Raw genomic sequence first — 141,627 nt, forward strand, 5'->3', positions numbered from 1 at the left:
CTCAAGCACACCAAAGCACACTCTTGGCCCTGGCTGGTGTGGCTTAATGGACTGAGTGCCCACCTGCGAACCAAAGGGTCGCTGGTTCGATTCCCAGTCAGGATACATGCCCGGGGTTGTAGGCCAGGTCCCCAGTAGGGGGCATGCAAGAGGCAACCACACATCGATGTTTCTCTCCCTCTCCTTCCCTCTGTCTAAAAATAAATAAATAAAACCTTTAAAAAGAAAGAAAGTACGCTTTTGTGCAGCAGTTCCCCTTATCGGTGGTTTTGCTTCCTGTGGTTCCAGTTACCTGTAGTTACCGGTCTGGAAATTTTAAGCAGAAAATTACAGAAATAAACAATTCATAAGTTTTAAATTGCACACTGCTCCGGGCCTCTCGATGAAACCTTGTGCTGTCTGCTTCATGCCTCCGGGCACGCGAATCATCCCTTTGTCCAGCAAGTTCATGCTGTGAGTCACCTAGCAGCTGTCTCCGTTACCAGGTCGGCTACCAGAGGAAGACCGGCTGCACGTGCATCACTTGGATCACAGTAGATTGTTGTACTTGTTCTATTTCATTACTAGTGTTGTTGATCTCTTACTGTGCCCAACATACAAATGAAACTTCATCATCGGTATGTATATGCCTAATCGAAGAAAAAAATAGTATAAATTGGGTTCACTACCACCCATGGTTTCGGGCTTTCTCTAGGGGTCTTGGAAGGGATCCCTGGTGGATAAAGGGGGTCAGCTGTGTATCTTGGGGCCCCAGACGAAAGGGCGAGGTTGTCCTTCATGACAGCAGCGGCTGGTTCTGCATTCTAAATGGAGCTCATCTAGGAGCTTGTGGCCTTGGGCAATTGCTCTCTGGTTCTGGGCTGTTTTAGCCCCAGCCGGGTGAGGAAGGGCTGGGGCCCTAGAAGTTGCAAGGCTCTTGCCCACTCTACAAGTAAGTGAAGAGGATCCAAACTTTTGGCACTTCTGGGCCACACCGGAGGAAGGCTTGTCTTGGTCCACACATTAAATACACAAACGCTAATGAAAACCGATGAGCACACACAAAAAAGTTTGCAAGTAAACTTACAATTTTGTTTTGGGCCGCATCCGCGGACACCCCTGAGAGTCCTCCCCGCCTGTGAATGGAGGGATGGGTGTGAGGCACATATCGTCCAGAGGGTGGCACCAACGTAACATCCGAAGACCCTGGTGGCCAGATTTCAGAGACTCCCGCACCACATCCTGCCCTTACTTCGGAAGTGAGGCCTTTCCTCCCATCGCCCGTGGGTCCGAGCCTCCTGCAACGTCTATTCTGCAACTACATCCGCTCTGCGGGTCAGGTCTCCACTCTCCACCGCTCCCTCCGTTTAACAGCATCCACCACGTAGCTGAGCTAGGGTTGCACACAGTGCCACACGATCGAGGGCTCACTTTGTGCTGGGCATGGTGCTCAGGACTGTCTTTGCATTGTTTTAGCCCCTAGGACAACCTGGCACCAGGCATAGCCTCTTATATCGCCGAGTCACAGATGGGACTCAGAGGCTAAATGACCAAGTAAGGCCTAAGGAATGAGAGCTGGGATTTGGACCTAAGTGGGTGGGCCTCAGTGCCTGTGGTTTTTACCCATTTAGTGAGAGAGAAACAGGTACATGGCAACAGGCCTGCGAAAGACAGTGTGACTGCCCGGGACAGAGGGAAGCCCAGGGCACCAGCAGCTGCCCTTTAGGGCAGGGATGTCCTAAAACTCACCCACGCTCAGACACACACACACACACACACACACACACACACACACACAGCGGGGGGGGGCTGGGGAGTGAGGCAGGCCCACTCAGGACAAGTCAGGATGGTGGGGATGATGTGCGGCCAAGTGGAGGGGCTCTGCCTGTCTCTGGGGGTAGCTCCTGCCAGTTCTTTCCGATGGTTGCTCTGCAGGAATGAGCACACCATATTACTGGGAATCCAGATTTCCATGTGAAATTGCCACCAATTGCAAAAATTAACAAACTCAGTGAGAGCCCAGGAAAGCGTGTCTCGGAGGCTTGGAATGACAAGAGACTGGGAATGTCAACATGCCCAACCCTGTTGTTTTATGTGTGGGGACACTGAGGCCCTGGGAGGGTCCAGAGCCCAGACAGGTAGCACAGTTTTGGAGGTAGTCTCCTTGCTCTGTACCCTAGCCAGGAGGCTGGAGAGAGCCCCTGGGGGCTGCCTGTACCAGCCTGGTTAGCAGGGGCTAAGGCACTGGAGCTCTGGGCCTGAGAGAATTGCCTTGGGATGAGGCTCAGCTGGGTGTAGCTTCGTTCTCCGACACCCCCCATCCCGAGTCCCCCAGGCCCGAAGGCACATACCCTCCCCTTAAGCCTTCAGGGGCCTGCAGCCGATTCCTTGGGCAGCAGAAGTTATTAAAGACTCTTCCCAGGAGGGTTTCTCTCCCCCAGAGTGATTCTGGCGCAGAAAATTACAAACCCACCTGCGGGGGTGGGGAGCTACAGTTTTAATTTGTAAAAAAAAAAACACAAACCATCCTGAGCTACTGGAGTCTGGGGGAAGGAGGAAGCTCATGCGGGGGGCTTCCCTGGGACAGGCAGCACTGCTACTGGGGGGCTGCGTCTGCGAGGGGCTCTGCAGGGTGAGCAAGCGGCTTTTGCCCAGACGAATGGGGCCAATGGGTAGGGGGCTGGGGGGCACCACTCTTCTACTGGGCTCCCCCCTCCCTGCCCACCGGCACATCCAGCTGGGCCTTGGTGCCCAGCCCGCTCCCTGCCCCTCCTCCCTCCAGGACTGCTCCCCCCGCAGTCCGTGTCCCTCCCTCCACCCCGCACCCACCCCGCTTTCTGCTCTGCTCCCCGACCAACTCCCTCTTTCTCTTCTCCCAGCGGTTCATCTCACCTTTGCTCTCCTTTGACCAAATGTCATTGTTCTGGCTAATTCTGAAAGTCAGACCTGGCGGTGCCCGCCCCGCCCCGCCCAAGCAATTCCCAGGAAAACACGACCCCCACACGCCTCTCACCGCCCCCGCCAACCACCAGCCACACACGGGTCCTTCCAGACTGGTGTCTGTGCCAAAAATATTCTTTGAACTCAGGCTATCGGTGCATATACTGTTTTGTAAGCAGCCTTCTCAGCTTAGCAGTGCACGGCAGACGTCTCCCTGCACCAATAAATATAGATCGACGACATGCTTTTTAATTGCTGCATAGGAGTCCATCGTGCGGCTGGAGCCCGAGTCATGTCAGGGCTCCATATTGATGGACTTTTAGGTGGCTTCTCTTCTCCCCCTTCCTCCGAGTCCCTTCCCGCTTCCTCCCCCTCCTCTGACGTTCCTCTTTCCCTCCACGCCTCCTCTTGCATCTCCCATTTTCTCTTCACCCCTTTCAACCTCCCCTCCTCTCCAGCCTTCATCCCGGGTTCCACGTTCAGTTTTCCCTCTTCTGCTCTAACTCGCTCCCTCCGAGCCCCCGGCCCCCTGTGGAGAGGTGGGGGCTGTCGGTGTTCAACACCCCCCTCCCCGTGTCAGACATGTGCCATTTCATTCGTGCGCCTGTCCCCCCAAGTGAGGCAGGCAGGAGCCACAGTGGCAGCGAGAGGCCTAATTGAATGTAACTAATTATTCACTCCCTTAAATGGGCCTGGGAGGGACAGAATTACTCACTCTGAACTGGGGAGACAGGGAGCTGGCCGGCTGGCAAACAAATCCCGGGCCTGTGGAGCTAGCCGTCCTTGGAATACTAATTAGGCAGGAGTGACTACGGCTGGATAAAATCAGGAACAGAGTTGCCAATCGGTCCCCCTCTGATCCTGGAAACTGGGGCCGGGAGGGAAAAGGAATCCTTGTGTGAATCTAATTGGAGGCCTGATTCCACCCCAGGCCCCAGGGAAGTGTGCAGGGGGAGGTGGTGGGGGGCTGGGGAAATGAAATGCTGGGCCTGTGGCAGAAGGAAGTGGGGGCTAATGTTCAATATGGAGGGAAGCAGCTGGGCACAGCCACCCAGAGGGGAAGTGCCAGGGTAGGGGTGGGTGGTAAGAAACCTCCACCCCACCTAGAGCCCAGGGGCCCAGCTGGCTTCCAGGAGGGTCGCCTCCGCTCCAGAGCACTACCAGGAGCAGACCCCCGAGCTAGAAACCCATGCCCCCTGCTGTGTTTCGGGTCTGAGATGAGGAAAACCGGGCTCAGGGAGGGGAAGTGATTCATCCAAGACCAGACACCCAGGCTGCGGCTCAGGCCCATCCAGGGCCACCGAGTTGGAATTCCTTTCCCCTGGATGCCTCGGGCCCCGGCCCTGACCAGCTGAATGAGTCGTCTGTCGGCGGGGGTGTGATGGCAGCGGCCCAGGCATCAGCATTTTTTTAGAGCTTCCCCAGTGATTCCAACATAAGCAGGACTGGAAAATACTGGTTTAGACCTCAGTTCCCTATCTGAGTCTCCATTCCTACTTCGCGTCGTTTGTGACACCTTTTCTCCACCCGCTCCTGTCCTCCCGTCTGTCCCATCCCTAATGACCTCCACCCTCTAGCCTTGCCTGTGACCCGAATCAGGCTGTGGAGAGTTGCAGGAGGGTGAGTAAAGCAGTGTGTGTGTGTGTGCACGTACATGTGTGTGTGTGTGCGTGTGTGTGGGCTCAGCAATGGACTGTGCCTTCCATTTACGTGCCAGGCGTTCCTCACACATCAGCTCACGTGACCCTCACAACAACCCTTTGAAGGAATATTAGTTATTCCTGCAGCCGAACGAGGTCAGGAGCAGAAAGGTTAAGAGCCCAGGGAAACGCAGGACAGTCAGTGTGCGGTTTCTGGCTCCTCTGCTCCTGTCTTCGACGCTGCTTCCATTCCACTATTGCATCTGTGATCTCCTCTCCAACGGGTGTTAGTGTGGGCGTGTTACTATTCTGCATGTGTCTGTGCATGCTTGTTAGATGTGTGTGTGCGGGTGTGCACTCTCCCTCGTAAAGGAGCCGGCCCTGGCCAAGCCTCTCTCTCCTGCCCAGCACAGTCCCCGCTGTTGACCCGTGCAGGGAGGGAGGAGAGGACACCTACCCCTACTTCCTGTCCCTCCCCCCCCCCTCACCAGCTCTAGTGCCCACCTCCTGGTGGGGGGAAGACAGGTCATCCTGCCAGCCATGTGACAAATAGCCTTCTTGGTGACAAGGGTGGAGAAAGAGCCCTAGGAGTTCAAGGGTTGGGAAGTTCCCCCTTCCCCGTGCTTTCCTGCTGCCCCTCTCCTGTCCCCAGGGGAGGCAGCAGGGAGAGGAAATGGTGGTCACAGTCACCTCCCTCCAAGAGCAGGGATTTCATGGGAGCTTCATAGAAGGCCAACAAATTTATGAGCCCAACCCAGAATTTCCAATCACCTCACCGGCCAATCCATCTTTCTGGCGCTAGGGATGAAATGAAATTATGGTGAAATAAACCTGTACAGATGACGGAGGTACTTATCAGGTGGGGCTGTGGGGGTGTGAGTGGCAGAGGAAGCTGGGAATCAGGGGGAGGGGCCATTGCCACTGGCTTCCCTATCTTCGAGGTCTCTATCTGGGGGGCTGTGTTCTATCTATGTCTCTGCCCCTCCCTTGAAGCCCCTTATCTAGAGAGCTGGATGTAGGACACTCTGGCCTGTGGTTGGGTCCTGAGTCACCCGTGCTTTCAGACTCGGAGTCAGAGAGAGGGGACGGGGCAAAGGAAGGAGGGCAGCCGGACGGGTTGGGGGGGAGTACGGGTGGGGTTGGCCTAGGGTTGGAGGGCAGCAGAGTCAGGGTCAGGATCCTCCCCATCTTTAGTTAATCTCCAGTGATCATGGCCAGGAACCAATCAGAAGGGCCCTCGGAGGGGCAGGGTCCCTGGAGGCACCCTACTGGGCTGGGTATAGATTCCTTAATTCCTGGGACAGAGGAGACAATCAGCAAAGGGACCAGTGTGGTGGGGCTACTTGGAGAGCTTGGGAGAGAACACCATGTAGCAACAGGTTGGGAAATAGTTCGGTCTTTTAACATCCTCTAGAGCAGGAACGATGTGTTTCAGCTGAACCACGGACCTGGAGTAGGGCAAGGGGTGGGGGCAGCAGGTCCTAAAAGCTCTAGTGTCCTTCTTCATCCCTTTTGGCCCGTGGTGTCTGGGTCCCCTCCCCAAAGACCCTGCCTGACTAATGGCCTTTCAGCTGGTGAGTCAGGGCATGGGCCCAGTGCTGAAGGGCCCCCAGGAGCTCACAGAGCGCAGAGTGGCACAGCCTCCCTGCCTCCCCCTCACCACCTCAGCCAGCTCTCAGGGGACCCCGTCCGCCTGAGCTCTGAGCTGGAAGTAGACGCAGCCAGCCGGTTGCGATGCAATTATTCAGCCTCCTGAGCAAGGGCAGCCCCAGCCACAGGGAAACGGAGCTGGAGCTCCACAGGGGTCACTGGGCAGGGTGAGCCTCTCCAGCTTGCTCTGGTCTTGTCCTGGGCTCCCCCTTGGCCTCTTCTCCCCAGGAAGGGGCACGGTGACTTTGGGGGAATGGTAAGAGCCACCCAGCCACACCATCAGGTGAAGGCGGGGCACTGGCGTGTGAGGGCAGACCCAGGCTCACCCAGCGGGGTTGGGTGGGCGCCAGATGCAGATTCACTCCGGAAATGAGATTTGCCTTGTTATCTGTGTTCGCTCAGGCCAAGGTCTTGGGCATTAACCAACCCATCCAGGGAGTTAAGCAGTGCGGAGGGCCTGGAAGCAAGGGGCGGGGGCGGGGGACCTGCAACAGTCTGGGATGGATAAGCACCTGCACATGTGTGTGTCCCTGGGTGGTTTGTATTTGTGCCTTTTTGTCCCCAAAAGCATGCATGTTTTCCTGGTTAGTGTGCATATCCTTTAGAAGAATGTGTACGTGCTTGGCTTCCTGCTCCGATGTTGCTGCCTCTCTTCAGAGTGAGTGCGCGCACACTCACACACTCCTGATGGCTTTGTGTGACAGGCCTCAGTCCCACCCCAGGCCCCTCCAATGCCTGCAGGCCCAGGCACTGGGGCGGAGCCGGCTGGGCAGGACAGGGGCAGTCCGGGCCAAGCTGGGCCCTGGAGGTGGCGTCGGCCTGGCAGGGAACAAAGGGGCAATCAGCTGAGAGGCCACAAGTGTACTGGCTGATTGAGGAAGAGAAATTAGCAAGGAGCCTTCTGGGGCCCTGCAGGGGGTTGGGGGGCCGTGGGGTGCCCCTGGCATCCTGATTAGGAAGCAGGTGCAGCTGGGCTCACCTGAGCTGCAGGGGGGCCGGCAGGGGAGGGGTGGAGGGTGAAGCCCAGGGATGGTTGGGGGGACAAGCTGCAGCAGCATCGGGGGCTGAGGACCTGCAGCAGTGACCTTGAAGGAAGGAGCTAGGGGTCCCAGGGAAGAAGGGGACAGCCTGTACTGGGCAGAGAGCATCATCTCCCGAGCAGCAGAGCTCACAGTGGGCCTGGGGACACACTAAGCACCTGCCACACCACCCTCACGGCACAGAGACCATGCTACCAGAGCCCATCTTTTAACCCATGTGCCACGATGCCACGGCCCAGGGACTGGGAAATGCGCCTGCTGCATTGCCAGGGACAGAAAGAGAGGGGTTTCTGAATCAACCCAGCCAGCAAAGCAGACTGACCTGGGAAGTGGTGAAGTGCGCATCAGCAGAGGCATGCAAGGAATGCTCACCCACAAAGGGCTTTCTTGCAGGATGGAAGGCTGGGTTCTGCTTTCTCCATCACTGTAATACGGACTCGAGTCAGAGCCCCTGGGTTGGAATCCTAGCTATACCGTTTACCAACCGTGTGATGGTGGGCGACATGCTAGCCCTCTCTGTACTTCAGTTTTCTCATCTGTAAAATGGGTGTGAGAGTTGAATGGGTGATACATGTGAAGTGCTCCGAGCAGTGCCAGGCACATAGTAAGCACTCAGTGAATTCTAACATTGTGTAGGTCAGATGGGGCAGAGAGAAAATGGATGTAGGTGTGTGGGGGTCTGAGAGACCATGAAGAAGAGGAACTCAGGAGGAATAGAAAGCAAAGGGAAATGCAGGGCTGGCTCTGGGGCTTGAAGGGTTGAGCAGGGGCTCAGTCTCCTCTGCTTCAGTGCAGACCTCTGTCTGTCACCGGGATGGGGACTGCTCCCCTCCCCCGCTGTTCCTGCCTAATATCTCTTCCTCCAGCCCATTTTACTGCCCTTCAGTTTGACCAGGTTACCCACTCTGTCCATGGCCTTCAATGACTCGCCTTTGCCCATGAAATTGGTTCTCCAAGTGCGCCAGGAGAACCCAGGAGAGGGTCGAGGATCACCCCAGGTGGTATGTGGTCTGGCATCCCTTGGGGACTTCCCAGTTCTTTCAATGCCATGGAAGACATCTCACTTTGGTGGCAGTTTGTCTTTCACAGCTATGGCTGAAGGGAGATCAGGCTCGGCCTCAGCCGTCAGCACAGCACCGCGTGTGGTTAGATCGCAGTAACACAGACGTGTTTTGACACTAGATTTCTCCAACCTCTTCCTTCTTCTCAAACATTGTCTCCTCTTGGCTCAATGCCACGCTTTCTTGTTTGCATCCTTGTAACTGGTCGCTTCTCTCCAGGCTCTTGTGTGGGTTTTGCTCTGCATTTGGCCCTCTGCACAGCAGGAGGGCCACCAGGTTCTGCTGCGGGCCCCTCCTCACCTGGGACTCCATCCAGTCCCATGGCCTTAAACACCACCAGTGATTGCCCAACACATCCCTCTGGACTCTGAGAAATTTCCAGCTGCCTTCTTGGATGTCCAACCGTGCTCTCTACCTAAAAGTCCAAAAGGGAGCTTGAGTTACCCCAGACCTCGACCTCCCCTCTTGTCTGCCATTTCAGCAGATGCTTAGACATCTAGGAATTACCCCGATTCCTCTCCTTTCCTTGACCAACCCATCCAATGTCTCAGCCACGCCTGTCAACGTTACCTGCAGAATGTATTCTGAAACAGCCACTTCTCTCCACTGCTTCCTGTGCTGGCTGGAGCCAGGCACCGTGCCTCACTTGCCTGTTGCAGCGACCTCAGCACTGGCCTCGCTGCTTCCACCTTGCACCCTCACAATCCACCACGCAGCAGCGGGAGAGGCTTTTAAAAACATTAATCAGATATGCCACTGCACTGCTTACAAGTCTCAGAGGGCGTTACCTTGTGTTTACGGCACATCCAAGTCCTCTGCTCTGGCTTATGAGGTCCTCGGTGACTGGGGTCTTTTTTTGTCTGTTTCTGTACATCACCGCATAGGACTATCCCTCTTGACTATTCTGTTCCAGTCACACGCGGCTCATTTCCACCTCGGTCTCTCTGTTCAGCATCCTTTCCCCCTCGATCTTTGCATGTCTGGTGCTGTTCACTTGGAGGTCACCTCCTGAGAGAGGCCTCACCTGATCATTCAATAGTAAAATCACCCTCAGACATGACCGCACCTGCCTTTTCTATTAGCTCTCACAGTGTTTACTGACTTAATAAATTACATTTATTTCTACAATCACCTATGATTTATGACAGGTGTTTTTCCATTTTAGATAGTGATAAAAATTTACTTTTAAGAATAATGCAAAAAAGATCTGATTAGAGACTTGTATATAGAATATATAAAGAACTCCTATAACTCAACAATAAAAAGACAACACAACTAAAGAATGGGTAAAGGATTTGAATATACATTTCTCCAAAAAAGATATACAAACAGCACATGAAAAGAGGCTCAACATTGTTAGTCATTAGGGAAATGCAAATGAAAACCACAATGAGATACCACTTCATACCCATTTGTGATGGAATGGCTAAAATGAAAAAGGCAGCCAATAACAAGTGTTAGCAAGGATGTGGAGAAATTAAAATGCTCATACATTACTGGTGGGATTGTAAAACAGTGCAGCCACTTCAGAAATAGTTTGGTAGTTCCTCCAAAAATTAAACACGGGGTAACCAGAAGACCCAGCGATCCCACCCCTAGGTATATACTCAAGAGAGGAACATACATCTACACAAAAACTTGAGTTTTGATGAGTTGCCATGAGTGTCGATGGCAACATTATTCAAAATAGCCAAAAAGTGGAAACTTACAGGTCCATTAACTGATAAATGGATGAATAAAGTGGGGTATAGCTATCCAATGGAATATTACTCAGCAATGAAAAGGAACAGAATACCGATACACCCTGCAACATGGCCGAACCTTAAAACCAGTAGGTGAACTGAAAAAAATACAGCCACAAAAGGCCATGTATTGTGTGATTCCACTCATAGGAAATGTCCAGAATTGAGAAATCCAGAGAAACAGAAAACAGTGATTGCCAGGGGCTGGGTGGGACACAGGGAAATGAGAAGTGACTGGTAAAGGGCACAGGATTTCTTTAGGGGTAAAAAAATGCTAAAATTAGATATTGGTGCTGGTTGCACAACTCTGTGAAGATGTTAAGAACCACTGACTTGTACACTTTAAAAGGGTGGGTTTTACACTATATGAATTATATCTCGATAAAGCTATTATTTAAAAATAAAGTAAAAAAGCGACAACTTAAAGAAAAAAGCTAAAGTGGTGCAGAGAAACATGAACCTCTGGCAAAATCATGGAAGAAGAATCTGAATGATTGAAGTTGGCTTATAGGCTTATAGGGATAAAGTCTAGACATCCTAGTTTAACATTCAAGGCTTAACTCTGGCTTTGTGCCTGCTCTTTTCCGTAATTCGGCCACACTGGGCTGCACCGTATCTCCGAAACACTTAGGAATCTTCCAAGCTCCCTTGTCTTGGCAAAATCTTGACCCTGGAATGGGATGCCCTCTCTCCTCTTCTCTACCCAGTTTAATTCAGTCCGGCCACTATTGGTGGGACGGATAGATGGTGAGGCACATGTCAGGCACTGCGCCTGGTGCTGGCGATGCCATGCAGAGGAGCGAGACAGACCTGGCCTGGGCCCTGGGCTGGCTCCCAGACAGGCTGAGGGAGGTGCATGAGTACCTGGCAACTACCAAGCTGGAAGAAGATTCTGGAATGCAGGGAGAGCTGGGACTGCAAGAATGCAGCAGAAAAACGTAACACAGCTGGGGACAGCCAGAGGGGACACAAGGGGACATTTCAGCTGAGGAGTTCACCAGGCAAAGACTAAGGGGAAGAGTGCGGCAGGCAGCGGGAACGGTGTGGGAGAAAGCCTCCAGCCAGTGCCCCAACGGTGAAGGAATCGTCTGAAGGTGGATGTGGCTGGAACGCAGCTTGGAGATGGGGAGCGCGGAGAGGTGATCTGGGAAAGGAACACCTCGCTCCGTGACATGGCCCTTGCAGGCCAGGCCAAAGGACTCTGGATTTCTCCAGAGCTCTATTAGGCCCCACACTACACACAATGTTATGGTTATTTTTCCTTCAAATTGCTGATCAGCCCTGTCATTATACATCCATCTGTGTACAGTCTCTCCACTACTAGAAAGGACACAGACCCTGTGCTGTTCACTGCTGTGTCCCCAATAACCCAAGCCGCGCCCAGCTCACTAGACGCTCAATAAATACTTATCGAATGCGTGAATTTACGTGCCTGTCTCCTCGGCTTAACTGAGTCATTTAAAGCCAGGACTCATTAATCATTGTGTTGTCAGGGCCTAGCAGAGAGCTTGGCATACACATGCTGTTTATTAAATATTTAAAGAATAAGTGAGTGGGTGAATGAATGTCTCCCCCAATGAGCTATGCATTTCTGAAGGGCAGGGACTGCCCGCTGTAGGTCCCCAGCACCCAGCACTTTGCCCACCGGGAGTAGATAGTCAGTAAAGGTTTTCTGAACTAAACAAGAGTCTTCTCCGGACGGGGGCTCCCAGTAGGTCTGCAGTGGAAGCTAAAACAAGCACCTCTTCCATGATACTGGCTCCCAGGCAGGCAGAAAGGCGAGATGCCCTGCTGGCAAAGGGTCTCAGGGCCTGGAGTACCCTCAGGATTAGCCTGCTGCGCTGGCCAGCAAGACAGGAGCACCAAGAAAGGCTTTCTGGGTGTCAGAGATGCTGTTTGCTCATCAGTCCCTGAGCCCCGTCCCCCTCTGGTGACTGGCAGGCAGCTCCACCAATAAGGTATAGGCGCAGCTGGGGGTAGTGGTGGGGTAGGACAGATGGCGGGAGACAGGGAAACCCCCATGTTCTCCTCCATCTGTTACATTTAATTGACTTCCCGCAGAAAGAAAAAAAATAAACCAGTTGCATGGATGAAATTGCTAATTAAAAGGCCCTCTGATTAGATAGACAAATATTTACCAATTATGCCTGACCCTGTCTGTCCCTCTTATGTCTGCAAACTCCCCTATCAGCACTGCGGCTGCATGACACCCAGCTGGTGGCTCTTCCACCAATCGCTGTCCCAGGGCTCAGACTGGCTACGAGCAGAAAGGGTAGGAGACAGGCGAATACTGGCAAATAGTCATTCAACAAACAGTCACAATGCTGTTCATGCTGTTCAGGGCCGGGCCCCAGGGAGCCAGCGCAGGACTCCCATGGACAGTTCTTCAGGTTGTGCTCTGAAGGAAGGCACGTCCCTGGAAGAGTGGCGCTCCACTTGCTAACCTGGGCGCCCCCAGAGTCCGAGGAAACAGATTTTTCTTTGCACAACAGGCCATTAGCTTGCCAAGCCGTACTTAAGGGACTGTGTGCACCCAATGCACTCTCGACAGCTCTACAGAAATGAATGCAATTCAGCTCCTCATCCAAAGGCTCTTCGCATGATGGAGGGGAAATGGGTCTGCAAGGAGGAAACAGTCGCTTAGCAAACATTTATTGAGCACCTAATGTTTGCCACGCTCTGTGCTGGGGGGAGGGAGAGCAATGAGTCATACACATTTCCCGCTCTCCGGGAGTGTGGACTGCTGGGGAGAGATGAACATCCACACCTGGGTCCGCTCTGCCCGTTTTCCTCTCATTCCTTTACCCCAGATGGTCTTCAGGAACGCCTGGGACTAAGGGCCCTGGACACACAGTGCTTGCATTCGCATCCACTCTACCCTGTCCTGGCAGCGTGACCTCGGGCAAGTTATGTCCCCTCTCTATAGACTGGAGGTAATAATGGTAACAGCGTGTCAGGGTTATTACAACGATTACACGCGTCAATGCATGTAGCTCGTGTCTGACTCACAGTGAGTGCTCAGGAAAGGTTAGCTATTGTTATTTTTTTAGTACCTATTATATGCCCAGCCCCGTCCTTTGGGAATACAGGCTGCGCCAGTTTCCTCTCCGTTTAGTGCTCACAGTATGGAAAACACAGAGACCCGTGAACACGCGTGGGCTTACGTGCACTCAGGCTGTGCCGAAAGAATGTTGCAGTAGTGGGCATGGGTCTGGAATAAATGAGTCTTAGCTCAGAAATCAGATAAGTTGGGGTCGTCTTCAGCCTACGCTGGAGAAATGAAACAGTTGCCTGGTAAGGTAGCGAGCTCTCTGTCATTAGAGGTATGCCAAAGTGTGAGGTTGCTATGGATGAAATCCCAGCAGTGGGAGGAAGGCAGGGCAAGTCCCTCAGGCAGGCATTGGTTTGGGGTGTGACACCCCTTACCCTGGGACAATGGGACCAGTGTCCCAGAATCAGCTGGGCAGACCTGTGTAAACCTGGCCTGGGTCAATGTCCCAGAAGCCCATTCCTCTAGCAAAGGGACAGCCAGGCTTCCTGCCACATCCATCCATTCCCTGGGGCAAGGCACTGAATGGAAGGACCATGGGCAGAGGCAGAAAAGTGGCAGGCTCCAGCCTCGCTGGAAGGCTCGGGTTGCAAGGGGAGGTAGTTGGGATGGCTCAGTCCTGGAAGGGTGACTCGGGCACCTGCTCTTCTTGTGTAACCACTGACCACTAACTCTCCCTCTCAGTCTCCCCACCTGTAAAATGGGAAGAAAACGGACCAGATACTAGCAGTGCCCAGCCCTGGTTTCCTGGTTCCAATTCCCAAGTTACAGACAACACGTACTCACAAACATGTATTTGCTCGTTCACCACATGCCAAGCACTGGCCTAAGCTGGTACACGTAGCGTCTCATTTAACTCTAACAGCCACCCAGAGGCGGGCACTATTATTGTCATGTCCACTTCACAGATGAGGAAACTGAGACCCTCAGAAGGAAGGAAGTTGTTCAAGTTCACCCAGCATGGAAATGACAGCACCAGGTCTCAAATCCAGACCCTGAAACCGAGGATGCCAGTTACTCTGCCCGCTGCAGGTCAGCCCCGCCAGGCTCTCTAGGATGGCCTGCGGCCTGTGTGCATCCCTCAGATTGCTCCCCCCAGCCCCCCCGCTCCCCGTCCCCCTCCTGGGCTCATACCATGAAAGCCCCACGCAGAGACTTCTCCTCTGGAGGGATATATATTATCTAAATTTGATAAGACAACTTAATTTCACTCCGTGTCTGTTACTGGCGATAAAACCAGGAGACTTTTATGACCCAGCATCCTCGGCAAGACTGTCAGGAACTTATTATACAAGGTCTAACTGGATTTCTCTCTGCAGATGGCTGGAAGCCATGGGCTGGAACGCAATTCGGCAACACATTTGGGGGAGTAAATGCAAAATGCTTGTTCCGGAGGCTTAGATAAGGCAGCAGGCTTCCCCAAGAATCTGACCTGCTTTTCCTGGGCCCTGAAGGGCGATTTGGAAGGATTTGTTCTGTTAGGGGAGAAGGCGAGGTTGGAATTGCGCTCCCGCATCCCTTGATCCCCTTCGCCTCGGGGAAGGCCTGTGGAGGTGCCTGAGACTCAGGGTTCAGGGAAGCAGCTCCTGGAGACTCAGCAATTCAGGGCAGAGGTGGTGGGGGGACGAAGGGGGTTGATGGGTGACGAAGAGCGAGACCAAAGATATGAGGATTGTGTGCATGAAAAGAGGGGTGAGGGATGTACAAAAGGATAGGGGGCTGGGTTAGTCTTCACCAGATCCCCCTGCCAAGACTCATTCCTCACTGCTCTGGGGTACCTGGTTCCTTGTTAAACATACCTCCAGGGCCAGTGCAGACCCGAACGCACAGGTCTAAACGGACCCAGTGTCCACATACTTGGACTCTTGGATACCTTGGGATTCGCTGTTAGCACATTCAGAGCTTACCTTGAATTCTGGTATCTCCCAGGTTTGGGCTCACAGACAGACATGGGGTTCAGCTCTGTCATGATAATACCAAGGGCTTCCACCAAATTTGGCACAGCCCCAGGTTCAGACATCTCCCCAAACTAGACTCCATCCCCTAGCTTTGCAAGCCTCAGCTTTGAGCTACCACCCAATGTCTGAGGGGTCACCCTCTGATTCAGGCATCTCACCAAACAAGCTCATGCCAGCCTTGGAGGTCCCTGGGGGCTTGGCTCTCCCAGAGCCCAGCCCAGTGTATGGATGCTGCTTTACTGGCAACGGCCTGGGGGTTTCAGTCTGGCCCTTCCTACCAGGCCAGGGAGGTGGCTGGGTTGTCTTCATTTGTCACTGGCCCCTCCGATGCCTCCTTTATCTCCCTTTCGGTGGACTCAGGACTCCATTAAGTGAAGTCTTGTCTCACCTTTTCATCACTCTGCCTCTTCTCCGCCCCCCCCCCGCCCCACACTCTTCCTGCCTGGGTCCTTTACCTCCCACATGACTGTGGTCTCATCGAACCTTCACCACAGGCTTTCAAGCTGGATTTTTGTGACACCCATGCTGCAATAGGGAAATGGAGGCACAGAGAGGTGAAGTCACTCGGCCAAAGGCACACAGCCCAGAAGGCTGGGAGCTTTGTCTCTGCCAGGAGCTTGCCCCAGGACCTGGAGTAGAGTTTGGGAGTGTCCACAGGCTTTGGGTCTGGGCAGGGGCTAGCTGCCTCGGTGGGAGACTAGTGGCTGCGGTGGGGGAGTGGGGGTGGGGTGGGCTGTTGTACAGCACCTCTGCTTCTATTGTTTCCACCCTGGTAGAAGCAGTGTTTCCAGCTGACAGGAGAATGGGGGGCTGGTGGCCTGGGAGCAGAGGATACTGTGGTGAGATCACGGGCACCTGATACCAGGGCCAGTCCCTGTTGGGGGGAGGGGCAGGAGCTGGCCTTTGCCAGGAGACAGTGATGGATGGGCTGGGTCCCAGCTGCAGGATGTCAAAGGGCAAACTGAGACCCACTTCCTGTGTGTGGGTCAGAAATCTCTGCCACCCTGGACAAGCCCGGAGGGCGGACTACCCCACCTTGAGTGAAGGCTGGGAAATCCGTCAGGCCTCTGGAACACTGACTACCTCAAGCAGACCCTGGGGACGCAGCGGGCAGGTCTGGGGCTAAATGGCAGCCTGGCTGCAGCTGGGAGCCCATGACTATTGGAACCGGGCCCTGTTACTTCCCAGCTGCTTGACCCCAGGGAAATCACTTCACCTCTCTGAGCCTCAGTTACATGTGAACGGTACCACGATGTGGACCTTTGGGACTGTGAGAGTAGGCAGGTACACAGGACACGCTCGTTCAGGAAATGAAGCTTTATACTACAAAGGGGTTACCATGAACGCACTCCAAAAAGTGCCTCCAAGGGGGTTAGAGATCCCTTAACTGAGAGTAATTTTATTTCATTTTTTTTTAAAGAAACGAGTCAGATAATCCTCAAAGGATTTTTCCCTCTTGGCTCTAAAAAAAAAAATCTAATATCTTCATTTCCATTTCCCCTTTAAGGCTAATTTGTGGAAAATTAAAAAGGGGAACTCACGGAGTCTGGCATTTTAATTGGATCTCCCTAGGATTCCCTGATTAGCATCCTCCATCAAATCTTTAGCGCTCTGTGCTCCGTTTAGCCACGTTCCTGCCCTGGGCAGAGCCTGGGATCATGAGGGCCACCACCGAGGACCCAGGGGACTTCCCATGCAGAGAAGGGGCTTCAGGCTGGTACCTCAGCTGCGCCGGAGGCTTTGGGGTTGGGTGGGTCATCTGTGTGAGGCACCCTGCTGGCGCACCCAGTCCATGTCTGGTGATGGGGTTCACCCGAATGATGTCACTGGGCCCCTACAGACGACCAATCATACATGGTGCTTCCTTCTGCAGACCAGCTCCAAGATGGGAGGACTTTCACAGAGTGGGAAGAAGGCCCCAAGGGCAGAGCTTTCTCCTGCATCCATCAACCACCCAGACAGCTTCTGGTTAAAAAGACAGTTCACTGCTTTTGGGGCAATAATAATGACAGTGACATTTTCCTGAGTGCTTACTTGCTGTAAGATGTGTTACTTGCAGAATCTTTTTTCGTCCTCTTGACAGCCCAGGGAGGAAGGGTCTGTTATTATTTTCCCATTTTATGGATGAAGAAACCGAGGCCAGGCAAGATGAGGTTGCCACACAGCTCATTTAAATGGCAGAGCCAGAAATAGAATTCAGGAGGTCTGGACCTCATGTCCCCTCAACTCGATCCCAGTTTCCCAGTTTTGGATTAAAGTATGTTCCTTCTGGCCCTGGCTTCTCTCTCTGGGGTTCAGATCCTGGCCCCCTGGCAGCTGGCCTCCTGTGGAGGAGGGGGAGCCCCGGGGCACTGTGCTCCCTCACCTTATAGCCGTAGCCCTGAGAGGGGGCTCCCTTCTCTGCTCTGTGGCGAGGGGCTGCAATCAGCGCTTCTCAGCCCGGGCTAATTACTCAGTTCTGGGGAGGTGAGTTCAGCTGGGCTAGGCAGGTACAGGCTGGCTTGCTCAGTGGGGCACTGGCATAACACACTCCCTCTTCCTTTCTGGGTCTCGGTTTCCCTGGCTACACGTAGGCGTGGATGAAGGCAGTAGGTCTTTTACTCTGAGATGCGAGGGAAAGAGCCTGGCAGCGGATCTCAAGGAAAGCTAGGGTTTCTGCAGAGCCCCTGACCAGAGGGGTGGGCTCAGCCCCGCTGCCTGGTTGAACACCTGGCCGTGCTCTGAGCTGCTAGGGGCAACTCGCACTTCTCCATCCACTAAATGGGGTTAAGGTTCAAGTACTTAACATGACGGTTTCAAGGATTCAATGTGGTACTTGGAAGAGCAGCGCCTGACACACTGTACGTGCTCAGTAAGCGTCCCCAGTGGCTAGGGAGCGGTTTGCTTACATTGTCTCTCAATTCTCAGAACAGCTCAGTGAGGGAGGCGTTGTGACAGATGGGGAAATTGAGGCTCGGAGAGGAGGAGGTGCCCCTTGCTTTGCAGAGCTGGCATGCGTTCATTCTTGGCGTTTACTGACTCACCATGCTCTGAGCCCACTGCTGAGACAGACAGACAGACAGACAGCTCTCGCCCCTGGGGCTCGTGTTCCGGCAATAGGAATTCCCACCCCACTGGCTCTATCTGGGAGGGGCCCCTCCCCACCCACTTATAGTAGGGAAGAAGAAATAAGAAGTCTCCTAATTAATGGGTACCCTTGGGGGTTGGGTGCCTAATGATCCCCCTTCTCCTCATAAACATCTCATGTACGTTTCTTTCATAATTACACCAAAAGCTATTTAACTATCTAATTTAATTTCTCTGCGAAAATAAATAGCTAACGTGGCCCTAGGTACTGGCATAAATACTTCAGGCAGAAGTATTGGAATCACCACTTACACAGGCCTGACTGGTCGCAAAATACACTTAGTAAGTGCACATTTATTGAATGTGTGGGTGTCCCCCCCTTGGAAGAGGCGAGGGTTCTGCTGACTCAGCGGGGGGAGCAGCAAGTGTTGGGGGCCACAGTGGCAGTAGCGTGAGAAGGAGGGGGAGCCAAGGGGAAAAAAATATGCTGGGTGGTTCATTACTCTTCTCTGTACATCCATAACTTTTTATTAAACAAATATGCAAATGCTGTCTAACCTGCTGCCTCCGCCTGAGTCTACCTTGGGGACATTCATCTTTGGCCAGGCCCGTCAGGAGGAGACCTGTTGGCAGGATGGGCCAGGGCCAGGCTGGCCTCTCCTCTCTTGCCCCCTTATTTTGTGGGGCTCCCTGGTCCCCAGGGCCTCACATCAGAACTCTGATTTGCTTACCCGACTGCTTCCCCCCTCCCAGGGCCCAGCACCAGGCACACCCTCTCCTGTTCTGGCTTCTGTCTCCTTCTCCAGCCTCATGTCCTATCCTCTGCCTCTTGGCTACTATGACTCGACTGTCCTGACCTCCAACCAAACCCGCCCTACCTCAGGACCTTTGCACTTGCTGTTTCTCGGCTTGGAATGTTCCCTTGGCCAGCTCTTGCCATTTGGGTTTAAGGTCAATGTGGCTACTGTGGTCACTTTTGCTTTTATGCTACTCTACTTAATTATGTTTTTTCATAGCACCAATACTTCGATAGTTTCCTTTTACATTGATTAGTTTTATCTTTATTCTGCCCCCCCCCCCACTAGAATGTGACTTCCAAGAGAGAACAGCCTTGCGTTACTCATTACTGTACCTCCAGACCCTGGAACAGCACCCATAGTTGGCCTTTGCTGGATGTACTTGACCTGAATGAATTTAAAAAATAAAAAGGAAAGGCCTCTTGGCTCTTCCCTTTGTCCCCAGCCACCTGCCTCTATTTTCCACACCATTCAGGACAGCCTTTTAAAAACACAAATCTTATCATGGACAACCTTCCATGGCCCTGTAGTTCTAGCAAGTTCCTTTACCTGCCCTTGTAAGACATGGCCTCTGTTTACCCCTCCATCTCCTGCTCCACCCGGCCAGCTCTCTTCCCCCCAGACCTTCACACACTGGCCTTCACACGAAGCACCAGTCTTCCATGTGAGCCCTGGCAAGGGTGGTTCCAGCTGCCAAGTTCTCTTCCACACCCCTCGTTGCTTGGCCAACTCCACCTCGTCACTTCCTGGAGGAGGTGATGCCTCCTCCAGGAAGGCTTCCTGCTTACTCTGCGGAACCTCCCTGTGCTGATGCACCTTTCACCTCACTCTTTTACTTTGTTCCTCTCTCTCTGGAGGGAGAGCTTCAGAAGGGCAGGGGTGGTCTTTCATGTCTCATCATTCAGGCTACAATCGTGGAGCTGGGATATTAACCAGATTCTGGATTAAGAACATGGATTCTGGGGCCAGGCTTTCTGGCTTCATCCTCCACTTTACGGGTTGAGCTAGATTCCCACTGTGTCGGCCCCTGTGCAGTGATGGCGTCCACTGTTCCCGCCTTTGCGGTACTTTCCTCTTGAGTATGGGCTGGACCTAGTGGCTTTGTGCCTCATATTGGGTTGGCCAAAAGGTTCGTTTAGTTTTTTCCATAAAATAAAAGATTCACTTTCACCAATAATTTCATTGGCTCGGATAGTCTGAATATGTCGGCTGTCTCCTTTGTGGCATGACATTTATTATTCTCAATTAAAGCCTCCATTTGATCACTATCAACTTCAACTGGTCTACTCGCCTGTGGACTTCGGCCAGCGAGAAATCTCCAGCGCAAAACTTTGCAAACCGCTTTGGACGCGTTCCATCAGTCACGGAACCTTCTCCATACACGGCACAAATCTTTTTGTGTGTTTCAGTTGCATTGTTACCGTTCTTGAAATAGTAAAGCATAATATGCAGAAGATGTTGCTTATTTTCTCCCTCTTTATTATTAAAATGGCTGCACAAAAATTCACCAATTTTGGTAAGTTTTTTTTAGTTTTCTAAATGCATGCCAATACGACAGCTGTCATAATACAATGTAACAAAATTGTTTTGAATGAAGTTAAAGACAACTAAGTGCTACTAGAGCCATCTTACAGGGGGGAAAAAAACCAAACAAACTTTTTGGCCAACCCAGTACATACAATACAGCAGGAGTGATAGGATGCCATTTCTGAGAGTAGTTATACCAAGACAGAGGCATCTGTCATGGGCACACCCTCTCGCTTGCTGTCTCAGAGGGAAGCTGGCTGTCGCACTGTGGCCTGCCCTGTGAGGGGTCCACATGGAAGGAACTGTGACTTTCAGCCCTGAGCAGTGAGGACCTGGGGCACCAGGCTAAGCTGCGCCTGGCTTCCTGACTTAAGGAAATGGGAGCTAATAAGAGTTTATTGCTTTAAGATGCTAAACTTGGGGCTAATTTGTTATGCAGCAGTAGAAAAACCAAACACTGGGTGATCATGGGCGAGTAGTTTGTCCTTTCTGTGCCTCAGTTTCTATATCTGAAAATGGGGATAATTATTGCATCTATCTTGCCCTGGCTGGTGTGGCTCAGCTGGTTAGAGTGTCATCCCATAAACCAAAAGGTTGCGGGTTTGATTCCTGGTCAGGGCACATGACTTGTTTGTGGGTTCAGTCTGCGGTTGGGGTGCTTAGGAGAGGCAACTGATCGATGTTTCTCTCCCTCTTTCTCTCCAGCCCTTCCCCTCTCTCTAAAATTAATAAGCATGTCCTCAGGTGAGGATGAAAAAAAATAATTACACCTATCTTGTAGGGTTGTTTTGGGGATAAATGAGTTAGTATGTAGAACAATGCCTGGCATATAGTAAGTGCTGCGTAACTGTATCTATTATCATATTCTCGGCACTGTGGGGATGCTTAACAGGCATCAAAGTGCAGTGAACATGGTAAGAATAATGGTTATTATTTATTGCTCTCTGGGTATGAAGTTCAGCTTCTCGAGATGGCACTCAAGGCCTTAGGATCCCTCCAAATCCTACCAGCTTCAGGCCTGTGGTTCTGGCCACTATGTTCAGCCCTCTACGGTCTTGTCCCATTCTCCTAACCGCCCCTGTGAGGTAGGGACAGTTTTTGTTTTTGTTTTTGTTTACAAATGTGGAGACCTGGGTTCAGAAATGTTAAGTAACTTTCCCAAGAGCACACAGCTAGAACTGGATTAAACTGGGATTTGAACCCAGGAGTGTCCAGCTCCTGGTTTAGCTTCTTTGCAGCCCTCAGTGCCTCCCTGGACCCTGCATGAAGCAGGACGTGGGTACGTGGTCCCTGAACAATTGCCCACCTGCCCGGATGGATATGCCTCTGCCCACACTCTCGTTTTTCAGATGAAAAGCAATAATGACAAAAAAAAACAACTCACCCCTGCCAAGGGACTTTGGAGAGCAGTGCCTAACCCAGAGGACTGACTCACAAATGGGAGCCCGAGGCATCAGCCCAGCGGCCCTGCTCCGTGGCTGGCTTTAGCAGAGGAGGAGGAGGCAGCGGAAGCCAGCAGGGAGAGCTGCCCATTAGCCCTAATTAGCAGCCGGTCTGGAAAAGAGCTTGGGCTGAAATTAAGATGCTGTCAGTGGGTCCCAGCTGGGTCGTAGCAGAATGGCAGCTGCAACATTTTCAGAGCCTGGATTTGAAACACACATTTGGGACCCTCTCTCTGCCTGACTCCACTTGGAACCTGTGGCCCCTGGGAGGTTAGCAGACCATCTCCCAGTGAAGCAATGATCACCAAGATCCCTGCATCCATCAGGGCTCTTTCCAAGTCCCTGCACCTTGGCGAACTCATGGGCCCTCCCTCCCTCCCTCAGTCCTGGGAGATGACCCTCTACATCCATTCTGCAGAGGAAGAAGCAGGCTCCTTGAGAGTTTCAGTGGCATGCCCTAGGATGCACAGTTAGGAAGTGGCAGCGTCCGGGGTGGGGGCACTCTTGAGCCAGTGACCTGGGTTCTAGCCTGGAGGGTTTGAGAGGTCCAGAAAGATGCTGATTAGGCCTCAGGTTAGGGGGGACACCAGGAGGACAGGGGACAGTGCCCGGGATCCAAGTCACCATCTCCATCCTCTCCTTCCCCCCCCCCCCCCCCCCCGGGCTAAACAGAGGTCCCAGTGCCCCCCCCCACCTTTGTGGGAAGAGACAAATTATGCAAAGTAGCAGAGGTGGGCTGGTTTGGGGGGAAGAGCAGGAAAATCAAGAGGCAGGGAGGATCCAACCTGCCTCCAAATCTCTACTTCCTATCTTAAGGCACTAAGAATAAATCAGGATTTAAAGCCAAACTTAAAAAAAAATTGCGAAAACCCTAAAGCTGCCTTCCGAGAAATCAGTGGCTGTGATTCGTGCAGCAGATGTGCCGTGGGGAGGCCCCTGAACACAGGCAGACGTCGGGCTGGGCCGCGAGGCGGGAGGTGGGCCCGGAGGTGCCTGGGACCAGGGCTGCCCTGCCCTGCGTTGTCAGTGTCGTTCTTTATAATAATAAGTGCTGTGCTGAGGGCTTATTCTGTAATAAATATTGAGTGCTTTGTAGAGATCAACTCTTTAATCCTTGCGATTAACTTCACAGGGATGGGCATAGATCACTCCTTGTTTTTTTTTTTTAATTTTAAGATTTTATTTATTTATTTTAGAGAGGGGAGGGAGGGAGAAAGAGAGGGAGAGAAACATCACTGTGTGATTGTCTCTCATGTGCCCCCTACCGGGAACCTGGCCTACACCACAACCGACTGGGAATTGAACTGGTGACCCTTTGGTTTGGAGGCCGGTGCTCTACCCACTGAGCCACACCAGCCTGGTGCTAGTGAGTCTTAATAAATCTCTCTCTCATACTTAGTAACCTTCCTTTGAAAATGGTACAAGACTCAGGCTGAAGCCTTCGGCAGGCAAGGTTATCAGAACATGCATTAATACATTTTTTCTTTTTTGAAAATATTTTATTTATTTATTTTTTAGAGAGGGGCTAGGGAGGGAGAAAGAGAAACACTGAATCTCCCCTAACCGGGGACCTGGCCCCTGACCTGGTCTGAAGCCCAGGCATATGCCTGACTGGGAATCGAACCAGCGACCTTCTGGTTTCCATGAGATGCTCAATTCACTGCGCACCACCAATTAGGGCTACATTTTCTTTTTCCTGAGTGTGTTTCTACTTGTGTCACCGTTTATGGCCCATGTTACTGTGTTTCCATTTAACGTGCCAATGTAAGTTTTGCTTTCGAAGCAAAATTAAGTATAAAGATGAGATTATTAGAAGAAAAATGTTCAGTAAATGATAGTCCAGGTGGCACTTGGGCACAGCAGGAGTCACAAATATGGTATTTAAATGGCTGACACTGGGAAAGCATGGGTTGGTTCAATAATATTTCTAGCCCCGGAGCCTCCAGGTTGTGTGATCGAAGGGCAGAATCGTCTCAGACGAGGGTGGGGCTGCCATGTTTGGTGCTGCAGGCTGGCCACGGCACAGGGTCGTCCGGCTCGCACCTGGATGAAAGCACCAGTTTTTAAAAAATATTTTATTTTTAGAGAGAGGGGAAAGGAGGGAGAAAGAGATGGAGAGAAACATGAATGTGTGGTTGCCCCTCATGCAGCCCCCATTGGGACCTGGCCCGCAACCCAGGCATGTGCCCCGACCAGGAATCGAACCAGTGACCCTTTGGTTCACAGGCCCGTGCTCAATCCACTGAGCTACACCATTTTTAAAAAAGCCTCACCTGAGGACAGTTTTTCATATCGTTTAAAGAGAGAGAAACATAGGTGAGAGACAGAAGCTCTGATAGGTTGCCTCCCGTTGGCGCCCAGGTCAGGGATCAAACCCGCAATCCAGCTCTGTGTGTGCCCTGACGGAGAATTGAACCCGCAACCTCTCTGTTATGGGATGATGCACCAGCCAACTGAGACACAGGCCAGGGCGAAGGCCTCACTCTTTCTAACCCCCATGAAGGTGTGCTATGGGGGGGGCAGGCTCCCCACATATGTCCCAGCGCCTTTTCCTTCTGTCTTAAGATATAAATTCCGTGGGGCTGGGGCATCTTGGAGACAGGTGACTGGCAGAGGTTAGAGGTTACTCCAGTTGCCATGTCAACATTCCGGCCTGCAGTGAAGCTCTTCTCATCCCAAGCTGCTGCGTGGCAATGCTGACCGTGGTGGCTTTGGGTGACCTGGGTTTGGAGGTGGCCAACTGCCATCCGTGGGAGCCAGGCCCTGGAGTCAGATTGGCGTGGGTCCGGGTGCTGACTTTGCCACATCCCCGCAATGTGACGTGAGGCAACGTCCCTCACCCTCTCTGAGCCTCTGTTTCCCTGACCATAAAGTGGGGCTCTTCCGTGATGGACCTGACTCCCGGGTTGCACTGAGGGTGAAGACCAGGTGGTTCAGGGGAGCGAGTAGCACACAGCTGGTGTGGAATGAATGGCAGGTAGCCTGAGCACTCCCTGGGTCCTGGGCGGCCCTCTGGGAGGTAGGGGGCTCCACTCTGCCGGAGGTCATGGCTGGGTCTGCAGAAAGCTGACTCCCACAGCCCATGCCCTTCCGCCTTGGCCCACCTCCTGGCCCACCCTGCTGCCGGGCTGAGTTGATGGCAGGTGGCTCCCCCAACGGCAGGCAGCTACTGACAGTTTTATGGGCAGATCACAGGGAATGAGCTTTCCCTCCAGGACCTGGGGACATTCTAGAAAATTGTATTTGGGTAGGAGAGTGGGAGTGGAAAAGCAGGGTGAGGAGGAGAGAGGTGCTCCCTGACTCTGACCACCTCCAGCTCTGGCCCCATTTCCACTTCGCAGGAGAGAATGAGGTGGAGTCATCGGGCCCACGGGGGGCCCCGAGCTGCCTGGATGGGGCAGCAGACAGGCTTTTCTCTTTTCTCAGGATGATTACACTGTGCTGGACTCGGGACTTGGAGGCTGATTGCCTGGAATTACAAATGGCACAAACTGTGCTGCAAAGTCATCCTTTCTTCCTTCCATATATTCATCATGCATGTATGCACCCACCCACCCATCCATTTATCCATCCATCCACCCACCCACCCATCCACCTATCCACCCACTTGCTCATCTACCCACCAGATAGTTATGGGAGCTCTCCTCGGCCAGGCACTGGGTAAGGACCTGACCGTAGGGTGGTAGGCTGGTATATCCTTCTCATGAATGTTGGCCCAATTATTCATCTACTCGCAAGAAGTTTCTGGAGCTTCTTTTAAGTACCGCCCCATGGCTAGTGGGGCTACAGTGATGACTGAAAAGGACACAGTCCCTGTGCTCACTAGGTGTCAATAAGGGTGCTGGCCCAGGGCACTGGGGGAGGACCCTGAGGCTATCCCGAGAATGCGGTGACAGAACTGCAAGGGCACTGGTGATGAGCACGGACGGTGGCCCCCAACTTATCATTGATGAGCACGGCTGCCGTCCTCAGGGTGCTGGTGCTAAGCATCGATGTGCTCCCAGGGACATCGGTAATGGGCAGTGTGAGTACTCCCGGGGCATGAAGGGTGGGCACGGGCGCCGAGCAGCAGTGTTGATCTCGGTGGCATCAGTGATGGGCACTGGGAGGGACCATTATTCTTTGCTTTTGCTGAAGATCTCAGTTCACCCTCCCCACTCGGTCTCTCTTTTCCCAATCAGTTCAAACTCCTGCAGGCAGGCAGATCTCGGGACGCCCTGCAGCCCAGAACATGATGTGATGGAGGCCCTGCCCACGCCCCCCGACAGGGCTGGCTCCCCAGATGGAGGCCAATGGACCCCCTTGTCCAGATTCTCTCTGTGGCTAGAATGTCATTTTCCACCAAAAACCCTTCTTTTCTTTTTCTTGACAATTACTGAGAATTGAGAGAGAGAGAGAGAGACAGTTGATTGCCACCCTGAGAAACTCAGGAATCATTTAGAGTAGAATAACCTAGTCTGAATAACCTAATTTTCTTTTGCCTTTTGGGAAGCTGGACTCCCAGGTATTTAAGGAGATTAATTAGCTCATCAGAGAACACTCAGTCTTCCTACTTCTCCTATCACTTTTTGGATGAGCTGGGACTGTCTTTCCCACGCTGCTTTCAAAATACCTGTTTCCCTGTTTTTCCCACCTTACTGCCCAGTTCAGATAAGCAGGGGCCTCTGAGGGGCTCCTCTCTGGAGAATGGTGGGCACATCTCTGGCTGCCGTTAGTTTGCCTGGTTGGCTGTGTTGCCGGGATCCCAGTCTGGGCACAACCTCAGAGAGGGCCAGGCCACCCGGAGCAAGTCACCCCCATCCAAGCCCTGGCTCTGCAGCTGTCACACAGGAAGGGTCCAACCACTCCATTTGCTAAAAAGCAGGGGCTCCTGGAGGCTTTTCTGCGAGGCTCGCACATTGATTCTGCAGATGTCGTCTTGCCCATCCACTCTGAGCTCCCAGGTGCAGCTCAGGCCTCCTCCTCCCTTCCAGGAAGCCGTCCCAGACTGTGCCATCATTCTGGGAACATCGGTTCTGCTCAGAGAGGCGGAGAGAAGGGGAGGGAAGAGGAGAGAAAGGAAGCCGGAGAGAGGAAGGGGAGGAGAAGGGAAAGAAGAGAAAGTCAAAGCCAGTGGGAGGCCTGGGGAGGGGGTTCAGCATCTACCTGACTGCATGACACACCTTACAAGTTCACCACATGCAGGTGGGGAAAGGGCAGGTTCTGGAGCCAGATAGACTTGCGTTCAAATCTCAGCTCCAGCCTGTCTTGGCTGTGTGACCTTGGGCAAGTCACTTCACCTCTCTGAGCTTCAGGTCTCTCAGCATTCAAATGGACCTGATAACCGTTCCTACCTCATAAAGTTGTTAGCATTGCAAATGAGGTCATGTTTGCAACATGCTTAAAACAGGTCCTGGTGCTTGGTAGGTGATCTGGTAGCAGGTGGCTACTGCCTGGGCCCAGACTTGATGAGGGGACTCCCTGCAGGTCCTCTGTGAAGACTTGCTATATGGTCCGGAACTTTGTGCCTTGGAGACTTCCGTTCCTCCTCCCCGTCTCCTGCGCCCAGGTAGATGCCACGCAGCAGCCAGTGCCCAGGGGTCTCTGGGAGGAGAGGCCAGAGAGCTCAGCTCTGGCGGGGCTGGGCTGGGAGGCAGCTCCTTTTTAGAGCATTGCAGGCCCTCGCCGCCTTCTCTCTGCCATTTCTCTCCTCTTCCAGGAAAAAGTTTGAAGCTGAATGGGTCCCGAGGTGGAATATTTTCCAAATGTCAGTGCAATCTGCGGTACATTACAGCTAAATGCGATCATCTCGGTGCCAGGCTCTGAATGTCAGTGCACCGGCCGTGATGGAGCTACAAGCAGGAGGCTGACAGGTGGGGCCTCGGCACCCCCTCTCCTGGGAGATCCCCCTAGCTGTTGAGGGAATGGGGCCATCTCTGGGTGCAGCGGGAGGCCTCTGTGGACCTCTGTGGGGACGCACGGTGGGCCAGTGCGGGGTCCTGTGTGTTTTGTGTGTGTGCTCGCTTGCAGGGGTGCACCGGCTCTCACGTTTCTGTGCCTGTAACCTCCTCGTCGTCCCAGTGTGCAGGTGTGCACTGCTCAGACACCCTGGAAGGGCGCTCACTGAGCACAGGCCGAGATCGGCGTGTGGCGGTGTATGTGTCCTCCCTCTCCACGTGTCTGTGCGCTCACACACTTTGGTAGAACTCATGGAATGACGTGCACACATTCCCAGTAACTGACTGTGAGACTGTGCACATCTGTGTAGATACCGTGCCTTGTGCACTGTGTTTCTGTGCCTCCGTGTGTGGTTTGTGTGCGCATGTGCAATTGTGTGGGTTCTGCATACATGTGATTGTGTGTGCATGTGCCGTCTCAGGACTTGAGTGCGTGCGTGTGTGTCTGTGTGTCTAGGTTTGTACGTCCCATCTCAACTACAAAAGTGGAAGGGGACACCAGAGTGGGAAGGGGGGCTCTGCCTTGCTGCTCTCCTGGTGGGGAGGTTTGATGGCTGCCTGTTCCGTGGAGCCTGTGATTGGCTGGGTGGGTTGGGGATTAAATTGCCTCTAATTACCAGGGAGGGAATGGTGAGCTGCGAGGCCAGGGGGATGGTGTGCGCCTGCCTGGATCTGCCAAGCACAACAGGATCGGGAAGCCCCGGGTCTTCAGGGGACCCTGTGCATCTACCTGGGTGTGTGAGCACGTGAGTGCTTGTGTCCCCGTGTCTTGTGTCTTTGCGTTGAGCGATAGGGGCCTGTGGCAAGGCCTAGGAGTAGATCTGCCTCTTGTGTGGCGGTGGGATTATAGGTGTGTCTCTGCGCCCACTGACGTGGTCATCTTGGTGCCTGTGTGGGTGTGCCAGCATATGCCTGTGCGTCTGGGGGATGGGTGTGAGTTGTGGTCTGTGTCCATGTGCGTCTCCATGGCTGTGAGCATGTGTGTGCATTCATGTGTCTTTGTGTGTGTGTCTTCCTGTATATGGCTGGGTCGCTGGGTTTTTCTCTGAATAGAGTGTGTGTGTGTGTGTGTGTGTGTGTGTGTGTGTGTGTGTGTGAGGTTAAGAGTGAGGGTCTGAGCAAATGAATGGGCATGTAAGAAAGGGAAGGGAGGGAACTATGCCCATCCTCACCCCATCCCAGCTGGGGACCTGGGTCCCAAGGCCTTCACTCTCAGATGTACAAGCTCCCACCCAAGAGCGGGACTCATACTGCCCCAGTAAGGGAGCCTGGCAAGGGGTCTGTGGTGACAGCTGGTGCCAGGCTCAAAACGGGGCATGTTACAGGCTGAACCGTGTCCTCCTACACTTCATGCTGAAGCCCGAACCTGCAATGCTTCAGAATGAGACCTTATCTGGAGATAGGGTTGTCGAGAACGTCAGCAGTTAAGACGAGGGCTTACTGGAGTTGGGTGGGCCCCTAATCCACTGTGACTGGGTCCTAGAAATTTGGACAGAGAGACTGACACGCAGAGGGAAGATGGCATGAAGAGACACAGGGAGAAGACGGCCATCCTCAGGTGAAAAGAGAAGCCTGGAGCGGTCCTTCCCTCGCAGCCCCCAAAAGGAGCCAGCCCCATGGACGCCTGACTTTCAGAATTCTAGTCTCCGGGACTGCGAGCTAATAAATTTCCGTTGCTCAAACCACCCAGCTCCTGGGGCTTCGTTACGGCAGCCTGAGCACCTGGCGCAGGGAGCGGAGTGTTAGGATACTTCCAGCTCCTCCTGCTCCCAGAAGGCCCATTTCACGGATGCTTGGGCTGCGATCAGCAGGCTGCCACGTGTTTGCTGCTCGGGGGTTGGGGGAGGCGGTGCAGCCACTCCGGCCCCTCTCCCGTCCCTGAATCCTCCTGGCAAGCCTGGGCTTTATCACCATTTCAAGAATAAGCACATTTTCTCCTGGTTTTTTCCTCTCCCCATCTGACTGTGTTCTGCATACAGCAGGTGCCCACTAAAAGTCTCAGTGAGGGACCCCAGGCTTGCAGCCTCTTTCTGGACTTGGAGCAGGAAAGAGGACTCACCCACACCCCTCCTTCTCCACTGCCAAGTCCCCGCCTCCATGACCTGACAGCTGTCGCTTCCTTTGCTCTTACTCTGTGCAGACTCTGAGCAACAAGCTAGTCTGGGTCACTTTGCCCGGCAAACAACCCCACTGAGGTAAGTACTATTTTTAGCCCCATTTCAAAAGGGAAACTGAATCACAGGGAGGAGAAATAAGTGGTCTACTATCACACCTCAAACTTCTTGAAAGTTAGATAATCAGGAAGAAACTTCAAGGATCAGTGAGGTCGACCCTCCCGCCTGTCTCCATTGCACAGCTGCCGAAAGGAGGTCCCAGGGACTCTTTCCCTCCGCCTGCTGCTGAAGCTTCCTCAGCGTTCATCCTTGACTCTCTGATCCCATCATTCTACCCCCATCCTCGGGCCCCCCTGGCCCTTATGACTTTAGCTACCCTGTTGATGAGGTGACCAGCAAAGACTTTTCGACCCCCATTCCCAAATGTCCACGCCTTGGGCAGGTGGCTGGCAGGCCTCTCCAACTCGCCATGGCCCAAATCAAACTGACTTCCCACGATCCCAGATTTAAGGTGTCTCCTGTGTTCCCTGGCTTGTCACTCAAGTCTGAAAGCCTTTGACATTCTCTACCTGCCATCTCCATATCCAGTCACTTGCTGACTCTTGCTAGGGCTTCCTCTTAAATATTTCTCAAATCCACTCTTGCTGGCCCGGGTTAAGCCTAATTTCTCTCTCTCTGAGATTCCTGTGTCAGTTTCTCACATGAGTTTAGAATTAGGCATGGCTGCTTGGGATAGAAAACCAACTAACAGTAATTTCAACTGTTGGAAGTTTATTTCACTCTCCTGTAAACCAAGTGTGAATGTGGGCAGTTCAGGGCTGATAAGGTGGCTCCATGAGATTGAAAGGAACCATGTCTCTTTCTAGTTCAATGTTTGACCATCCATATGGGTACAGCCTTTGTCCTCATGGTCCAAGGTGGCTGCTTGAGCTCCAGCCATCTCAGCTGTGTTCAACCAGCAGAAAGGAAAAAGGAGCAGGAAAAGAGGCAAAAGACACGGGTCAATGGTCTTTTAAGGAAGTGTCCAAGAAGCTGCCACATGACAATTCTGCTTAGATTGTATTGGATGGGACTTCATTCAGGTAGTACATAGTTGTGGTAGAGGTTGGGGGTGTGGTTTTTGTCATAGATGGTCATGTGCCCTGCTCAAATTTGGGGGTTTTCCAGTTACAAAAGAGGGTGAGAATACGAACCACTTATCCCTTTGCTGGTCCCTCTCCCTCCTCTCACTCTCTAATCTACCCTAAGCACAACAGCTAGCGTGATCTTTCTAAAATGCAAATCCATACAGAAAGTTGCCAGATGTGACAGGGAAAAAATACAGGATTCCCAGTTAAATGTACATTTCAGATAAATAATGACTATATGTTTCAGTATAAGTATGTCTGGGCAATATTTAGGAGATACTAATGCTGAAACAATCATTCGTTATTTATCTGAAATTCAGATTTAACTGGGCATGCTGTATTTTATCTGTCAGCCCTATTCACATACCTTCCACAGTTCCTTATTTCCTTGGGAAAAGGTCCAAGTTCTTTGGAAGGGCTTGCTGGGCCCTTGACAGCCTGCCTCCCAACTGACCCGCCCAGGGCCCATGTTTCCTGGACAGGCCCTGTACTGCTACTGTGTCCCCGAGCCTTCAAGTCTTTGCTTAAGTTGTTCCAGCAGCCTGCAATGCCCCGTCCATCTGAAAAGCCCCACGCAGTCAGGAGGGACTGTGGCCTCTGTATTGCTGTGACATGGTAGGAGCGAGAGATCATCTGATGAATGAAATGACAAGGCCAAGGCTGCACAGCAAACAAGGGGCAAGGTTGGAGTGGCCACCTGGACTCCTGACTCCCTCCCCAGTGCTCAATACACCCGGGCGAGCTCACATGGTCCAGTGCTGGGATCTGTCTCCCCGGGCTTCCTTCTCCACAGCCTGCATCTGAGCGCGGTGCACCCGGCACACAGAGGGTTAAGCCAGCCTTGGAGCGGGGAGCTGGAGCCCATGGAGTCCTTCCTGACAATAAAGCTAATGAATCTTCCTTGCCATTTTCTCTCGCACAATAACATTTAATCATCATTTGCACAGCAAATAAGAAGTTTGCAGCAGATGCAATTTTGCGTGAGTGGCGATTTCTGCGTGTGGGCACGATTCCTGCTGTCCCCAGCACACCTGACAGTCTGGGACTGGGAGGGATTGCACCCCGGGGGCTGCGTGTGCGTCTCTGTGTTGGAGCTCTGACCGTGCACACACGTGGGAGATGAGCTTCAGGGGCACGTGTCTGTTAGAGTGCACGCTTGTGTGTGGAGTGAGGCACATGTGACGGGGCTGTGGGTGAACCATGGGGGGCCTGCCCGAAGGTGTGTGTGGACAGAGGTGGTTAGGTGTGGAAGTGGATGTACACACACAGATGGGCAGATGCATGGGGTGTATGTCATTCACGTGTGTGCCAGATCTGAGTGCTTGTTGGAGATGCCTGCTTGTTCAGATCCTTCTAAGTCATCATGTCTATTATGTACAGACAGTCCTCGAATGTGCTCACATGCCAAACACATCTATGAGCATCATGGACCTGAAATCTGAGTCTGTCACTGACTGTTCCTGAGGCTACACACACTTTCCTGTGCATACATGAGTGTATGTGTGCATTATGAATGTGTGCATGGAGCTGTGAGTTCATGTGCACAAGCACATCTCAGTGGACACACACACATGTACTGTGTGCCTGTTTGGGGGTGGCTGGGACACACATATGCTCATAAGTGCATGCCTGGATGGAGAATGTGTTGGCTCATGGAAACATATCGGTGGACCCACAAGCACACACATGTAAGAGAGCATGCCTGTGGAAGTCATGTATATGCTTTGTGTACAAGTGAGAGCTGCCTCTGGTACAGGTGTAGTGTGCAGGCGTGCAGGCATGTCTGTAGGCCTGCAGGGATGTGCCTGGGTGCACGGCTGTGGGCAAGCCCGTGTCTGTGCTGCGCATGAGGCCGGAACGTGTCTGAGGGAACACGTGTGCACGCACTGAAGCGTGGCCCCTCTTGCCTCCCCACGAGGGCTGACAAGGTTACATTTTCCAGAGGCTCGGCGGCCAGTGCCGGAGCCGGCCCGAGAGCGCTTGCTGGCAGGAGGTGAGTGGCGCTGCTGATTCCTGACCTGGGGGTGGGCCGCAGTGACGGCTAGCTGACGGATGCAGGCGCTCGGGCGGCCCCTGTGACCGCAGCGGCTCTCTCGGCTGCGTGCAGCAGGAAGTGGGGGTCAGCTCTTGACCCGTGTGCTCCACGCTGGCTGCCCACCCCCCCTGCTGCGTGCCCACAGCCACGTGCAGACACATGCATGTGGAGACACAGCAGACACGCAGATCCAGGCTCGGATGGGGCCTGGGCCCCACCTCCACCTTGCCCCTCAGCTCTGCCATCGGTCAGGAGTGTGCCTCCCTGTCTCGCCAACTCAACTGCTTCTCTTTCCTCCCCACCCTCGCGCAGAAACTCCACCCAGGAGCCGAGGCGTCCTGGTCCCGTGCAGCCTCATGTGGGCTGTCCTGGCCCTCACGAACTTGATGCCGGGGAGGGAGTCCTCCTCATCTGTGAGCGCTGGGTCCCTCTCTCCCAAAATAGGGCTAGTGGTCTATCCGCTTAAACCAAACAAGGCAGCGTGTATAAGGCACCAACCACAGTAAACACCAAGCCCACTCTCCACCAAGTTACCTGCGGAGCGACAACCATGCGCAGTGCTCACCGCAGCGCCCGGCGCACAGCAACCCCGTGCCAGTGGGCCGCCCCCACCATCACCTTACGTGTCACCTTCACGCCATTGTCGTCAGCATCACTGGTTCTAAACTTCCGGCCAATTTTACATTAATTCTTGCTTATGACCCTGAATACTCTTTTATCCCGTGATGATGGTGATGGAAGTTTTTTTCTTTTCATCTTCCCAGATGCCTTGTAAGGAGGGCAGACACTGTTCAGTGGGAGGATCTGTGTCCCCGGAGCTCCTTGGTGGAGTTCAGTGTGTCCAGTTAGAGCCAGGAGCAAGGGTGGCCATGCCCTCTGCGTAGCCCCGGGAGAGGACTTGGCACTTGAGGGGGAATTTGATGGGACCCAGCCAGACAGATGGCCAAAGGCTCTGCCTCCACAAGACCCTCCTCTGGGACCCCAAACCATCAGGAAAGTAGACAGAGCTCTCAAAATGCTTGGCATCAGTGGACAACTCGTGGAACCCAGCGAAGGGGCTGGTCTCACTGGATTTCACTGCCGGGCTGGTGAGGGTGCAGCGGAGCCAGCCCCTGCAGGCGCTGGAAGCAAAGGGGACAGAGGCGGCGATATCTTGTCCTCCATGCCCTACCCTGGAATTAGCAGGAGACCTGAGAGCCTTGAGGACTCCCACAGGCTGCAGGATGTGGCAGTGGGTGGAGGAACAAGCTCCCGCAGGACACAGCAACACTGGCCGGACACACGCCCAGGCCACGCGTTCAGTGCTTACTGTGGGCCAGACACGGTGTGTACTGCTGGTGGCGTAGGTTCGTGGGGGGTGGAGCGCTCTGGTTAAATCTTGGCATCTCCACTTATTAGCTGTTCGATCTTGGGCAAGGTACTTAATCTCTGTGTGCCTCAGTTTCCTTACCTTTAAAATGAAGGTCCCCTCATTCGATTGGTGAAGGATTAAATGAGTAACTCGTGTGAAGTTCTTAAGACCGCTGCCTGGCACATGGGAAATGCCCGGTAAGTGTCAGCGGTTATGACTGCACTTTATCCTCACCACAGCCCACGGTGTTCTGAATGAGTGCGTTTCACAGATAAGGAAGCAAAGACAGAGAGAGGGTCCAAAGCCCCTTGTCTAAAGCCCACAGCTGGTAAATGGTAGAGCCAGAGGCTCAGATGATGAATCTGGATAAATAATGTTCTCTGTTTCTGGCAAGATCTTTAATCCAGTGTGGCCGTGAGAAGGTCATTGCCCGTGTGTGGGATTTGGACAAGGTGTTCAAGAGTTCTGTGGCGCCACATTTATACGTCCCTCTGGACACGTAACCTGCCTGTAACCTCCTTTTTGGCAGGGTCAGAATCTGTCAAGGAACAGGCACATGTGGGAGGAACAGACTTGGAATTGGGGGTCCCAGCTCTGTCCCGTGGGTGCCAGTCACTTTACTTCTGCAGGTCTGGATTTCTGTCTCTACAACGGCCATAACCAACCTCCACCTTGTGGCCGGGATTCTGTATGTGAGGGCTGGGCACACACACGGGTGGGACAGGGGATCCCGTATCTCTCTCCCAGTCCCTGAGTTACCATACCCACTTGTAGCATGAGCTACAGGAACCATGAGTTCAATGTCCTACATGGGGTGAGGTCCTAATATCCCCGGACTTGGGGCTACCACACAAACCTCATGCCCCTACCATAAGGGACTTTAGGAGACATGTTAAACTTGAACGAAGCACCAATTTTTTCTTGGCTGGGCCTTTCCCCAACTCCCCTCCAACCGGCCTTCCCAGCTTCACATCTCACCATTCCTCCACCCAGTGATCCAGCCCCTGGAACTGCCCACTGATCCCGAAGCCACCACGTTCTTCTCACCGGTCAGCCACCCCCAGCCTATGCGGACACGCTGCTCTCTGCTTGGCATGCTTTTGCTTGCTCGGCCATCTCATCCATCTCATACTCATTCTCTGAGATCCAGTTGGGGTCACCTCCTCTGGGAAGCACTCCAGGAAGTCTTTACTCTTTCTTCAGTGTTTCCAGGACCTTGTTCTGTTAATTCTGCTACAGTTCTTACCAGATGCATTATTATTGGCTACTTCTGCCTGCTGCCTCCTCACCCTGCCCAGCTGGGACTCAAGTTACTGGAAGGCAGGAATGACTTCTGATCTGTGTGACTTAGGTGGGTTACCACTCTCTGAGCCTCAGTTTCCTCGCCTGGGAACTGGGGCTGACAACATTTAATTTAGAGGAAATAATACAGGCAAGGCACTGAGGACATAACGACCGTCTCTGGGTCTGTCACAGTGGACCCGGGCAAATGTGGAGGGAATGAATGGGTGTTGCCCGGAAGGTTGGAAAATAAGACTCATGAGTACTTAGTGATCACTTTCGATGTGCCAAGAAGGCACTGAGATTAGAGTTTAATATTCATGATCTCCTTTGAGCCTTCCCACAATTCCTTATGGGAGGACTGCCATCAGCCTCGTCCTACAGATGGAGAAACTGAGGCTGCAGTAGCTGAGGGCCTTGATGGAGGACGCCTAGCTAGCAGGAGCTGGAATTCACTACAGATCAATGTGGAAAGAGTGAATCATTCGGGCATAGGGTGGGGAGACAAACAAATACAACTTACAGTCAAATGGTTTTAGGGTTGGAGGCTTAGAGATAATTTAGCCCCTGGGGCTCTTAATTTGGGGTCCCCGAGTGGGGAGGCTGATGGGTTCCAGGACCCATTCCAGATGAGGTCCCCACTGCGCTCAGTGGCTTCGCACCTCTCCATTTTCTGCCAACTCTCCCACCTGACCCAAGTCCTGGAGTGTCCAGCTTGTATCTCTCAGCGCTCCTGCCACGTGTTTTATTCCAGTGTTGCTGGAGACTCCAGAAGGCTCTGCAGTCCCTGGGGATGTCCCTGGTCCCCGGTCAGGGCAGGAGCTGGGCTGGCAGTTGAGGCCATTTCTTCGTCCCTTGGAGACGTTGGGAAAAGGGCGAGGGCAACGGGGTCAAGGCAGAGTTCAGACCTGGGGGGCACACACAAGCCTTCTAATAACGACAAAAGAAGTAATAGTATCAAAGGCTAACATTTATTGAACACCTACTATGTGCCAGGCACTGTCTTAACCCCTTGAACTGTGAACCCTTTTTATCCTCACAACTCTTCCAGGTAGTTTCTGTTATTACCCTCATTTGACAGCTGAGGAAACTGAGGTCCACAGAAGTGAGGTCACTGACTAGGTGTCCTTGGACAGGTCACAGCCACCACTCTGGGCGGCTTTCTCCATCTGTTATCTGCAGGGCCCCACCCCATGGTTTCTGTGAGGACTCAGATTGTCTCTCTACTGTATCCCAGCACACAGTAGGTGCTTAGTAAATGAACAGCACTTCTTTCCTTTTAACTCCGCTGGGGGAACTCTGGGGTAGCACGTTGTGCGTCTCCCCCCAGAGTTTTCCCCTTCTCCACCCAGCAACAACACCAAATTTCCCTTTCTAACCCCAGATCCACGCAGTACCTGGTTTCGCTGCTGTTTTAATGACGTTGGTCATCATTCCTGCACTTCTGGGCGGAAAGCTGCAAACCCAACCCCCTTGGGGGAGCTTTGAGGAGTTCTCCCCAACAAGTCCCCCTCCCTTCTGGTTGCCCTGGGAAGGTAGGAGGGTTGGGGAAGAGGGTGAGCAGGGGAGCTTCTTTGTCCTCGGGCCCAGTAGGGTCCTGAATGGGGCAAGTGGCCGTGCCCGCCGGCAGAGCGTGGGGCTAGGAGGCCTGCGCCTCGTCCTCTGCGCGGTGGCCGGCGTAGAGCGCAGCCAGGGGCCGGAAGCGCGGGCCCCAGCTGCTGAGATAAGCGAAATCCTGCTCAGAGCACGAGGAGCCGCTGTGCAGCGAGCTGAGCGAGGCTGCCGGTGAGTCCGCGCCCTCGAAGGCGTAGGTCTGGAAGGCGTCATAGGGCGGCACCGACAGGTCCCTGTCCGCCAACGCCACCTTGCGGCTGATGAAGTCCCTGAACACAGAGAAGTCTGGCTCAGGGCTCGATGGGCCCTGGGGGAGCGGGTGGCGTTCGGAGGGCAGGCGGGACGGCGGGGGGCTGCCCACACCCCCGCCGGGGCCTCCGCCACCACCCCCTTCGCCGCCCTTGAGCTCGCCAAAGTCGTAGAGGCTCCGCAGCGCTGACATGTCATAGGCCTCGGTGTCCTGCTCGCCACCACCTTCGTCATTGTATTTGATGACATTGTCCCGCATGTCCTCGTCCTCGTCGGAGCTCAGGTGGCTCTTGTGGTGACGCCTGAGGGTGAGGATCAGCAGCACCAGCACTGCACGGGGGAGAGAATGGCGCAAGTGAGGGCCAAGCATACCCCGTCCCCCCACTCCAGGAGCCGTGCAGCCCACCCAGCCTAAGGTGGCTATCTGGAGAGGTAATGAGCTCTCCACCTTGGAAGGTATGCAAATTGGGGCCAGATCATCACCGTCAGTGGGGGTGCAGAGGGCAGCATTCAGAGATTTCATGGGTGTTGAGGGCTGAACCCAGGTTCTGAGGTCTTCATCCTTGACCTGATACAGAGGTACACCCCTGAGCATTGTAGGTACTGGGAGCTTGGAGGGAGCAGCTGAGGGCCGGAGGAGTGAGATATGACCCTGACATTCTTGCCACCCTCGCCCTCCTCTGGCCACTGCAGCAGTTCTGAGCACCCTCTTAGCCCTTGGAGTCTCAGGTCAAGATGTTTCCTGTAGGAGTTCTTCTGGAAGAGTTCCAGGCCAGGTTCAGCGCCATCACCTCCAAGCTCCCTTGGTGAGGGGATCCTTTGTCCACCAACCTGGTTCTCAAACCCCTGTCCCTGGACCAGCTGCATCAAGCATCTCCCGGGAACTTGTCAGAAATGTGAATTCTCAGGTCCCATCCTATAGGTTTGAGAGGCACTGCTCCATCACATCTCAGACCCCGCTGTGTTAACATGCTGGTCCCCTCCGCCCCATAGCACACACTCTCCACTACCCTCAAGGGCCTGGGGAATGGTCCCCAGCTTGGCACCTGGCGTGCAGTAGGCATTGGAAGCATGCTGAATGAAGAGCCGGACGGAAGCCTGGGAGAGCGAAAAGATGAGCGAATGAATGAATCATCCCTTCCTGGCGTTCTTCACTGGCCTTCCACAGTCTCTGCCTCCTCCCACCTCTCTGATCACTCATTCATCTAAGCAGGCTTCTCCTCTTCTCTTCAGTCCTTAACGTCAGACGTCCTAGGTCTTGGTCCTTGAACCTTCATCCAATACCTCTCGCCTGGGGCTCTCCTTCATTGTCATAGCTTTGAGCTCCATGTAGAGGCTGACAGCTCACCTATAGCAACCTCCAGTCTGGACTCGTCCCCTGAAATCTAGATTGTTCGTCCACTTTCCTATTCAACAGGTCCTCTGGGTTGACCAAGAGGGTCTCACGTTCATCATGTCCAAATTGGAGCTAATAATCCTTCCCCCTTACCACGCCCAGTCTGCTCCATCTCAGTCACGGCAATCCCGACTTGCCAAGTACTCAGGGGTTTTAGTTTCTTTCGTCCACTGATGAGTCCAGGGCTTAGCACAGTTTAGCAAAAAGGGGGACCTCACTGGATGGATAAATAAGGAACTGATGAATGAAGGGGAGAAAAAAGTGGATAGGTGGGTGGATGAGTGGGCAGATGTGCTGGGTACTATGCCAGCCGGGTGCTGTGCCAAACCCTGGATTCTTCTTGCTGCTCCAAACAGCTCCGGCAGGGCCAGTGGCCAGAGCCAGCTGCTGGGGCCATGGGGCAGGGTGCTGGCTCACAGCCTAACAAGGTGGCTCATGACAGGGAAGGGGTAGGGGCCCAGGTTAGGTCCAGAGGGAGAAGGTGTCAGGAGAGAAGTGGGGAAGATGGATGAATGGCTTTGGGAGCTGCGGAGGGGACGCCCGTGAGAGCAGATGGCAGGGAGCACAGGCGGTAGGCGACAGATGTGCCAGGCCTGATCAGCGATTCCGCCCGTCACCTTTAGAGCACTGATGTGCACTTTCTTCGTTTGTGGGCAATTAGGCAGAAATTTGTTTGCACTGCCTCGGAAAATGAAACCGCTGTAAAGTGCACCCTCTGGAAAAAGGGTTTCTGAGCCTCGGGCTGGGAGGGGGGAAAGAGGGGGGCAGGGCCTCCCAGCAAGGAGGAGTCTGCCCAGGGCCTCTGCAGGGATCCGAGGAGGTACACCTTGGCCAAGCAGGTCCCTGGGGGGCTGGGCAGTGAGAGGCAATGAGGGCGGGGATGCTAACATCTCCCAGGGAACCGAGTGAAGCCGGTACTGGGACATGGCCCTCCCTTGAGTCCCTCTAGTTCTGGCCGTTCCGTGAAGTCTAGTAGTCGCAACAGAGATCAAGCCTGTGTGCCACCAGGGTGAGGGGTGGCATTACGGCCACTTGAATTCAGTTTTGCTCCTGGAACTTGACTTCTTCACTGGGAACACGTTGAGGGTTTAATTGGCTGCTGGTGGACCCCAAATTCTTAAGATCTTGCCCCAGCTGCTCCGAGCGTCTGCCCCCTGTGTAGACTCAGCAGGCAAGGTAAAGGAGCAAGGAACACAGGGTGCGAGGACCGGATTTCGGGTCCTTCTGCAAGCCGCTTCGCCTCTCTGAGCCTCAGCTTCCCTGTCTGAAGAACGGGGATGGCACACCTGGCTGGGGCTGTGAGGTTGACAAGAGCCCTTTACGACAAGTCCAATGTGGAGGATGAGACAGGACAATAGGCATGGGAGAATTTTTAAAAATACGCTTGGTTTTAAAAAATTAGGGGGAGTCTGGGCTCTGCAAGGGATGGGGCAGCATGACTTCATCTCAGGTGGGGGTTGGCACCGTCTGGAGCTGGTGGGGGGGCTGCTCCATACTTAGGAGACTGCACGGGAGCTGCATGTTAGGGCCGGGAGACCATGCAGGCCGGCCCTTCCTTGTATGGGGAGGGGCACTGAGGCCCCGTACAGACTGCTAGGGAAGGAAATCCAGGGCCTCAGGGTGGGGGCCAATCGAAAAGGGGGTGGCTCTCAGTGGACTCACCAACCAGAATGAGGACACAGACCAGGAGGGCGATGAGGGCGCCAGGGCTGAGGGAGGCGGCCATGACAAAGGCCGTGGTGTTGCAGGACTGGATGGCGCCGGAGCTGTCGCAGCCGCAGATGCGGATGGTGAGGGTGCCCGTGCTGCTCAGCGTGGGTGGCCCGCTGTCCACCACCAGGATGGGCAGGAGGAACACGTCCTGCTCCTGCCGGTTGAAGCCCAGGTGCTGCGTGTGCACTGCGGCCGTGTTGTCTGCTCCAGAGAAAGGGAGGGGCATGTGATTTGGGTCCAGGGGCCCCCTTCCCCTGTCCCAGCCACCTCCCGTGTCCACCTTGGGATTTGCATCCCTGTGCCCCAAGCCACAGCCTCGCAGCTGACCTGTGGGCCTGTTCCCCGATCTCCCAAAACTCTCTCAGCAGCCGTCTCCGACTTCTGCCAACGGCTGTCTGATTCTAGCCACGCAGCCCACAGTTCTGTCCTTAGCTGTCCCAGGATACTCCCCGCTGTCTCAAGATTCTATTTTCTTATTCAAGCTATTCTGAGGTTCCATCCCCAGCTGGGCCAAGGTCCTGTCCCTGGCTATGCCTTTTTTTTCTATTTGTTTCAACAACCTCTTTTCATTCCAGATTCTGCCCCAGCTGCCCAGTGCATCTGACCCTGGGGACCAGTGGCCCTTGGGTCAAGGCTTGCTGAGCCTCAATAAGTCCTGGGTCATCAGAAAAGACTGGGGACGCTGGCACGGCACCTGCCTTTGGCTGAAGAAGCTTTTCATCAGGAGTCTGAAAGACTAAGCCTGGAGGGCTGGGGCATGACCCCTGGGGCCTGACGAGGGGACCTCATCATGCCCAGGTTTCCTCACCCACCTCTTTCCTTTTTAAAAAAACATGTGGCCAGAAAAGCACAGTGAACCAACACCCATACTCATTGCCCGGCTGTAGCCTGTGGTTAGGAATGCCAGGTAAGACTTAGGGGTTGGGTGTCTGGTCTTGGAACAAGGGCTTACATGGCAAGTGGTGCCCACCTGCCCTGGCCTTGCTGCCTCCTCTATGCCTCTCTTGTATGGGTCAAGCCACCCCTGAGCCCCGATTGTTTTGATGGCTGCCGACATGGTCATAGAGAAGTACTCGGGGCCCAGCCAGCCCCTGTGCCCACCCTTCACAGCCAACTGCACAAGATGGGGCCCTGCCTTCCCGAGCCCTTCTCCCTGCCCTGGAGGTCTTGCAGCTGGTCTCGCTGACCTCTGAATTGGGCAGCTGGGGACCCTTTCCCAGCTTTGTGGTGCCATTAACCCAGCCTCTTGTCTGCAGCCCCCAGTTCAGGGCCCTAGTCCTGGCCTTCCCCCAAAAGGGCACAGTGCAAGAAAAAGAGCCCTGGGAGGGCTGTCTGTGACCTTGAGCACATCTAGGAAGTGGATTGGCGGCCCAGGGAAAACACGATCGGTCACGGGTGGAAGCTCACGTGAGAAATGCACGAGGGTTCATAATGTCATTCTATCCAGTTTGACACCCATTTGCAAATTTCCAAAAAACATTAAAAATAATGCCAAGTTGACAATTTACTAGCTTGGGAAACTCAGCTTCTCTGGACATCAGTTTCCTAATCTGTAACCGAGGAAAATAGAATCACGTAGGTGTGAGGATTAAATGGTAAAATTCATGCATAACCCTCAGAATAGTTCTCCCAGCACATAAAAATTCGCAGTAAGTGCTGCTTGTTCTTTTTCGCACGCCCCGCGCCGATGTCCTGGCACTGCCCCGCACGCCCGCCCGCTCTCCGGCTAGGCCGCCCTGTCCTTAACGCGCGGAGTTCCTGCATCGGGAACACCTTCTCCACTTCCTTGCCTGGGCAAATTCCTCATCTGTCATGCTCTAGCTAAATGTCACCTCCTTTCTGCGGCCTCCTTTTTCCACTTCCCCGGGAAGGGAGGATTTATGGCTCCCCTCTCCCTGCTCTATGTGGGTGTCACGAACACTTCTGTCCCAGCTCTTGTCACGTTGCGTTGCGTTAGTGTGAGCCCATCTCTTCCCTGGCAAGGAGCCAGACCTGAGGAATGATGCTTGAATGAACCACAACTTTGGGGGCAGCTCCTGTGGTCCTTGGTTAGCTCCTTGAGCTCTGGCTTGAACTCCAGCCCTCCTGGCAAAGGCTGAGTCAACGCCAGCTGTGAAAACATCTGCCTTCCCCTGGGGAAGAAAGGAAGCTCAAGAGCGAGACAGGGGAAAGAAGGAATGGCGTGGGACTTCTCTGCATGCACCACATGCTTTCTATGCATCAAGGACTGTGTGGACACCTTAAACACATAGTCATGCTTCATCCTCACAACCAAGAGTTGTGATGTTATCCCCGCTTTGTATATGTGGAAGTTGGTGACTGTGTGAATTTATTCAGTGAATTGTTGGCATAGCTACCTTTCCCATCCACCCCAAATCATCCATTCATCTATCCATCCGCCCATCCATCCTCTAGCCACCCACCTACATCCATCCATCCATCATCCACCCAATAAATATTTATTGAGTAACTACTACGAGGGGGGACCTCCAAAACCCCAGAATTTATTTATAAAGGATTATGTATTTATTCCTACATTGTTTAAACTTCAGTCACCTTCAAAGTGCTCTCCATTTGATGCAATACATCTATCGAGACTTTTTCCACTGCTCAGAACGGTTTTGAACTCACTGGTTTTGATGCCTTTTAGCGCTTCTGCCGTTTTTGTTTTACCTCTTCCACATGGGCAAAAACAATTCCCTTTGAGGACTTCTTTCATCCAAAGAAACAAAAGAACATTGCTCGGGCTGAGGTTGGGTGAATAGGGAGGGTGGGGCATGGGGGTCATGCTGTTTTGGTCAAAAAGAGCTGAACACTCAGCATGGTGTGGGTAGGTGTGTTTGTAAATCACCCATCAAGAAATGGGCAAATATGTTGAGTCTTCAAAAAAAATTTTTTTCACCGAAGCAGAACGCAGCCTCTCACAACAATGCCACCTGGCACACTGATCCAGATGGGTTCTTAGAGCACTCACCTAGCAGGGGGGAGCCTGTAGTACCAGGGGGCCTGCCCTCCAGGAGATAATTCTGGTTTTCTGGGGTCCCCCCTCATATGTGCTAGGCACTGTGCTAGTCACTGGGGGGGAAATGATGAGAACTAACCCAGTAATGCTGGATCTGAGTTTATATTCTAATATGAGAGATGAGCATTAACAATTAGACCCCAACTTTAGCCTATAATTACAAGCCATGGTGGGGGCTAAAGAGGAAAAGTATAGGAAGAGCACCCAACAGACCACACTACCCAGCCTGGGAGGTCAGGGGATCTTCTTGGAGGATCTTGGAAGCAGCAATATGACTGCTAAGCCCTGAACAAAGAGTTAAAGGAGAGGAAAGAGCCCACGCACAGGCTCTGAGGTTGGATACATAATACACTCAAGGAGCCAAAAGCACTTCTTTGCGGCTGGAGGGATGCGGGCGATGGCCAAAGTGAGTCAAGATGACGCTGGAGCGGGCGGCAGGGGCCCGTCATGGAAAGTATTAGAGGGCATGGTAAGGACCTTGAGCATTTACTTAAAAGCAATGGGAGGCCACAGATTGGTGGGTTTTAAGCAAAGAAGTGGCCTAGTGACATGGCATTTGTACCCTGGACAGAGGATGCTAATTGAGCACCCTCTACATGTCAGGACTATTCTAGCCTCTAAGGACACAGTGATGAATAAGACAGACACGGTCCCTGCCCCTGCTGTGTGTATGTTCTAGACAAGGGAGCCTCTCATGCAAAATACCAGAGTGGATGCAAAAGCCCAGTTGGGAAGCTATTGTGGGTTTTAAGTGAGAAATAATAGTGGTAGAGGAGGGACAGAGAATTAGACTTGAAAAATGAGTGGCTGGATCAGGCTCAAGCTCAAATTTCCAAGCAAGCACAGAGGAGAGGAACATTTGTTCCCAGGGTTCTGTCCTTGGCCAGGCAGCCATATGTTTGGAGAGCTTTGGTGCCTTCCACCCCTTCGCCCCGTAAGAGGGAATCCCTGGGCATCACCCCTGAACCCGTCCCCTGAGCTGCCCCCCCAGGCAGTGGTCAGGGTCAGTGGGGCACGCCGCTGGCCAGCCCGGACCCTCCTGCCACCTTCTGGGTGGGATCCGTGCCCAGCGCCGCACACTTCCATCTGGCCCGACACACATCAGTGTCAATCCCTGGCTGCAAAGCAATATTTATAAACCACGTTTCTAAACTGGCTACAAATTTGTGTAAAGAAACAGATGGGCTGGGCTAGCCGTTTGTCTCCCCAGATGGGGGCTACGTGGTGAGGGGGAAGGGCTTGGCATACCATGAGGTGGGGCTTGGGGATGGGGTGGGGGGTGGGGGGTGGGGGGTGGGGAGAGGGGAGACCTTTCGTGGCTGCTGCCGCCCTTGCTCCCAAGGCTCATACCTGGTGGGCCCAGCAGATGGAGGCTCTGGTGGCCTCTGGGTGAAGAGAGGCATCCGGGGCCGAAGCTCAGGCCCCCGGAGTGGAAATGACTCATGCATTTGGAAAGGTCAGCCCAGGGCTATTTTTGTCTCTGGAGGCCAGCTCCAGGTACCACTGCACAGCGGGATACTGAGAGAGCGGGCTATCCCGGTTGTTAAAATATTGAAATACTTCCAAAAGGATTTGAAGAGCCACGACTCTGAGCCCTCCCCAAGTCCTTCCCTGATGCCTCAGCCTTTCCCCCAGGTGCCCCCCACCTTTAGTGACATAGTCAGGCCCCTAAGAGGTGAAAGCCCGGCAGGGCAGGGGCTCTAGGGTCCTGCTCCGGGTTATTTAAGATCAGTGTCCTTTCTGAAGAGCACTGGGTGGTAAACTTTTTTAACATGACTTCTGGAACCATAGATGGGTCTGGCTTCAAAGGCCACTGAGGTCTCTCTCCCTTTGGAGGGAGGGGGTGTAAAGGCGTTGGGGTGATCCTGGACCTACACAGGGTCAGGACATCTCCTGGTCCTGTCACTCACTCCCTCCAACCATGCAGGTGGCGTGTGCCCACCTCGGGGACTTCGCACTTGCCGCCTCGTCCACCTGCATCGCGCTTCGCCCAGCCATCCGCGTGGCTCGCTTCCTCAATGCCTTCAGATCCCTACCCACTACTGATCCCTTCAGGGGCCTTCTCAGGCTGTTGTGTTTAAAGCAGCTTCTACTCTTACCCAGCTTTACTGTCCCCTGTTTTAATACATTTTATTGAACACCTACTAAGTGCCAGGCATTGCTGGAGGCACCTGGGGTCAAGCACTGATTAAAACAAAGCCCAGACCCTGTGGTTGTCACATTATTCCTCCCACCCCCACAGCCACTTACTGTCCCCAACATATTTTTTATCGGATTCCTTTCTCCTCACTAGAATGTAAACTCCAGAGGGCAGGGATTTTATCTTGTTTGCCGCTGTATTTTCAGGGCCTAGAACAGTGCCTGGCACAACTGCTGAAGTGAGGAAATAACAATACAGCCAGGTAGCCCCCATCTCCCTGGGGCCACCTACTGCCCTAGGTGGCAGGTGTTTTCAGCCCCATTTTACAGATGGTGAACACTGAGGCTCGGAGATGTGCTAACCTTGCCGGCGTTGTATACAGCCACCCACTGAGCCTGGCCGGGGACTCAGGTCCCTCACCCCCAGTCCATTGACCACCCTGTGCCCCCAGGTGTGCCTCAAAGGTTCAAACTTCAAGTTCTGGCGGAGCCTGCTGGGACACATCTCATGATGGGATCAGCTCAGGCTGGGTGGGGCCGCCCCTTTTCAAGGTAGGAGGTACTCTGCCCCTGAAACAGGGTGTGAATCCCAGCCTCGCCGCCGACTTCCTAAAGGCTGCTGGGTGGGTCCTTTGTCCTGTCATTTCATCACCTGGGAAACTGGGAGTAGGGTAGAAAACCACACCCCAGGGTGGCTCTGAGGATGCAATGAGCAACCGAGATAAAGCACCTTTTCAACTGAAGGGTGGAGGGTGTGCAAATGGCTTATTTCGACCTTCACTTAGATGGGGGGGGGGGTCTTTCTGCCCTGGCATCTGGCCCGCCCGCTCCTCAGGGACTGCCCCTCCGTATCCTTCCATCTACCCTTCTGTACCCAGTGAGATGCCCCACAATGCACCCCGTGCCGTTCTTCAGAGTTCTCCAAGCTGGGTAACTGTTCCAGCTTGGCCTGGGCTTTCTGAGCGATTTCGGACCGAACACTAGCTCCCGGGGTGTCTCGGCCTCTCCAGCAATAATGCGGGAAGAGGAAGGCGGTTAGGCTTGGCTCCCCACTCCATGCACCCTAGGATTTGGGGGCTCAGGGGTAACTCACCTTGAATGTCGAGCAGAGAGAAGTGAGGGTTGCTGGGAGCTTCAGGCACCAGGCGGAAATAGAAGCGGTGCCCACCCTGGGGCTCGTCCCTGTCCACCACACTGATGGTCTGGATGAGCTGAAGGGTGGGGAGGGGGCAGGGGCTGATGTGAGGCCTGAGAGGAGCCCCTGGCCAGTCCCGGCAGCACCCCCGGCCCCCCGCCCCTGGTGATACCTGGCCCGGCTTGGCGTCCTCGCACACGGCTGCCTCGTAGGGTGTGGCCAGCTCTGGGGGATTGTCGTTCACATCCAGGATCCGGATCCTTAGCGACGCCCGGGACAGCTGGGCGTGATTGTCTGCGACAAGAGCACAGGAGGAGGCCGAGAGGCACCAGATGTGAGGCCCAGACCAGGGCCCGCCTGCCGCTGGACGAGATCAGGCAGCCGGTCATGCGGAGACATGTGCAGGTTCGTCCAGCTGGTACTAGGACCAGGACTGAGGGCAGCTGGCACAAGTGGGTTACCGTCACCACCACTGCCACTCCCCCCATTGCTATCACCATCACCAGAGTTAGATGATCACCCATAGCCATCGCCATCACTGTCGCCATCATTGTCACCATCACCACTCCCGCCATCAGCACGGGCACCACTGGCAATCGTCACCACCACCATCACCATCACCAACACCATCACCGTCTCCACCATTACTCCTGCCATTCTCACCGTTTCACCAGGAAATCACTCCACCACCACCAGCATTAGCACTGCCCCCTCTGCCGCCATAACTCTCTATCGCTGCCCTCCTTGCTAGGACCACCCACAACGCCATCACCGTACCTGGTACCTTGGCTATGCGATTGTCACCATCATAGTCATGGCCGCCGCCACTGCCTTCATCATCATTACCATCCGCACAGACTCGGCAACCAGCACAATCACGCCCTCACCCCACCACCATCACCAACCGCATCCCCATCACGTCACCGCCCCCACACCCCAGCCAACAGCACCGCTGTCACTGTGGCCGGCTCCACCCCTTCTCCACAGAGTGCTGAGGACGCACGTGGGGCGGCCACGCCCATCATTTCGGGTACCCTTGGAGGACTGGGCACAATTTATATCCCCATATTGCAGAAGAGAAACGAAAACACGGAAAAGGTTAAAGACTGGGTCGGCTGGCACCTGGACTGCCAAATTTCTGCTCCTTCAAGACGTGATCCCGAGAGGGCATGACGAGTCCGCTGGAGGAGGGTCCTGGCCTGGGTCCTCAGCCAAACCACGAGGTCCCCACTCCTCCAGCTGGGTGTGTTCGGGGTCAAGGCCTCTGCTGTGCAAGGTTACTCCCCAGGTCCTCGGTATTGTGGGACACAGCGCAAGCGAAGGTTCGAATTCACTTGCTGCACAAATGAATGAAGCCGGGAAGGATTTGGATGAAATTCCAGGTGGGGCTCTGTCCCTGACCCAGTGTCTGATCTTGGGGAAGACCTTTCCCTCTATGACATCAGCTTCCTCACCTGGAAAGTGGATAGAGCGTAGTGACTGAGATCTAGAACCCAAGTGGCTCTGGTCCCAGCCCCTCACTCTCGGCTGCGTGACCCATGCCAAGTCCCTTGTCGTCTCTGTGCCTCCGTTTTCTCACCAGCAAAGGGGGCAGCAGTGATGGGCTGGTTAAGATGCCAGACTGAGATGCTATCCAGAAAGCCCTTGAAACTGTGTATACGACACACAGCAAGTGCTATGGAAGGATTTGCTGAATAAACAAACACTCTCCAAGGGGCTGTTCGGCAGTGACATCAAGTGATGAAGATGCTGGGACACCTCACCCCAGCCTCTCCTCTCTGAGCAACTCCCAGACTACAGACCACTGGGTGCTCACGGGTGCCCGGTCCTCAGCTGTCTGAGCCATGGGTTCATTACCGACATGCTCATCGAGGACACCCTCTGGGAGAGGAGACTGCCTGCTCCCCAGCAGTGGGTCACTGGCTGCGTCTCTGGCCTGGCTGGCAGGGAGCTATTCTGGGGGTGACCTGGGAGCTTCCAGGCAGCCAGGAGCCCCATGAGGTTTGGGGTGGGGGGAGTGGGGCTGGTCGGCTGCCTCCTCCTCTGAACATAAGGCATCAGCTGCTTGTCTATTGATGGACAGGAACGGAGACTGGGAGGCAGATGCAGCTGCCTCCTGGGGCGTCCAGGAAAGGAGCGGCGGGTGGGGGGGAGTCTTCAATTAGCTCAGACCCGACCCCTCTCTGGAGCTCCCCTTAGCCAGGGGCACCTTATCTTCTCAGCTCACCCAGATCTGCTGCCTCAGCGATTAGAGGGGGTTCCCCAGGGGCGAGAGATGGGAGTCATGGCTGGGAATTCGGGTGAGCTGTTATTTTTAAGAGCGTGGTGCTGGAGAACAACCGACCGACTGACCAACAGATAGACAGATGGTGGGTGCTTCCTGGTGGTGGGGAGGGCGAGGCCTGCTGCCAGAGACAGGCACCCCTCTTCTCGCTGAGGCAGAGGGAGGGTCCGGGGTAGCCGGGACCTGAATGCCCTTCCCGGGGAACCCCCTGCAGTGGGGTGACGCAGGGACCGGAGGGAGGGGCGAAGTGCTGTGGGCAGGCAGCAAGGAGACCGCAGGACAAGTTCCTCCCTCAGCGGGCAGCCACCCTGCTGGGGAGCTGGGACCGCAGCAGGAGAGATCCCCATTCTTGGCACCATTTCTTTGGGTTCTGCTGGGCATCTCCTACCTCTTCTTTTAAAAACATAATTCTAGCTTTACTGGGAAGTGTTTGTCATAGAACACGGTCTGAGTTTAAGGTGTACACAATGTGTGACGATTTGATCCATGTATATATTGTGAAATGTTTTACACAACACGGTTAGTTAACACACCCTTCATCCTGCTCAACTACCACTTTGTTATTGTTCTGCCTTCTCTTTGGACATGCCTCAGGTCACCTGTTGAGAAAGCCCTGAGCCACTGGAGTGAGTGAGGGTCTCAGATCTCAGAGTGGGGGGCAGCTGAGGGAGCCCAAAGAGGTGAGCCTCTACATTGCCACAATTGCCACCTGCGAAGCTTATCCCAGAGACCCCTGAACCGGGGGCTGGCCCAGAACTCCCAGAGCTTGTGGGCCAGCCCAAGTCAGGATCCAGTGGCCTTGACATGGTAGCGGTCCCCAGACTGGCTGCGTATTATAGTCACCTGGGAAGCCTTGGAAACTCACAGATGCCCAAGGCTTGGTCACTGATTTTTTTCCCCCAACAGGAATCTAATGTGCAGTGAGGGTTGCCAGCCGCTGCCCTGGGCAAGCGGCAGGTGGGGGAGTCCAGCCCAATGTCTCACCTCTGACCAACTTCCACTGCACCCGTCCCGATCAAGGTTAGCATCATTTGTAAAACCTGCTCATCATAATTCACACTTTTACCACCATAAAAGGTTCTGGTATGAAATGAGCGATCCATCCATTAAGTAATCTTCACCTCTGTGAAGGACTTCCCAATTTATAACAAACTTGCTGATCTGCGACCTCATTTCATCCGTCAAACAACCTGTGAAGGAGGTCTCGTTAAACCCATCACAGAGATGAGAACACTGAGGCCCAGAGAGGTGCAGGACTGTGGCCAAAGCTCCAGGCAAGTCAACGGCAGAGCTGAGCTGTGTCCTAGGAACTCCCAGTCTAGTGCTCGGTCTGGCTGCCTGCGTATTTGTTCATCCTGCAGTTACTACTGCTGGGACCCAGGCCCACGATGACCTCACTCGGTGCCCGGCAGCAGGTGCCCTTTCCAGGGGCCAGATCGCCTGTGGCTCCAGCCCCCACCCCCATCGGCATCTCAGTTCAGCTGACTGACATGCAAATTAGTTTAATTATTTCTTCTTCTAAAATAAATTATATTTTGCGGTAGCTGCAATATGTTGTGTCAGGCAAAATTACATTCAATATTTTTAAACTAATTGATGCAGCCTTGAGGAAGGCTGATTGACAGGCCAGAGCCGAGCAGGCCCGTAGCCTTAGCGATTCCTAAATTAAAATTAAACATGCTTCGGCCCAGTGCTTCTTCCCTGTGCTGGCTCACCATTAATCTGGGAGGTGGCAGGTGATGCCCTGGGGGGCTGAGGGGCTGAGCAGTTCAGTGGGTACCCCAGGAAGAGACCAGAACTGGGGCAGAGAATGGCCGTGCAGTGTGGGTGGGTCTCTTCCACTTTGGGCCCCAGAGTTCCTTATGTATAACAGATGGAGGATCAGACTGAGCCATTTGGAGTGGAGACTTCTGGTTTTTACTGACAATTATGGATTGAGCATCTTCTCTGTACCAAGGACACAACAGTGAACAAGACCGACATGGTCTCTCAGTCTAGTGGCAGACAATTGTTACTGCAGACTATGAAAAAGGAGAGGTAAAAGTCCGGGGGCTGTGAGAGCATGGAGCAGGGGGCCCCACCCTGGCGGGATACAGGGATGTTTTCTCTGGAGTAAATGACCTTGAGGCTGAGATCCAACTAGGAAGTAAAGGAAGTAATTTGACACCCTGGTTAAACCAATCAGGTGAAGGGGATGGAAGGGAGGGTGCCCCAGGGAGTGGAAACAGCATGTGCAAAGGCCCTGTGGTGGAGGAGGTTATAGGTAATGGTTCTGGATGCTTTCCAAGAAAGAACCCAAACCCCTGGCAGTTGCTCACCTAGTATCTGAACCAAACTGAGCTTGAAGGGCTGGGGGCCTCTGGGGAGGGAAGAAGAGATGGGACCTGGCCTGGTGACTTGGCTGGAACACTTCTAGAAATGTGCTCCTTCCCAGAAGAACCCAAGCAAACACTGACCGAGCAGCTGCCATGGTCCGGGGCCTGTGCTGTCTCATTGCATCCTGTCAACAATTGTGCCAGTAGAGACTGGCATCTCCGCTGTTTTCCTGATGAGAAGACCAGCTCAAAGAGGGAAAGAACTTGCCCAAGGTCTCATAAGGAACAATCCACGGAGTCAGAATTTGAACCTGGGCCTGGCTCCAAAGGGGGAGTTTACCACCTTTAGCTGTAAGAGCCCCACTTACCTTCCAGGAGCCACACACACGTCCCTGCCTCCTCCTGGAAGCTCTCCTTGACTGCCCCTGTCCTGGGCAGAGTATAAGTCCAGTCTTACATGCTTGCGAGGCCTCAGTGGGATCTTCCGGTCACCCCCTCCCCGGCCTCGCCCTTCACCCTTCTCTCCCTGTAGCTCTGCTCTTAGTTTGCCCCTTTTCCTCCTTCAGTTCATTGCCCAGATGTCTTCTCAGAGAGACCTGTCCTGATGACCAAATTTAAATGTGCCCCTTGCCCCCCCACTAGACACTCTTCCCTGCTTTACTTGCTCATCACCCACCTCCCCGGCCAGAGGGTCAGCAGAAGTTTTGCCTATTTTGTTTACTGCTGTATCCCTGGCACCCAGGGCCTGGCACACAGTAGGGGTTTCATAAAGGTGGAATGAACAGATCTCCTAGTCCCTGACTACACTGGGATGCTGGGGAGGTGACAGGGAAGGGAGACCAAGACCTTCTTGGATGGATTAACTCTGAGGGGGTTGTATCCCCTTCGGGGTCCCTCTGTCGAGGATGTAGTCTGGCTGTGTGACCCTGTTCCTGCCTCTCTCTCTGGACACAGGTTTGCTCATCAGTGAAGCAAATGGAGTTGGATTTGGAAGTTCTCTTTGGCTGTCGGAGAAAGAGAAAAGCCAAGAGAGAGACACATACGAGAGGCTGCAAGGGTGGGGGTGGGGAAGAGAGTTGAGACGTGGGGAGAGGGAGGAGGGGAGGCTCCAAGGTACCTCCTTCTAGCTTCGTTGCTGGGGTGGGGGTAGGAGCGAGCCCCGACCCTCTTCTCCATCATCTCCCCACCCCTCCTTCTCCCAAAGGAATTAAATTGCCTGGGAACACCAGGCTCTGATTAGAGCTGGCCGGCTGGGCAGGAAGATTTATCATCCCAATTACCAGCCGACCAAGACAAGCAGGCAGGACGCTGAGAGGGGCTGGGGGAACAGGTGGGGGTGCTCCAGGGGAGGGGGTGTCGGGCGGTCATGAGTGGACTCCTTGCACCCCCTGTCCTGTCCCCACTCACGTCCAGTGGAAGCAAGAGGTTCACGTGACCTTCTCTGTCTCTTGGGGACTTTAATTATCTGTTTGGTTTCCCCAAGGAGATTGGAGGCTTTGACCTTGTTGTGGGGGCAGTTTTGTTCTCCAAAGGGTTGGGGGGGGATGTCTGGGTGAAGCGGGGCCCTGGAATCTGGGGTGTGGGGAAGGATTTCCTCCCTAGGGCTGAGCTGTTCCTCATGTTCTGGCTGTCCCAGGGGGATTCTATGGGTATCACAAAAGCTCTGTTGCCATCTGCTAGGCCGATGATGTGGCAGAGGACCCCGGAAGTTACGCAGTCCAAGAGCAGCCCAGGCCTGATTTACACACCTCTGGTGACGGGGAGTTCACTGCCTCCCAGAGTGGCCCCTTCCATGCAGGGCAGTGACAAACCTGTCTCCCTCACTCAGCCTCCCTTGAGCTTCTTTCACCTGCCCTGGCCCCGCCCACCCAGCACACATCTAAGCGTGGGTCTCCCTGGCAGCCCCCCATCTGTTCTCGGGCTCCAGGTTCACCTCCACGGACAGGAGTGAATGTCGAGGACCACAGATCTGCCTATGTCACTCCGCTCATAGACCTGCACTGGTCTCCAGGACACGGCCAGCTCCTCACAGGATGGCCAGCAGGCTTCTGCATGCTCCAGCCGTCCTCCAGCCCCAGCCTCTGGCCATACCCTGTCTGTCCGTCCTCAGAATGGGCAGTGGACGGCCCCGGCCTCCAGGCCTTTGCAACCAGGGACCCTTCTGTTGGGAGCCTCCAAACCCCCTTTCTGCTCAGAAAGGCTTCCTCAGCTTCAGAGACCCAGCGCAGACGGTCCCTGCTCTGGGAGAGCTTTCCTGCCTCTTCCCCTCTGGCTGCTCCTCCCAGGTGCCCGCTGCCCCCCTTACTTCCACTCACTGTTGGCTTGTCCATCCCTGCCCGCCTGTGGGCTCCCAAGGCCTGGGGCCCTGTTACCACCAGACTTCAGTGTCCAGCCCAGGCCGGGTGTGGGGACTGGGACCCTCAGAAAACACTGGTTGAAGGTAGACATGGGTGGGTGGTTGTCCCTGGCAGAAAAAGTACTTTGCACCCCTCACATGCACTGCAAGCCCTCACCCTCTCCCCGGTCCTTCCTCCAGCTCCCTCGGGCTCCCCTCTGCTGCCCTCCTAAGGAACGACCGGCTGGGAGTCAGGAAACCACCTCATTGGTGGATTCGGGCAAGTTGCTTCCCTTCCCTGGGCTCAGTCTCCCAGCTCTGAAATGGGGTGGGGGTGGGGAGGCTGGAGGGCATCATCTCCAATGTCCCCTCTCCCTTCGGACTCTTTCTCCTGCCACGCATTGTCCCTACTGTGTGTCAGGAACAGCGCCGGCACCTTATGTGTGTGATTTCCAACGCACAGGACTCGAGATGTTTTATATAAGGCGCTCGGCACGATGGAAAGCATTTAACGTGATGTCTGGTATATTGGAAGCTTCAAATAAATAGCAACTGCCATCAGCAATACTTATTATCCTTACCGCCATCCGGGGCGGCACCGTTCTACAGATGCCACGTGAGGGGCCGGACCAGCCCAGACTCAGAGAGCCGGAACCAGGCAGCTGCAACCGCAGCCCGTCCACCGGTGTCCTCTGTCCTGTCCGGGGGGCGAGCACATGATCCCGTTCACTCAGTAAACGCCTACACGTGCCTCCTGTGTGCCTGGCCCGGTGTGAACACCCTCATGGAAGGTGCAGTTTCCCAGGGAAGAGAGATTTACTGAATATCCCCCAAATACATACGGAAGTTATAAAATACGCTCTGCGGAATGAAGGGAAAATCAGGTGCAGGAAGAGGTGGCTCGGCCTGGAGTGACTCAGGTGGGGAAGCTTTTGGCTAATCCGGTTCAGGCTTGGCCTTTTGGGGCACGGATACCGCCCCCCCAGACCAGCCTGCCCACCCTGGAGGAGGGAGCGGAGGCGGCCCCTGGCACCCCTTACCCCAGTGCTATCCCCCCACCCCCGGTCTCCCTGAAGACTGTCCCTTACAACTGCCCTTTCTGCCGCAGGCTTCAGACACAAATTGTACTTTAAATTCAATATCGGTCATTAATATTTCATGATTACAAAACGTTAAAGATAATGTCAGGGAAGGAGCGTCTGGACGGGCTGGACGGAGTGGGGGGACAGCATACTAAGTGGTGTGGGAGCCATGAGACAATCCGCGGTGACAGGCGGCGCCCTGCCTCAGCACGGCAGTCTCCTCGGGGCCCCACGGGGCCTCCCCACTACGCAGTGGGCTGTCTCCCCTCCGGTTCTCGTCATGGTGTGTTTGCTACACCTGGAGCAAGAGCAGGCAGGGCTGTGGTGACCCCTTGGGCATCCCCCGCTCTGTAGGAGTCAAGGGGATGCTTCGGCCAAGGGTGCAGGAGGGAGGACCCACTGGCTTTGCACTTGGGGCTCGGGCTGACTGCGGGGAGGTTCGGAGGTGGAGGGCGGAGCCCTGGCCCTGCAGGGACTTGCTCTGTGAGCCCAGGGCCACTGCTGCTCCTCTGCAAATCTCTATTTCCTCATCTGCAGCACAGATACGGGTAATGATGTTGTCCTTGTCCCTCAGGGTATCTCTCCGGAGTCCCTCGGTGCGCATTCCCTGTGACACACCCGGCTCTGTGCCCGGCTCCGATAGGAGTGGAAGGGGCACCAGGGGACAGCGGGGCTCCGGAGTCGGACGGGCTGGGGGTGGACACTTGGACAACCGACTTCACCCCTCTGAGTCTCATCTTCCTCACCCCCACAATGGGGACAGCAGCAGAGCCGGCACGTCAGGGGGCGAGATTCGGCGAGCACATCACTGTGAAGTGCCTGGCATGGAGTCGGTGCTGAAGTCAAGTGCAGAGTCAAGACCAACACCAGGAACTGAGCACTTACTAAGTTCTAGGCTAAGTTCTTCCCAGGCATGTTCCTGTTACATGCAGAGCCCTCCCACCAGCACCGAGAAGTGGGAGCCATTCATTTTCTCATTGATTAACATCCCGGCGAGGGCTGGGCGGGGTCTGTGGGTGCAGCTTAGAGGTGGGGAGCGTCTCTAGCCCAGTGACTGGCTTTCCTCTTCCCCATGGGCACTTGTTGGGGACTGGTGGGTGGGACAGGGGTGGGGCTCGGAGCAGCGAGGACCAGGAAGAGGACGCCCGCACAGCAATGCTACGGTGGGAGCCGGGCAGACCCGGCCCAAATCCCAGCTTTGCCAGTGCACATCTGAGGGCAAGTCCCCTAACTCTCTGAATCTTGACTTTTCCCAATAGTAGAACGGGTGCTGATCTGCTACTAAATATGATTTCATAAAAGTACGTGCTAGAAAGCGACTAGCCCAGACTACGTATTAAGTAACCACTGCACAGTGTTTGTGGGGGAGAGGCCCCCACGTTCTTTACCCTGTGAAACGGCGGCATAGCAGACTTTGTATGCTGCTGTGGCTGCTTTCTGAAAGAGACCCACTGGGCAGAAGTGCAATGCTGAACCCAAGAAAGGATGCTTGCCACTCGAGCGACGGGCTGCTGGAGGGGACGACGGATCTGTGAGGGGGGAGAGGAGCCGTCCCTCCCTGCCTGCCCAGGGAGCAGGTTCAGGGAGGCAAGGACGGGGAGAGCTCTTCCCCGGTCCAGCCACTTCCTCTCCAACCACCTTTGTTATCTCCCTTTCATGCAGTGGCAGAGTGGATTCAAAGGCTTGGGAGCAGCAGGCACTGAGGTTTGAGGTGGCTTTGTATTTTCTTTTAAACTGAAGTTGAAAGAGACAAGGAACTTCAGCCCAGGGACTTCCTTGGCCCCAGCCCCGGGATGGGCTGGTGGGGACCGCAAAGTGGAAGAGCGAGGTGGGGCGGGGATGTGGAGGAGAAGGAAGGCTGGCGCGATGGCTCCCAGGGGCGGGAAAGGCTCGGGGCCTGGGTGGGCAGAAGGGAGTTTGCAAATCGCCCGCCTGAGGCTCAGAGGCGGAGTATTCCTACCTGCTGCTGTGCTAGCTCTGTGAGATTGGGGGCCACCAGGGTGTGGGGGCTTGGAGAGCAGGTTTGGCTGCCCTGCCGCGGCCGTTCCCCAGGAGGCCGGAGCTGCCCTCTCTCCTGCCCTGGTGCTCCGGGAGTCCCTATGCTCTCCTCTTCTCCCTCCACAGCCTTACTTATCTGCACCCCATGTCTCAGGCCTCGCCCTCTTACTTTCCCAGTTCACATTTCTCCCCAGCTACACCGAAATGTGTCTGTGGCACACACGTGTTCACACACACGCTCATCACTCTTCCGGAAACTCAGGCCAGGCACGTGGAGTCCTTCTGGACCCCTCTGCACGACATCATACCCTCAGCTGGTCCTGTCGGCTCCCTCCTCACCCGCCCCTCAAAGACCACCACTTCTCCCTCCACCCTGGCTGCTGCGCTGAGCCAGGCCACGCCCCACCCTCCCAGCACCACCGTTAGGCTATGGGCTGAGCCCCTGCTCAGTATCCTGTCAGGCATCCCCCCTCCTCCACTCAACCCCCACCCTAGCAGGCGACTCCCATTTGGAGTAAAGGCCCAAGACCCTACATGGCTGACCGTGCTGCCCCTCTCTACACACTGGCCTCCTGCTGCTCCTCCAACAGGCAAACTGTGGCCTCTGAGCCTTTGCACTGGCTGTTCCCTCTGCCTGGACACTCTTCCCTCAGAAGCGGGTGTGACTTCCTCAGTTCACTGAGGTGTCTGTTGGAATGTTTCCTTCTCAGAGAGGCCTTCTTCTAACAGAAACACCCTCTTCCTCCTCTCCCTCTTCCTCTCTACCCTCTTTCCCTGCTCTCTTCTTGCCCCTGACGTGAAGCATGCCCTTTCTCTCCATTTGTTGAGGGGCTAGCTTTCCCCACGGGAAGAGAGAACCTTTTCTGTCCTGCTCAGGGCTGTATCCCCAGCCTCTAAAACAGGGCTTGGCAATGCAAGCAGGCATAAGTAAACCAAAGTGTTTAATAACTTCAACAACAAAATAAAACAGGGTTTGGTATGCAGTGGGTGCTCAATAAATGCTGAGGGAAGAAAACAAGCCTCAAGACTGGCCCTGCTCTTTTAATCTGGGGTCCTTCCCAGATCTCTATTCTCACCCACTGGCCTTAGCCTCCCACCCACCCTGCCATCTTTGCCCTGCCCCTCCCCCAGCTTACCTGCCTCCATGGCCAGCACCGTGATGTTGTGCCAGCCGGCAGTCTCGCGGTCCAATCCCTTGCCTGTCACGATGGCACCCGTGTCAGCATCGATATCAAAGATCTGGTCCAAATCTGAGTCTCGGTCAATGGCGTACCTGAAGGAGGCAGGGTGGGGCTGATTGAAGGTGCCCTGGTACCGGCTGGAACCCGCGCCCATGTCTCCCAACCCCACCCCACCCTAGCCCCATGAAAGGGACCACTCGCCTGGGAGACACAAGGAGCAGAGACCCTGTGCAGCAGAGGAGGCGTGGAAAGGGGCCTGGGTTTGCCTCTCAGCTGCATGGGCAGCCTCACCCTTTCTGGGCAATGGAGCTAATAATTTGCACCCTGCTGGCGTTGTGAGGGCAGAGTGGCTGACACGGAGTTAGCACTCTCTGGATGGTCAATTCTTATCTCTCTGTAAGCGGTGACCCTGTCACTGGGACTGAGAAGGGGGTGGGGCTGTTACTGGGCAGGGGGAAGAGACAGTGCAAAGGCGGCCAGTGAGAATTATTCAGGAAATGAAAAATGGTGCAAAAAAAAAGGTTAGAATTGGGACGTGAGGGAGAGTTAGGCACCAGTGCAGGCAGGGCACAGGATGCAGGGTTTTGATGTGTGGCAGGGGGGTGTGGGGGGGTGGAGGGGTATGGTGCAAAAGGAATTTTGAGCAGAAGGAAGGGGGTGGGCTCTGGTGTCCTGAGGCTCTCTCCAGCTGCCTGGGTGTGGAGGTCCCAGACCAGGGACACCGGCTGAGTGATGCTATTTCTAGGGGGTCTGGGGGAGTGGCCGCCAGCCCCCCACAACCCCGCCTCCCAACCTGCACTGTATGCAGGAACTAATCTTCAGCTTTTCAGCTGCCCTGTGAAAAAGCCCTTTGTTCCGCCTTCTTCCCTGGCCTTTGTGCGGTGGCTCCGGGCCTGAAAGGCCCGTGTCCAACACATGTCTCCGACAGCGGCCCAGAGAGGCCCCAGCAGCACTGGCCACGGCTTCCTGCACTGATAACGCAGGCAGGGGTGCCGCTAGACTGCGTGGCCTACAAAGGCCCCGAATGCCAAGCAAGTGCTCTTTGTGCAGTGGCACAAAGCAGCTGGGTGGCGGGGCTCAGTCTGAGGCACTGGCCCCTCCTCCAGGCAGGAGCAAAGCCACTCCTTCCCTATCTCCCAGAGTGGGAAACTGAGGCTCAGGGAGGCAAGGACACCAGAAGCACCCCTGCTGGGACCCAAAGCCCTGACGTGACCCTTCAGCAGAGCCTTGGCTGCATTACCAAACCTCCATGGGCCTCAGTTTCCCCATCTGTTGAATAGGGATAATGACATCCCGTGGGACTGCACAGGTCTGAGAAGTCCACGGCTACTTCTGCTACCTGTGTGACCTTGGATAAGTCACTGGACCTCCTCAGCCTCATCTGGAAGAGGGGGCGGCTCATACTCACCTCCCACTGGTGTGGGTTGGAGGGGACCCGTGGATCTGGAAAAAGGTAACAGCCCTTACTCCTTCCACGTTTACTGTGGCAGTGAAGGTGGAGGCTTGTGGCCAATTGCCAAGGGCTGTGCATATGGCCACAGCGGGTGGCACAGCCAGTCTCTGAGTCCCAGGTCCTGTCCCTCAGCGGCTAAGTCCACATCCTTCCCCCACTGCCCCCAACGACCAGCCTGGATGACACTGTGTGGGAAGGTTCCGGCCACGGTGATAATTCCTGCCACTGGTAAGCACTTGACAGTGTCAAGCTGGCTCTCCCTCCTGTCGTTCCTTTTTGCCTAACCAGTCACGGAGCGCCTTCTCCGTGCTGAGCTGCGCTGGGCTGGGCCCCTGGGGACGAAGGAGCATGCAAGACTCATGAGGTCGCTGCCTAGCGCCCCGTGAGGCTGGAATGATCTCCCCTCTTTGCAGACGGAGACACCGAGGCTCAGACAGGAAGCCGGCCGGGCTGAGGACGGGCAGGTGTGGCTGTGCAGGCTGTGTCCTGCTCAAAGGTGCCAGGCTGAGGGGGGGAGTCCAGCCGGTGCCCTGTTCGCCCAGTCACATGTCCTCACCCAGGACTATCTTCTTAAAGGGGGCCTGCTTCTTATTCACTAGCCCAGGGCCTAGTGATGACCCTGTCCAAGGTTGCACAGGGACTGTCACAGAATTGGAACTTGTGCCCAAATCTGGGGACTCTGTACCCAGAGTTCTTCCTAGCTTGTTGACCCATCCAAAGCTGCAGTGCACGGAACTGCCTCAGGAGGTCCCCTGCCCCCAGCTGGCCGGGGCAGATGCTCGAGTCCCGCACAGGCAGACAGGGACTCTGAGTGCCAGCTCAGCCGGAAGGAACTGTGGAGCCCTCCTCCTGATTTTTGGGCAGGAGAGCAGAGTCCAGGAGAGGCCTGGGGCACGGCCTGGCCTGGGGCTCCAACGGTGGGGTCAGGGCCGGCTGTGAGGACGCCAAGTGCCTCCTTCTCTCTCGCTTCTCCCCTGCCCCTGCCGCTCAGACTCTTTCCTCTCCCTCCTCCGCCCAGCTTTCTCTTTTGTTCCCTCCCAGAGGGGAAGGGGGTGGGGGCTGGAATCTAAGTGGAGGCAGCTGTTCCCAAGGCCAAGGGGGAGGGGCTGCCATTAACCAGCTAAAGACTGAGGCCTGCAGGTCAGTGTGGCTGGCTGAGCCCAGGTGGTGGTGTTCCAGCTCAGGGAGCCAGCAAGGAGGGGGTGGCGGAGGTGGGCTTGGCATGTTGCAAGGAGTGTGGCCTGGCAAATACGGAGGCGGGCGGGGGGGGGCTGCCTGTGTGCTTCACGTGTAGATGCATGAGTTGTGTGTCTGGGCTGCATTGTGGGTGGAAAGAGAGTGTGTGTGTGTGTGTGTGTGTGTGTGTGTGTGTGTGTGTGTGTGGTATGTGATACTGCGGTACAGTGAGAAGAACAAAGGCTTAAGAGGCAGCTGCTCAGCCCTGAGTCTGGCTCCAGGTCCAGGGTGACCCGGGTAAGTTACTGCCATCTTTTGAGTCTAATTTGCAGCAGAACGAAGATGATAATCCTACCTTGCCAGTTGTTGGGAGGATTAAATGCCCAGCTGGGGGATGAGGTACCTCGCCGAGTTCCAGGAAAATCACTCCATGAGTGAGAACTACTGTTACTCTAATTATTATTCAGAAATGTCTGGCAAAGGGTGTCCAGAAGTCCCTCCAACCAGCGGGTGGTCGCATGCCTGGGGGTGGCAGGCGCCACTACAGACGTGGGAGTATTGCCAGGTGGCCTGAGAAGGACAGGAGGCACAGCAGGGGCTAGAAGTTTCTACTCAAATCTCCTTCGTTCAGCCAGGCCTGGAGGGCAGGAAGGGAACCAGAGCAGTGAGAGAGTGTGGTGTGTGTCAGTGTGTGTGTGTGTGTGTGTGTGCACGCGTGCAAAGGAGGCTGGGAGTAGCGGCCAGAGGAGCGAATCTGGTGCCCATCTGCCTGGGTTTGAAACCTAGTTGTGTGACCTTGGGTAGGTCATTGAACTTCTCTTTTCTTCAGTTTCCGCCTCTTAAAAATGGAGATGATGATGATGGTGATGGTGATGATGCTGACACCAGCTTCACAGGGTGGTCGTGAGGTTACCAGGTGAAACACGACCAGTAAAACACGTAACAGCACTGAGCACCTGGCACATGACATACAAACCAGCTCTTTTATTTGCCAAGCAAGACTGTGCCAGGCCACTGTCACGCTTTTATGTGCTTAGGCTCCTCCACTCCTTCCAGGTCCTGTCATCACCCCCATTTTACAGATGAAGAAACTGAGGCTCACAGAAGCCAGGTGCCTAACATTGGGGCAAAAGGGCTGCTTAGGGGCAGAGCCGAGTTCCCAGGCCCCGTCCGTCCAGAGCCCCAGGTCTTAGAGCGCCCTCCTGAGGGCCCGCCAGGTGCCCTACCAGCTCCCACATGGCACACACCAAACGCTGCCAGAGCCCAGGTGAGGGCGGGGCACGTGGGGAGGACACTGCTTCCCAGCTTGGGTGCGCACACAGGCGGGGCTACCACAGACACACGTGCATAGGCGGTGCACACGGATGTAACAATCACGGAAGTCTGCAGCCCTCCCCGTGCTCCTGTGTGTGGGCTCACGGATGTGTACACGCAGCAGGCAGAACAATGCAGACCCCACCCGAGCTACTAGTGGAGGGGGCTCTTTAGATATGAAAGGGCTGCCCCCATCAAACTACTTCTTTCTGCTCACTCCGCCCCATCTGCAATGCTTTTCCCTTCCCCCCATCCCCTTAAAGCGCACACGCAAAGCCCAGACTCGATGCCTAAAAATCTGTATGTGGTTACACTGGTTGCAGAATGAAAGGGAGAGATGGTCATGTCCAAACACAATCCTCGCTCCAGCCCTGGCAGTGTCAGTGAGCACAGACAGTAGACGGTTAATCTCTCCTTTTTTTTTTTTTTTAATGAATGAGGCAGGTACTATCATAATCCCATTTTAGAGATGGGAAAACTGAGGCTTGGGGCGGGTGCACTGGTTTTCCCACAATTCTGTAACTGAACTGGGATTTGAACCCAGGTCTTCTCTGATTCCCAAGCCCACGGACGTTCTGCTGTACCCACTATGGAGTGCGGGGAGCCCATTTGGTCTTCTCTCCCTCTGGGCCAGCGTGTGCTTCCCTGTTCTCAATGTTAAAGGAGACTCATGTGGCTTGGCTGCCCGTTCCAGAGATGGGCCCACCAGCCCCTCGCCATCACCTCAACCCTTCTGTTTCCGTGGGGCTGCCTGAGGGAAGCCCATGTTCACTTGTCTCCCTGGTTCAAGAATACTCGCCCCTCCTTGGAGCTCCTTGGTCCTCAAGCCCCTGCCTTGGCCCAAGCCCACTCAGGTCCGTCACGAGATTTGCTCACAGGGCAGTTCACGTCTGACTCATTGAGCTTCGTGCACAGGGGAGGGCACAGCCCAAGCTGGGGCACTGCGCTGACCACAAAGAGTCATAGGCAGGGGCAGATGGCAGGGGGGCTGGACCCAAGAAGCGGGCCATCACGGGTCAAAGCCTGTTCCTTTCCCTTGCACGGCGAGTGACATTGGGCGAGTCACTTCTCCTCTCCCACCCTCAGTGTCTTCGTCTGTAAAGTGAGTGAAATAGCCCCTGAGGCACAAATGCAACACTGTGGCATCTTCCACTTTCCCCAGTGCAGAGACTCGGAAAAATCACTCTGTACCTCTGCATCCATTTCCCAGGCGCCCCCCAGGCCAGGCAAAACCTCCCAGGACACCGCTTTATGGCTTTGGTTCCAGGAACACGCCAAGCCCCTTCCTGCCTCAGGACCCTTGCCCCTGCCCTTCCCCACAGTTTTGCACGGCCGGCTCGCTCTCCATCACTATGATCTCAGCTCACTTGTCAACTCCCTGACCACTCGACCCAGAGTAGCCCCCTGCGGCCTCAGTCCTTATGCTACCACCCTGTTTATGTTCATTATAGCTCTGACGAATAGTGACTCCGCTTAACCACTCACTGACCGTCTCTCCTTTAGGAGTCCACATGGGCAGGGACAAGGTCTTGTCACCACCGTTCCTGCAGTTCCTGGATCAGTGCAGGACATGACTAGCTTTGCAGGAGTTGGCCAAGTCCCTGACCTTTAGAACCAGGGAGCTGGGAGAGGAGCCAGGCCCCTGGGTGGCCCGCTGGCCTGTGAGGAGCCCTCTCTGTGCCCCCCAGCCTCTGACTGGCGCCCCTTATCATGTCTGTCTCTACGGGGACGGGACACTCCTCTCCAGCTCTGCCCTTGGCTGAGTCATCTCAGCAGCGTCCCCAGGCCTGGCTCAGGGCCTGGCGAGGAGGAGAGGAGCTGGGTAAATGTTTGTGGTGTTAAATTGGACCCGTCTTGGGCTCCTCCCGCCTCCACATCTGAGGAGCCCCAGGGAAGGGCCAGCGAAGAGAGATGAAAGAAGGTTTCAAAGTTGGCCCGTTCAGTGCAGATAAAAGCAGGAGGGGCGGGAGGGAGAGGCAGGGCGGCCGAGAGGGTACTGAGACTGATACTGGAGAGGAGGCGAGCAGGTGGACAGAGTGCTGACTGGAGAGGCAGGGAGTGAGCTCCTGCTCCTGACTCTTAACTCACCCTGAGAGCCCAGGAAGCCGCCTCCCCTCTCGGGCCTTGGGTTCCTGGCACACAGGGGGGATGATGCCCACTCCACCCCCTCACCCCCCGGAGCTCTGGGGCCCAGCCAGAGACTGAGGCGGAGGTGGAAAGACTGTACCAACGGCCTGGGGTGGGGGCGGGAAGGGTGGTGGAGGCGTTCAAAGGCAGGCCAGTGTGGGCAGTGAGAAAGGCGCAGCCAGCTCAGGGGCAGATCCCGTGCTCCCCAGCCTGCCCTGAGGCCTGTCGAACTTCCCCTTTGCTGCTCCTGCTCCTGCACCGCAGCTATCCCAGCCCACTCTTCCCCAGGCACACCTACCACTCCTCTGCATCCACACGTCTGCACAAGCTGTCCCTTGGCTGGAAATGCTCCTCCCTTCCACACCCAGGCACTCAGCTCAGCTCAATTCCTGCCCCCTGAGGGCACCCCCAGTCTGGGAGCCCCTGGGCAGCGGAGCAGGGCGGCCTCTGTGTGACCTCACCTAGGGCCGCCATACAAGGTTGCACGGGCTGTGAACTGCATATTTCCACCGATCGCTAGTCACACAGATGATGATGGAATGTCACCCCTCTGGAACTGTGTGATGCAGAGACCCTCAAACTAACTTCCCTTCCCACTGTCCCCAGTGCTCAGGGAGAAAGCTGCAGGCTACGGAGACTCCTTCCCATCCACCCAATAGTAGCCGTTCCCCCCGCCCTCGACCTCCTCCTCCGGAGCAGCTTCTCCTGTGACCCTTCTCCTTTTCTATTCCATCTGACCTTCTAACTGAAGCCACAGTGGGGGACGGTCTCCCCAAACCCTCCAGACACCAGCAATGCTGCAGCGTGCCCCCCCCCCCCCCCCCCCCCCCTTCTCGGGCCCTGCTCTGCCTCTCTCTACCCGAGCCTGTTATTACGTTGCCAGGCAGGTCCCTATGCCTCTCAGTTACTGTCGTCCTCGTTTTTCCAGCTTCCCCTCTCTCAGATCTCTTCCTCTCAGTGCTGGCCTCGCCACATCTCTGCGCGTGCCTCTGTCTGTCTCATCGCTTTTCTCAGCCTTTCTGTTTTTACATCTCATGGGCTCACCGCGTACCTTAGTGAGCATCCCCTGAGGGTCAGGCATCGGCAAGACCCGGAGGATACAGCGGTGGACACACAGACATAAATCCTTACCCGCATGGGGCTTATCTTTTTGTGGCCGAGGCAAACAAAGGACTTGGAAAACGGGTAGTGAGTTAGATCGTGAGCGAGGCTAGTGAGGACCAAGGAAAATGAGGGAGGGGGATGTGCAGGTTGGGGGGGGTTGCAGTTTTCAAAAGGGTGGCCAGGGAAGGCCTCCCTCTGGAGCAAAGACCTGGAGGAAGTGCGAGAACTAGCCATGGCCAGATTCAGGGGAGGAGAACCTTCTGGGCAGAGACATCAGCAGTTGCAAAGGCCCTGAGGCAGCGGAGAGCTGGGTGTATTTGTGGAGCTGTGAGGAGGCCCCTGTGGCTGAGCAGGGGAAGCAGAGCAAGGAGGGTAGTGGGCAGGGGTGGGGTGAGGGTCCGAGAGGTTTAGCGGGGCCACATCACACGGGGCCTGGGGGTCATTCCTAGGGCTTGCTCTTTTATTCTGAGCCTGAGAGGTGACTTCGGAAGGCTCTGGGCAGAGGAGGGCCATGCTCTGAGGTACATTTGGGCATTTTCAATCTGGCTCCTGGGCAGGTTCTAGATTACAGGGGTGCGGGGTGAGGGCAGAAGCGGGGAGCCCAGCGGCTGGCAGTGATAATGCTGGGTCTGGCCCAGGGGGTGCCGGGGAGGGGGTGAGGGGCAGTCAGATTCTGGATCTATTTTTAAAGTGGAGATGACAGTTTGCTGATGGCTTGGAGGGAGGTGTGAAAGACTGGATTCGCCAACATTTTTGATGGAACAACTGGAAGAATGGGGTGGGTTGTTTTGTTTTCGTTTGTTTTGCGGAGTGACTAGGAGCTCAGTTCTGAACACGATTTTGAGGCATTCAGTGGCGATCCAGGGACGCTGCTGGGAGGGGCAGGTGGGACAAGACAGGGGAACCCGGGAGTCACGGGCACATGAAGGATGGGCCGAGAGCGCAGGAAAGCGCAGTGGGCAGAAAGGGGGACCCAGCCCAAGCCCTGTTCGCTCTGCGGTGTTTGTCATGCCAGGCTCTCTCTCCTTGTCCTGAGTCCCTTGTCTCTCTGTGACTGGTCTCACATCTGCTTCCTTTGTCTCAGAACTCCAGCTGTGTCCATCTCTCACTCTCCCCTCCCCCCAATACCAACTTCTTGCCTCCCGGCCCGGCCCCCCTCCCCCTCTCCCCCGTCTGTGCGCGGGTGGTGGCGGGAGAGCAGGCAGCAGGCGTCGGCCCCAGGCGGGGGTCTCACCGGACGGGCCGGTTGGCGGCGTCGGGGTCCCGCGCAGTCACCACGCCGACCAGGGAGCCCACCTGCGCGTCCTCCTGCACCTCCAGGAGGCCGGAGGGCGGCTGGAACTCGGGGGGCTCATCCACATCGGTCACCGCCACGCGCACGATCGCCTGGTCGCGGAACGTGCCCAGGTCAGCGAAGCGGGGGTCCACGAACTTGTTCAGGGCCTCCAGGACCACGGTGTGTACGGGCTGCGACTCGAAGTCCAGGCGCTGCGGGAGGAAGCCACGGCCGGTGAGTGGGCCAGGGACTGCTAGGACCCCCAACTGATCCCGAGGTTGGGAGGTGGACCCAGAAAGGGCGGGGCTGGCCCAAGGTCACGTGGAGACTCAGAACCCTCTCTGGTTACAGGTGGGGAAGATGAGAGCTTGCCTAGGGCCACCCAGCTACTCAGGGCTAAAGGGTAGGGACATCCTGACTTCCCTACTCAGCACAGTATGTCGGGGCATTTCCCAAACTTATTATTTTACAAAGCACTTAGGATGTGCTGTTGCTTTAAATACATTAACTTATCTAATTTTACAACACCCCTACCTAAGAGGCTTGCATCAGCTCATTTTATATAGGAGGAAACTGAGGTCCAGAAGTCTGTAACTTGCCCAAGGTCACTTAGCAGGTGGTCCCTGGCAGAGGCCGGATTCAAACCCACCTGGCGGGGCTTCCAAGCCCTCCTGGCCCCTCGCCCACGAGAGGACAGGCCATGGTGCTGCTGCTGACCAGCAGTACTGTGGCGGGCAGTCCCTTTCCCCTCTCTGGGCCTCAGCTGGGAGGAGGAAATCCGGTATTCCCCGGTGCACGGGCAGCAGCAGCTAATGCGAATTGAGCCTCGTAAGTGGGGCTGCCTTAGAGCTTTCCTGGAGATCTGGTTAAATCCACGCTGAGCCTTGCTTCCCATCAGGGAGAAGCTAATGGGTGACCCTCTGACAGATGAGCTCCCTGGCCCCGGGGTTGGCTCTGGCCTTCTAAAGACAATGGCTTAGAGCAGCGATTTTCAACCGGCGCGCTGCAAGAATTTTTTAAAACATACAATACCTGACTATTGAGTCAGGGGCACTGACCTCTTTTCCCTTCCATTGTCGAGTGAAAAAAAAAATGACAACAGCCAACATAACAACAGGGGTCCGGTGTGAATGAATCAAAATTATACCTATATTTTTGTCAGCTCGGCAAAAAATATAATGTATTTTTTGATGTGCCGCAGAATTTTTGTAATTAGTTTCCGTGTGCCACAAGATGGAAAGGGTTGAGAATCGCCGCCTTACAGCAGAGAGACATCGCCACGGTGGGGCTGTGGGCACCCCAGGTGCGGGGTGGAGGAGCTCCCTGAGTAGCAGGGTGACCTTTCCTGTGTGCAGGGACTCTCCCTCCCTCTCAGAACCTCCCACCCCTACCTTTTCCAGCAGCAAAAACTGCACCTCCTCCCCTCCAGTCCCGTTGCCGGGGAAATCTGGATGAAAGGAGGCAGGCCTTGGCCCGGCCAGGGAGTGAGCCATGGGCTCTGGAGCCAGGTCATCCATCAGACAGGGCTCCGCTCCCTGAGCCAGGGCTGGCTCCACAGAGACAAGTTAGGCGCCAGTGCTGGAGCCTGTGGGGGGGCAGGCCGGGGTGGGGGAGGAAGAGGGGGAGAGGGGCCTCCGTCCCCAGAAGTCCCAAGGCTGGGGATGGAGCCTGATTCTACTGCTCTGTGATGCTGTGCCTCTCTGGGCCTCCAGTTAGCCATCTGTGAAGTGGGCTCATCTTACAGTGAGGATACTCACCGTACAGGGAGATCAGAAGACCGAAAACCACCTAATGCCTGAAAGGGCGGATTCTGGAGCCTGACTGCCTCGGCCCACGACCCTACTCTGTTCTGCAAGATGCCTGACCTGGACGCCAATCATTGAACTTCTTGGGGCCTATGAAATGGACAGCGATAGCACCTCAGGGAGGGATGGAATGAGTTAATGCAGGGAAAGCCGCTGAAGGGCACCTGGCACATTGTAAACACTTTATTATAAGTATCAGTTATCGTATTATTGTCCTCTGGGAAGTAGCTGAAGAAACTGGCAGTTGTCTCCATCCTCACACCCTCAAGGCCAGGCAGGTAGAGAGAGCGGGCCTCATGTACTTACTGAGTGAACGAAGCGTTGTCATGGGCAGATGCTTCTGGGGTCCCCAGGGCAGAGCCCAGGCTGATAGGAACAGAATTAGCGAGACAGGTTCTGGCTAAAGGGGAGGAGGAAGAGCTGGACAGTGGCAGGGAGTGAGCGTCCTGTCCCTGAAGGTATACAAAGGTCTACAATCCTCCAAGGGCCAGTGCAGGGGACTTAGACCTCCCATGGCACAGTCTCAGAGGCCACACCGCCCCGAGTCACCCAACCCATGACCAGGTGCTGGAAAGTGGATTTCGCCTCTTTATTTGAACTCCCTCTTCATCTAGAAATAACTGAGTTTGCACATTTGGCTTCTGGTTTCTGGACAAGCCAGTGGGTGAAGGCTGTTAGACTCAGGAAATGGAGAGCTTAGAGTCATGAGATCTGAGTTCAAATCCCGGCTCTAACCCTTGTAGGTGTGACTGTGACCTTGGGTGAGCCCCTTTCCCTCTCAGAGCCTGTCTTGCACTTGTGAAGATGAGCATCGTGATGTCTCCGTTAGAGGGAAGGGCAAGAGTGAGAGGGAGCGAAGCGGGGAGAGGTCCTTGCGGACCTGGAGTGGTAGCACATTGTAGTGATTAAAAGCATTGCTTCAAATCTGGGTCGAGTCCTGGCTCTGACACCTAGCTGTGCCACTTGGACACGTCACTTGACCTCACTGTGCCTCATCTTCTCATTTGTAAAACGGGAGGGAAAACACCAGCATTTTCCCAGGTTGGTCCTGGGTGTCTGGAAAGAGTGGGGTAGAGTGGAGTGGAGTGGGTTGGGAGTACCTGGCTGTCCCAGGTTCCCTGACTCCGCCCCCCAGGGCCTACTTCCCCCACCCTTCCTGGGGCTGCCTCACCTTCTGCAACAGGAGGATGGCCTCCTGAGTGTCGCTGTCCGTGGTAACCTTGAACACATGGCCGCCGGTGCCGCTCTCCTCCTTGAGGTGGTAAGTCATGTCTGTGTTCTCGCCCACATCTGAGTCCTCGGCCTTCACACGTCCCACGGCGGTGCCGATGGGGGCCGACTCCTGAATGCTGAACTGGTACATCTCTGTAGGGGATGTGGCTGTGAGCAGGGATGGGGCCAGCCCATGTCCCAGCTTCCACCAGCTCTAGGGGGGAGGGGAGCGGGGCCAGAGGGGCTCCAGGGAGGTGAGTGTCTGCAAGGGGCTCGCAGCTTAGCCAGGAAGGTGCTGGGAGAGGTGTATCCTCTGCAGAAACTGAGAGACAGTGCAAAGAGGAGGGTCCTGGAGCTGCCCCTGGGCTTATTCACTGATTAGTTTGGGAACATGTCTGCAATTCTTTGGGCCTTGGCTTCCCCGTCTGCCCACTGAGGGTGAGAGAGGAGAACCGTGGTCAAAGCTAAAGTTCTGGAGTCAGTCCTGGCTGTGTAATCCTGAGCCTTGACTCCCTCATCTGTATGTAGAATGGGAATAATAATAGTGTCTTCCTAACCGCACTGTTATCCTGATTAACTTACATGACAACGCCCGGAAAATGCTGAGTGCAGTGCCTGGCACATGGTAGCTACTCCATAAAGTGGAACAACTTGTATTTTAATGGTGGGGCTTTAGGTTGATTTTTCTGTCTGACGCTGATTCCTTCATTTCTACTTATTTTTTGAGCAGCTTTAATGTCCCAGATGCAGTTTCAGGCCCTGGTTACAGCAACAAGCAAAACAGACCACCAAAGTCCTGGTTCTCACAGTCCTTTCCTCTTAATGGAAGGAGAGAGGCCCTAGACAATTGCAGCAGGAAAATAGCTGCATGTCGGACACTGGTGGGTACTTCGGAGAACAGTGAAGCAGCAGATAGGGATGGGGTTGCTGAGGAAGGTGTGTTGATCTAGAAAGGCCCCTAATGAACAAAATAGACCAACAAGCAAAACAGAACCAGAGACGTGGAAACAGGGAACAGACTGACGGCTGCCAGAGGAAAGAGCGAGGGGGGGGGGAAGATGGTGGGAATAAGGGGGAGGGACTCGTCAAAGAACATGGATGAATGACCCATGGACATAGGCAACAGGGTGGGGATTGACTGTGGGAGCAGGGGGTAGACTAGGTGGAGGAGGGCAAAGGGGGGAAAATTGGGACAACCGTAATGGAATAAACAAGAATTAAAAAAAAAAAGAAATATAAGAAAAAAAGGCCTTTCTGAGAAGATGACATTTTTGCAAAAGACTGAGTCAAGTAGATATTTGGAAAAGAGCCTTCCAGACAGAGGAAACAGCAGGTGCAAAGGCCCTGAGGTGGGTGTGATGCCTGGCATGTTTGCACACTGGCAAGATGACCATTGTGGCTACAGGGGCGAAGCAGATGGAAAACCAGAAGGAATGAGGTCAGATGGAATGAGATGGCACCCTGCCCTCCTCCCAGAGCTGAGGTTGAGGAGAAGGTGATTTGCAGATGAACCAGGGGCTGTGGAGGTGGGGGTGATCCCTTAGACTCCCCGCACAGGTCTGCTACCCCTTGTGTGGGTGGGGCGCCTCTGATTCATTCTCACACAGTCTCACACAGCTGGGGGAGGGGGTTCTCTCTCTGAAACACAAACTGACCATGCCCCTGCCCTTTTGTAACCCCCTGCCTAGCTTCCCACTGCCCCTGGAATGGAGTTGTCTAAGCCCCTTGGCCGGCCCTACAAGGAGCTTGCTGCCTGGCTCCTTGCTGACAGCTGCAGCCTCGTCCCTCCTCAGCGCCCAACTGCCCCACCCCAACTGCGGCTTCAGTGGGGCTGAAGTCCCTGTGATTCCTTAAAAATGACTTGCTCTGCCTCACTGCAGGCATCCCCCCTCTGTGTTCTCCTCGCTGCCTTTGCCTCCTCGTTCCCACTCTCCCTTTAGTCTCACAGAATGTGTCCTCTTCCAGGGGACCTTCCCGGACCTCCAGGCTGCGCTCCTGTGTGCCCAGGGCCCCTGGATTACCCAGTGTGTGGGTTACTGCAGTTCCCTGTTACCTTTTACTCTCCGTTTCCATCCATCCATCCTCATTCATTCTCTCTCTCTCTCTCCTGGAAGGCAGGGACCCCATCTCTTATTCATCAGGCATTCTCAGTGCCTGGCAGAACACCAGATGTCACAGAAACGAAACATGCAAGGGACCAGTGGGCGAGTGAATGAAAAGCAGTATACGCTCACCTGATTAACACAAATGAAAGAACCTGACAATACCAAGTGCTAGCGAGCATGTGGTACAGCGGACACGTGCATGTCTTTACGGGGGAGACAGTCCGGCTTCATTTAGTGAAGCTGAAGATATCTCGTGATCCAGCTGTTCTGCTCCACTGTATATGCACTGAGAAATGTGTGCAAAGCGGCACTGGGAGATGTGTGACAATGTTCCCAAGTGGTATCCTACATAAAAGCCGCAAGCGGGTAGCATCCCAAATGCCCGTCAACAGTGGAATAGTGAAACCATGGACTATTATACAGCAATGAAAATGAATGAGTTGTAGCTACAAGCAGCAGCGTAGGGTTTCACATACAAAATTGAGAGGCAAAAAAGCAAGACAAATACTTCATATGGTACGAATCCCCTTAAATAAGGTTAAAAACAGGTGAAATGAAACTCTAATTTTGGGTGATGCAGACACAGGTGCGTGGACCCTGAGGAAAAGTGAGGGGTGAAGACTGCAAGAGCGGGTTCTGGTTGATTCTGGGGGAGGAGTGGGGGGAGGTTATGACCAGGAGAGGGCATGTGGGCCACTTCTGGGGTCCCAATTGGTGGTTGAAGGAGGGCTTGCTTTACACTGATCTTCTACACCTGTCTGTGTGCTATATATTACAATAAAGAAATGCTAAAAATAAATAAAGAACGAACGAATAAGAGCTTGCCTGGGGCCCTCGTCTGCCCCATCCCTCCCAGCTCAGAGCCGACACACAGCCTGGCACAGCTGGGCAGAAGACTGGGCGCTCCCTCCCCTTTACCTGGTGCTTTGAAGCTTCCCCAGTCTGTGGGGGTGGAGGAGGGGGCGGAGGGCTGACTTCCCCAAGCCAGGCTCCTTGGAGCCAGCTCTGCCCACCCGGCTCCTTGTCTGGGCTGAGGCGCTAGGCTGCAGTGACGCTGCGCTCTCAGCTAAGGGATTGGATTCCCTTATCTCCAGGGGGTCAGTCCCCTGTGGCAGGGCCTAATGTGAGAGCAGCAGACCTTGAGTAATGACTCGCCCGATAGGAATCAGCCCCGGCTCCCCACAGCATTTAGTCTCTGCCAGCCTTGGCGGCTGCTCCCCTGCGTCCCCTGCACAGCTCTCAGTCTGAGCGTGGGACAGAGGGGCTGGCGGGGCCCATGGGGAGGTGGGGACTGGGCCTGGTAACCCCCATCCACTGCTGTGCCGGGAGAGGCAGAGAGTAGAAAGACCTCATAATTCAGAAGCACAGAATCCCGCCCTCCAGGCTCGGAGGAGGGAACAACCTGCGGCTCCAGACCTCAGCTTCGCCAGGCGCAGTGATGGCTGGGGAATGGCCGCAGCCTCCTTCCGACATATCCCTATGTCTGCACCCCTCAAGCTTTGCAAGCTTGAGCCAGTGGCAGATCACTGGGGTGTGTGCAAGGGCCGTGAGGGGCTGGGTGGGTGGACAGATAGTGACTCACTGTCGGCAGGAAGCAAGGTGACGGATGGGAAGGTAGCCATGTTACCTGGATGTATGGGAAATCAGACAATTTTGGTACCTTCTCTGCAAGATGCATGATTGGAAGGGATCTGGGGTACGTGGCTGGCTTGGGTGGGTAGACAGATGTCCCTCTTTCAGTGGGGTCAGTGGGCGGCTTGGATGGGCTCACGGACAGACACGCAGGTGCTGTTTTCTCCTTCTGGGAAGGCCTTACTCACTCTGCGGGAAGCGGGGCGGGTTGTCGTTGACATCGGTGACCACGATGGTGACGGTAGTGGAGCCCGAGAGGCCACCCAGCTGGCCCGCCATGTCTGTGGCCTGGATCACCACTTCGTAGCGCTCCTGGCTCTCTCGGTCAAGATCAGGCACAGCTGTCCGGATCACACCTGTGGGGGAGGGGCGGTGAGGCCCAGGATGCCAGCTGCCCACGGACATGAGACCCCTGCACAGGCAGAGGCTGGGTCATTCAAGTTCAGGGGGGCAGTGCAGGCGACACAGTCAGGGCCTCAGTACCAGTGTGGGGCGCTCAGCAGCCACCGCTCACACCCGTGTGCCTACAGACATGCTCACAGGCTCACACAGGTAAGTCACACACTCAGTACTCCACACACTCACACACAATACCCCATCACACACACACACACACACACAACCACCAGATTCACACACACTTTCAAACACATACTCACACATGATAAATACAGATACAGTAGCACACCCCTACTTTTAAACACACACTTTCAAAAACACACTCACATATACACACTCACACATACACACTCACACATACACATACACACACACAACACAAAAGCAACAGAATAGACTATTTGGTTTACTAAAAAGAGGTGTAGGGACTGGAACCTGCCCCCGGGTGACCCGCCCCACTTTTGAGGCCTCGGTTTCCCCAGGTGAGAGCGAACCCTGATACTCCCTGCGGGAGCCTGGCCCCGTCTGCCCCATCACCCTCTGTCGGTGGCACTCAGCCCCGAGCCTGGCTCAGAGCAGCGGCTTGGCGAGTGTTGAACAAAGTGAGCGGGACTCACCCCCACGCGCAGGTACACTTGTTGCGGAGTCACACTCAGCTACACACACACACTAGGCATGTCTCACACACTTGCGTGCCACACACACAAGCACACATATGTGCTCACGTACACTCATGCACACTAACACACACCCCTGCGGGATTACATCATCCTGGCCCAGCCCCTGGCCCCCAGCCTGGCCACAGATTCTCTGTCCGGGCACCAGCTAAAGGCGGAACAGACAATCCTTCAAGCCGTTGATGGATGTGGAGGTGGAGGGGCCGCAGGAACGGGGCGACTGCAAGACGAATCCTGCCGAGGGGAAGGCTGTGTTTCTCGTGTCTCTGCCAGGGGGAGACAAAGGTGGAGCGGGGAGTTGATGAGGCATTCAGAGCCTCCCCCCATGACTCACTCCAACCTGCCGAGCACCAGGTGGTGACAGGTGGTACCCAGGGCCTGAGCACCAGGTGGAGTCACGCACCAGCAGCCCCGCGATGCGCCCCATAAAACCCAATCTCTGAGTCCTGCTGTCCCCGAGCAGCCTCCAGACTCCAATAAGGGCCATGGGGTGGGGGAAGAGGCGGCAGTGTGCTCGTTTGTGTGTGTCGCTGCGGGAGCCGGGTGGGGGGTGTCTAGGGGGTAGCCGTGCTTGTGTGGGGCCACATGGAGAAATGGCCTGTGTCCTCTTCCTAGCAAGGGCCACACAGATCAGTGAGCGGCCTCCAAGATTTCTCAGCAGGCCCCCTGCGGACCCCTCCACTGCCGGAACTGGTCTCCCCAAGGAGAGGGGAGTCTTGGTAGCCGATGACCTTGGGATCAATCCCACATCTGCCATTTTGGGGCCTTGTGACTTGAGCCTCTTGACCGCTCTGAAACTCGGTTTCCTTGTCTGTAAAATGGGACGACCACAGTACTTCCCCAAGGAGCAGGATTCCTCCGCCTCAGCGCTCTGGGCGTTTTGGCAGCATGATTCTGCCTACTAGGCGCCCGCAGCAGCACCCCACCCACCACCCCCAGGTCCAGAAACGCCTTCCGACATTGTCTAATGGCCTGGGGACAAAATCAGCCCTGGTGCCGAGTTTCATGTCATGAGCCCCGCATGTGACAACGACAGTCGCCGACACCGATGTGCCTGTACTGTCTCTGTACCTGCCATTGGACTAGGCACCTAAGTGAACCGGCTCATTCAATCCTCTTACCACCCCCACCCGTGACAAAGGTGCTGTGATCATCCCCACTTTACGGATGGGAACACGAAGGCACAGAAAGGCTGAGTACCCGCCCAAATCTCACATGTAGGAAGCACCTCGCCAGGATCCAAGCAGGCACCGCAGGGCCCGAGTCGCACGGAGCTGCTCGCATGCTGTGAGGAAGAGGAGTCCCCACCTATCCTGCCTGTGTCCCCTGCCCCACCCACCACCTGCTACAAGGGCAGAGCCTGGGCCTCTGACAGAAGGATGCCATTTGTGTGGTCCTGTCTCAGCCTCCGGAATATTCTCCTTGCTCTTCTCGGTCCTAATCAGGCAAAGCACCATTTCAGCCCTGCAGCAGGTCCCGTGTGACCTACCCTCCACTCCCTGTGCCTCAACACTGTGACTGTGAGGGGCGCCCTTCTGGGGGCGGGGCAGGCCCAGGTCTGTTCGCTGCTGAGTCTTTGCAGCTGGTCTGTTAGCGGCTGCAGCGCTGGACAGCGGGGACTCTCCTGGGAAGGTGGACCTGGCGTGTCCCCTGCCTTGGTGCGGGGGCGGGGGAGGCATGGAAGGAGGGAAAAGAGCGGAAGGGACAAAAGAGGAGAAGATAAAAGATGAAGGTGAGAGAGGGAAGGAGAGAGAGGAGAAAAGGGAAACTGGGGAAGAGACAGATGGAAACCTAGTGAGGGGAGGGAAAGAGACAAGAGAGAGACATGCACGTGAGGACCGAGGAAGGGAAAGGGGCGGTGAGGGACCTGGAGGGAGGGAGACCTGGGGAGGCAGAGAGAAGGGATGACGGGGGCAGGAAAGCGGGAGAGAAATCTACGCCCAGGAGGAGACAGAAAGAGAGACAGATCAGTGGAGACACGGAGGGGCCTGGAAAGACAAACAGAAACAGAGAAACGGACATTCTCACAGACAGCGAAGAGGCAGAGGGACAGGGAGGGGGCAAAAAAGGGGGGCAGGGAGGAAAGGAGAGGGCAGACAGACAGAATGACAGGGGAGTGGCCGCCAGCCAGACACAGGGGCCCTGAGTGAACCAGGTGGGAAGGCAGGGAGCGCAGCTGACTCGCCGACCACGTGCCGTGTGCCGAGCTTTGTGTGCGTCACTTTATGTCGGGGACCCCACCGAATGCAGAGGTTGACGGTGGGATCTGGGGCCTCCGTGCAGCCCCAGCTCTGCGTGGGGCTCGGAGCAGGGGCTGGCTGACGTCCACCCGGGTGGGTGTGGAACCATGGGCAAGAGCCCTGCCCTTCCAGCCCTTCCAGGGCTGGCCCTGCCACTTCCAGCTCCAGAGAGACTGGGGACAGTAAACTCTTCTCTTTTGGAAACTGGTGCTAAAGCCTTGAGTGTATGATCAGGTGCCATGTCTGGGTGACTGGGAGGCGGGTCCCCAGAGGCCATGGTGCATCTGGGCCCTGCCTCAGGGTTACACTTGGTGGTAGGTTGCTATGGTAACAGCTCCCAAGGAACCACATCTTCCGGAATCCACGCCATGGGTCATCTCCTCCCACACTGACACTGGCCTGGGCCATGCTACTTGCTTTGGCCAATGGGACCTCAGCAAGTGTGACAAAGGCGAGGCTTGTTAGGCCCTTGTGTGCTGGGGACCTGCCTCTCAGAACCCTGAGACCATCACACTGTGAAGAAGCCCATGATAAGAGGCTATGGAGGGACAGGGCCAGCCATGCCTGCTGTCCTAGCTGACTTGCCAGCTGACTGCCACCATGCGCTAACTCCAGAAAGCCCACAAAATTATGACAAATGAGAAATTATTGCTGTGTGAAGCCACCCACTTGGGCTTTGTTAGCCAGCAGTAGATAGCTGAGAGAGATGGAGTTCCTGGGCCTGCTCTTCTCCTGGGCACGCTTGTGAGCAGGCAGGTCAGCGGCTGGAAGGCCCGAGGTGGCCTGATGCACATGTCTGGCAGTTGACCCTGGCTGTCACGGGGCCTTCTCTCATCCCCCAGCAGGCTGAGCTGGCTTCCTTATACGTCAGTCTCAGAACCGTGTTCCAGGAGAGAGCGTGAAAGCGTCAAGGTCTCTGAAGGCCTGATCTGAGAATTTCTAGAGCAACACTTCTGCTTCCTTCTATTGGTCAGAGCAGGCACAAGGCTGGCCTGGATTTACGGGGTGGGAGAAATGGCAGTTACTTTACTCTGAGGCCAGTTTGGGGGTGAGCGGAGTCAGTGGCATATGTTTCTACCTGCTCCCCCCTCTGCCCCCTGATGCCAGGAGAAGCGTTCTGGAGGCTGGTGCACTTCTGGGCCCTGGGATAGAATTCTCAAATCAGCCTATGAAATTGTTCTTGAAACCTTCTGGCTCTGCAAATTCATTCACTTACTTATTAGTACCTTAATGAGGGCCTACTAGGTGCAGGGGCTACAGAATCAAATCTGAGGCAGTGCAAAAAGGGGGGACTTTGAAGTCGGATAGATGTCATTCAAGACTTCTTCCCTCCTTTTACATGCTCTCTGACCTTGGGGCAAGTTCTGGAGTCCTCCTGAGCCTCAGTTTCCTATTCTGTAAAATGGGGATACCCAGCTGGTAGGGCTGTTAGGAGGGTAAAATGAGACGAAGCTTCCGGGAGCAGGTCTCATATTTTGGGGATGGCTCGCTGACTTGCCCTCCTCAACTCCTGGGCTGGGTGCCCAAAAGTAAGTACCATAGGCAGAGATCCACATTGGCCTTGTTCATTATCTTATCTATAGGGCCTGGCACATAGTAGCTGTTCAATAAGCATTTTTGAGCACCTGACTTACTCCCACAGCCTCTCTGTCCCTCCTCGCATTTAGAAGATGCTCAGCAAAGGTCAGTGTCATTCTCTCCCAGGGAAACGGGCATCTCTGGGCCAGGTGGGAATTTTCAGTGGATGTCTTGAGGTCTCTGCGTGAGTCTTTTTATTTTTGCTGGGGTGGCAGTGGGTGGGGCTGCGGGTAATCAGGACCTGGCCTCGGCGGCCCCCTGCTGCTTTCCCCTCACCCATCACCCTCTGCTCCAGCCGTTGTCCTCATCACCTCTGCTGTCCCCTCCAAGTGCTGCGCAAGGGGCCCTGGAGTCCAAGTGATGCCTCATTAGCCCACAAATGCCATCCCTGTCGCCCCTGTGGGGGGCTTGCTGGCAGGCCTGGCCTTTAAAACACGCACGTTAATTCCTTCTCTGGCACTGGGCCTCGCAGCCCCCTCCCCCCCCATTCCTCACACCTTCCTCTCAGGCCCTGTCCGGCTCAGCTCCCTGCTATCTGCACAGCGAGAACAGACTGTACCTCGCAGTAGCTGCTAAATATAGCCCCACATCAACGGAATATTTCTGGCTGGGGAAATGGAGCCGGGGCTGGGAAAGGCACCAGCGGCTCCTGCAGTGGGGCTCAAGGCACGAGGCGGGGAAGTGTGGTCCTTCCTAGGAAATGCCCACAAAGGCCCTTTCAGACTAAGAGAACGGAGGGACCCTAGAACAAGGACCCGACTGACACTTTTGCCTGCCTTGCATGGTGCTCACTCTCTGGCTTCTTGGGAGCTAACTCTTTCTGCCCTTCCAGGCTCCTTGGCTCCCCACCTGCCCCTCCCACCAGACCCTCTGCAGTGGGGGTTACTCTTCCTGGGAACCTGGCTGTCCTCCTCACTTTCTCGGAGCCTGATTCTTTATCTGCCCAGCCCTACCAACTCCCAGACTCGGTCCTGGGCCCTCTCTTATTACAATGTTTTGTCTGCAGAGCTGGGCACATAGTAGCTGCTCAAGAAAGAGTTGCTGAATGAATGAATGAGCTCTTCCATTGCATTCTCACAACAGTCTCGTGAGATGGGTATAATTATTCTTTTCGCTCACCTGGCGAAACCAAAGTTTACAGAGCCTCACCCTATCTCAGAGCTTCAAGCCCATATTTCAGACAGACTGCTAGATGTTCTAGATGTTTCTTCACATTCCTCCTTCTGTTTCTGCAGATGGTGTCCCTTCCCATCCCAGGCCCCAAAATTAGGGGCCCCTGGGTTCTTCCCTCAATCCGGTCCCTTGTATTCATCTAGGCCCCCAAGGTTTGCCCTTCTCAGGATCTTGCTCTCAGCCCTCAGACGCCCTCTTCAGCACCCCAACTAACCCTCACACCCAGTTCTACATTATCTCTGTTCCCCCTGCAACTAGATGAAGCAGCTTAAAGAGACTGGGTGGATGCCAAGGGGTGCAGGCTTTGGGTTTTGTCCCTCGGGACTCTCTACTGAGCACCCCAGATGCCTGGGTCTCCCTGAATTCAACCCCTGCCTCTGAGCCATGCAATACAGCAGCAGCCTGAGGGATTTTGTTAAAACGAAAACCTGAGCATGTCACTTCCCTGCTTCAAAGTCATCAATGAACCCAATGTGCCAGCGGGGAGGAGGGGCACCCAGCTTTCTGGTGTGTGGCTCTCAGGAGAGCAAGCTGGTACACACTGGCCTTATCTATCTAGATCTCAAGTAAAGGCACGTGGTCTTCGGTCCAGCCTCTCCACTTCCTGAAAATAGTCTTGCAGAAATACTCCCACATGCACACCACATGATATATGTGCGAGGTTATTCACTGTAGCATTGTTCGTTGTAGCAAAAGATTGGAAAGAGCGTAAGTGTCCATCAGCAGGGGACTGGTGAAACAAATTTTTGTGTATCCACCACAGCTGTTGAATAAAAGAATGGAAAAGCTCTGTTTGTACTGATGTGAAATAATCTTCAAGATGTATTGGTAAGCAAAAAAGGCAAGCAGTGTGTATGGTGTGTTATAGCTACCATTTGGGTAGAAAAAAACAAATCCATATACTTCTTTTCTTGTACATGCATAGAAGGACTCTGGAAAGATACATGAGAGAATTACACTGGTTGCCTTGGAGACATGGACTGGGTGAGTGGGGGGCTGGAAGGGGTAAAGAATTTCCACTAAATACCTGTTTGGACTTTTGGAATTTTGAACCTTGAAATACATGTTCTATTTTAAAAAAATAAGTTAGTTTTCAGATGAGCGAGTCCAAGATCTTGTAGGCTATATATACCGAGAGGCTATCTTTGGGGCTGCAATTACCGGGGGTGGAGGTAGGAAGAATTTTCTTTCTTTCTTTCTCTTTTGAATGTTTCTTTAATGTTTGAATGTTCTCTAAAATGCATTAGTTTGGCAATGATGAAAAAATTAAAATATTGTATGTAAGAAAATACAATTATAACTGTGCTCATAGACTGGAATTCTGAGCCCCTCTCCAAACAAAACGAAACAAACACACAAACAAAAGCCCAAAATGCAACTCCATCGAATACTCCTCCGTCCTCCACTGCCCTGAGAATAAAGTCCAAGCTCTCCAACCCCGTTTATCCTGGGCGCGCCAGGCCCTCCCCAGCCTCTCCACATCACTTCTAACCGCGCCTGCTTCTCCCATCCTGAGTTGCTTGCAATTCCCCTCATGCCTCAGGATGTTCTTGTCCTCCAAGTTGTGCCTGCACCATGCCCTCTGCCCGGAACGCCCTTCTCCGTCTGGCCAAGACCTTCTTATCCTTTGGAGGTGCTGCTACCGCCTCCGAGAACCCTGCGTCTTAAATCTTAATTGCCCGCGCATAAGCCTGCCCCTCCCCCCACCCGACTGTGAGCCCGGTTATAGCACTTGACCCCTCCTCTCCAGGGGACCACTAGAGGGCCAACCCCGGAGCTGGCAGCCACTTCACTTCCCTGAGCCTCGGGCTCCTCCTTCTGTCCTCCCTGCCACTTTGGCAGGGCCCCTCCGAGACTAGCCAGGTTCTAACCTCAGAGCGCAGTGGGGCCCGGTGGGTGGGGGTGCCGCACCATCGTTTGGTGGCGTTGGGGTGGGGGCGAATAAGCAAAGAACCTTCCTTCCCTCACAATCTATGTTCCTATCTTTCCGTCAGAATTTGAGCGGAGCCCTTAAAGCTGCTGAAAAGGTGTCCTTCACCAGTCGACCTCTCCCCAACTAACTTATGACCCGCCCGCCTCCGTTTAGGTCCAAGGACAGGGGCTGTTTCGTCCAGACTCCCAAGTCCTTCCAGAGCGCCCGCAGTAGCCGCCTCCTGCCTTTGTTTTCCTGCCAGTCTTGCAGGGGCTGCCACCGCATTCTTTTGTTTCTCAGTCCTCCCCTCTTCCATCTGGTTCGACCCTTGGGTCTCCCGGGTCTCCCGGAGCGAGCAAAATGCTTTCATGTGCTCTGCCCTACCCTCAGCGCCACGTGGTTGGAAGGCTGAGAGCAGAACTCTGATTGCTGTCCTCAGCCCACCGGCTACCTGCTCCGGCGCCGCCCCTGATGCCACGCCCCTGTTTTCCACAGGCCCCGCCCTACAGCCCCGCCTCGCGACCACGCCCCTCGTGGCCCCGCCCCTCACCGGTCTTGGGGTCCACCGTGAAGTGGTTCTCTCCGTCCAGCACGCTGTAAACCAATCGAGCGCTGCTGCCGTATGTCGGGTCATCCGCATCCGAGGCCATCACCTGCATTACCGATGTGCCTGGGCCCGAGGGGGGGAGGACCAAGCAACACAGGGGTCACCTGAGGCCGCTGAGCACATCCTTCCCACCCCTCCCTACCCCTGAAGAAGCTGGCAGAGGAGGCCCAGGCTGGAGGTCACAGACGCCAGTCCCTTCACAGTCCCCATGCCCACACTGACTCCCACCCACCCTGCTTCCTAAACAGAGGCCTTCCCAGTGACTGGCATGAGAATGAACCTGGGTTCAAGTCTCCCTTCCGTGGTTCCCAGCCCAGGACTCAATGGAAGGAGGCCTCTCTGAATCTGTTTCCTCATCAGCAAAGTGGGGAAGACTCTAATTCTGGGTTCACGAGGGAATGCATTCTAAACTTGCAGTGCAGAACGGGCTCAGGCAGTCTCTCGGTGGGTGGTGGTCATGGTCATATTCACCAGTTAAGGTCACGGCAGTCAGCGTTAGAGTCAGGACTGGCAACTAGGCACCCGATTCCCAAAAGAGGGGTCTTCCACCCACTCCCACCCCTCTGGCTCTCTCAAGGGAATTCTGCCTCCTTCCTCCGCACATCCCTCACCTCCTCACTTCCCTCATTCCCACCCCCATCCTGCCACAGGATGGGGGAGTGGGGGCTGAGGAGGCAGTCCAGAGGATAACCAAGTTCACTGGGGCTCAGAGGCCAGTGTCTCTTGGACCCTGGGGAAGGAGTATGGCAGTGAGCAACTTCCCCGTTGGGAAGTAGCCGGCTGTGGGCCTGGTGCCCTCCTCGCCCCTCCCCACCCCCTGCCCAGACGGGCCCTGCCCCCAGGCACACACCCTTTTCCTCATGCTCTGCACGTAGGCTGCTGGGGAGAGTATAAATTGGATAAAAGTCCATCAAAGAGCGGCAATTAAGTTATTGATTTTCGACGCTGCCTCATTAAACTGGGAGCTTCTTTCGGCCTGTCCCAGAGATGGCTCTAATTTGACATCATGTTCAATTTGACAAAAGCAGGGCTTGGGACGTGAGGCTGGACAGGATGGGCGTGAGGGTGAGGGTGGGGGAGGGGCTAAAGGGGGGCAGGAAAGCCATGTGTTGCAGCTGAACCTTTTCAGAAAGTAGGGGCCAGGGTGAAAGATCCAAGAGAGAGCCTTGGGGGCCCAGGATATGACCCAAGGGGGTAAGGACTCCGACCTCACTTCAAGGAGATGCTCTCTTCTGAGTGGCCTGCTGGTGAGAGGGTGCATCCCAAGCATGCTGAGGTTTGGAGGGGGCCCTCTTGGGGTTGGTTGGGCTCTCCAGGTCAGGGGGCAGTATGCAGGGAGGAGAGACCAGCTCACTGCCTGGCTAATGAGTGAGGCTTTGGAAATGCTACTGCAGCAATTCTGCTAAGGCGGCCTGCCGCCCGCCTCTCCCGCCTCCAGCCTGGGGCCCTCGATCATTCCAGACAGACACATGTATTTATTTTTCACTCTTTTGCATTTCTCATTTCCCGCTGGTGTCCTCCCTCCCATCACAAGCCTCTTAAACCTGCCCTGCAATGCGCCTCTCTCTTTGGTGGCTCCAGCTCCATGTCAACCAGAGTTTCCAGGAAAAGGCGAGGAAGAGGTTTGGGCAAGCCCCCTCCCTCTTGATGCTTGGTGACCAAGGGTCCCCTGTTCAGGGCCAAGGGAATGATCCCAGGTGTCTCCACCCCCTTATACAGAGAGAGGAGAAAGGAATAAACTATTGAATGCTCTTTACACGCCTGGCTTCACCAGGCACTTACATTCATCATCTGCAATCCTCACAGCCTCCCTGAGAAGCAGAATGGGCCCCTTCTAATTACAGGGGAGGGAACAGGTAAAAGGGCAGAAGTGGCTTGAGTGAGGGCACAGACTGAAGAAGTAGTGGAACTTGAACTCAGGACTCTCTGAGGCCCAAGTCCTTCTGGGGGCCAGAGTCAGTACGGGTGCAGTGATTCTGGGGATGGTGGCCTGATGTACTGAATCACAATCAGTGTGACTCTGCCACTTCTTCCCAGTTTGACCTCGGGCATACCACAAACCCCTTTGTTCCTCAATTTTTTTCACTTGTGAAATTAGGGTGATAGTACTACCAAAATCTTGGGGTCCGTTTGAGAACTCAAACAGATTTCCATTTTCAGCACCGAAGACAGTGTCTAAACCTTGCTAAGGACACAGTAAATGCAGGTTGTTGTCAAATCAGGAGGTGCTGCCAGCCAGCACACAATGGCACAATCATGCCCCCCTCACAGACACGCTGAATTGGAAGAAGAGAGATTCATAAAGCATTAGGCTCATGGTGGGTGCTCAATAAACAGTGGCTGTTGTAACTGCTATGAGAGAGGGTCTTCCTGTGACTCATCTCTCTCTGTTTCCCCCCACCCCACTCTGGGCAATGCACAATACCAGGCTGAGTGACTCCCCAGGGATATGGCTGTTCTCTCACTTTCCCTCCCTCCCCCCTCCCTCGCTTCCTCCCTCCCTCCCTCCCTCCCTCCCAGGGACTCCCTAGGGGATGATGGAGTCATTTCCCAATCTGGGATTCTTTACTGCAGCCATTACAGTTAATGCTGAGATGTGGGGATGGTGAAGGGTCAGCGATTCATAACCGGTTCCCCAGGACCCACACCCCTTCCACCTTCCTCACAAGTCAGCAGCTCCCTGGAATTGACGGAAGGGTGCCAGGCTTGTGGTTGCTGGGGGACCACCTTGAGGTCACCCCCCCAGGTTCAGCAGTTTGCATTTTATGGTGCACTGTCACGTCCAGTCTCTCCTTCAGTTCTCATGTCCTCTCTGTGATACAATGCAGTGCTATGCTGGTGCATGCTTAGCCGTCAGCCCCAGGAGCTGGAGCAGCAAGAAGGAATGCCCAGCTTTGTAGTGTTTGCTGAATTCCATGGTGTAAAAGCTCCCACTATGGCCAATTTCAAGCTACCAATGTGATATCAAGAGGCTCACAAAGTTTCTCAAAATCAATACTTGGCTCTTGTGAGCCAATACAAGATGATTCCAGTACAATCCTGCATTACTCCCATTTTACAGATGAAGAAACTGTTATGCATAGTGAAAAGTGAAAATGTGAATTAATGATGAGTAATAATGAAACCCATCATTGCATATCATTATTTAATGATAATGATAGATGGTGTTTATCAATGATGACTGTGCTGGATATTGATAAGCCCTTTATAGATATTTTATGGAATTTATCTAATAAAGCCTTGAAGTAAACTCTATTAAGATTTCCACTTTACATATGAGAAAATGGAGGATGAACAAAGTAATGAAATATTTTTTGCCTTAGTTTCCTTCTTTGTGAAGTGAAGGTGATAGTACTACCAAACTCTCAGGACCAAACTCTCAGGAAATCTATCAAAAAATAGATTCCCACGTTCAGAACCAAGGACAGAGCTGGCTAAATTCTCCTGGCAAGGAAACTGAAAGGGTAAGATTCAAACCTAAGTGAATCTGATATCAAAACCCACATGTAAAAAGCGGGTCAAAGGACAAAAAGTACACAAAAAGCAAGAGGGAAGATTCCGAGGAAAGAGAGGGAGGGCAAAGGCACGGAGCTGTACTGAGCATTCTCCCTCCCCAACAGCTTGTTCAAGCCCAGACTTCCAGGAGCGAGAATGAGCTGTTCGCTGTCCATGGTGCTGCAAGCCAGCCCTTCTGCTCCCTGAGGTTAAGAGCCAAAGCCCAGGCCGGCACGGTTGCCCACGTGATTCTTGGACGAACAGCATCTCAGAGCCCAGGGCTCCATATGGAATGTTAGATACGGAAAGGCTGGTCCTGGGGGAGCACAGAAACCGGTGATTCTCAGCCTGGCTGCACATTAGAATCTCTTAGGAGCTATAAAAATCAAACTGATGCTGAGCCCCATCCCAGACCAATTCCACAGGGCTCTCTTGGGGTGGGGCACAGGCAGGGGCATTTAAAAAACCTCCCACAGTGATTTAAAGTGCATCCCAGGCTAAGAACTGATGCCCTAGACACACCCCTGATTGAACCTGGTGAGGAAACAGAGTCACAGAGGCTGAATGACTTTCTCAAGGTTACATCATTAGTACGTGGCAGGAAAAGATTTGAACCCAGGTCTGCGTAGCCAGCCTGTCACCCACCAGGATGCACTGTCCCATTGCTGAAGCTGGCATCGAGAAAGAAGCAGTGAGGATGAGGCAGAGTTCCTCCCAGGCCAAACAGGCAGGAGAAGTTGGACATCCTGAGAGGAGGTGACCCTCACACCTCCATGGAGACTATGTGAGCTTTGACATCAGAGAGACCTGGGTTCAAATCACACCACTTCTTCACTCTGTGCCTTGGCCCACCCTTTCCTCCTGTTGGACCTATTTTCTTGTCTGAAACTTAGGGGGGCCCATTCTGCCCTCAGAGATGCTATGAGGGTTCAAGTTGATGGATTTAAGAAGACAGACATATAGTAGGCACTCCATCAGAGTTATTCCTTTCCCCTCTCTCTGTATGATCAGAAGGTCTCTGAGCCCATGTTCCTGGCCTTGAACAGAAGATCCCTGGGCAACAGTATCACAGGGAAGGGGCTTGCCCGCCCCCATATCTGGTTTATCTGGGTGGTTCTGACGTGGCTCATCATGGAGCAGGAATCGAAACCCGTCTTGGCTCACAGGCCAGAATTCTTTCCTTTCTTGTCCCTTAATGCTTGCTATCTGTGGGGTCCAACTGAGACCTGAAGTTGGGCTCCAGGACCCTCAGGAGAAGCCCCGGCTGGCTCAGGGAGGAGGTGGTGCTATGAGGATTGGAGACGTAAATTCTCATTCCAGCCTTGTCCTCAGTTACGGGAAAACTGTCTGACCTGACGGGGCCTCAGTTCCCCTTCTGTGAAATGGAGATAAGGCTTTATCTTTCCTGCCTCATTGGGCGAGGGAGACGCCTTAATGAAATGAAAGAGATGAAACACTTTGGAAAAGAACAGAGTCCTCAACCGAGGTGACCAAGTGTCATTATTATGAAGATGTTTGTAATTATGATTATCCTGCTTCTTCCCTGCCTCCCTGCGCTGCCCTGCTGGGCCTGGGAAACCCTCGGCTCACATTTAGCTTCTCAAACATTTATAAAAAATGAGTCCTGCCCCCTGCTGCTGCCAGAACTGCTTGGAATGCTTTCTATTAAAAATTAAAAACCACTTGTCGAGTCCCTGGGAATGCTCAGATTACACAGGAAACAAGCCCCTTCTCCCGCTCCCCCCTCACAGCCCCACCAACTCCCTATTTGATCATCACTTATAATGCGCTCGCTGGGCCGGCCTCCACCCCACTTCCTGCCCAGCCAGGGCAGCCTAATGTAGATGAATGATGCACCGGAGATGCAGGCGAGCGGCTGCACCGGAGGGGGAGGTCACAGGGTGCAGTGGGAGGAGGCAGGCCCAGCGACAAGTGACAGTGAAAGAGACACAGGGAGATGGGCCAAGAAAGTGGGCCAGAGACAGACAGACAAGGGACCGAGATTCAGAGAGATGGACAGAGCGACTGCGGGAAGATGGAGATACCCAGACACAGAGGGAGAAATTAGGGCAGAGACAGAGATGAGGGTTGGAGAGGCCGGGTTACATGGAGACAGAAGAAAAGTGGGGCAGAGACAATGTGACAGAGAGAGGTAGAAACCCAGAGATGAAGTTGGAAAGTGGAGTTATATGGGGACAGAGACAGACGGAGACACATGAAAAGCAGGAGGAGAGTGGGAGAGAGTGGGAGGGGACAAGGAGAAGAAAGGCGATTTTGGCTTGATGGGGTCAGGGCCCCTCTATGTCACGAACACTTCTCCCAAGTCTCCAGGGAACTCCAGACTCACTCTTCCTCTGCTCGTGGGTCCCAGCCATGGACTTGGCCATGCAGGCAGCTGTTGAGTGTGTGTGTGTGTGTGTGTCCAGTCCGCCCCTGCCATCCCAAATGGAGACCCATACGTCTTCCATTCTCTCCACATTTAAACTGGTGCTCTGGCCCTGGCCGGTGTGGCTCAGTGGATTGAGCGCCAGCCTGCGAACCAAAGGGTCGCTGTTTGGATTCCCAGTCAGGGCCCATGTTTGGGTTGTGGGCCGGGTCCCCAGTATGGGACGCTTGAGAGGCAACCACACATTAATGTTTCTCTCCCTCTCTTTCTCCCTCCCTAAAAATAAATACATAAACATTTTTTTTAAAAGGCACCAAACAGGGTGCTCTGGTAAGTTGTCCAGCCACCTTGTTTTTCTGGGCCAGTGACATTCTAAGTATCTGCAAGAGTGTCCCTCTGCCGGTTGCAGAAAGCAAAAATTTTTTTGCTTTTAATTCCATTCCAGTCAGTCACCCAGTATCTACAGAGCACCCTCTATGTGCTAGACCCTTGAGAGCAGGGCAGTGGCCTTTGTCACCTTTGTACCCGCTGCCACAGCGGGCTCAGGGACTGGCACAGAGAGTGTGCTCATGTGTGTCGAGTGATTTGTTGATGGGCAAGACAAAGAAAGATGCAGGTGCACTCCGTGCTGTGCCGATCACCTGGGCCGTGGGGTACTCCTGGAGGCCAGGGACTCTGCTCCTGTCTGCCACCACTTCCCACCAGGAACCTCCTGTCCCGTTCCCCATCCCCACCCAGGGTGGTGAGAGCCAGTGCCGTTGCTAGGCAAGGAGATATTGCACATATAGATCTTCCTGGACTTTAATTAAAAACATCTTTAGAAGTTGTCTCTGCAGGGGCCAGCGATTGATTCCTGGCTTGGGCCCGAGGGCTGCTGAGCTACACTCTCTCCGGCTGCAGGTGGGACAATCGGAGGCTCCCAGCCTGCTGCTGCCCTGCTCAAATGGGACCCTTGGGGACGCACTGCCTCCTGCCTTTCCTCCCTGCCCCTGGTGCCCCAGCACGGGATTTAGCAATCAGCATGCTTTCCCAATTGTATCTCTCCTTCCCTCTTGAACCTCAGTTTCCTCGGCTGTAAAATGGGGGTGTCAACACTTAACCCAAGAGAGTTCCTGCCATGATGAGATGAGGTAAGGGATGTGAAAGTGCTTTGCAAGCTGTGCAGTCTTGCACCAGCTGAAGACACGGTGGCGAGTATTTGCCACGCATGCCGAGGCAAGTAGCTCGGGTTCCGGTTTCAGGTTCTGGGTCTGGTTCTGGCTCTGTCTTACTCTGGAACTTCAGGCAAGTCACTTTCTCTCTCTCTGAATTTATTCCCTCCTTGGTAAAACGAGGACAGTAATATTTGCCTCGCTTATTTTCCAGAATGGTTAGAATAAAGGGAAATAGCTCCAGGAAGGCAGTGTGGGCTGATGGCTATTACTTAGCGAATATCCCAGTGCAAACTCTACCATAAAACAGTCTTTTCCCACCTATTCAAGATGCTACTAATAGAGCACAGGGGAAAGTGGCCGTGGCTGAGTCTCTGCCCATTCCAGGCTGTTGAACCACAGTTCCATGGTCCAGCAACGCCAATCCTATGGCGTATAAACTACCACATCCTCCTGCCTTTGCTCAAGCAGACATCACTAATCAATTGCGGCTTTCTTTTCTGTTGAGCCTCAATGAAACCTCAGACTCCTTAATATAGCCCTAAAGTCACTACCAATTAGAGCTGACACCAGAAATAAAACTGACCTGCCACCACTTTGAGGTCAGGAGGCGTATCTTGCTAACCTTTGCACCCCCACATGGCAGGCACGAATCTGTGTTTACTGAATTGAAAGCAAATGCTTATTTTGTATCCCCTTGGGGCTATATATCAAGTAGGTGCCAATAAATGTTTGCTAAGTTGGGTGACTCATCTTTGCAACCCCTACAGGGCCAAGTACGTGGGAGCCCTTGTAGATAATGGGCGCTAATAAACATTTCTGGATTTAATTCAATTACTTATCTTTACATCCCCTGCAATGCCCAGAATAAAGTAGTGGCTAATAGATGAGTGTTGGATCGAACGTCTCATTTCTGGATGCTCCACAGTGCCAAGTATATTGTCTTATACAGAACTGGCACTAATAAGCAGGTGGAGTTGACCTGGGCACAGGAGCCCTACGAGAGCCTCTTACTGTACACCGGTCAGGTTTGACACCCCAGGGAAGGGGTCTGGCTCCCCTACATCAAGAGGTTACCTAGTCCAACTCTTCTCCAGCAAAACTTACTCCCTTGCTGATTTCATCCAGCCTCAAGCCTTAAGTTTCCTCTGTTGGTGGATGACTTCTAAAACTGTATCTCCAGCCCCAATCTCACTCCTGACCTTCAGACTCAGAGATCCAACTATCCCCCTGACAATTCCACTCAGATTGCTAGCAGACATTTCAATCTCAACCTGTCCAATCAGGAATTCTGAATTTTGCATGGCAAACTTGCTTCTCCTGGAGTATCCCCAATCTCAGCAAATCAGCCATATCCACCCAGTTGCTCAGGCCACAAACTTCAGCGTCACCCTCATCTTATTACTCATACCCCACATCCAATCTCTCACAAACGCTGTTGGCTTCACCTTCAACATACATCCCTAACTTGATACTTCTTACCACCTACACTGGTCCAAGTCACTGTCGACTCTTGTCCACACGATTGCAGTTGCCCTCTCACGAATCTCCCTACTTCCAGCCTTGCCCCCTACAGTCTGTTTTCAACCTGGTGGCCAACAGGCATCCTTTACAAATACAAGTTGCATCATGTCTTATCTCACTCAGAGTATAATCGAAAATGTTTCAGTGGCTACAAAGTCTTAAGTGATCCTGCCTCTGGTACCTCCCGAGATCTCACTGGACACTCTCCCCCTCACTAATTCCTCTCTTCACCCACACTGACCTCGCTGTTCCTCAAACATGACAAATGCACTATGCCTCAGGACCTTTGCACTTGCTGTCCCCTCTGCCTTGAACATTTCCTCCAGCATAGTGGTTGTCCAAGTGTGGTCCCTAGACCAGTGGCATCAGCATCACCTTGGAATTTGTTCAAAAGCCAAACATTTCCAGTAGCCTAGACCCACTGAATCAGAAACCCTGGTGGGAGGGGCAGGGAGGGGAGGAGGCCGCCATCTGTGTTGCAACAAGCCCGTCAGTAATAAGGATGCACAATGAAGTATGAAAGCCACTGTGCCACATGGTTCCTTGGCACATCCCCTTACTTCCTTCAGATCTTTGTTCAAGTGTCATCTTATAGAAAGAAAGGCCTTCCCTGTCCCTACCGGTGTGGCTCAGGTCAGTTCCCAGGCAGGGCACATGCCTGGGTTGCAGGTTCGGTCCCTAGTTTAGTGCACAAATGGTTGGGGCTTGTACAAGAGGCAAGAAAGGCAACTGATCAGTGTTTCTCTCCCTCTTTTTTCCTTCCTCTCCCTCCTGCTCCCTCTCAAAATAAATAAATAACCTTAAAAAAATAGCACTCCCCCAATATAGGATGGGGAAAAACTGGGTTTGTAGCTGTGAGTATGTGAAACAGAGTTCATTCTTGTATTATTATTTATTAATCATTGTATTATTTTCCATACAATTATAAACCCAGTTTTACCCACCCTATATAATTCCCAATTCCCTATTCTCCACAGCGCTTATGCCCCTGGGTGTATAATAAAGTGGTTTGTTCATTTCTTTCCTGTCTCTCAACATACTCTGTACATAGGGTTCCTAATAATCCCCAATCCCTGGCACAATGCGTGGCACACAGTAGGCACTCAATAAATATCTGTTGCACGCCTTGACCGGTGTGGTTCAGTGGGTTGGATGTTGTCGCACAAACCAAAAGGTCACCGGTTTGATTCCTGGTCAGGGCACATGGGTCGAGGGCCAGGTCCCCGGTTTGATATTTCCCTCATTCTCTTCCTCCCTCCCTTCCCCTCTCCCTAAAAATATGTAAATAAAATCTTTTAAAAATATCTGTTGCATGAATGAAGCCCCCTCCATGCTCAGAAGGGAACTTGGGGCCCAGAGAGAGGCAGGGACTTGGCCAAGGTCGTGAGGGGAGCGAGGCCTGCCGACAGTCAGCTGCAGGTCGTGCTGGGCAGCCAGTGCCCCTCCTTAAAAGACCAGTGTGCTGGAGGCCCCTGGCACACTTCCGTTCCCTTTTAAGCTATGAGTGGTTTAATTTGCGAGTGCTGCTGCCTTTCATGTCCCAAGCTGCGTCCCTGCTCCCTCTGATCTCCAAAGCTGCCCAGATCCAGGTGCCGCTTGTCGGCCCCGCCCCCCTCAGCCGGGATCAGGAGGCTCGGTAATTGTGACTGATGTTCAAAGCCGCCTGGAGTCTCCGCAAGCACCCGATGTCGAATTTGCTTCCCCTTCAAAAAGTTGCTCAAATGAAATAAACTAATTTAATTTCTGCTTCCTCCCTCCCCTTCCTGGGTTGCCTGGCTTTGTCTACGCTGAGTCCTCCTGCCTGACTTTTTCCTGAGTGGAACGTCAGAGTGAGTGGTCTGGGAGGGGGAGGGGAGGTGGAGGTGAGACTCCTCAGGCCGGTGCCTGTGAAGCTGGGGGCCGGCCCTGCCTCCTACTTGCTGGGTGACCTTGAATGAGCCTTGTCCTTCCCTTGGTCTCAGTTTCCCCACCTGCGACACAGAACCCTTGCCACTCCAACAGGCCGGGAGCCAAGCTCAGCCACTTGCCCTGGCAATGACTCGCTATGTGACTGCGAGCACATTTTTTCCTCTCTGAGCCTCGGTGTTCCCACCTGTTCAATGGGGGTGCTACCGTCAGGCCTGCCACCTCTCAAAGTTGAAGCATGAGGGGAACGGTGCTGGATGAGCCTCCCAGGTGGATAAGGGGCCGGGCCTCCCTCTGGAGCCCCCACCCGCCCATCCCCGTCTGTTCTGTTCTCCATTCGGCAGCAAGGGGCGCTGTCTCAAACGCAAGTCTGGCCGCATCACTCCCTTGTTCAAGCCTTCCCAGGTTCCAGGCTTCCCTCGGGTCCTGGGGATACGGCTCCGGCTTCCTCCTGCAGCCTCCTTTCTGGTCTTTTCCATGTGGAAACAGGCAGGTTGGTTTGGGGTGAAGAGACACGGGAAGGGCCACACTGCTTAGATCCAAGTTTGAGTTTAGGAGCAGGGCCTACTGGGCCTGGGAAGTCAGCGGCTTGGGCTACCTCTGACTTGCTGTGTGACCTTGGACACATCACTGCCCCTCTGAGCCTCAGTTTCCCCCATTTGCAAAATTGATTTCTAAGTACTCATTGGGCTCTGACAGTCCGGGCAGGGTTTGCTCCTGACAACTTCCAAGTTCACGTCTCCAGCCCAGACTTGTCTGCTGAGCCTGTTCACTGAACTGCCTTTTCCAGATCTCCGCTTGGCTGACTTACCAGCACTTCCCACTTTGCATGTCTGAAACCAAACCCCTGATTTACCTCCATCCTTGAAATCTGTTCCGCCCATCACAGCAAATGGAAATCCCATTGCTTTAATTGTCCAGGTCAAAATCTCGGTAGTCATCCTTGAATTTCCTTCCTCTCACGCCTCACATCCAATCCATTAGCAAATGCTTTCAGCTCCACTTTCGAAATCTGTCCATAAGTCGACCTCTTTCCAATACCCTCACTGGTCCCACCCTGTTCCACGCCACTATGATTTCCTGCCTAGGTAATTGCAATATTCTCCTCGATGGGCACCCCCCCCCCCCACCTAATCATCACAGAACAGCCGAGGGATCCTGTTACAACTAAGTCGGATCATGTCACTCTTCTGGACAAGCTCATCCGCTGACTTCCCAGCTTGCTCAGCATGAAGGGCAAAGTCCTGACTGTGGTCGGCCTGACTGTAAGATCTGGCTGCTTCTCCTCTCCCCCCAGGGCCCTTGCCTTCATAGCCTTCGGGTCTCTGCTCCAATGTCATCTCAGAGGAGCCTTCCCCGATGACAGATCTGTCCGTTTACTTGCTTACTGAGAGCAGGGAGGCTTGTCTGCCTTTTCATTGCTGTGTCCCCAGTGCCTAGCACATATAGGTATGCACGCACATTTCTTTTTCTTTTAAATATATTGCTTTTAATTTCTTAAAAAAATTTGTTTATTTATTTTTAGACAGAGGGGAAGGGAAGGACAAAGAGAAGGAGAGAAATAATGTGTGGTTGCCTCTTGCATGCCTGCTACAGGGGACCTGGCCCACAACCCAGACATGTGCCCTGACTGGGAATCAAACCAGCAACCCTTTGGTTCTCAGGCTGGCACTCAATCCACTGAGCTGCACCAGCCAGGGCTGCATACATATTTCTTCAGTGAATGAATGAATGCAGTCAAACAGACACATGGCATGTCACATGGGCACACAGGCCTTAAGGTGCCATTTGACCAGCCATGGATGTGCCCACCAGGGACACACGCAGACCTATGTGTGTGTGTGTGTGATCCAGCAGCACCCACACTCACTCCCTCACAGCCCCCTGTTTGCCCACCACCCCTGGGTGCCCACCATTTTCTCTGGTCCACTTCCTCCTCTTCAGTTCCTAGCAGCCTGCTCATTACCCACCAGTCTGCCAGTTCAGCTGAATCTGGGAAAGCTGGGGCTGACGGCACTTCTCCCCAAGCACCCAAATGCCCCTGGCATCTGTCAGGCAGCCATAGAGCTGGAAGGCCCAGAGAGAAGTGGCGCTGAGCCCTTGGCCACAGCACATCAGCGATGGCACCTGCTCCCTGTCCAGCCTGGCTTGTAGGTGCTCAGGTTAACACCGTGGGGGAGGAGACGGCGGCCACTGGCTTTGGTGGGAGCCCCAGCGCCAGTGGGGCCAGCTGGCTGTGTGAGGGGCCCACGGAGGAAGAGGGCAGGCCCATTCAGCCTTTAGCTTCGGGTTCCCTGCTGGGCGAATGTGAGTTTCTGAGCGTGGCAGATGGGACTTCCGAGGTGTGTGCTCGTGTCCCACACGCACCCAGTACCCCTGGGCGTTTGTTCGCAGCCTGCCTGGGTGTGTGCACCTGAGTCTGTGTCTGGGCACTCAGCCGTCCCCGTGAACCTGTGTCCCCAGGCAGCTGGACCTGGGTGCCTTGGGGCTTCCTGAGGGCCGTGAATGAAGCTGTCTGAACGTCGTTGCACCTGGTTGTGCACGGGCCTGTCTATGGCCACACTCTGGTGGGGCCTGGCCCCAGGATGGTGGCGTTTGGTGTGGCTGTTCCTTGTGTTTGTGTAGGTGACTGTGCGTTCACTCCGCCTGTGTAAGGGGCTGTTTCCTGGGCGGGGTTGTAGGTGGCTAGGTTGGGTGTGAGGCTGTGTCTGGTTGTGGGCATGGGTCTGTGTCCTGCTCTGGTTGTCTTTGGTTGTAGGTGTAGCCATGCCCAGCTGTGCCTGATCTGTGTAGGGATTGTGGCCACGGTGCAGTTGAACTCTGGCGAAGGGCTGTGCACAGGCAGACAGCTGAGCCAGTTTGCACTAGCCCGTGGGGCTGGGCTTGTGTGTGTGACGCGTGTGGGTGTAAGACCACGTCCGAGTGTATCTCTGTGTCCACATGTAGACCCATGTTCATCAGGGGACTGTGTCCATGTGTGTGCCTGAGGTCACCTGCATGCCTCTGTCCACGTGTGCAGCTGTGACTGTGCCTAGGACTAGGCCTGAGCCTGTGTGGGCACCGGGGCTCACACCTGTACCCCTGCCCTAGGAGGGCAACTCCCATCTCCCCCGCCCCACCCCAGAGCATCAGCCACGCACCCGCAGCAGACTGCCCTCAGAGTCGGGCAGCTCCCCTTCCCCGTCGCCCTGGCCCACCCCATGCCCCCAGGACCCCGCAGCCTACCTGTGGGCGAGAGCTCAGCCACGCTGCCAATGTAGGGGCCATGCAGGAAGCGGGGCTCGCTGTCGTTGATGTCCTGCACCTTGATGATGAACTCCGACTCGGGCTCCAGAAGGCGGTTGGTGGCGCGGTCCCGAGCCTGGGCGCGGAGCGTGTAGAAGGTTTTCTGCTCGCGGTCCAATCTCTCCATGGCGTGGATGTCGCCAGTCAGCTCATCGATCAGGAAGATGGTGCCTGCGCCTTCCCCGGAGATGGTGTACTTGATGGCCCCGTCGCCCTCGTCCGAGTCTGAGTGGATCTGGAGAGGCAGGGAGGAGGACGGGGTGGACGGTGGGAGGAAGCTCCCCTCAGCTTCCCCGCCTTGAGTCCCACTGGGGGCCTGCTCCTAAGCGTGTCTCTTCTTGCACATACCCATCCCTCTGCAAAAACATGGAGGCCTGGGGGGCCGTGCCGCACCCCCATCTGGGCCTCCCTGCGGGGCCCAGAGAGTTGCACCAGCGGCTCTCTCGGCTCCAGCCCTACCCCTGCGATCCACCTTTCCCTCTGCAGCCGGAACTCTCGGCCTCGGAGGCAGATCTAAACATGTCCCCACCTGCTCGAGTCTCTTCTATGGCTCCCCACTGCCTTTACTAGGAAGTCCAGAGCCACCTCCACTCCAGCGGGCTCCTGCTGCAGGCACTCTGTCCTGACTTCTCTGCCTACTGAAGTCCTACTCATTCCGCAGGCTCCGTTCAGATGCCACCTCCTCCCCAAAGCTCCTCTGGATCTCCGTTCCCCAGTCCCCTCCGAGATCTCCACAGCACAGTCAAGCCGTCATTATCATGTTCAGCTTGTAGGATGGCTGTAGTCAGTGCTTCTCTCACCTCCCGTGCATGCCAATCACCCAAGGACCTTGTTATAATGCAGATTCTGACTCAGTAGGTCTGGGAATGAGGCCTCGGCGTGCATTTCTAACAAGGTTCCAAGCTGCTGTCCGGACTCCCTAGGCTCTGAACTCCCAGAGGTCAGGGCTGTACCTTACTCATCTCAATATTTGGACAGCCAGACTGGGGCTTGGCACAGGATGGGGACAGGGCACAGAGGGAGAGAGGAGAAAAGGGGGTGCACAGGGAAGGAGCACTTACTGCTTACCAGGCACCATGCTGTGCAATTTACATGTGCACCTAGTTCAGTGTTCTTTATTTAAAAGAAAGTACCAGAGTAGGCTTTGCCTCTGAGTTCATAGACTTATTTTCTATGTTCTCCTGAGGATCAGGGAAGTGGGATAATTTGCTCAGTGGAGGAACTGGCCTGGTCTGCAGCCTGGACTTCTCACCCCATCCTCCAACCTCCCAAGAGGAGCCCAGAGGGAGGGAGAGGAACCGCAGCCTGGCCGGGGCAGCAGCGACATCTCCCTGGGTGTCTGCTGTACCTCTCTGAGCCTCGGTCCCCTCCTCTGTAACACGTGGGTCATAGCAGCACCTCCCTTCTAGGCGCTGGGGGATAAGCTGAAATCACACAAGGCCCTCAGCACCTGCCTGGCACCACGTGACAAAGTATTTAACAGCCGGCAGGGCGGGGGCACTGTCCATGGAGTGGGGCCCGGCAGGAACCTTGCGGTTGCTACATCACAGAGAGGTCCAAGGGGCTGAGGGAGTTGGGCAAGGGAGCGGAGAGAGACTATTTACTGCAGACTTTTTCACTATCTCATTAACTGGCGCAACCATGCCAATGTGCATGAGTTGAAAATCAGCTCTGCCTGAGACATAATAAGTGTCCAACAAATGGCAGCTACCGTACTGTTATATTCTTGCTAAATGCTGGCGACACATGCCTCGGATTGAATTGAGGCACTCAGGCTCTAGGTCCCAGGCTGTTGTCAATGCCCAGAGATCTCTTGGGCGAGGAACCAGCCTGAGGACCATTCTTCCAAACAGACGCCTAAGCCCTTACCCTCCGATGCTCAAATCTCCGAGGCAGCTCTGAGCAGAGGAAAATGCATCCGATGAAGCTGGCAGCCCTGGGTGGGCTCCCCACTCCCCTCCAAGCTCCCAGAGAGATGGGGTGTGAATGAGAGAATCCCCAAGTCCCCTTTCCAGTCAGGATGCCGTATCCCCCAGCCCACTCGGCAGGATAACAGGTGCCAGTAAAGTTGTCACAAACGGGGACGAAAGCCCACCGCTTGCCATGCAGGAGGAGCCGGGGAATAAATTTTGCTGGTGGGACTTTGTGTCTGAAAGGTGGATTATAGAAGTGCCATTTGGAAGATTGAATGGCCCATAAACATTTTCATATTTCATTAGCCGATTAATGGGCATCTCTCTCTTTTTGGCGAGTCTGCTGATTCTCAGCAGAAATTGCGGGGAGTAAATGGAGGCGTCTGGTGGAACCTTTCTGGGTCCCCGTCCTATTATAGATTGCCCCAATTAATGCCTGTCCTGGGCTCCACCAAGAAGCCTTCTTCCTGTCCAGTTACTGTTAATAGATTTCTCATAAGTGGCTGGATTGTAAAAACCTCATAACTCAGTTTAATGCCCCCAATAAAATTATCTCAGAACGGCGGCCCTGAATCATTGCCAGTGCGGGGAGATGAGACCTGTCTCTCCTGTTTGCTGTTTATGCTTTTCCGCCACGTCTGCCCAGGGGATGTGGCAGTGGGAGAGGGTGGCCCCGTTCCCTCCTAGAGTGCCTGAGCCCGCTTTTCCAATCAGACCTGCCATCTGCTTGCTTCATCGGCACACACTTCTGAGCAGTGTGCGGAACTCGGGCCTGCCTCGGAGACCTGGCGGGTCGGTTCCAGACACCGCAACACAGTATCGCAACAGAGCAAGTCACAGTCTTTTTTGATGGTGGAGGGTCTTGCCTTCGATTTGTGAAAAAGACTCAACATCGCTGGAGCACAATAAAACCAAGAGCAATGAAACAAGGTGTGCCTGGAGTTACCATAAGGGGGATGCTTAACAGCTATAACATTAGTCTTCATCGCAGCCACATGGAGCACTGTTATTCTTCCCTTTCTCAGATGGGAAAGCGGAGGCCCGGAGAGGGGAAGTCATTTGCTTGGCCACACAAACGTGGTGGGGGAAGCCAGCTCCTGACACCACGACTCACAAAAGCTGTGACCACGGCTGGTTCATTTTACCTTTCTGGGCTCATTCTCCCACCTGGGGAATCAGATCAAGCCCTACCTGGTGCAGGTGTGGTGAAAATTACATGAGAACATGTAACGTCCTAAATGCTCTATAAATGGGTATTTCCTTCTCTTTCCTCCTCCTGGGCCTCGTTTCTGTCCCTGCAGCCTGAGACATTTTAACTCAGACCCCGAACAGGGGTCACTTACGAGTGAGGAGTGGGGAGGAGGGGCGGGAACCCAGAGGTGAAGTCATCAACGTTTTTCCATGAAGGACACAAAGGTCACGCTGGGGCCCAGTGGCTGCCCACTGGGGATCGTAGGGACAGGCTGGGCTGGTCGGCCTGGGCAGGAGCCTGGAGCTGAAGATGTGGGCGGGGCTGGGGCTCCCGACCCTGCTTGTCTCGGCCCAGGCTCCCGAGTGCAGAAGAAGTGTATGCGGCCCTATCTCAGGAGCACATTTCTCGAGACTTACAATGAGTGGAGGCTGGAGGCTGGTGCTCTCATTCACTGATCACCTGGCACAGGGGTGTCCAACCTGCGGCCGCACGCATCTCAGGACGGCCATGAAATGCGGCTCAACACAAAATCGTAAATTTACTTAAAACCTTATGGGATTTATTTTGTGATTACACGTCGAGATGTTTTTAATGTGTGGCCCAAGGCAACTCTTCTTCCCGTGTGGCCCCGAGACGCGGAAAGGTTGGACACCCCTGCGTATCACACGTGTTGCAGGCCTCGGCAGAAATCTGATCTGATTTCACCCACACACGTATCCCCCTTTTCCAGGCGAAGAGATGGGATGGGCCCTCACCTGCTTGAGTCCTGTGCACGGGTGGCCCCTCTACAGCCTCCGGGGATCAGGTTAGTCCACTTACAATGTTTTGGGCTACCAGGGACCGAGGGGGAAGGGCTGGACCGCGGGGCAGTCACAGGGCTGCGCAGCTTGGGGAGGGGGCTCCAGTCGGCGGCAGCCTCCTCAATCTGAGCCTCTATTTCATCATTTGGAAAAGGACTTCAAATCACAAGTCAGGAAAGGTGACAGGCTTTGGCTTCAGGAAGGGCTGGGTGCCAGCTTCAGCTCTGTCAGTGACCTGTGGTATAGACCATGGTAAGAAGATGCCCTTCTCTGAGTCTGTTTTCCTCTCTGTAGATCTGACATTTTCCAGTATGTTTTAAAGATTCATCAGATCATACGCAGAAGCTCTCGGCACATAGTAGGTGCCCAGTGCAGATTTGCTTCCTCTCCCTTTCCCACCCGAGTCTCAGGGGAGTTTGGGGGCCACTCAACTCCTGACTCATTGGAGACAGAGAGACTATCGTCCTATATCTGCGTGGAGTCTTTCGAACTCAGCGCGTTTCCTCCTTCAGGAAGCCCTCTCGGTTGCTCTCCCATCTGGCTGAAAGACCTTCCTCCTACTCTGTCGCCCTGCCCCGAGCACACTCCCCGGTAACACCTCAATGCTGCACATCTGTCGCCCCAGCTGTCCTGGGCCTCAGGGGCCTGGGCGAACTGTGGGGACCCTTTGGTCTGAACTCCCCCAGCGCGGCACACCCTGGTGCCCTGACAACGCCTGCAGAGAAAGGACGGAGGAGCGGGGACATTGAACGCTTGTGTGTGGGTGTGCGTGTGCATGAGGGTGAGATCACGAGCTCCTTAAGGACCGAGCACGTGGCTTCGTTTCCGTCGCCGGCATCCAGCATGGGGCACGCACCACACAGATTGAACAAATGAATAGTGAAACACGCAGCCGTCATTAGAATCCCCCGACATCCACTGGGGTTTCTGGAAGATCCCATCACTCTGTTAAGTCCCAGGGACGCATGCGTTCAGAGGAGAGGGAGTCACTGGGCATCTTTCCGGCCTCTTTGCCGTGACCTCATTGATATCTCAGAGTGACCCAGGGAATCAGAGGTTATTCTCTCCCTGTTGTACAGGTTGGCAAACTGAAGCTCAGAGAGGGCCTTATCCTACCTAAAGTCACACAGCGAACAAGAGGCGGCCCCGAGGCCTGTGGGACTTCACGTCCTGGGTTCTCCCCACTGCGTCACGTGTGGGTGGCCCTGGTGGAGGTGGCCTCTCCCCAACTGCAGCCCTAAACCATACACAACACGCAAAACACAGGAGTGGGCCTTTCCCCCCGGGGCGGGGGGCTGAAAAACAGAATTTATGAGGCCGTTAATTACTTCCTCCTAATTAAATCAAAATTAAATGGGAACAGAGGTACATTTTCCTTATTAAAGACAATTAAACGGACAGCACGGCAACGCAAATAAAACGAGTCCAGGATTTGAACGGAAGGCAAATCAAATAAAAAGCCTCTCCCAGAATAAGGGGTCTGTTCATGCCCGTGCTACTCGTAAACCAGGAGTTCATCAATTTTCTTTAAATATTAGCAACTTAATTAAATCTACTCTCCTCCCCACTTTAATCCTGCTGTATATCTAAAATAGATCTCACTGCCCACAGGGGCTGGTCATGAGTGCTGACCCCATATAATTCTAGCTTAAAAAAAAAAAAGAATTAAAAGTCCTACAAAATCCACAACCAGCTGACAGAAGCCTCTGGGGAAATTACAGTTCGGAAAAGGGGATTAGTCAATGTACCCAGATTGTACGGAAACGTTGGGAGGTGCTTTAAGGGTGGGCCTTGTGAGGAGGTGAGGGGAAGAGGTGAGCCAGGCTGCGCAGGGGCCAGGACAGCGAAGGTGGCTGCTGGTGTGGGGCCTGGCGACCACCTATGGGCCCAGTGGTTCCTGCGGGTGCTGACAGGAAGGAGGCTGGCGGTGAGTGATGGAGGCAGCGGCTGTAAAATAGGTTACCGTTGGGGCCGGGGTTCACTGGAGATGCTGCTGTTGCTAAGCTACCTTTGGAATTCGACAAGGACGGATGCTCCCTCCCAGCGGCTCCCTGGGGCAGGGGACCCAGAAGCAGTGAATTAACCGAAACCGTGGAGAAGTCCTTTCTCCCTGAAGAGCGAGAGAGCATAGTATGAGTGCGTGTGTGCGTGTGTACGTGTGTGTGCGTGCACATACAACCAGCTGCACAAAAAACAGGATTTGACTAGAAAAGGGACAAGTGGTTTTCAAAAGCCCGAGCTCATATTCCTAGAGTGAGGGGTGGGCTAGGGGCCACCTCCCCGGACACACACACTGTGGAGGAAACCAGGACATCGGGTTGCCGAGAGGCTTTTGGGGTCTAGAGCAGGGTTTGGCGTGTCCGTGTAAATGGTATTCTCACGGTGGCAGAAGTACCAGGCGAGACCTGTAACTTAAAACTGCACTGAGGCAGTTCCCAGCATATGCTGACTCACGGGCTCCCCATCGCAGCCCTTTGAGGAGGTGCCAGGAACAGTCTCCCTCAACAGATAAGGAAACCGAGGCCCGGAGACGTCACACAACGAGCCCACCGTCATGATGACAGGCACCAGAGCTGGGATGTGGCCCTGGCTGCCTGGCTGCCTGGCTGCCTGGCTGCAGCTGGTCCCCCTGAGCCACACCCTACACCGCCTCTCCTAAGAAAGTGTGCTCTGCACAGATGCTTGCAGAGATGGAAACCGGACTTTCCTCCCTGCGAGGAGTGCTTGTCTGGACATGGCCTTGAAGGCGAGAGAGGAGGGACACTGGGTGCAGATGACGAAGGGGGAGGCCAACACAGTCGGGACAGCAGCGGGGTGCTGGGAGAGGTCGCTGTGAGGAGGAAGACCCCCCGGACTGGGCGCCATGCTTGCGTGATAGCAGACGCTCACACAGAATCAACTGCACCAGCTGGGAGCTGGTGTCAGGAGATCCTGTAGATGTGTTGAGTCTGTCACCATGTTACGAGGGCCTCGGCGTGAGGTTCTCTGCCTCTGTCCCCAGTTTCCCCATCTCACAAGGAAGGGCTTTACGAGGGCCCTGCCACTGCAGACAGACGGAGGTTCTAACCTCTGGGGCGGTACCCCTCCCCTAGATGGGGCGGGGTCGGCTCTCACGGCTGTGATGATGACGGCCAGACAGATGTGGACAACAGTGGCGAGTGAGCCGTTTCTCGGGTCTTTTCAGCACGTGGTGGCTGGAGAGGCCTTCTCTGAGCCCCGGCTACTGGGAAGACCCCAGGGCTGGGCTGCCTGAGACCACCACAGCCATTTAGGCGGGTGTCAGAGTCCTTCCCTGTCTCTCAGGGGTTTTCCAAAGTCCTTGTCCCGGGTCCTGGAAGTTTCACAAAGGTTTGGGGAATCAGGCTGGGACTGGCTTCCAACAGACACAGGTTCAAGTCCGGGCCAAGCCACTTGGTCCCTCTGCGACTTTGCCCTCTCTGAACTTCGATTTCCTTGTCTACAAAAGGGAACAATTGTTTCTATTTTGCACTTTAAGAGTTAAAGTCTTCGATAGGAATGATGAGAAAACAATAATAAGCAAGCAACCAGCCGCAGGCAGAATGCTTTATGTGCTGTTTTCTTCTTCAATCTTTCGCCAGCCCTAGGGAACCATCTCTCTTAGCCCTGCTCTTACAGATGAAGAGACTGAGGTCCAGACAGGGTAAGGTAGTGTGGCTCATGGGTTAGCAGACCCAGGCCTCCAGGTCAGGTCTGGCCCCAAAGCATTCTTCACTACCTTGCCATTAGCTGTTGTCTAGCTGCGTGGCACTGGTTCCTCCTCCCCGTCCCCTCATCACCCCATTCTGCCGGAACTACCGTCTCGCTGCCCTGGCTAGGAGTCAGCGGTCTCAGGTTCCGCCACTGGTTTGCTTGAGCAAGGACATGAGCCTCTTTGGGCTTGGTCTGTGAAATCCTCACTTAGCTCAGTTGCAGGGACCGACTTTAGCCACATGCATGGAGGGGAGAATAGCCAAGGACCAGGGATGACTGTATCCAGACAAGATAAGATCTGGGTTTCCTGCCAGGAAAACCACAGGGCCAAAGCCGAGGCTTTCCTCCCTGTCCTTGTTCAGGGTCCCGGCCCCTGAGCCCTGAGCTCAGCAGCTTGGCCAGTCTCCCAGTGCTCAGACGAAGGTCTCAGCACCCAGGAAACTCCAGAGCTGGTCTCCCCTCAGCTCCACTGACCAAAACTTTCTAGAAAGCTGCTTGGCCTTAGCAGAACCCAGAGAACTCTCCCGGGCTGCCACCCTGCTTCTCATTCCTACAAACACCCTCTACCTCAACACCTCAACTACGGACAGGTCTTCAAATAAACTGGGCTCCTTCAGAGCTCCTTTGTATAAGTTACGCCCTCTTCCCAATTAGGCTGATGAACTCCTACTCATGCATCAAAACCAGCTCAGGTGTTTTCTCCTCCAGGAAGCCGGCCAACAGATACCGTTTATTAGATGCCTACTCAGTGCCACGTGCTGACCTATGAAGTTTTTTGTGCGCTAGGGTGTCTTTGCCACTCCAGACATCACAGGGAATGAATGGATGAGCAACAGGTCTCCTTATACTCCTGAGGGCACAGGTCTTCAGTCACATTAACCATCAGAGTTTAGAGCTTTCATTCATTCATTCATTCGTTCATTCGTTCATTCAATGAACAGTTTGTGAGCAATGCCTGCATTAGTCACTGGGGATTTATGGTGAGCAAAACAAACACAGTCTAAGAGGAAAGATGCACATTAAATGCATAATCAAACAAATGCATGCATAATTAACTGTTATGGAAGAAAGACAGGACTCTCCTAGCCTGGCATGGAAGGGACAGCTTCTCTGACAAGCGGCAATGGAGGAGAGACCCGAGTGTGAGTATACAGTCATCAGTAGGAACAGGATGAAGCAGCTGGGGGGTTCGGGACAACCTAGGCAAAGGGGCAGTGGCAGGAGTGCTTGGGGCATGGGGGCGGTCAGTCAGAAGGCAGCAGGGTCCTGTGAAAACTCGAGGGCGGGGCTGGATCTTCTCGGGTTTGGAATGGGATAGAATTTGGGTTTGTCTCTGGGAGCACGGGAAGCCATTGAAAAAAATTTAAGCAGGGTGCAGAGAGTATGTGTAGGACACGCTCAGATTTGCAAATTTGTTTCTGCATTCTAGATACCTCTGGCTACAAGGTGGACTGGATTTACCTACTAGCACTTAGAGAACTGCGTGGGTCCGGCAATGAAAGCCGAGCGCACGCCCCTGGTGTCTGTGGCAGTGGGGACCAGGCACTGGCACGTAGGGGGGTTAAGGGAATTGGGGTCCTTTGCATCTACCAGTGAGAGTGCCCAGGGTCCTGGGCACGGGAAAGTGAGTGCGGGGTCCCTCTTTACCTTGCCCACGTACAGGGGCTCGGTGCCCGTGTACTCCTCCACCACGAAGAACTGATTCCACACCCAGCCACGCTTCACGCGGCCGGTGCTCAGCGCGCTGTCCTGCAGAGCTCCAGGCGCCGCCAGCGCTGGCGTGCCCGCCGCCCACGGGCGTCCCAGCGGCAGGGGCGGCGCCGGCAGAAGCAGCAGCAACAGCAGCAGCGCGGGCGACAGCGCGGCCCCGGCCAGCCCCCGGCCGGCGGGCTGCGGCCTCATGCTTGGCCTGCGCCGGGGGGCCAGGCGCATGGACGGGAGGCACCAGGGAGTCTCCGCTGGGGTGGCACCACGGGGCGGCGCCACGTCACATGGTGGCCTCAGCGCAGCCACCGGGGCGCCGCTCCAGACGGAGCACCCGGACAGGCCCGCGCCTCTGAACGCCACCCAGACGCGGGGGCGCCCGGCTGGAGGGGGAGGGGGCGCGGCCGCACCCCGGACATGGACGGCCCTGGGGTCCCCGCCCGCGCCCCCTGCGAGCCTCCGCGGCCGGGTCACCAGGCAGTGCCTCCACAGCTCCAGAGTCCGGTGTGCGACATGGTCCCTACGCAGAGGGGCGCCGGTTGGGGCCCGCAGATCCTTGGGTCTTCAGAGGTTTGGGGGCGGTTTGGAGCAGGAGCCTGCAAGAGAAACAAGAGAGGATCAGAGCAGGCTCCATGTGACCGCAGGGCAGGTTGAGCCTCTATGTAGACGGTAGTTACTAATTAAACGCCTACTGTGTGCCTGGTGCTGTGTACCGTGGGGCAGACACAACTCTGTGGTCACCCGTAGTGGTCCCTGCCTTCTTGGGACCTTAGCGAAGCAATCCTGCCTCCTCCCACCTCCCCCCCAAACCTTCCTTTCAACTGCCCTCACACACCCCCTCTCCGCCCTCCCCCAACTCCCGCATCCAGCTCCTTCTCAGGGGTCCCCCACCAGCCCCTGCCCACAGGAGCAGGGGCCCTAGGAGCTGCTTCCCCTGCCCCCCGTCTTGGTCTCTCCAGCCCAGCCCATCGCCTAGAAGGCCCTCACCCCAGAGAAGGAGCAGGCCCTCCTGGAAGGGCTCCTCAAGTGTTCCAGAGGGCCTTGCTTGGAGGTGCCCCGTGTGACGTGGGGCAGGTTCACCACACCCTGGACCTTGCCTTTGCTGTCTCTACATTCCCCAGGAAAACCTGCCTTTCCCAGGATCTGAGACACCCCTCCTCCCCCTTCCTGGACCAGCACACAGTTCCCAGATCAATCCATCTCTCTCCTTCCCCCTCCACAAGATCCTGCTTTCGGCAAGAAAGGATCTGAGGGACTAACTCCTACTCAAGCAATAATGATGAATAATGGCTCGATGTGGGTGTTTACAGGGGACAGCAATTCAGGCACTGGGAACAGTGACTAGAGGTGAGGGGCTCCATCCCCAATCCTCCCCTCAAGCCAGCTCAGCTCAGTTCAGCTCCTCTGAGTGTCCACTCTGTGCCAGCTTTGGGCAGGATGTCTGGGCAGACACAGAGGCTCAGTCTAGTGGGACAGGAGACAAGACCCCCAGTAACAAATGCCAGGTGGAGAGTGACCAGGCCTATCAAAGTGGGAACAACTTGAGACCTACAGGGTTTGGGGAAGGGAGTGGGCCCAGGTGCCTGGAAGGGGCAGGTGGGTGGGAGGGAATCAGGGCTACTTCTTGGAGGAGGGGGCATCTAAGCAGGTGGGAAGACAGGTATGGGCATTCCAGCAGAGGTGTGTGCAGGCAGGCTGGGGGTGGTCCGGCCAATTTGGGGAGTTAGGTTGGAAATATGAGGTGTGTGGCTGGCGGGGCAGAGGAGGTGGGAAGGACTGACCTGGCCGCCAGCCACGTCCTCCTGTGGACAAAGGAAGTGGCTGGAATTGGGGGGGCAGAAGAATCCTCCTCTGCCAGGATGCCACCCACAGTGAGCAATTCTCTTGCCCTTATTCTAACTCACCAGCTCATGGTGAGTCACGAGTGGAAGTCAGTGTCTTAGATCCATTTTGCTTGGCCATTCAGTGCTCTTGCCCAGTAGTGGCTCCAGAATTGCATTATGGGAGGGGTGAGGGGAGGGGTGAATCCTGCATCTCAGGGCAGCCGCAGTGAGAAGACGCCAGGAGCCCACAGGGGAAGAGTGAAGAGTCGGGTCCTCAGCATCCTGCTCCCTCCTTCCCTCCAGGCCCCTAAACTCATGGAGGTCCGGCCCACCGGTGACCCTACTGTGAGCTTCCCCAGGTCCCCTGTCTCAGTCCCCTCAACCACTCTGTGGGGCCTGGGCATGATGGCAGAGCTGAGGGGTGTCGGCAGGCCCTCCCCCACCTTGGTGGCCCTGGTCGCAATCCCAGAGCTGCTCCCTCTGGGGATCCGGCTTAGATTCTCCACATTATGGCCTGATCTGGTCGTAATGAGGCTGGAGTTATGGGTGAGGAGGAGGCACTGCTCCAGAGCCTTCATTTCCTGGAGCTTATGACTTCCCTGCGTGCAGCGGGAACTGTTCCCCTGACTCTGTCAGGCAGTTCCAGGGCTCATCTCAGCCCTGCAGGGGTGTGGAAGGGAGGGGCTGGTGGGAGGAGCTGCACAGGGGGTGGGAACAAGAGGACCTCCACCCCAATGTTCGCAGGTACCCACCTTTTTTCTCACTAAAAGTCAATCATTCATTCATTCATTCATCAAACATCATCGTCTTCTATAAGTGGGGAGAAATGCATTTCATTCATTCATTCAATGTTCTTTAAAAATAATTTCTCTGTGTAAGACGGCAAGATGCAATAAGTTTTATATCAGGAGAGAGATGCATGTATTCGTTTACTCTTTCTTCAGATATTTACCAGCATCTCCCTGATGCCAGCCCTTGTGCTGGGCACTGGGGACAAAGTAAAATAAAGTTCTGGCCCTGATGGAGCTGAGCTTCTGGTAATAAAGAAATGAAATCTACAGTATAATTTCAGGGAGTAATAAGTGTTAAGAAGCAACATAAAGCGGGAGAAAAGGGAGGAAGAGGATGATGAAAGGGCTGCAGTGGGTGTGATGTTACAGATAGGGTATCTGGGAGGGCCTCTCAGAGGAGGTGACATTCGGCAGATCTGGAAGGAAGAGAAGGAGCTGGACACTAGATGGTTCTACACACAGGGGGAACAGCATGGGCAAAGGTCCAGAGGCGGGAAGAAGCTGAGGAATAGCGAGGAGGCCACTGTGGCCGGTAGAGAGCAAGGCGGTGGCTGCGGATGAGACAGGAGACAGGGGTCTGGGCCAGATCAGGTGGGACATGGAGAAGGAGAAGCAGCTTCCATTTTACTCTGAGCGTTTAGAGAGGCCCTTGGAGGAATTTCATATGATAGAAACCATAGGAGACTGAAATGGTGCGCGGCCGTGAGGGGCTTTCATGATGGGAGTCCTTAACTTCTGAGGCCCAAGCTCAGAGGCTTACAGAATAAGGACAGCATCACAGGGGAGGTGGCACTTAAAGGGGAAGCACAGGAAGGATTAGGGCGTGTGGAATCTGGGGTGCTGGGGAGCAGAGGAAGCTCTCTGTGGAAGGGCTGCCTGGGGCAAAGGCCTGAAGTCAGCTCCCATGCCCCTTAGAAAGGGGCAAAGTCTGCCCTGGCTGGTGTAGCTCAGTGGACTACCAACCAAAGGGTTGCAGGTTCGATTCCCAGTCAGGGCACACGCCTGGGCTGCAGGCCGGGTCCCAGTGGGGGGCATGCAAGAGGCAACCACACACTGATGTTTCTTTCCATCTCTTTCTCCCTCCCTTCCCCTGTCTAAAAATAAAATAATTTTAAAAAAAGAAGAAGAAAGAAAGGGGCAGAATCTGAAGGTTGCACAGCTTACTTGGTGATGGAGCAAAGCCTCGAGCCCAGGACTCCGGTTCCCCACAGTGCAGGGGCCCTTTGGGGCCTGGGAAATGACGCCTTTCTGGGAGAATGCGGCCTGGAGCCGGGGGACACTCGCGGCAGGATTCAGGTGGCTGCCTCTCAGCCCCCACCCACCTTCTTGGCTAGGCCCCCAGGTACAGGGCATGTTCCGCCCTCGCAGCCCCCAAGTCTCTCTCCCACGCAAGCTTCCATACCTCTGCCCATCAGGTCCTCCCTCGGGTGTGTTGGCCCGGTTCCCTGGCCCCTTGCCAGCACGTCGCCGCTCTGCACAGCTCTGCCGCAGACACGCTGGCCTCCTCTCTCCCTCCCTCCCTTTCCTGCTCCAGCTGCTTTTCCCGAGTGGGTGTCTGCGACAGGACCCTGTCCTGGCATTCAGAGTCGTTCAGGGGAGGCTGCTGTGGAGCCCCAGGGCTGCTTTAGGCTCTGCCTGGGCCTCCCCGGGAGATCTGGGCATGTTGGGGGCGTTCTCTGGGCCGCAGGGCTCAACCTACCGCACAGGTGTTCAATCCCAAGTGGGATTAAAAACCGAGCTGCAGCTACAGGCAATACATGTCGGTTTTACCCTGCCCACTCTGCAGCCTCACCTCCTGTAGTCCATGTGCCCTCGGGTCCCCCTACATGCATGCGGTTCCCATGTGTGAGCTGGCCCGAGCCTGCAATCACAGATGTCAGTGCACATATGTGCACGTGTCTGGTGCATGTTCACTCACTCCGCAGATGTCTGTGAGGTTCCACTCTGTGCTGTTCTCGGCACAGTGAAAAGACACAGGTAGCGTCCTTGACCTCACAAGTCCAGAGGGAGACACAGACAACAACCAACAAATAAGTAACGTGTCAGTAGATGCTGAGTGCCGGGAGAAAACAACGCAGGTAGGGGGCAGAGGGGAGCTGGGGCTGGGTGGGGGCGGGGGGTGATTTCAATAATTCAGGCGAGAAGCAATGGTGGCCTGGACCGAGTGGGACCATTGGAAGTGCTGAGAGGTGAGGCTGAACAGAAGGATGTGTCGATGGGTCAGCAATGACCATGGCCGCAGCCCGAGCAGCAGAAATTTTATCCAGCTGAAGGCAGCTGTGGGCAGAGCAGATTGGAGAAGATCAGGGACCCGTTGGGTCGTGTTACATTTAAATGCCTGTTAGGCACCCCCTGGAGAAGCTGAGCGGACATTCGGGAGCTCCACGGGGAGGTCCTGGCTGCAGAGGTGCCCGTGGGGACTCGGATCATATTTAGAGCTGAGACCGGATGAGCTCCCCGAGGACTGAGCGCAGATGGAGAGGAGGTGCAGCACCGCAACTGACGGAGATGGGGAGGTGAGGAGGACCCGGGAAGGAGATCTAAGCAGGAGAGGAGTGGGGGGAGGGGGAGGGCACATCCTGGAAGCCAGCCGCAGACACGGCCGTGAGGGCCGCGCCATCAGCTGTGCTTGAGAGCTCTGTCAGGTGGGTGCCTGGGTGTCCAGCTTTGCCTGTGGCAGTTCCACTCTGCATCTGTTGTCCTCGAAGAACTATTAATAGTGTCCTGCCCCCTTTTACTCTCAGTCTGGACGATAGATTATATGGTCACCCCCGAGACACAGAGTCAGCTGCGGGCTCTGAGCTGACCGTTGGCTTTAGCCACACGGAGGCCACCAGTGGCTGTGAGGGGAGCTGCTTCGGTGTGTTTTGTGGGGGTTTGACTTCCTGGGGTCAAGAGAGGCTGGGAGGAGAGTGGGTGGAGCCCCATGTGGGGGTGGGTGAGAGCCCCTCTAGGGACTTCCGAAGGTTGGTTTGCCTGCCCGCCTGGCCCTCACCTCTACTGAGCAGGACAGGGGCTCAGGGCAGAGGCTCAGGGCATGCATCTGTGTCCCAGGGATGCCACCGGGGCCGCTTCAGCTGCATTCGATGAGTGAGCAAGACCCCTACCTCTGTGCCCCTTCCTCCACCCTCCTCACGGCTCCTGCCTTGGGGCTTGGCCAGATTCACCCATAGGTGCCTAGGCTGTGACAGAGTGCCACCATCCACCAAGGACCACTGGCCCCTGAGTCCCCAAGCAGAACAGGTGCCGTTCTGTCCACCCAGGCTCCTGTGACTGACTCAGCCAAGTCTCTGTGTTGCTGCCTGAAGCTATGAGCTTTTCTGGTGGATCTGGGAGGAAGGGATCGGCACCCGTCCGCACCCTGCTCTTCTGCTCTGCAGCTCCTTCACAGCCCCTTCTGGCGGATACACAGAGTGGGCAGGGACACTATGAGAAATGGCTAACAGCTCAGCATGGACACCAGCCCCTGTGGCTGCAGAAGCAGGTTTGAGAGGCCCTCTGCTGAGCCAGGTGTTACCCCTTTGGGTGCCGAGACATGGGGAGGACAAGGGGCCCCTGTGGCAGCGGCTAGGGAGACCAGGGTCGGGTGGACTTGGGGGTGTTGGGACAGCAGCTACTCAGCAGCTAGTGACGGCGCAGTGCCACAGGCAGGGCAGCCATGCCTCCTGTAAGCCCCGCCCAACAGCTGGGGAAGCAGGCCCCCAGCGCTGGGTCCCTGCTCTCAGGTGCTCATGGCCCAGGGTTCAGACCTTCATTCACACCTTTGTTCTTTCCACAGGTGTCCACTCAGGGCCAGACAAGGGGTGGCAAAGACATGAAGACATGACCCCTCCCTGTAGGAGCTCCCCATCTGGAAAGTGGCAGCCTTCATTTAGGATTTACGGCACACCCGATGTGTGCCATTTAGTCACTGATCTATTCAATTAACATTTATTGCGCTCCTAGTGTGTGCCAAGCCCTGAGCTGGGCCCTAGGCAGGGTTGGTGTTTTAATAAGCCAAAGTCCCTGCCCTGTTCTGGACAGGCTTGGGGCCAAGTCACCAGATTCTAATGAGACAAATCTCTGCAGTCACTCATTTCTCCAGTGAACCAACATCCAGTGAAGACCGGCCGTGGGCCGGGCCTTGTGAATTAAACGCACACACCGGCAGATGAATGGGAGAAGCCAATATGTAAAATCAAACTAACTAACACAAAGCATGAACCCATGGGAAATGTAGGAAAACCATGCACAGACATACGGGCTCAGAGGAGCTCACATCCAGCTGGGTAACCATGGGGGGCTGCCTGGAGGAGGAGCATAGGAGGTGGTCCTTGAAAGGTAAGGAGAATTCGGACATGGGGAGATGAGGCAGGGAATTACGTGAAGAAAACAGAAACCCCAGTGCACGCACAGGAGACACTGGAGAGCACATGGCATGTAAATGAGAGTGATGGGAAATATACAAGAGACCAAACAGCAGATTCACTGCCCAGTCCTTTCTTGTTTTGGTTCATCCACCTCAGCCTGGTCGTGTGCTCAGCCCCTCCCTTGTAAAGAGGTTAGTCTAAACCAATAGGAGCCATCCCCACTGCACCCTCCCCAGTAATTGTTTAGAAAGTATCACGTGACGCAGTTCTGGCCAATGAAATTTAATAAAAGATCCATCTCCTTTAGTTCTCCTTTAGTTGGGAAGCTTCTGAGTATTCTTTTTACTTTTTAAAACAAGATGCCTTGAGAAGAAACTTTGTTTTTCGCATGTGTGAAAAGGTGATGGCTGGAGCTACAGCAGCCATTTGGGGACAACGAGGGGAGCCACTCCAAGAGGCCAAAGGAACCTACTGAGAAAAGATGGAACAATCTGTGTTCTTGATGATGCTGTTGAACAACTGAAATTACCTGCTTGGGGCCTGGTGGGTTCAGCTCCAGCCCTCACTCCCCAGACTCTTATTATCTTTCCTCTGAATGCCCTCAGCCCTGGCTGGGTCTCCCCCTGAGGTCTGGTATCGCCTGGGAAGGCAGGCTTCTGGGGGACCGAGACCATGCCTGTGTCTTCTTCCATCTCTCCCTGCTCCGTCCCACAAATGCCGGGCAGAGGCCAGCACAGAGCTGGGGCCTGCGAGGGACTCAGGACCATCTGGCCTCAGGCAGATCTGGGGAGCTGCTTGGGCAACACGGCTTTTCCTTCTCACTGAGAAACTGCCAGCTTTGCTGATATGCTGTGACCCTGTCTACGCTCTGGGCATCACCGCCACTGCCCACACCGTGTCCTTCCAGAGTCCGGGCTGAATGGCCAGCATGTCCTTCCTTGATTTCTCAGCACCCTGGTGCCATTGCTGCCAAGGCTGTGTGACTGCCAACTCAGTGGCTCCGGGCCCTCCTGTGTCATCTGGCTGTCTCCCTGGGGACAAAGGAAGGGCTTCTTATCCTCTCCATCCCACATTTGTTTCCCAGCCTCTCTCTCTCTGCCAAGACCAAGAAGAGTGTCTGGGCACAGGAACCGCGGGGGAGGACAAAGCAGAAGGGACTTCGTGGTGAGCCCGGGGCAGCTCATCCCCAGTGAGGTGCAAAGTCCCTGATAATCTCGCTAGCCCGTGTCTCTGCGGCAGATTGTAATATGCAGGGAACCTAAGACCATGGGGTAGGGTCCAAAGTCAGAACTGAGTTTGAGTCCAAGTTCATTGTTTGACTGTATGTGTGATCTTGGTAATTGGCTCCATTTCTCTGAATTTCAGTTTTCTCACCTGAAAAATGGGGAGAATAGTGCTTCCCTCCGAGGGCCAATGTGAGAGAATTAATGAAAGGAGTGATCCTCAGTGTTTGGCAATCGATGTCGGCTCTGGCAGTGATAATGACTATTGTTATTATTACTATTTCTGGCCACAGATAGTCCAGGGTACTGTGCACAAAGTATTTGACCAGGTAAAAGGGGTTCACAGGTATTGTCTCCTCACTGATCTATTCACGCATGTATTTATTTAACAACTGCCAGGAGATGCACCTCGCCCAGGAAGAGTGAAAGCTTGTAGGGGGCTTGCCCCGTGGTTTCCTCCTGCCCTGGAGTAAAGCTGGTACCTGGGGGGAGGTCGAGGCAGTTCAGTCTCTCGTTCATTCGTTCATTCAGTCACTCTCTCCACCCCGCACGCTGGCTTGGCATGTACATGTCACGTCTCCGTGCCCACCTGGCTCCCGGCTCTGCCAGTGGGAGCGGTGCCTGGCAGTCTGGCTCCCATCTGCCCTGTCTGGGTCCCAAGGGCACTGTGCCTGCTGGATCCCGCGCCCAGAGCTCTCTGCGCTTGGCTGCTGCCGCCTTCTCTCCGGGGGGTAATTATTTCTACAAGCCCAGAGTGGACCCCAGTGTAATAATGCAGGGGCACCTGTTTCTGCCCACCTCTCACTGCCCAGCCCCTAGGTGGAAGGCACAAGAGAGCAGGCCAGTGATGGCCTCAGCGTGCCTCGTCATGCACGGGCACGTGTGTGCCTCAGCACATGTATGTGCATTTGCATGGCTAGTGATGTGCTTAGGGGCCACACACATGCGCCCTGTATCCCAGCACCTAGAACAACCCGCTGCACATAGTAGGTGCTCAGTAAGTGTAGAGTGAAAATCTGCTTGGGGGCCTGGTCCATATGGGCTTGTGGGGTTTACATCTGTGGGTGAGGTCAGGATATATATGCCAAGGCTCTGGCTTTGGTAGCTGGACCACTAGCCAGGCGGGCAAAGGCAGGAAGTCAGGGGAAAGGGGACGAGCAGAGCGGGGGCCATACACACCCCATATACACGATGACCCCATCTGCAAAGGCTGGTCCCAGACTCACAGTCCTGCCCCCATCTACACAGCGGAGCATGCTGTCAGGTGTACCTTCATGAAGCCAGCTCAGTCTGGAATGTTCTCCCATTTAAAATCTTCCCCAGCTCCCTTCCCCTTCAAGATAAAGTCCAGACTTGGGCCTGGCATTCATTAGCTGCCATTCGGAGCAGCACGGGGTGTTTCATGGTGTTTCAGACTCCGCACAGAATCATTTGAGGTGGGCACTGTTATTTGCCCTCATTTTGTACGTGAGGAAACTGAGGCACAAAGAGTTCATGTGATTGGCCCAAGGTCACACAACTAGTATGTTGTGGAGCTGGGATTTGAACCATGGGCTGTGGTGTCCAAAGCCTGTACTTTCAGCCACTGCCCACAGGGCTGCTCAAGTTCCTGCGAGGTGTGGACCTGCCCACTGTACGTCACTGCCGCTGCATCTCATCATGGACCCATCTCTCTGGGCAGAGGAGCCTCCCGGCACCCACTGTTTACTGCATTTGTGCCTCTGGACCTCTGCTCCTGCTGCTCCCTCTGCCAGGAGCGCCCTCCTCCCATGTCGCCCCACCTCCCACTGCCACCCTCTCTCAGGGCCCAGGCCAGCTGCCCTCTCCTCCGTGAAGTCTCTCAGCCTCCTCCCCTGACCCCAGTGAGCTGACCTATCTGAGCCGGGCTCCCTTGGCCTGGTCTTGGTGCCCGCCTGCAGGCTGTGAGCACCGCCACACTGCTCTCTGCCCCTCAGCTCACCTGTCTGTGCTGTGCTCGAGGCAGGCCCCACGGAACCTATAAGTGACAGACAGAAGGGTGGACGAAGGAGCAAACAGAGGACAGGTGACAGAGTTTCCTGGCTACCGCCCCACCACCTTCCCCTGGGATGACTTTCTGCGCCATTGTTTCCTCCTGCTTGTTCCATTTATTGATTCATCAAATATTTATCGAGCCCCTACTGGATGCTGGCACTATGCTGGAGGCTGCGGATGTAGGAGTGGGCACATCAAAGCCCCTGCCCCTGAGGCCTTCCATTCTTGTGTGTGTAAGAGGGGAATATATTCATTAATCCAATAATATCACAAGTAAGTATACGATCACCAACAGGGTCAAGTTCCACACAGAGAAAGCACAGGGGCCCAGATATAGCAGGAGACACAGCCTCACTGAGTATGGATGGCTGTGGTCAGCGAGGGGCGAGCTCCTGAGAAAAGGGTTTCTGAGCTGGAAGCAAACGGATGAGTGATACACTGGAGCACCGGTAACAGAACATGCAGAGTCACACTTGGGGGAATGCAGGTTCAGAGGCCAGAGCACAGAGTGTTAGGGGGAGCAGCTGCTTACAAAGGGGCTTAAAGAGTTTAGATTTCAGCTCGAGTGCAATGGGAAGGCACCAAAGGGTTTTTAGCAAAGGAGATGTGATCAGATTTGCGTTTTTAAGATCACTGAGTTGGCCACTTAAAGATCAAATGGTGGGCGTGGAGGACTTGGGGGGGCGCACACGGAGGGCAGGGGCAGCATCTGGTCCGGAGAGAGTGCTGGTGGCTCAGACCAGGGAGGCCACCACGGGTTGGAGAAAAGGTGACAGATCTGATACATTTAGGAAGCAAACTGGACAGGACTTGGTGACGAATCAGATGCAGGGGATGAGAGGGGGCGCCATCAAGAATGGATCCCCAGTTTGGGTTTTAGCTGACATGTGTTGATCACCTACTAAGTGCCAGGCGCTGTCCTGGCTCTCTGTGTGCTTTACCCTGTTTATTCCTTCCACTCAGGTAAGAGTGCTGAGGTGGTGGGACACCGTGGGATTTGTCCCAGGCTTTGTTCCTTTGGGGAACTGCCTTGGTGGATGAAAGGGACAGAGGACGAGGAGAGCGAGGCAGGTTGCATACCCTGAGCCGACCCTGAGTCAGTGAGAGTAATGATAACATTTGTAGTGCTTTTACCATGTGCCAGGCATGGCACCATCCAATGAGCTAATAATAAGAGGTAGCACTTCGTTCCCTGTGGGGCACCTTATATCAAGGATCTGATTGAATTCTCACAACTGTTCTTTTTCAAATGTGTATTACAGAAGAAGGGGCAGTGGCTCAGAGAGGTTGCAGGACTTGCCCAAGGTCACACAGCTAGTTAGGCTGTGGCAGGAGGAAGGAAATGAGGACAAGCTAAGGGGTGCTTAGTGGCTGCTGGGAAGGATAGAAAGGTCTGTACTTGACTGTGAGCATGAACCATGTCTCTCCCCGAAACACCTCTCGACACTACTAACTCCTGTCCTGAGTCCCTACTCAAGGCCTGACCACCCATGCAAGCTTTGAATACGCACATGTATGTGCATACTCACACACACATGCACAATACACATCCCTCGGCTGCCAATGCTCACCTGCCTGGGGGTGGCCTGCCTGCAACCCTCCACCCCACGGGCCCCCCGCCTGTACCTGTCTCCTTGCCCCGCCCCCACCCTGCCCGCCTGCTGGTGCCGCAGGCAGAGCCCGCTGTACATCATGTTGACAGTAGAAATTACATCCGGAGCTGCTGTTTTACACCGCGCCCTGTCAGAACTCACCGCAGCCCAGTGATCAGGACAAATTGAATACCATCCTGGCCGTGTCAATATTTATTCCATTTTACAAACGTGGCCGAATGGGGGGCAGGGCCCGCAGTGTTGCCAGCCAAGCAGAGCCCCCCGGGGCTCTTCTTCCTCTCCTCTCCTCCTCCCCTCCTGGTCCTCCTCTTTCTCAACTTTTTTGTAATCAGTTAAAATTGTGAAGTTCAACATTCATAACGAAAAGTGCATAAATCATAAATGTGGAGTTTAACAAAAAAATTATAGAATGAAACCCATGGATGCACCCTTTGATCAAAACCCTGAAAAACACCCCCCCTTCAGAATTGCCTTGACCATGACCCCCGTGCTTCCCTCCACCCTGGCTTTGATGACAACCTGTGCCCTGCCTTTTCTTCTAGACCACCACCTAATTATGCATTCCTAATGTCTTAGTTTAGTTTTGCTTGTTGTAGAGCTGATATAGCTGGACTCGTACTGCACACACTCTATTGCATCTTGGTGCATTGAGGTTTTGAGATGTGGGTTCACATGCATTCCTTTTCACTGCTGTATAGTACTCCATCGCCTGACTATACTGCCATACATATGCCCATTGTATCCATTTTATTTCTTCTTCTTTCCATTTTTCTCCTGTTTTTCTTTCTAGTCAGTCTCTTCCTTTCCTTCCTTCTTCTTCTCCCTGTTCTGCCTCCTTGGTTGTCTGTTTCCCATTGTTCTGTCTGCTACATCTGTTCACATCTCTCTCTCTCTCTCTCACACACAGACACACAGACACACACACACACACACACTCAATTCCAGCTCCTCCATCCTATCAGGGCCTTGGATGTCCTGTCTGAGTCTCTCCCTGATCCAGCTCCTGGAATACATAGTTCTGGCCAGAGGGACCTGAGTCTATGAAAGCTGATCCGTGCAGAGGATACCTGGGGACAGAGATTGGGGGTCATCAGCAGAGTCCTTTGCCCCTGTGTATCCAGCTGTTACCCTGGCAACCTTGGGGAAGAGGCCTCACCTCTCACCCTTACCCAGCCGGTATAACACTCCCTCCTGGGCTGGGGTGAGAACTGAGTTGGCCGCAAGGGGCCCTGCAGCTCTCTGTGGGATGCATGAACGAGTGGGGAGGGGGCCTGCCCTCCGCTCTTCTCACTCAGAGTCTCATGGAGCACCCACCCTGTGCCTATCAGGTCTTTCCCGGGCCACAGCAGAGAACTCCAGCAGGCTGGCAGGGGTCCTTTTACACTGGGGACACTCCAAGGAGTCATTAGAGAGCCCGCTTGGATACCCCAGGAGCACGTGTGACACATTTCATTTGTCTCCCTTTGTCCCTCCTCTGTCTTGGAGCAGCATTGACGATGCCCATATTCAGGGTAGTTAATTTTTATTGCAACCTGAGCAGATGACATTAAGGAATCTGTCCCTTTGCGGTACAGGAGAAAGCTCTCTAGGCTGGAAGGCAAGGAGACAAGGCTGGAGTTTGGCTTTGATCCAGCCATGCCGGGTGACCTTGGGCAAGACCCCTCCCTCTGTGGGCTTCTGTGCAACGGGAGGCCAAACTGTGGTTCCTGGGGTTGTTGGGGGACCAGGGTCACACTGGCAGCATAACAAGGGGCACTTATTCAAAACACATGTCCCCATGTCCCCAGAGCATCCGATTCAGTAGCAGTGGTGATACCAACAGGCAACATTTATAGGGCGCTTCCGCGTGTCAGGACTTACGCACTTGATGAGCTTAAAATAAGAGGCTGTGTTTAGTAACCACGGCACTCAACACTTACCACGAGTTACCTTGTTTCCCCCGTGTCACAGCCTGTTTTCTCATTCTAATTTTACAGATGAAAAAACGGGGGCACAGAGAGGCAAAGGAACTTGTCCAAGGTTATAGCCGGGGAGTGGGAGCCCAGGACTTGAACTAGGAAGGTCTGGCTCTGGAGCCTCTCCCAAGTCAGGAATGGCTCCCTAGCAGATTCTCGGGCCGGCTGGGGAGCCCCTCGACCAGGCGGTCAGGAGGCTGTGACGGGGATCAAGCGCTGGGCACCTACTGCAAGCAAATCCGTGTTCACGGTCATTCGTCAGCATGTATGTGAAGCGCTCCCGTCCACACACAGCCAAGGAGAGGCCTCACGTCAGCAACCCCCACACTGTTCTCCTGAGATGGGCTTCGTCTCCCGTCACCGATGAAGACTGGAAACACCAAGAAGAGGTGGCTCACTCACGACCACGTGCCTGGGGCCCAACCCCAGAGCTGTGGGCTCTCACCCCAGCACACTGCCCCCATTACCTGACTCTGCCCTGGACTTTGAAATAGATGCTGGATCATGCCCCCCAACTCTCTGTGCCCCCGTCTTCCCACCTGTGAAATGGAGGAGTTGGACTAGTGGGCCGGCGTCTAGCATCCCAGCTTCTGCCCCTCACACCGTGGGCTCTTGGGTAAGTCTGTTCCCACTCTGGGCCTCAGTGTCCCCAACTGGAGGGAGGCTCTGTGACCCTATCCCCACATGACACACAGATGCTGCTTTAAAAAAAGCCACCTAGTAGTGGAAGGCCTTAGGTCTGGCTCCCTGGGAACAGGCTCCAGGGCAGAGACTTGCCCACGGGAAGTTTAGTGGGGAGAGTTCTGGGGAATGAGTGCAAGGGATGAGGGCGGCAGGGCCGTGGGAGGGAGAGGTGGAGCTGCAGTGCTGACGGGGCACTCGGTGCCTGAGATGCTCCAAGCTGAGGCAAGGGGCCTGGCCTTCCAGTCCTGCAGCTACCAGACCCAACCAGGCTGCGCACCCAGCCAGGGGGTGTGACCTTGAGTGAGGCAGCTCCCTTTGGCTGAGGGCAGTCCCTGAGGAGGGGATCGGGGGAGGGCTGTCAGTGGCCACTGTCACAGCCATCATGGGTGGTATGTTTCACTACATAAAAATCTGCTGAAAATTCAGGGCCTGACCTCGGCTCCGGAGATGACAGCAGACAAGACGAGGCCTGAGCCCCGGGCTTAGCCAGCCAGGCCCTGGCCCTGCTCTGAGCCCTGTGCCCCCGTCTGCCACCCGCTGTGATCACAGCAGGATCAGCGCCCTGGATCTCACTTAAAGCCTGGCCACCACCGCGGGCCTCGTGGCTCATCTCCCGCAGTTCCCCGAGGTCCAAAGATGATGCCACTAAAAATTCCGCTTTCATGTTGTCAACCTCGCAGTAAATTACAGGCCCAGGAAGGCGTGGGCCTCCTCCTTAAACAAGATTCAATTCCACTTAGCTGCCCCACTTCCCACCCCACACACGGGTTCTCTCCCTCCCGCCACCCCATGCTCAGGATTTATGGACTCTCTTTGCAGGCAGCTGGTAACCATGGCAAGCTCCGTAGGGAGGCTTCTGGCTGGAGCCTTGTCAACCCCAGACTCCAGTGCACCCCCTTCCTCCCAGGATGGGAGAGAGGAGGGGCCGAGATGGTGGAAAGGGTTTCCGGAGACCAAGGTGGACGGGCAACAGTAACCCCAGCAATAGCGGGCACATCGATGCTGTCACATCTATTCCTCACACTCCCCGTGATGCTAACACTGTCAACAGCCCCATTTTATAGATGGCCAAACTGGGGCCAAGGTCATCCACCAAGGTCACACATGGAGGGAGCAGCTGACTTCAGGGCTGGAGCGCTTCTACTTAAGCCACCCTGTCTTCCTCCAGCTGTGGCATTTAAAGGGTTTTAGAGTCTCTCAGAGGGCTCTTGGGAGAGTCTGTTCCCCTTTTGGGCTCCTGAAGGCCTTGGCCTACCCATCTGATGTCTGAATTCTCTCTTAGGACACAGCCTCCACTCGCACTCCTTCAGCGATGGGGAGATCACTGCCTCTCCAGAGGGCCCATTATCTCCCTAATGTCTGGACTCAGTCTAAATAATTGATTAAGTTCTGTCATCCCTTAGAAGCATTGTTTTGGCATTTAAGGTCCTCGATAATCCGGCTGCTGACTCCCTTCTGCAAACTGACCTTTCGTGACTCACCTGCACTGCAGGCTGCTTGGGGGTCTCCTCCCTGCTCTGTGCCCAGCCCAGAGGGTCTTTTCTTATGTCATTCCCCACCCTCTTCCCACTACCCATCCCCATTCATTCCTATCCCAGCATATCGGAGCTGGAAATCTACTACGTCCTCATTTCCTGATGGAGACGGACAGGCTCAGAGAGGAAATGCATTTTCCTAGTGCACAGGGGGAGCCGACGATGGGCCCAGAGCTTCTGCCAATTAAATTAATAAACAGTAATGAAACAGCTAACGCCTATTGAGTGCTTGATACCACCATTCTGAGCATTTAACATGTGTAATCCGCTTAATTTGCGAGCAACCCCGAGGAGGCAGGTCTTATTTCTATGAACATCTGTGGAGGAGGTGAGGCACGGAGAGGTCAGGTGACCTGCCTGGTGTCACACAGGCAGTCTGATGTCAAAGCCAGGCTTCCGGCTCAGGGCTTCTCGCTGCTCCTGCTGCCTTGCTCCATTCCATGTGGCTTGTTTAGTCATGCAGACAGAAGACACCCGAGACACGTTAACCTACCAGGGACAAGTGAGCGGGGCTGCTCTGCCAGGGAAACTGCCTGTCATTCGTGTTCCTAGGTCTGGGGCCTGAGGCCTGCACTGGCCCTGCCTCGAGTCTGCCTGTCAGGAGTTGTCTCTCCCCCTTCCTCCGCAGCTTCCCATCTGCACTCCCAGGGACCTCCAGCTTTTCCACATCTTCCTACTGGCTTGTAGCCCCGGACCTCTGGAGGCAGGGCCAGGATCCAATGTATCTCTATATCTCAGAGCCTAACCCAGGGACCAGCACGTAGTAGGTGCTCAACAGAAGCTTGATTTTCTCTAAGGGAGTGAAGTTGGGCTTCCTGCAGCAGGTGACGTTTGAACTGCTCCTTGAAGAAGAAGTAGGGACTTGCCACACAGACCGAGGGGAGGGGAGTGCCAAGTGGAGGGGACTGTCTCAGCAGTTTTGGAGGGAGGAATGTTCAGAGTGCAGAGGAGTGGGGTGAGATGGGGTAAGGGAGACGGGGAAGAGGTAAAAAGTAAGGTGTGGCCGGGTCGAGCGCCTTGGTTAGGGGCTAGGTCTTCACTTGGAGGTGGGAACACGCATCATGACCTACTTCCATCTGCAATAGATAGCAGAATGGAGGGAGAGAATTTTCTCAGGGGTCTTACGTCCCCAGGTCAGAACTGCTGGGGCTGCAGGCTGCAAACCTGTTTGGCCAAAGTGTCCCCCCCGGCTAGGAGCAGGTCCCTGTCTGGGGTGACAGATAGGCAGCCTTGCTGGCAGGCCTTTCTGCTCTCTCCTGACAAAGGGATGGAGCTGGCAGGCCCCTTCTTCCCTAATCTCCTGTCTCAGGCTGGGCCGGAAGGCAACCGCCTTGTTCAAAGCTTTCTGAATCCACCCCTTTCTGAATTCAAAACTACAGCTTCTAGTCTTGGATCCACCCCCAACCCTTTGAGCCAGGGACACTGCAAATATCAAGAAAAATGGGGTTCACATACAGGACTGCACTGTAGATGTTGCACAGGGAGTGGGGGGGCCCTAAATCTGTGTCCATCTTTAGGAGTAGGCAGGAATTGGCTGGGTCAGGGAGTGGACTTGGGAGTGGGACCTGGAATGGAGTTCTGATTCTCCTGCCACCAGCTGTGTGACCCTGGGCAAGTCGCTTGCCCTCTCTGAGCCTCACCGTTCTAGTCCATAGAATGGGGGAAATAAATCTTCCCAGGTTCGTTGTGAAGCTTGGTAGATGAATATAAAAGCAATCCTCCAGAAAGAGTCCAGTGCTGTAAGCAGGTGAGGCTTGGTTATTATTATCCACCAGCAAGAGTGGATCAGAGTCCTGAGAACGATGGATAATAGCAGCTGCTGTTTGTAGAGCTTTCACCATCTGTGATTATCACCCTGGGCTGAGCCCATCATAAGCATTTGTTCTTCAAATCCCCACTCCAACCCCGAAACACACACTATTACTACCCCCATTTTATAAATGAGAAAACACATCTGTGTCTGTCCTCTATCCTTGCCCTTTGCGACAGAAGAAATGTCCCTCCTCTTGTCTGAGGACTGGTCCCTGGTCAGGGCTCAGAAGCCCGCTCACACCTTCCCGGCACTGAGAAAACTTAGGGCATCAATGGTTCCTTCCCCTGCGTTAATTTCACTTCTCTCTAATGAGCTCCTGCTCAGCACCTTTACATGTGCTCGAGTAGACTGGATCTTTAACAACGGAACAAAGCAGGAAAGAAGCACCCGCTTCCTGACACCGTTCAGCCCCTCCCCTTAACAGCAGAACTTCTCTGAAGACTGGCTGTACTCAGTATTTTCTTTCTCAGTATATTTCCTCTCCCCCCAATTCTCTTCTCAGCCCACTGCCATCTCACTTTCATCCCCAGCACTGTATCAGGATGGCTCACAGGGGCCACTGGTGACTGCCATCCTGCTACACCAATGGACGTTCTCCACTCTTCCTTTTACTCGACCCCTCATCAGCATCTCAAACACAAAACGGGACCGCTGAGCCCGTCCTACCTCTCAAATAGTGCCTTCCATAGCGCTGGCTCATCCTCCTTTAACCCACCTACAAACTCCTCAGTTTTCCTGGGCAATCTCAGCCATGCCAAGGGCTCCGGTTACCATCAACACTGCGGCGATAACTCGCACACTTGGTCTCACCCTCCCTGCTGAAGTCCAGGTGTTGCCCTCTCCAGGCCTCCACATGCCTCTGGGGAACCTCAAGCCCAACATGTCCAAAGCCAAACATATGCTCTTCTTCCTCAAAACTTGCATTTGTCCAGCGTGCCCCATCTCGGGGAATGGCGGCCATATCTGCCAGGTGATCCAGCCAGAAGGCTGGAAGTCATGCTTGACAGCTCTCAACCCTGTCCCCCCAGTGACAAACTACTTTAAGTCTGGCTCACTTTAATTCTTAAATAACCCTCTACATTGACCACTCTGCACCCTGTCCATCACTGCCATAATTCAAACCAGGCATTTGGGATGACTTTAGATTTTTGGCTTGACATTGGATGTTGTGACAGTATGATGGAGTGAATTAGGGGAGGAGAGGTTGGGGGAGGAAATGAGAGTATCTTTTCAGGTAAGTTATGTTTAAGACATTCACGAGACACGAAAGTGGAGATGTGTAGCAGGGTGCAGTTGGATGGTGTAGTCTGGAATTCTAAGGAGAGGGGATATAAATCTGAGGTTCATTAGCATGTAGGTGATATTTAATGCTGAGGAAATGAATGAGATCACTCGGGGAGAGATAGAGGGCAGGCCCAGAAGTGATCCTTGGGGCACTCCAACATCAGAGATGAAATAGAGGAGGAGAAGGAAACAGAGAGACTGAGAGGAAAATGCCAGTGAGGTTGGAGGCTGTCCAAGACTGTGGTGTCATGGAAACCAAAAGCAGAACTAGAGGTCAGCGTGTCGTAAGCTGCTGAGAAGCAAAGTAAACTAAGGAAAGAGAAGTGACTCTGCTGGTCAGTGCAGAGGTTCTTAGTGGCCTGGATAAGAGTTTTGATGTCTGTCTTCCCCACTGGGCTGTAAGCCCCATGAGGCTCAGGATGTCATTTGTCTGCTTACAATGTACCTCTAGTGCTTAGCTCATTAGCATTGTTTTCTGGCATGTCTGGTTATCTTTGACTGTGTGTTGGCCATTGTTCCTGGAATTTTTTTTTCTTTTTAGGAAGACATTTTAGGAAGCGTTTCAAGCCCAGGATTAAAGTATTTTCTTCTAACAAGGATTTGCATTTGGCTGTGGGGCTACTATTTTGAGCTTACTTTGAACAAAATTCATGATTGAAGGTGAAAAACGAAATTCAAAGCCTGAGGCTCTCTGGCATACCCAAATGGTGTGGCTGAGGCTCCCAATCCATGATTCAAAGCTGGGTTGCCTTCAGTGCACCCTTACCCCAAGGGTGAAGCTCTCTGGAGTCCCAGCTTATTTCACTGAGCGTCTCCACCTGATGGCACGCCTTTTTTAGGCCAGGGACTTTGATTTCAATTCCCTTTATGCTGTGAGATCATCAAAAAAACAAATTCAAAATTTCCGAGATCAGCAAATGCCCTCAGGACAAAAGCCAATTCTATGTTCTCTAACTTCTCTGGGTTTCTGTTTTCCCTTCAGTTTTGACCTAATAATTCCTGGTAATTCCTTACAAAGAGCTTACTTGTCAGCTCTTTGATGCTTAAATAAGATGCTTTTCCTATTTAGTCCAGCAGTCTTAGCTCTTTTCAGCTGAAGGTTTGGTCCAAAAGACCTAGCCTTCTATTTCTGAACAGAGAAATCACTAATCCCCAGGGCTTAGCAAATGCAAGGCACATTATAATGGCTCAATAAATATTTGTTGATTGAATGAATGAAGTGAACCCAGGTCTCCAAAATTCCTCCTCTTTCTAATGCCTTGGACATCATAGTCCCAGGTCAAGACACTAACGGAGCACTGTGGTAAAATCTCAGTGAACTGTGCAAGGAGGCGGGGCTGTGAGCTCAGAGGACAGAAAGATCCCTGTGATATGGGGAGGGACTATGGCAGGGGACAGTGCAGAGGACCAGGGTGAGCACAAAGATGGACTTGCATCTTAGCAGAAGGACCACTGGATTGGGAAAAGAGGGTTCACAGGAAGTTGCATTGTAAGTATGAGCCCAAAGTAAAGGCTGGAATATATGAGGGATCCAAGAGCTAAGAGTGGGCAGAGAATCAAGGACTAGCCAGGGGAAAGTTTTTGAAGGCCAAGGGAGGCCCCTGGGCCCTCTGTGAATGCAGAAGCAGAACCCAGGCAGGGGCAGTTCCCTGCGGCCACCAAGGAGGAGGGAGGAGAAACTGCTTTTGTTGAAATGCACAGATGGTAATTGCTGAGAAGAGTATTTCCCCTGGTTTAAAAGGCTCTCTCCTCTGCATTTTCCCAGGTCTCGGTTTCAAAGGAATTTTAATTGCAAAGAAAATTTTGTCATCTCCCTGGGGGAAGAGGGCTCAGTAGTTTCGAAGAGTCATGCTTGATACTGATTCTTCTCCAAACTGGGGATTGTCACGCTTTGGCTGCGTGGAAGCTGTGCGGGGATTGGGCGCTGCAGAGGGTGGGGTGGAGGTGAGACAGGCCTTGGGAGCCTTTCTGGAGCTGGGAAGGCTGGGCTTGCAGGCGGGGGTTCCTTGGCCTGGGTTCTCCATGAGGGTCTTTCATGCCAGCCTGGCGACAGTCCCAACTCCTCTCTCCCCAAACCCAGTGGGCTTATCTAATTAATTATGCCCATGAAACAGCCGGTCTCTCAGTTTCCATTCTTGCTCTACTGTAGCCCACTCTCCACGTGGCAGCCCGTTTGGAAAACACTTTGGTAGTTTCTTTAAAAGTTAAACATAAATTTACCATATGACCCAGCACTTCCACTCCTAGGTCTCTACCCAAGAGAAAGGAAAACATATGTCCACAGAATGGAATACTATTAAGCAATAAAAAGGAACACCCTGCTGATATATGTGATGATCTGAACACATCTCAAAAACCATTATGCTCCATAAAAGAAGGCAGATGGAAATAAAACACATATTATATGACTTGGTTTATGTAAAACGTCCAGAAAAGGCAGATCTATATAGACAGAGAACAGATTAGCGGTTGGCTGGGGCTGGCAGGGGGAATGGACGGACTGCAGATGGGCATGAAGGATCTTTTCTGGGGTAAAATAAACATGAAAACTGGAGCGCAGTGGTGGCTGCATCACTCTGTAATTTACTAAAAATCATCGAACTGTATGCTTACAACGAGCGAATTTTATAGTATGTAAATTATACCTCCGTAAAGCTGTCGGGAGGGGAAAATGGCTCCCATTTCTCTGAGAATAAAAGCCAGAGTTTCTATAAGGCCCTGCATGATCTGTGCCCATCCTGGCCTCTTTGACCTCCCCCCTCCCCACTCCTACTCTCTCCCTCCCTTGCTCTGCTCCCACCTGCTGACCTTCAGGATTTCCCCTGGACACAGCAGGCAAGCTCCCACCTGATAGTCCTTGCTTGGGCTGTTCCCCTCTGCCTGGGATGTTCTTCCCCGAGGCGGCTGCAGGACTCCCTCCCTGCCCGTTTGAATGTCTCTGTTCAAACAGCATCTTTTCCGTGGAAAGTAACCTGAGCACTCCATCTAAAATTGCGGCCCCTCTCCAAGGCTCTGCCAGTTCCCTTTTCTCATCTCCTGATTTTCTACAGCGTTTATCACTTCCCAACACATGATTTGCTTATTTATGATGCTTATTGTTGGTCTCTCTCTCTCTCTTCACTAGCATATACGCTTCACTGGGATAGGAATTCATGTTGCTTTGATTCACTGATGTACCTGGCACAGAAAGGTGCTCAACAAATATTTGTTGAGTGGATGACTTAATAAATGATTCAACAAATGTTCTCTGAATGCCCTCTTCTGTGCCAGGAGCTGAGCATACAGCAGTAAACTGGGGGCATAGATCTCTCACCCCCTGAATGGCTTGCATTTTCGTGGTAGAGGGACCATAGGCAAGGGTGAATTTTAAACAAGTGTGGGAGAGAACACCCCCAGGCCCATCACCAAGAAACCATGCATGCAATAAATGTTACAAAAAACTGTTATATGAGCAGGATGCAGGGGGTGGTCTTTTAGGAGATCGACCTGATGGGTAAGTAGGAACTGGCCAGGCGGGAAGGAGGGAAAGAGAATTTCTGGCTCAGGAATAGCATGTGTGAAGGCCCAGAAGTCAGAGAGAAAGTGTGTCCTGCTTGGAGACATGCAGGATGTTGGCTCCAGTTGAAACATGAACCATAAGGGGACCAAAGAGAGATGGGGTTGGTGAGGCAGCTGGTGGCAGGCTGCACAGAACCTCGGGCCCATCAGAAATAGTATTGGCCAGTTCAGCAGGGCACCAACCAATCAGGAGACACTGGTCATAAGCAGCCGATAGATTCCTGCTGGGTGTCTGCTGTGCCCTCAGCAACAGGAGTGACCCTGGGGTTGATGTGCTGGGATCACTCAACAGGGGAGTGGCAGTGTAGATTTAGGATCACTCCAACTATCAAAGAGCAGAAGAGATGGGAGGGGCTAGTGGTAACTAAGGGAGGCTGGGCAGGAGGTGTTAGGCCAGTTGGGCTGAGAGAATGGACCATCACAGGCGATGGACCAGACATAGGTGGTTGGAGAAGGGAGGCGCCATGGATAGTAACAGCAGCCACCGCCAGCATTTACTGAGCAGACACTGCGTGCCAGAGAAAGCTCTGACCACCAGGCAGGTACCGGGACTTTCACTTAATGCAACAGGAGCACACCAGGCACCTGCATCACAGGAAGGCTCCGTGAACTAATCCTGGACTCAGACCCAGACTGCAGACGACAGCGGGCTTTCAGGGGCGGCCCTCTCTCAGCTTGCTGGCTGGGGGAGTGGTAGCTCCTTTTTGGGGAGGTGAAGACCAGTGGAAGTAAGAGAAGGAGACTTCCCCCTTAATACTTGTGATGGAAGATGCTGGACCCACAAAAAGTGTGAGACTCTGGGATCCCACTAGTGGAGATGCCAACCGGACATCCAGAGAAGAAATGAAAGCGGGCAAGAAGTGAGTAGGGCATTATGCTCACAAAGACACAACCTTGGCTCGAGACAAGGATGGGGAACTCGGAAGGGGTGTTGGTATGGTCCCTTCGAAGTAAGTAAAGAGAACAGGAACACACGCGTGCTGGAGTAGGGAACACACATTTCTCCAGAGGCAGTTACGAGAAACTGAACAGGGTCTACCTCTGGAGCGCAGCTGGCAGGGTGGGGGTCCTGGAGTCCCGGCGTGCACAGACCCTGTGGGACACGTGCCACATCCATTTCTTGAAAAAATGTCAGTGGGGGGATAATTGGTTGGTGAGACTGAAATGAACATTTGTGTCCATTTTTCTCTCAATGTGTCCCTGTATTTTTTTAACTTAATAATGTGTTTTTAAACAAATTAAGGGGCAGGGTGATGGAAAAGGGTCAATCAGAGAGGCAGGAGACAGTGGGGGTCACAGAGGTCAGAGGAGGGGGACTCTGGAGGATGGTATGGCCCCGGGGTTTCCAAGCACGGTGACTGAGAGTGCAGGGATCAGAGATGAGGAACAGAAGCATCGCGGTGCAGTGCAGTACCAGGGGCTGTTGAGGGGTGGGGGGTGGGCTGAGAGAGTTGTAATGGGGAGGGGGACCGACACCAGGTTGGAGAGGAGCTGAGGGGTGAGTGGAGGGAGTGAAATGGAGATAACTTGATAAGGTGGGCTGAGAAGGGAAGGAGGGGAAGGGGGGTATAGCCCGAGAGGAATGGTGGGGGGTGAGGGAGGGACTTTTTAAAGCAGAGAGTTGAGTGTGATCAGTGCTGATGGGAAGGAGCCGGCGCAGCAGGAGAGGCTGACAAGCCGAAAGAAGGCTGAGGGCAGAAACAGTGGGCGGGGGTCTGGGGCCCAGGCAGAGAGGGGACCAGGGTGGCTTTCCTGCCATAACAGGTGACAAGCACAAGGGGATGAGTGAAGCTGGGAGCAGAAGCCAGGCCTCAGCTTCCTGGAAACACCTCTTCCTGCTCTTCCCTGTTTGGTGGTGACCTTCCGGGACAGCTCCTGGCTTTGCTTCTCCTGCAGGCCACTGGCCCTGCACCAGGCTTCCAGGTTCCTTCGTGCAGTTGCTCAGGACACTGGACAAGGGCAAGGCAGCCTCCTGACCCTGCTCATCCTCTGGCTGACCACGTGGCCTCCAGTGAGGCACCCTCACCATGGGCTTCAGTTTCTCCTCCTGGGTGGTCAAGCTCAGAATCCAAGCTCAGATCCCATGATTCAATTCTATGTCCCTGCCAGTCCCTGCCTCTGCCGCCTCAGCCCCTGATAGGAAAGGAAAGAAAGAAGTAAGGAACACGCAAGAAGTGCAGGTGGTCCTCCCCACTGACGGGATGAGTGTCCTGGCCTGGAGGTGACCTGGACACCTTTCATATTCCCAGAAGACACATGCCACTTGGAATTTTATGGATTCTGGACTCTGGGTCCAGAATGGCCCAGTTAGTGTTTCCAGTTTTCTTGATCTAAACCCCCATGCATGGAGGAAGATACCTCTGTTGGAGGAGCCGGTGGTGTGCTGGACTAAGAAAAGCCAGGTTGAGACTCCGTCCAAGCCTGCTGTGTGGCTCTCAGTGAATCCTACATGTCTCTGGGCCTTAGCTCTCTCATCTGAAAACAGGACCTGGTCAGGGCTCCCACGTGATTTTACTGGGAGGGTTAAATGAGATAGCGCCCGTGATACTCCCAGAACTTGCACCCAAAGCTCCGCACATGGTAACTATTAACATTAATAAGCCCCGCCCTGACCTATCACGTGACTCCCCTTGGACCCAGAAATCTCTGCTGGAGAAACATCGGCCAGTGTCCTAGGAGACGTGTACACAGACACCCACGGCAACACTGCAGGGAATGGGGGAGAGGGAGTGGACACAGCAGTGTGGTGCCTCCGTACGATGGAATGCAGCCACTTAAAGGGAATGAACTGGAGCTATATATATCAACATGATGGTTTTCAAAACATTGTTGGAGAGAAAACAGCAAGTTGCAGAGTGATGATACATCTAGTATGAATCCATTTACATGAAAGAAAACCCAATGCTGCTTGTCTTCGGCGGGCACATGTAATGTATGCCCGAGCGTAAAAATGGCGTGCAATCATGCACACCAAAGCTCACCACCGAGCGACTTCTGAGGAAGTGACTTCAGATCAGAGGTGGTGCTAAAGGGTGCTGGAGCTTCACTGACAAGCGTCCCATTAATTTCTTAAAAGAAACCAGCTTTAAAAAAATTCCTGCCTTGCCTAGTTCACTGGTTGGGAGGACTGAATTATATGGGCACAGAGAATGTATAATTCATTTTCTAGTTGACAGAGCACTTTCACCCACGTGACCTTACTCCATCCTCTCAATGAGACTTTGAGGGATGGATTCTAATTTCTCTTCTATTGAGGAAGAAACCAGGGTGCAGAGGTGTGAAGCAGTTTCCCAGGTCACATGCGTGGTGCGTGGGCACGGAATGGGTGCACACCGGGGCCTGTCTGGTTCAGTGGCCCGGGCCTCTCTACTGCTGCAGGCTCTTTAAACTCTGTTGTCATTAGCACAGAGATGGCAGAGGTGCCCACTCGGGAGGAGCTTCAGTCCCTCAGCAGATGTCCCGTGGCCCTACTTGAGCTGCCCTCTCTCTCGAGACCCTCACCCACTCATTTCTGGGAGGTAGTGTGTTGCTAAGGACAAGCCTTGGATACCAGCTGGTGACCTTGAGCAAGTCACTTCCTTGTTCTGCAAAATGATACCTAGTTTCCAGGGTGCTGTGAGCAAAGCACAGACAGTAAGCACTCCGTGACTCTTGGTTCCTGCCCTCTCCTCCTCCGACAGCTTTTTGACTCTAAGCAGGGGCCCGACTCACCCTGGAACCCTGTGCCAGACATGGTGCCCAGTATAAATGAAGTAGGTGTTGGAAAAGTTGGTGGCTTGGCTTAAGTGATCAGTAGGGTTAAGTTATCAATAACAACAGGAAAAGTCACCACAATCTAACTGGGGTGGCAGACCCCATGCACAAGCCAGGATCCTCCAGATCCCAACTGATTTCTGGGGTAAGTTCCCTGGGGCCATCTTGGACTTGACCTTGAGGGCAGTGAGAAGCCATTGAAGGTTTAATCAAGAGAGTGACATAGTTGGATAGGTCCTAGAACATGTTGCATGAAAGGGCGGCAGGGACACCAGGGAAGAGGCAGTGGTGAATAGTTCAGGTGACAGATGGGGCCCGAGGCCCCTTCTTATCTAGTGAGACATATGGAGCCTGGAGGAAACCTGGGAAGAGTGGGATGGCTGGACTGCCTGTGAAAGATGCGAGGCTTTTACAGGAGATTGACATCAAACTCATGGGGTGTGCGTGTCATAAACCAGCCAACCAACCAACAAAAGGAAACCACATGCACCCAGCGTGACGCCCTCGCCATCATCGTCCCAGGCTTTCTCAGGCATCCGACATCCCTGCCCCTTGGCGTGCAGGGAACCTCAACACGGGTCCCCAGTTCATTCCCAGCTCACCCGAATCGCTCGGCAGAAACAAGTTTTCCTGCCAACCCACAGACCGACCCGGGCGAGCCCTCCGACGAGCCCAGAGCATCGCCGCGCAAGCAGGTCGCCTGCGAGGGGAAGGGCCATGGCTTCTTTTTCTTTTCTGTCACAGCCGTGTCTGCTGGCCTACACCTGGCACTGAAGATGATCTCCTATATGCCCCCAAACTTCAGACTCGAGGGAGAAGCAGGAAGGGCAGGTGGGGATATGGACAGCATGAGAGAGGGGGATTTTTATCACAAAAATCACGGCTGCCATTTTTCGAAACCTTACGCCGTGCTGGGCACATGCATTCATTCCTCTATCGATCTCTGGTGCTGCTTTTACGGACGCCTTTTACAGACGAGGGAATGGAGACGAGGGAACTGGAGGAGCTTGTCCAAACTCACACAGCTGGTAAGTGGCAGAGCTGGGGTGTGGGGCTTGTCTAGCTCCGAGGTCCACTGTGATGACCTAGTCTCATCACCAGACTTGACAAACGCCAATAATTTCCTTTTTTGTCCTCCAAGACACTGACACATGATTTTAATGACACCTCACCACTTACTCACTCACAAAATAATTATTGAGTGCATAACTCTGTGCTTGGCAAGGAGAAAGGAGGATGGGAGGGGACCTGGGGAGGTCGGGAGGCAGAGACGTGTGTGCCCAGGAGACCCTGGACTTGGCAGGTGAGGCCCAGAGTAGATCCGTCTAGTGGGTGGGGAGCAGTTCTGGAGAGTGAGGGGTCTATAAACAGTGGGTGGAGGTGGGGGCGGGGCAGAAGTGCACAGAGAGAGCTAAGACGGAGTCTTGCTTCCTTATTTATTACCTCTGGGCTCTCGAAATGCAAGACTACCAGGCAGAAGTGACAAAGTAAAAAGGGAAAGGAAAAAATGCCAGCTACCGCCAGAATAAAATCAGGGCAAATAGAATAAAACCTGACAGCCAAGTATAAATAAATATTCGTAAAAGAGTTAAAGGACAGATTAAAATAAAAACACCAAATGCAATTCTTACCCCTTGACAAATGCAGTGCGAATTGGGTTCTTTTAATCAAATGTTTGGCAGGTGTATGAATTATTTATAATTCAATACTGGGTGGTTAAATGGAAAATGGAAGATGTTCCCTCCGTCTTTTCCGAGCTTATCTGCTTCCCCCAGTGAGGTCTCCCCGCCCCCAGAGGGAGTGGGTGACGGCCCCTCCCCCATATGGGTTTCCAGGCCTGGACTCCGGAGCCAGTAATCCTCCCCTCACTCTGGGCGTTGCTGTTTGTTGACTGGCTCTGTGGTCACAAACCTGCACGTTGCCCAAGGCCTCGTTCAGGAGGGAGGCCCCTCTGTGCTGAGGACAGGCGTGGGCACAGCTGGCCAGGTGCAGGGGAGCTGGGCAGCCAGGTACCCGGGTCCTTGGACCCTGCTTCCAGACTCGGAGCATGTTCTGTGCAAGTCACGGCTCCCCACGAGTCCTCCTCCCACACGGGCACCAGAGCTTTGATGTGGCCACCCTCTCTTTGCCACCTCCCCTCCGAGTCCGTTCGGAGCGCTCGCACCTGTGGGTCTCACCACACCCCTCTATGGCAGGAAGCATAACACCTGTCCCCAGTTTACAGAGGTGAAAACTGAGGCTTAGAGAGATGCCAGGATGCACCCCTGGTCACACCACGGGTGTGAGCTCGAATTGGGGTTGGAGACCAGGGCGCTAACGGCAACAGCTACCCAAAGGGCTGGAGTCTGCGCAGTGCCGAGCCTTCACGAGAGCAGGGCATCACTGTTATGCAGTAACAAGAACTTACTAGGAGAGATCACTCTCAACTTACCCGCCAGGAAACGGAGACCCAAAGACACAAAGGGACTTCCTGGAGGTCATTCTCAGTTGGAGCAAGGACTCTAGGTCCCTGGGAGCTTGTCAGGATGTGTTGTTGGTGCCCAAGGGAGGTGCCCGGGGCCCAGGAACGGGCCCTCCTGACTCCGAACTGGCTTCCTCCCTATGGGCATTCTGCTCTGGTCGCCCCCTCCACCCCCCCAATTTGTCATGTGTGTGTGTGTGTGTGTGCGCACGCACGTGTGTGTCTCACACACGCCCTGTGAGTGGAAGCAGGAGTGGGAAACCCACCGCACGCAGCCCAGTAGCGGCGGACCTCCCTGAGTCGCAGATGAATGAGTCCGCTCAGCTAACGAACGGCTGTCGGAAAGGTGGGAGAATGAAGGTAATTAGTCCCCTTAATGCCGATTTCAGACTAATCTTTCACACTTAAGGAAATTGTTCCAATGATTTTCTTATTTTCAGGGGAGCTCGTTAAGTAAGAATTAGAAAAACAGATATGGTAGGAGATAAAGAAAATAGATTTTGTAATGACAAGCTGCCTAAATACACCAAGAGGGGGCTGGGCTGAGCCAGGACGGAAAGACAGATCCAGGTCCTCCTGGGATGGGTGACAGTTGGGTGTTTCAGGGCCCCCAGGCAGGACAAAGACCCCTGGAGGCAAGGGTCAGGGGCCCTTCGCTGCCCATTGGGTCTCTGCCGAGCCATCTCTCAATGCACACTGGGTGCAGTTGATGTATTGGGTTGGCCAAAAAGTCTGTTGAGTTTTCCATAAAATAAAAGACACATTTTTTCATTTTCACCAATAACTTTATTGATTTGGGTATTTTGAGTATGTCAGCTATCTCCTGCATGGTATAATGTTGATTGTCCTCAATTAATTTCTCGACTTGATCACTGTCAACTTCAACTGGTCGAGCTGACTATGGAGCATCGTACAGCGAGAAATCTCCAGCACGAAACTTTACAAACTACTTTTGACACGTTCCATCAGCCGTGCACAAATGTATTTTCCATGCACTGAACAAATCTTTTTTTTTTTTGCGTTTCAGTTGTGTTTTTACCTTTCTTGAAATAATAAAGCATAATATGCCAAAAAATGTTGCATATTTTCTTCAATCTTCCATAATAAAATAGCTACACAAAAATTCACAAATTTTGGTAAGATTTTAAAATTATGCACACAGATATGACAGCTGTCATCATACAATCTAATAAAGTTGTTTCGAATGAAGTTAAAGACAACTAGGCACTACTAGAGCCATTGGACGGAAAACACCAGACGAACTTTCTGGCCAACCGTATATTTGGGTCCTGCGTGCCTCTACCGGCCTCCTTGCTCCTGAGTCCTGGCTGGGGAAGGCCGGTCATCAGACAGCTTTCCTCAGCCTCTGGAAAGGGAGAAGCCTTTTCCGAGTCCAGACCCCACTGCAGGGAATTCAGACCTCAGCACCTTCTCAATACTCTGGGGAACTTAAGGGACATTTACTGATTGCCTGCAGCTTGCAAGCTGCGGTGTTGGGTACTTCACCGCCATTCCACCCCCACGCCCCACGGGGTGGATGTGACTGTGGCCATTTTTGTGGATGGAGGCTCAGAGGCAGGGCTGCCTCAGGCTCGGCCAGCCCCACTGGTTGTTTTCAGGCATCCGTTTCTGACCAGCCAGTGCCTGTGCTGTTCCTGCTGGGAACGGTTCTGAATGGCGCCCTTGGTCATGTGACTTGGCCAAGGCCACAGGCTGTTAAGTTCCAATTTGCAGTGGGAGCCCATGGTGTCCCACACCAGAGCACACTCCATTTCTGCCCCTCAGGCCACCTCTGTGTCATGAGTCTCCGTGGGAAGTGGGGGTAGAGGGAATGACTTGGAGCCAGAAGAAACTGTGTCCCCTGCGGAAAACAGGTGGCATCTCCAGGTGACATGTGGGAGGGAGGGCCTCTTGGAGAAGGTAGGCTGTCCTGGTGTCTAGCTTCTGGAACAGGCACGGACCATTTTTCTCCTCACTTCTGCCTACCCATCTTTGCTTTGGTGGCACCTGCCCCAAACCTGCCTATTGCTTTCTTATTCCTTTCCAACTTATCCAGAGTGCCCCTGAAGGCCAGCCCTGACCACTCCTGGCCTTCAGCCCAAACAGCCTCAGCTCTCTCTCCCTCACCGCTGAACCCAGTAGAGACTCCGTAGTCCCTGCTTTTAGCTGCAGTGCCTTCTGGGAAGCTTACCCTTGCTTGTTCAGTGACCTTCCACGTGTAGACGAGGTCAGTGTCACCCGCAGAAGCTGCCAGGTGATTGGTTCTGGCAAGGAGAAGAATTGCTCACCAAGGGGGGAAAGGTGACCTTGTGAAAATGTCAATGTGACATTTCTCCTTGGGTCATGGGCCAAGTCACGCTTTCAGGTTTCGTCTGCCCCGCTACCTCCAACCATGACGGAAACCTCTGCTCTGCAGAATCTCGGCGCCGTTTGGAGGGAGCTCCTGGAGCCCTGGTTCGCAGCCAGGACAGTTTTGCTCCCCACACAGCACACTTGGCAACATCTGACATTTTTTGCTTGTGACGGTTGGGGGCATGCTATTGGCCTCTAGTGGGTGGAGACCAGGGACACTGCTGAATATCCTATAGTAAGTGCCCAGGGCACCCCCTCACCCCAGCAGAGAATTATCCAACCCAAGACATCAAGGGTGCCACAGCTGAGAAACCCTTCCAATAGGCATCTGCTCCAGTCTCCCCGTTTAACTGACCTAAGAGCAGGGGAAGGACCCGGCTCTTCTGACTGTGCCTGCCCTTGGGATTAACCGGTGGAAAGGGTAGTAGGCATCCAGGTCAAAGTCTGGGTCCCGGCACTCTTTGTTTTTAGTTCAATAAACATGTATGGGGCCCCTGTTATGTGCCAGGCATTATGTAAAGTGCTGGGTATTTGGTAGTGGACAAAACAGATACATCTCTGCCCATGTGGAACTCACAGGGTAATGGACTTGGAGCTCGGTCACCCTAGACTTGTCTTTCTCTCCAAGCTTCGGTTTTCTCATCTCTAAGATGGACCCAGTGCTACATCTCTCCCTGCATTGCTGAGAGGCCTTCAAAAATGTAAACGTGTAGCCCTGGCTGGCATAGCTCAGTGGACTGAGCGCAGGCCTGCAAACCAGATGATTGCAGTTCGATTCCCCATCAGGGCACATGCCTGGGTTGCAGGCCAGTTCCCAGCAGGGGACGCACTAGAAGCAACCACACATTGATATTTCTCTCCCTCTCTCCTTCTCTTCCCCTCTAAAGATAAAAAAATAAAATCTTTAAAAAAAATGTAAACGTGAAATATATTTTGAGCCCTGGCTGGTGTGGCTCAGTGGACTGAGCACTGACCTGCAAACCAAAGGGTCACTGGTTCGATTCCCAGTCAGGGCCGGGTGTCTAGTTGGGGGCGTGTGAAAGGCAACTGATTGATGTTTCTCACTCTCTCTTTCTCCTTCCCTTCTCCCCTCTCTAGAAACAAATAAATAAAATCTTTAAAAAAATAAACACAACTGCAGATCCTCAATAACATTTGAGTGGCTCGGAGGCTTCTTTTTGGAGAGGGCTGGGCAGGTGGTGGGAACCAGAAAGGGAGACCACCAGGACATCAGTGAGCACTGACTGCATCCTTCTCAGGGACCCGCATCAACCCTGCAGCGCGGATGCACTTGTCACTGAAAGTGCAGGTGAGGAAACTGAGTATCAGAGGGGAAAGAGATATCCCCAAGACGGTCAAGTGGAGCTGCTGGGACTTGAACCCAGCTCCCCTGGCTCGTGCTGCTTTCTCCTTTTTGCCATCTCTAGGGCTTTTTAAAGGAGGCCTTGAGCCTGACCAGGCCTGGCCTTCAAGCCTTATTCCCCAGCATCCCCTGGGGTCTTGGTCTCACCCCATTAGCGCTATTTTAAAAAGTGCGGACCGACCTGGGCACATTATTGCCCACATAAATCAGCCGGCTCTGAGTACAGAACACCTTTAAACAAACAGCTGATGGGAGTGAAGTTCCAGGATCATTATTAATAGCTTTTCATTTCGGTGGCCGCTGTGCTGTGACATGCCTTCCCAGCAGAAGCCCGGCGAAGCCAGCCTCCGACCGCCTGATCCCCCGAGTCCACCAGTCAGAATGAATGACTGTACCTTTGTGTTAATTGTGGAGCCCAGGCTACATGCGGAATGCTAATAGGGCCAAGTGGGAGGGGGCAGGTGCCAGTCTTGCCTGGCTGCTGGGCAGGGAAGGACCCCACCTCTGGCCCTCCTCCACAACAGCCAGCGGGGAGACCCACCTTCCTCTGCTCCAGAAAGCCCCACGCCTGTGGCCCAGGGCCAAGCCCCGGCTCATTTGGCTGCCATTCAGGGCCCGTTATGTCTCATCCTCCCACTCCAGTCTCCTTGCTTGCATCCTTACACCACCAACTTCATTCATTCATTCATTCATTCATTCATTCTTTACTGAGCCCTCTGAAAGAGGCAGGGGATGAAGCCGTGAGCAAGACAGGCCTGGTCCCTGGTTCTGTGGGACTTAACATCAAGTAGACAGGACAGACGGGTATGGGCTCTGAGCCAGGCGGCCCGGGGCCCACATTCGGGTCAGGCTCTTCATCTGTGTGACCTCATGTGCAAGGTCTAACCTCTTCCGGACCTCAGTTTCCCCTTCTGTAGAATGGGAATAATAATAGTATCTATCTCATAGGGTTGTGTGAGGAATCAGATGGCTAGAAACAGATAAAAAACATGATAGATTGTCACTTATTACTGAACGCAGAATACTCAATAACCATTAGCTATTATTGTCATTACATCATGACTTCATTAAAAACGTACAATAATGGCCATGAAAGAAAGGCCCAGGGAGCAAAGGGAGTATTAAACAGGGGGGGCTGGCCCCATCTGGGGCTCTGGGAAGGGTGCCCCAAGGAAGTCCAATTTTCTCAGACTAGAGTGGCGGTTAACTAAAGCGGAGAAGCTTGTCTGTGGTGGGGGAGGGGGTGTCAAGTGGAGAGAAGAGCAAGGGCAAAGAAAGGCCCTGAGGCTGGAGGGCTGCAGAGCTGAGAAACCTGAAAAGTAGCAGGAGGCCCGTGGTCAGAAGCTACGGGGAAGGAGGACTGAGATGAGACTCGAGGAACAGGCAGCGGCCACACCACGCAGGGCCTGCGGGCCTTGTGAAAGTTCGAATTGCGTCCTGTGAGCACATGAGAAGCTGTTGCAAGCTTCTGAAGCAGAGAAGTGGCATGAACCTCATTTTATTTTATTTTTTTAATTAAAGACTTTATTTATTTATCTTTAGAGGGGAAGGGAAGGAGAGAGGGAGAGAAATATCAATGTATGGTTGCTTCTCGTGGGCCCCCTGCTGAGAACTGGCCTGCAACCCAGGCATGTGCCCGGACTGGGAATCGAACTGCAATAGTCTGTTTTGCAGGCCTGCGCTCAATCCACTGAGCTACACCAGCCAGGGCTCTCATTTTACTTTTAAACTCACTGGCCAGTGTGTGTGTGAAGCAGACACATCTCCCTCATGGCCCCAGAGACCTCACAGGGGGGCTGAGAAAGAAACATGTGGGAAAAGAGGTTGTTGCCCAAGTGAGTGATCACCGTGGCCTAGACCAGGGTGGGGGCCAGCGGGGGGACAGGAGAGAGCTGTCCCTAGTGGTATGCAGGAGGCAGAGTCCTCAGGGCACAGTGGGCGTGCTGTGGGCAGGTGAGGCAGAGGGAGCTGTTGGGGACGCCCACACAGGTGGCCTCGTTGGTGATGTGGGGAACACGGCGGGAGGAGCAGTTATGGAGGGTCGGGGACCGTGAGCTCAACTCTGCATGCCCTGGTGGTCGTAGGCCTCTGAGTCTTCGCATGTGCCATTCCTTCTCCCTGGAACACTCTTCCTGATCTTGTATGATGGGGGACTTTTTTTTTTTATGAATCACTCAAAGCCAGGCTCCAATGTCACTTACAGTATGTGAAGTCTGTCTTGGCTATCCCAGATTTGGCCTCTCTCCCTTCTTTGTATCAACTTCTCTGTACTAACTCATGACTTATTATAAAGCATGATAAAGACCTCAAACAAACAAATAAAAAAGATACAGGGTGCAAGGGGCTCATGCAGTTCAGTGCCCCTCCCAGCACCCGGGACCTCACGGACCTCAGGGCGCCTTTAGCCCCCTTTGCTGTTTCCACCTCATCTCCTTCCATATGTCAGAGTCCCAGAGCTTAGCCCTTAGGTCGCTCCTTTTTCCTGTCTACACCCACTCCCTAGGTGACCACGAGCAGTCCCATTCATTTGCTGGTGATGCCCAGGGTGCAGGTCCAACTCAGGTCTCACCCTACACCCCCAACTCCTGTATCTACTGGCCTGGTCCGCGTCTGCACTTGCATGTCTGAAATACACTTCAAACTCACTTTTGGCTCCCGCCAAAAGCCTCGGAGTCATCCTCGACTCCCCTCTATCTCACGCCTGCATCAGATCCACCAGCAAATCCCGCCAGCTCTGACTCCAAACAGACCCAGAATCCGACTATTCTCGCCACCTTCACCATTAACAGCCTGGTCCGAGCCAGCATCATCTCTCACCTGGGGATGGCAGCAGCCTCCTCACTGGTCTCCCTGCTTCTGCCTTTGCCCCCCTGGAGAACATTCTCACTTATGGTGTTAAAACATAAATCAGTTCGTAACACGCTTCCTCGAAAAATTCTTCCAGCTCTTCCCGTCTTACTCAGTAAAATGGCTCACAAGACCAGCGTGATCCACCTCTCGTTACCTCTCTGACCTCTTCCTCTTCCTCCCGCCTCGCCTCTTTCCAGCCACACGGAGTTTCTGGCTGTTCTCTGCATATAACAGGCATGTTCCCACTACAGGGCCTTTGCATTTGCTGGTCCTCTTGCCCCTGATGTCTGCCTGGCTCCCCTTCTCCCTTCCTTCAGAGGTTGGCTCAAGTGGCTGAGCCAGCCGGGGCGGCGGGGGGGGGGCGGGGGGGCGGGGGGGCTCTCCCTGACAACCTGAGCTACAACAACAGCTCTTCCATCCACCCGGTCCTCCCTACCCATCCGCCCTCCCCCATAGAACTCGTCACTGTCTGACATACCATGCGTGCACTTATTTATTATCACCCCCTGCCCTTCCGTGGAGGCTCGATGTGCCAGAGCTTGTCTTTTGTGTTCGGCGCTGTCTCGTCTGCACTTAGAACAGCACTCGGCATAGAACAGGTGCTCAGTGGCCATTTCTCGAGCGACTCCAAAATCATTGTTTTTAAGTATCTCCCTACTTGTCTGTTTCTCTGTCTCCCCAGTAGACTGTAGGCAGCAACGGGTCTGACTGTCATTTGCTTTTCTGGTGCCGCAAAGAGTGGGTGCCCATTCAGTGTTTGAATAAACAAATAAATAAATGATGGGATTTCCAGATGGGTTGCCTGCAGTGGTGTGAGGGAGGAGTGATGAGACAGGCCCTGTGGCCTCCAGGAGGCCCCTCCTGTACCCCCCACGGGGGGACCTGGGGCTACCCTGGAAGGGAGGAGGCAGGAAACCTGAGCCAAGGAATCTCCAGAGACCAGAATAGACAGGGATAGAGATTAGGAGCTGGTGCCAGGAGGGTCTAGAAGTGTAGGTTTCCTTTGGGGCTAATCCCTGGATTTAGAATTCTGTTTGAGGTTAAGGAATCTGAAGCTTTGAAACAAGTCTAGGGTTTGAGGTTAGGATCTGAAGGAAGGCTTGGGGTTTGGGGAAGAGACTGACATTTGGGATTTAAGGGTAAGATTCAGGGT

At 54.2% G+C, this 141,627-nt stretch overlaps 1 protein-coding gene and 1 long non-coding RNA gene across 2 annotated transcripts; one reads left to right on the top strand and one right to left on the bottom strand.

Moving 5' to 3' along the window:
* Positions 1–36,684: 36,684 nt before the first annotated feature.
* Positions 36,685–105,411, bottom strand: CDH22 (cadherin 22). The gene is made up of 11 exons (XM_037164555.2): positions 104,998–105,411; positions 95,675–95,969; positions 81,932–82,051; positions 73,591–73,758; positions 69,625–69,818; positions 66,607–66,860; positions 58,154–58,290; positions 47,176–47,297; positions 46,962–47,079; positions 40,657–40,908; positions 36,685–37,928 (listed from the first exon to the last, which is right to left on the bottom strand). Exons 1-11 carry the CDS (start codon positions 105,280–105,282, stop codon positions 37,375–37,377), a joined length of 2,499 nt encoding a protein of 832 aa, XP_037020450.1. The 5' UTR covers positions 105,283–105,411; the 3' UTR covers positions 36,685–37,374.
* Positions 69,675–71,123, top strand: LOC128628302 (uncharacterized). The gene is made up of 3 exons (XR_008392655.1): positions 69,675–69,714; positions 70,396–70,546; positions 71,071–71,123. It is a non-coding gene; the product is annotated as an uncharacterized LOC128628302 (long non-coding RNA).
* Positions 105,412–141,627: the final 36,216 nt, after the last annotated feature.

Source organism: Artibeus jamaicensis, unplaced genomic scaffold, assembly GCF_021234435.1.
Source record: "Artibeus jamaicensis isolate MK-2021 breed Jamaican fruit bat unplaced genomic scaffold, CSHL_Jam_final contig_685, whole genome shotgun sequence".
Lineage (NCBI taxonomy): Eukaryota > Metazoa > Chordata > Mammalia > Chiroptera > Phyllostomidae > Artibeus > Artibeus jamaicensis.

Bases quoted from the DNA above. Each gene is read 5' to 3' on its own strand.
- CDH22 (XM_037164555.2), bottom strand. From the start codon at position 105,282: ATGCGCCTGGCCCCCCGGCGCAGGCCAAGCATGAGGCCGCAGCCCGCC. The intron at 69,819-73,590 runs GTGAGTAAGGCC...CATCCCCTACAG, and splicing joins CCCGCCCCGCTTCCCGCAGA to AGATGTACCAGTTCAGCATT. The intron at 47,080-47,175 runs GTATCACCAGGG...CCCACCCTTCAG, and splicing joins AGGACGCCAAGCCGGGCCAG to CTCATCCAGACCATCAGTGT.